The sequence below is a fragment of the Astatotilapia calliptera genome, chromosome 12, assembly GCF_900246225.1.
Source record: "Astatotilapia calliptera chromosome 12, fAstCal1.2, whole genome shotgun sequence".
NCBI lineage: Eukaryota > Metazoa > Chordata > Actinopteri > Cichliformes > Cichlidae > Astatotilapia > Astatotilapia calliptera.
This window is the reverse complement of record NC_039313.1, coordinates 26,099,400-26,242,929: the sequence shown is the minus strand read 5'-3', so window position 1 is coordinate 26,242,929 and position 143,530 is coordinate 26,099,400. Positions and strand designations below refer to the sequence as shown.

Below are 143,530 nucleotides of genomic sequence, written 5' to 3'. Positions count from 1 at the left end.
CTTTTTTTTTCTTTTCCTGCCTTTTATCAAGATCATGTGTAGACTAAATCTCACTGCTGAGACATAATATGAATCTTTCCAGCCTCGCTCACATGTAATACAAAGTCGGATAGTGCTCTGTGTCTTTGTTACATCATGCATCCATGTAATTTAGCAGCTTTAAAAAAACAAAATCACAGATATTGGTTTGGAGTACAAGTTTAAATCTGTGCAAGGCAGAAATGTGATTTCAACCCCTGACTGAAATAACCAGCTCTCTCTCTCTCTCTATATATATATATATAGAAAGAGAGAGAGAGAGAGAGAGAGAGAGACAGAGAGTGCTGGATAGATAGATAGATAGATAGATAGATAGATAGATAGATAGATAGATAGATAGATAGATAGATAGATAGATAGATAGATAGATAGATAGATAGATAGATAGATAGATAGATAGATAGATAGATAGATAGATAGATAGATAGATAGATAGATATGTATAAACACATTTATATGATGCACACTCTGCTTTCATGTGACAAATCATGCTTGAATTTCCTCTGGCTGGTGTGGGCGTGACAGGCATATTCACACTTGTCCAATGTCCAAGTCAACCGATGGAACTGGGCTCGAGTCAAAAATTGCAGGAGCTTAGCTCAGTCAACCATCTGTCAGGTTGCATGGATTCATGTGGAGTACACTAAAGTGGACCTTGTATGGACATGTTCCAGCAGGACTGTCATGAGATCAGTGTTCACCATGAAAGGAAGTTAAAAAAAAATAATTTTTCAATGGAAAACTGATGTGAGGAGGATGTGTGATGATTCACTGCATTTACCACTTTCAGTACATAGGTAGATAGACACATGGTTTAGCATATAATATACATTTGCATATGGATGGAGGTTTGGCATTTGTAAAGCTCGTCAGAAAAATCAGTCAGCATAGATAGCTGCCCTCTGATTGGATGCATTACAATCAACAGATAGGACGTACAACGATAACACTGATGCTTTGTACAGATGCAATCGGCTCCTGATGCTGTGGACTTTCCTAAGCGTGCTATCAAAGTTGTGATATAAATCTTGGCAGTTAAGAAGCAATAGTGATGAAAAAGCTACAAAGAATCAGTGTCATATTCTGCTGGCATGGGCGTAGAAGTGAGCTTGTTCAGCTCGAGCAGTGAATTGTGCCTGCTTTCCAATTTTGGACACATTTTCTGAAAGAAAAAAAAACATAATATTACATTTGATCTGTGATGATGATATGAGTTCAACTAGTCCTTTCCAGCAAGGTCCAAAAACGAATTTCTTTTCTTACTCAAGTGGCTGCTTTTTGTTGTTGTTGTTACATGGAGAGCTGTAAGCCCAAAGGTGAATTGCTGCTGATCAGCCAACTCAAATACAGCTCTGCAGGAAATGCTGAGCTCTATAGACTTGGATCTAATGTAAAAAGCCCAGGATGTCCTTCACTTTCCATTCCAGCCCTTTGTCCACTGTGAGATAACAGGCTGTAGGCTGACTTTTACATAAACTAGACTGAGGCTAGCACTAGTTCCAGGAAAAATGTGTGGGAGGTCGAATACTACCATTTCGATGGAAAAAAAAAAAAAGAAGAAGAGGAAGAATGGGGTGGGGGTGTATATAGGTTGCCATAGCACTAAAGGACGAAGAGAAATAGCAGCATTTTCAGTGGGAGGACAGAGAGGGGAGGGCTTCAGAAGAGTGCAAAACCCCCATAAATAAAGCTAATGAAATGGCAGTTCAGTGTGGAGATAGGTGGAATGGCTGGTTGGGTCTTACCCACTGTCTGATTTATCTTCAGTGGCCCTGTGAGCACAGCAGGGGGATCCATTACCTTACCTCATCAATAACATCCCATGGACAGGGAAAAAGGTCTGCTTTCCACACTGACACCCACCCCAGGGACCTGCTCAGAAAAGCTCACTTAGTGGGGGGATGGGACGTTGCTGTAATGTAGTCACATAAATGTCTCAGCTGGGGGATGGGTTACTTCAGTGAGCTGTGCGGGTGGTAGTGGTGGTGCTCAATATACAGCACAGAATACTATTCAGCACATTGCTCCAACTCATGATTGTATGCATGCTGGAAATGGAGTCTTTTGGCATTTCCCACATGGTCACACGGAGCAGCTTGGATCTTTTCTTGCATGTCGACAGTGAGGTGCAAACGTACACTCTTTGAGCGAGACGACGCTGGGACCTATGATCTAAGAAAATGACAGCACAGAGAGGTTCGTAAATGATTGATAAGGTTCACCTAATTCATAAGCAATGCCGGTGATAAACTGGAAGAGTACAGGTTCATTCATGCCCGAGATCGTGCTGTACCATAAACAGTGCTGGGATTTTGAAAGTGATCCCAAAAGGTTGGACTGAAAATGTGAAGCCACAGCAAACAGTTCTTTAGTCTAACAGAGGGTTTTTGGAATTAAAACACGCTGCGTGACAACGATAATAAGGCTTGGAAGTGTTTTACACTAGAAATGAGGTGAAATGTTAACAGTGCTTACGGTCTAGAGGGAGTTGATAACAGCGGAGAGATAAGAATAGAGTGCAATAGTAGATACTGTGACTGAAGTAATCTCTGACACACATCCCTCACTCTGTGCATGTGAGTGTGTGTGTCTGTGTGCGTGTCTGTATATCTTTCATGTGCTTTTTGTAGGGAGATCACAAGATAGTGGCAGTGTCTGTGCAGGCTGAGTAAGTCGTCCTGAGGGAGTAGCTTTTTAGCAGTGTGGCTGAAAAGGAGGAAGCTCGACACTCAAACCACAGAGACACAGAATGAAATCCTTGTGAAGTCCCCCTTTTTTCCCCTCTCTCTCTCTCTCTCTCTCTCTCTCTCTCTCTTTCGCTCTCTCTCAGCTGCTCCAGTGTCAGCTAAGTAAATGTTGGACTTTGATCACAAAATTGAGGACTTCACTCCTTGTGTCAAGTCAAGAATTCACAATTGCCCTAAGAGAACTTCTCCAGGGTCGCGTCCCGTCGGCATGAGGTATTTGCAGTGGGAAAGCAACTCTAACTTTTCAGAGAATGAAGCTGACTGAATTTCACCCCTGAACACTTTTATCTGTCGTATTACTCTACGACCTCTGTGTTGTAATACACAGTGAGCCTTAGGGGGCATTTCTTTTAACACACACACACACACCGTCTCCAGACATGCAGATGTAGCTCCTCTGGGAAATGCAGCAGGACTCAGGCCCTGACAGGCCAGTGGAAGACTGAGTTAGCTGCTCCACACAGCTACACAGATTTAACACTTCCACTCCCATCTGTAGGTGCCTATAACGTGCCTCCCTGCATCTTTGTTTCTTTTCTTCTTTTAATTTTTAATTTTTTACTTTTGGCTTGTCTGCAAACAAAGCAAAAGAGATAAAGACATATTCGCCTCTAATTCCTCAACCCTCAGATCTTACCGGACTGTCAGACATGCTGAAAACTGAATGTTTTTTTTTGCTTTCAAACTGATTGAAAATCAAGCATCTGTGAGGTGTTCTCAGAAGCTAGCTGTGCAAGCAAACAGTAAACACAGCTTTGATGCAGAGTATGTTAACCTCAGTCTGTAACTTAATATCGCTGTTAATGTCTCAGCAAACAGTCTACTATTTACACCAGTAATATTAGCAACAGTAGCATTCACAGAGCTAATGTAGAAAAAAGGTAATACTCAGTACTTACTCTTTTTGTTTCCCCTCAGGTTTTAGTACCTGCCAGCCTTTAGCCCTTCTGTTACATTAGCTTGTTTGTCATTCAGGGTAGGTAGTGTACAATGTTTTAGCGAAGTTTTATTTTGTAGCTTCACCAGCTCTAAGAGGAACTTTGAGTGGTGAAATTGGAAAGAAAACAACAACACTGCGTTAACTAATGCTCAACATATGAAAATATATAAAAACTGTTCTGTATTTAGCAGTGAGGAACTGCATGGTTAGGTGGCAGTTCACTTTTTTAATAGTACAGTGGAAACAAATGCATGCAGCACTATTATCAGTCTATAACCACACTAGTGTCACTGAGAGGTTATGCTAATGCACAATGCTGCTTTAAACTAAATGTTAATACTGGCAAACAAAACTCCTGTTAATGTTATGGAGTCATGTTTGCCATCTTGTGTGTTAGTATGCTAATATGTGCTAATTAGCAAAAACCCCAAAGCATACATATTACATATATATGGTCATAAACTAAAGTGGAAATGGAAAGCTTAACCTGATGGTGGCACTATGGATTTAAAGAACCATAAAAGTTTGTAATATTTCTCTTCAGTGAGATTTATGACATTTTGGTAAAAAAAAAAAAAATCGGTTTGGGTCAAAAAAGCTAAAGCAAAAAAGCTTAACTGCTGCATATTAATGTAATGCTCTATAACGCTTTTGAGCATTCACATGTCTCATTAACTCACAGAAGCGCTTTCTGTCTGACATTCACAACTTGAAGTTCAGTATCGATATGCATATCCAAACACATGCATCTGTATCCGTGTGTAAACAGATGTGTATATAAGCCGGCACATATGTATGTATGTAAATCTATTATATATATCGGTATGTTTGCAGCTTTGCATTTTTATATTTGTGGGTATATATGTGTAGATAAACATATATATCAGGATAATGATTATTGTTGTTCTTGATACTGCATTCTTATGTCATTTGATTTCACTTAAATCTTACTACCCCCCACCACCACCACCATTTATCCCCCTTCCAACGTGACATGTCCATGTCCTGTGCTGTTGTATGTATTTAAAAAAAGACAAACATGCTCACATATGATATAAGAATAAAACCAAACCAAACCAAACATCTGAGCAGTACTTTGCAAAGAACAATGTGCACAGAATAGATGAATACACACACACACAAAGGAGGATGTTGCTATATGCGTCCTTGAGGAAGAGGGTGATATCCTATTCAGCAGCTTCTGTTTGGTTGTGCTGACATCAAGGTCAAAATGTACACAGCCCTGCTTAGGAAGGAGGGAAAATAGTCCATCAAACGAGCATTGAACCAAGCCTTGCATCGTGGAAAGCGTTGATGCAGGAATACCGGGTCCTCTGAGAATAGCTGCTGCTCTGTAAGCATCTACGTCGCTCCCCGAGCATCCACTTCGAGTATTCCTTTTTCCCCATGATCTGAATTTTTGTCCTTTAGCAAAGACCCTCAAGTGTCTTTCTGCCGAAACGCCTTTTGTCATCTTCTGGTGAATGAAAAGGGATTTAATAGATTTAGGGATTTGATGATGTAGGTCTCGCTTTGGCTGTGTGTAAATTCCTGTAAAACTATGCGAAAGTCTGCTGTGGGTGACTACAAGAGGAAAAAAATAAAATAAAGGCAGTGGAAAGAGCTGAGTGGACATTATAGGAGAGAGTAACAGAAGAAGAATTTAGTCTTACACTGCCAGAGCTAGTGAGTCACATCCGATCTGAGAGATTCGTGTCAGATGTGGGAGAGTGGGAGGTGTGCGTGTGTGTGTGGGCTGCAGAAATATGATATAGAAGAGCCAATCCAGCCTGCTGGCGTTCTCTCTTGAACACCCAGAAATTAATCCATCCACCTTGGAAAGTCCTCAAGGCTTTTTCACACTGAGGATGCAACGTGTTAGTAGCAGACTTGAACAGGGTCTTTGTGTGTTTGTGTCCATAGAGACTGTAAAGGAGTGGGGGAAAAAACTGCGCCATATACACCAAAGATTATGTGTAAGATGCACACTGATTCTATTGTTTGGAGAAAAGAAAACCAAAACTCTGTGATAGTGATATCCTAAACTTGAACTCATGCCTCAGTGCAGCTGTGTAACTTCACAACACCAGTTCTACTTGCTGCCTGGGAGCAGCATTGCACTCTGTGACCTTTGCTCTACATAAAGGATTGACTCAACCACTGCAAGTGCAACATTTCAACCATAATCTCACACTTGCAGATTTGTATCTCTTCTGTCATTATTGGGCAAAGGGCCTAATAATGACAAAGCCTTTCTTTTGCACCTCTGCATCCCATCCATTCACTGTCTGTGTCTGCCCAGAGCAACGGCCCCCATTTTGATCCCGGTAATGATTGGTGCCCAGCCAGGTGGCAATAATGTGCCCATTCTACTGTGTTTCCTTCCAGGGGTCAGGGGTGCTGGCTGATTAACATACAGGATGTGACCTTTAATCCACTAGCAGCTCCTTTCAGCATTAATCTCCCCCAGCCAGCATTCAGCTCTGATAATGGCATGTTAATTAATGACGCTCTTTTGAGGTAGTGTCAGCCGCCGCTGGATGATCCAAGAACTGGTTAACACCTTGCACATGTTCAAGTCATCCCAAGAATATCACGCACAAGACTCCGTCGTGCAACGGGCAAATTAGATAATTTCCCGAGCGCAAACATTTTCTTCAGTGAGAATCAGCGGGCTCAGTGACTAAATGTTGACTGACGTTTTATACTCAGTCTCAAAGGCTGTAAAATGTAAATATGCTATCTCGCGCATATCGCCCCATCAGTGTTTGCTCTAGCAGGAGAAATGTCAATCCGTTCTCTCTCCTTTCTCCTCATATCGCTCCTGATCAAGCTGCTCGCTTGAATGCATTCACAGATGCACAGGATCTACCCAAAGGACTGTCATCGCCCCAGCTTATACATATTTAATCAAATATTTACATTCTCTTGCACACGTTCCCCACTGACATTAGGAGAAGACAGAGCTGCCAAAGTCCGGGCTCCCCAGTTTTGTGTACACTGGATGAGTCAGAGTGACAGAGAAGACAAGCAAAGGCCAGACTTGTCTGGGAACTGTGACAGGATTTATGGCTCTGTGCGCCTTGGAGGGGAGGCCGCAGAATTGTGTGTGCATCTCTGTGTGTGTGCATCTGTGTGTGTGTGTGCGTTTTTGTTCAGCCCTTCAATAGACTGGCAACCTGTCCAGGGTGTGGCCCTCCTTTCACTCTACAAAAACTGCTATAGGCTTTAGCACACAATAAGCCTGAATTGGATAAATGGTTAAGAAATTTAGTGGATGGATGGAAAGTCAAGAGGGTTACCAAACATATCATATTCAGGTAAAGGCAGAGCAGCGGGTTATTTTCTGCAGTTCCAAATTGCAAAGGTTGGATAATCATGCTTTCCCCAATTAAGAAATGTTGCAAAAGTTTAAATTTTCTTCAAGCAGATGTTTAAAAAAGCCATCCATGCCTTCATCTTGTCACATTTGGACTATTTCCTCAATAATTTGGTCTCAATCAAAAGTCAATCTCTCACCTTCAGCTCTTTCAAAACTCCACATCACTCCCATCCTCGCTATACTATACTATACTACCTGACAGAAAACAGATCTAGGTGTCACCAGCAAAACAATGAAAAGATCTAAATTTCTAAAAAATGGACAGCCTGGGCAATATATAAAAAAGAAAACCTAAAAGGGCCCAAAATAGAACCCTGAGGTACGCCACAGGAGAGAGAAGCCACAGAAGAAGAAAACACACCACTTTTAACAGAGAAACTTCTGTCAGTCAGAGAGGATTTAAACCAGTCAAGAGCTACTCTAATGCCCACACACTGTTCAAGACAAGATAAAAGAATAGAATGATTGACAGTATCAAAAGCTACCGTTAGGTCTAAAAGTACTACTAGGAGAGTTTTTTTAGACATTGAGATGAAGAATGTGCTTCAAACAGTCCGAATGGATCGCTATTTACACGCAAGATATTTTTTGTTTAGTTTTTTGATTTTTTACTGCTTTTCAGGAGACACCCAGATGGCAGGTAGAAGCTTTTAGAGACGGATCATGTTTTTCATGGTTTTTGCTCAGTTGCAGTGAAAAACATCCACTTTGGGTCATTTTTTCATCATCCGTCTACGTTTGCATTTCTATTCATTCTCATTTAACCACCAGCTGCAACCAAGAAAATGTGTTTAAACGTTCACTCAAACCAAAACATTCTGACACATGTAGATTGTGTTGATGTGTGCGTCAGATTTTAAGTTAATATACGCCAACTTTGAATAATTCTTCCATTTTGTGTGTTTGGGGTTTTCTTATCCATAGTTTTCTTATGCATGCGATGGTACGTGTTTCAAAGATCCAGACTAATTCTGAATTAATTCCACAATCTATGAAATTATTCCTCATATTGTGAAAGCCCCCCACACATCGCAGGCCTTCATATGTAGCTCCAACTGACCCCCTTCCTGTTTTTGTCAACACTAACGCATACATTTCTTCATAAAATGAAGGCAAATGGTTAAAGTGAAACTTTATTTATGTCCAATTGTCCAACTAAGGTGAATTATTCTTTCTTTTTTTTGTATTTTTCTTCTTGAACTTTCTTTTTCTTGTGCATTTGGTTGTTTTTTTTTTGTTCTACTTTGTCATGGACGGCCAGTAACTCTTGATGTCTGCAGTTCATGAAACGTACACTGGAGGTCTTTGTGTTTTTTCTTTTATTGTTGTTTCTCCTCTTCCATTTCAGTGTTTGTGTGCTGTACTTGGTTATACAGTCTTTGCAAAGTCTTTTGCTCACCATTGCTTGGATTTTGTTCTGCATTTTTGTTGATATATTCTTGTTTTTTGTCCTCAATTTCAGTGTTTTTGTCTTTTGCTTTGTTGTAAAATACTGGTAATTCTGTATTTTCTTCTCAAAGTCTTGGAGAACATGTTTCCAGTTGTTGCTTGTCTTTCAGTAGTGATGCATTTCTTTGGCGCACATCATCAAAAATCCCTCGCAGGCCTTCATTTTTCTTCTCCATGTGATGAGCTTGCACTGCATCCCTTGGTGTTTTTCCTTAAGCTTTCACTACAGTTCTGTGTTTGTTGTCTACTGTTGCTTCTTTTCTTTTTGCAGTTGTGTATTTCTTGGGAGCGCTTCATTAAACATAACTTGCAGCCCTTTGTTTTTCTTCTCCATGTTGAGGAGCTTGCACTGCGTCTCTTGATGTATTTCTTCCATGTTTTGGAGTTTGCACTGCATTTCTCTGGGCTTCTCTGTCACTTGAGTTTCCTCTGCTTGCTTTTGTTCAACCATATTCTCCAAATGTTGTCTTTCCTTGATAAAATGCTTAAATGCTCTTTTGAGAGCTTTAAAATAATTGCACTGAGGAGTGCTGGGGTGATCTTTTTGTCTCAGGCGGTGTTTTTTCTCTGACATTTTGGTATCATTTATACAATGCCTCTGTAAAGGAGCAAAATGTTTTAAAATTCTTCTTAGTCCATGCCTAAGGTTTACAGTTTTTTACAGACGCTAGGACACATTTCTCAATACTTAGGTCACGTTTGCAAAACTCCTCACACAGTGAGCACAACAGAAGTCTATGTGGGCTAAACTGAGGACCAGTTATCATTGTTTTGGCACAAAATGCATTCAATGACTACATCTCTCAAATTTCATGAATTATTTTCTCACTCAGACGCAACAACTGCCAAAAATCTTTGTACGTACAGGACATTTTGCATGTGCTTACATACTGTTTTCAAAACTGTTAAACTTATGGCCAAAACAATAACACAATGCAAAACTTGAAAAGACAGCAAAATTCAACAGCAATATTTTATTGAAACATATTTTAAATCTAAAAATGCAGTTTAACCAGCCACAGCTGATTCTCATTGTAGATGAACATCTGCACAGGTGTTACTCCTTCAATCTTTCAACTCCTTCAATTCTGGCAGCCAGAATATTATTTCCTAGGTGTGTTGCCCTAGATGACATAAGATGTGATGTGGATGAGAACCTGTGGCCAAATGGAGGAGACCGAGTAGATTAGCATTACTATTGTATGTGTATCAGTGGATGGTGTGTATACAAATTCTTGTATTTTGGGATTACTTAGTGCAAAAAAAAAAAAAATACATAAACAAATATTGACGAATTCTGCATGATGTCTGATTCATTCCACTAACATATATTGAAATTATAAACAGAGATGTGTCCTTGTTTTACACAAGAAAACACTGTGTAATGCTACATGTTGTTAGTGTTTTTTAGGTCATTGTTTTGTGGGTGACAAAGTGTGTTTGTCGGCTGTCAACCTTTGCTAGTGTTCTGGAAGAATGAGTTTATTTGAGACCTGAATGAAGTGTTTTGGTAGTTGTAGTGCATTTTGAATGTGAAATGAACTGCTTTGCCAAGCTGACGGTCAGTTAGGAGGATTGTGTGAAGAGTTTTGCAAAAGTGACCTAAGTATTGGGAAATGTGTCCTAGCGTCTGTAAAAAACTGTAAAGGCTGCAAACAAACTGAGGTGTGGAAAATGGTTGATTTGAAGTTTTTCTTGCCTCCTTGGGAGTTATGAAAACCGATATGAATCCCCATATGAATGGAGATTCATCTGCACGGACTAAGGTTAATTATGGAGTTCCACAGGGTTCCCTGCTAGGACCAGATGTGTTTACATTAGTTTCCTCTAGGTAGCATCATTAGAAGGAAATGCATACATTTTGGCATACTTCTAGGCTGGACTACTGTAAATCACTATTATCAGGATGTCCTAAAAACTCCCCCCAAAACCTTTAGTTAATCCAAAATTCTGCAGCAAGAGTACTGACAGGAACTAGAAAGAGAGAGCAGATTTCCCCTATATTTATTTCCCTCCATTGGCTCCCTGTTAAATCCAGAATTTTTTCAAAATCCTGCTCCTCACATACAAGGTCTAGAATAATCAGGCCACATCTCATCTTAATGACCTTCTAGTACCATATTACCCCATTAGAGCAGTTTTCTCTCACACTGCGGGCTTACTTGTTGTTCCTAGAATATTTAAAAGTAGAATGGGAGGCAGAGCCTTCAGTTTTGAGGCCCCTCTTCTATGGAGCCAGCTTCTAGTTTGGATTTAGGAGACAGATTAGGCTTAAAACTTTCCTTTTTGCTAAAGCAGCGGTCCCCAACCCCCGGGCCTCGAACCGGTCCGTGAGTCGTTTGGTACCGCGAGAGTTGAGGCTCAGGTGTGAAATGTGTGGTTTTCAGGGTTTTTATCTGTTTTCAGCTTCATTTTGTTATCGTTTTTAGCGTTAACTCGGTTTTCCTCGGTCTTTTCACGTTTGTTATGAATAACTCTTCTTTTTTTCATTACCGGTACTAGTTTTATTTTGTTGTATTTTTCCGCGACACCTTAAAGGCCGGTCCGTGAAAATATTGTCGGGCATAAACCGGTCCGTGGCGCAAAAAACCGCTGTGCTAAAGCATATAATTAAGGCTGGATCAGGTGACCCTGAATCCTCCCTTAGTTATGCTGCAATAGGTGTAGGCTGCAGGGGGATTCCCATGATGAGTGTTTCTTCTTTAGTCACCTTTCTCACTCACTATGTGTTAATAGACCTCTCTGCACTGAATCATATTGTTTTTAATCTCTGTCTCTCTTTCACAGCTTGTCTTTTATCCTGTCTTCCTTCTCTCACCCCAACCGGTTGCGGCAGATGGCCGCCCCTCCCTGAGCCTGGTTCTGTTGGAGGTTTCTTCCGGTTAAAAGGCAGTTTTTCCTTCCCACTGTCGCCCAAGTGCCTGCTCATAGGGATTATATGATTGTTGGGTTTTTTCTCTGTATGTATTATTTTAGGGCCTACCTTAGTTTAGCTCAGTGGTTGAGCATCTGCTTATATGCCTTATAACAGCAGCCTGGGTTCAAGTCTGACCTGTGGCTCCCTGTTGCATGTCTCCTTCCTCTTCATCCTTCACGCTGCTCTCCACTGTTCTAATAAAAGCAAGAATACTTTTAAAAACATAATAGTTTTAAAGTCTTACATGGGCTCCCACATTATGCATTTGGTCAGACCTTATGAACTGAGCCATTGCTTCCATTCCCCTGTTCGGACCCTTTTAGAAAATCTAGTATCTAGTATTTTTGTTTGTAAAACTTGAAGTTTGCTGTCAACTGATTATTGTTGTATTAATCCATCCAACAGTTGTTGAAAGAAAGAGAAAAAACATTCAAAAGAGTAAATTCACCGGCAGGATTCCTCCTCTGGACACCACTGATCCCTGTGCCACATATGGCAAAGCTCTACACAGTATCAGTTTAAGTTTAAATGCTGAAACGAGCTGAAGTATTTGCTCAGCACAGCGCTGAAAGGAGCTAACGATTCTGCTGAGGCTCCGGCACTGTGAGCAAACAACAATTAACAATTGTGTAAGTGTGATAAACCGGGCTGGAAGTGAGCAGATGAATGTTTTGGTTACGCAGTTACAAATGAGTCCACTGGTGTGCAAACACTGAACGGCAATTGATGAAATCATTTGGGTTGTGTTTACTTCACCCCGTGAAGTTATTTCATGTGATATTTAATCCAGTAAACCGAATAATGGAATAACTAATATCCTGTTTCGGCAACTGCAGAGTGATATTAGTAATAAATGTGAAGGGTGGACTGCTATGAAAATACTAGAGGCAGGAAGAAACCAGCCCAATCAGAATAAATCCCCTGTTCACCGAGAGTAAATCTGAATAAGTTATAAAAAAAAAAAGACTGAATAAACAGATCAAAGCTTAACATATAAACACCAGTGATTTATATCCGTCTAGAATCAGCTACTGCAGCTAAGACCAAATATGCTCTTTCTCCTCCTCACTTCACCTCCCCCACAATAGTCGCTTCACTTTTCCCCTCCAGTGTTTCTTCGCAGCGGTTTCAGAGGACTGCTCTGTTGGCTTGTGGCTGATGCTTCATTTATGGTACTGTGATTGTGTGTGTTTGCAGAGGTGTCTGCCTACGGACAGCTTACAGAAAGCGTTTTTCAGCCAACTGCCATCCTCCAAAGTCCCAACTGCACATTGCTCAATGTGGATGACGTCGTGCGTTGGTTGAATGCTGATTGGTTGACAAGTGGGCCAGTCTTGTGCCAAAAAGCTATCAACTGCCAAAGAGGGATTTCTGATGTTTCTATGTGTTTTTATTAGTGCAATATTTTTCCTTATAATAAGAACTAGGCTATAGTCAACAGAATTTATGAAGTGATTAGATATAAAATGAAAAATGACTTGTTTTGCAGCATCTTTATGACTCTGTGTCATTGTAACTACTTTAGAATCAAATCAGTCTTTTCTGGCCCATTAAAAAATATCTTTATAGAACACTGATGTTACTATTGTTGCAATTTCTGCTGCCATCTTGGCCGCATCGCTCTTGAAAATTCATTTTTAATGTCAGTGACACTTTTTACCCAGATAAATAAAGGAAATATAATAGTCACTTTTGCCAAAAATGACTCAAAAAGGGATTGACTCAATGCGATCAATTTTTGAAAAATACAGCATGAAAAGCACTTTTCCGCAGCTGTGATTGGATTACCAGCATCAAATAAATATTTACCACATGTGGTTTCTTTTTCTCATCTGAATAGGTGCGAGTCTCTTGAGGTGGCATCTTCCAGGATTGAAATGTAGTGTCTGTATTAAAAAAAAAAAGAAAGAAGAAATTAGTTTTCTCTGATATTAAACCAATCCATTACACCAGTGTGATGGTCAAGGTCTCTTTCCCACACGTGGTGGAAGCGCAAGAAAAGTTCAATATTAGGCCAAATCACTAACTCTGAGCAGCCACATCTATTATAACATGGAGCTCAAGGATGCATAAAGGATTCCCTTGGGCTACGCAGTGAGCATGCAAGGAAGATCAAACCTGTGGGCAAAGGGAAAGCGAAGAGGAGGATAATTCAAACTATATAGGCGAGTGACTGAATGTCTCCAAGACCCCCCTCGTCACAGATGTTAAGAGTCTGGTTACATTTTTTGCTCCACTAAAGAAAAGTGAAAGTAAAAGGAACTCCTCCAGCAATGAGCGCCCTATTATGAAAAGTAGGACTGTGGGTGTGCCGTGTTAACTGAGAACGAGCAGCTTTTTCCACAGTGTGCCAAACCGATAAAACATCATGAGGCCCAGTTAAGATTTAAATATGAATATCTGAGCAGATACTAGATTGTTTAAACAACGAGGAGAGGCCAAGTTGGCCCCTATTGCCTTCTAGACGTTTGGAAAAACGGCTTACCTCAAACTTGTTCTCGGTATCACACTGGAATTAGATATCACCCTCAAATATCCTTTAAAAAAAAAAATGGACCTGCACGCTTATGTGGCCTTGAGGTATTTAACTACTGTTGTGTACTTCAAGAGGCATATTATTTACTCCATCACCGTTTGTCCTTTTTAAGCTTTTTAAGATTTGGAGGCTTGGACACAGGTCCTCACTTCTAGTCCTTTCAATAAAAAATGTAGCTGTGCCTCTATAAAGGGAACAAAGTTCAATTTAGTGTTATTCCTAATGCAGTGCATGCAAGCCACACCAGATTACACAGCGGTCATCCACAGTAGCAGGATTTTTAAGATATAAACTTAGTTCACCCCTTAAATAGTTTAAGGAGCAGTAGCGCTTCTTTTTTTTAATGAAGCCTTCGAGCATTACACAGACAGAATAATTTATTATAGCCACAGTTCATGTCATGCTATGATTTGGCAGCTCAGAACCAGACTACAGGAGCATTTCTCTCCTGTTATAGCCACCACAGCATAATAAGCCTCCCTAACACTGCCAAACAAAGCTGGCGTCGAGACATATATTACTAAATAAGCACAATTATCACCCTTACTAACATAACGTCCTGAACAGACACATTACAAACACTAATGACAGGTGTCTGCGTGTGCATTTTTCCTGTCTGGCCCGCAGTCCTGTGCTAGCTCCCCGGCACTTAAATCATTGAAACTTTGGGATACGCTGCTTGTAATAATCAGTATTTCTCAGCAAAGTGATGCTGAAACGCCCGCACGGTGGTTGTGTAGGTGCACTTAGTAATGCAAGGCTGACAGTTATGACAGAGTGTCGAGACAAGAGGGGCGCTGCGCAGCGCAGAAATGGCTGTGGGAGGGAAATAGGTGGTGTGTGTAAATAGCTTCTGTGTCTGCTGGAGAAGAAGCTCAACTATCTCGCTGAAGGGTAAACACTCTAAAAGCATTTGTTAGATTAGAATCAGAGCTAATACAGTCAGTTCTATACCTGATTTAGGTTATGGATTTAGTGCTGCATGCATATAATTCTATAGGACCAAAACATGACCCTCTTATTCTCAGATAGGTGTAATGAAGACGCTTCATCACTCATTTACAGCAATTTGTATTTTTGTCTGACGAGGTCTTTGCACGTTTGGAAATACATTTGCACATTTAGAAACTCTTAAATATTTATTGCTTATTTGCTGTAAAGTTTAACAAATTGTGTGATTCTGTCTCTGCTTAGTGCATGGTGAGCAGATGCTGTAATACAACCAGACAGTATTAATCACAACTATAACTGATTATCACGTAGTTTGGAAAAATGAGGGCAATTTATTTGTGCAATGATTGCAAAAATGGGTGCTGATTTACTGCAAGTGGGTTTGTAGTGTCGCAACCGCTCACCTGTTTTCTCCTTTGTCTTCTCCAGGGTGTTCAGGCAAATGTGTCCCTGCGGGTCTGAACACTATTTAAAGGCTCTGGGAGAGACTGAGGAGGAGGCAGGGTGGGAAACATGATTGGGGTTTTTAGGTATCCTTTGAGATTTGTAGCGTTACATGTTTTTAATGTAAATACAGGGTATATAGACACTTTTGGGTAATAGTTTTAATTCTGAAGAATAATACCATGCTTACATGCTCTATTGTCTTTTTGTAAAGTGTGGGAACAACTCTGGCAGGTTATGAGCAAAGTGTGGCTCATCGGCAGCAGGGCATAAAAGGATGCCAATTACCCGATTAGTGTTGGTTTTGCTTTGCTGCTGGTATAGGTCACGGGTCCTCCACAGAGCTGCTGGCTTCAGCTTTGTAAATTGAAGCTTTGATAAATTAAAACAACAAAACTTGGACTGTACTAAATGAACATCTGAGATTCCTGACTAAAATCTACAGGCAGGGAATCAAAGCAGGGTGGATGTTGGGAAACAGCTAACTGTATAAAAGTCACGAGAAAACCAAGTTAAAGTTGAGCTTTAAAAAAACAGAAGAAGAAGAAAAGGAGCGACCAAAATATACCCCCGTCTCTGCATGATTGAGATAAATACATAAGCATAGTAATCACCGTGTCCTTGTAATTATACACACAGGAAAAACTGTAACCCAGTCCTGGAAACCACAACACCCAGTAACAGCACTCAGAAGATGACAAGATGTCTTGCTCTTCTCTCCATTCCCTCTTCTTCTTCTTCTTCTTCTTCTTCCTTTTTTTGCTTTCCGCCCCTTTCCAACATTTCAGGCAAGGAACGAGGCCCCTGACCAAGATACTGGACTCCATCTCCTCATGAAGCAGCATGACTCGTGCACGTACGTGTGTCTGTGCGTGTGTGATTTATGTCTTCTCCAGACTCAGCTCAGTAAGAGCTGGAAGTACACTGCCCCCCTCCCCCACCCACCAACACCACCTCCATTCTCCCTCCTCCAATTGCCCAACAAAGCTCTTTAAAAATGTGTGTCAGAGGTTTGGGGGGAGGTTCCCCTGAGAGGCAAATAGAATTAGGGAGCTGAAACTATGCTATAGCTCCTCAGCTGACAGTAGGAGTACACGCCCTGGACGGACAGCATTCCCCCTCCCTGTTTCTATTTCTTTCTCATACCTGCACACTTTTTTGTTTTACATAACAGCCATCCGTATATGTGGAGAGAGGAACTGCGCACAGCATTTGGCCCGCGTGGTGCACTGAATACCCCTGAAATATGATACACTTGCTAAATATTATCTTTGTACACTTACATGCTGACACAAGCAAAGAAAAAGGCAAACACACACACACAGCCATGCACAGCAACCGCATCAGTGCTTCCTCTGGCATTAATCTCACACATTTATTCTGGTCAGTCTACTTGCAGGGAGGAATTCACCAGGAGATCTCATGTTGCATATCAACACTTCCATTTGTGCAGCGAGAGGCTTTAAGTAGGTTAGAGGCAGGCATGCACACTCCACTTTCGTCTCCAACCCCTCTGGGCAGTAAACGATTCTGTCAGCGAGGCACGCCGCTCGTTATCGACGTGCTCGCAGGCTGGAAGTTGCGGGCGCCGCAGCAGTTCCTGCTGAAGCAGTGCAGCCTCTGCCTCACAACAACGGCAATGAGTGATGATCGAGTGCATTATGGATCAGCTATAATACTGGAACACAGCAGCACGTTTAAACTCAAAAAGGACCTCTGCAGTGAGGTGATGTGCAATGATTCAAGCAGAGTGCGTGCAGCTGGAGAAGTGAAGATGTGATGGCCATTATTGCTTTTTATGAATTCTCATCAGTGATTATTAGCTCCGAAATCACCAGGATGCACCATCTGATAACCATGAATGCGTTTAGAACACATCCATCTGGTACTTTGAGATATTTCATTGATCTTGAGCTGGATCTGCTAATGGTGTCCCAGAAAAAAAATATCCAGGGATCACCAGGGAATTTATCCTCAGCGGAAGAGAAATGATATAAATAGAAACAGGGAAGGAAAAAAATGTGGTACTCTATGCGAGACTCGCTGAGATATTTCAGTCTGGACCAAAGCTGACTGGAATTGCCATCACTAGAGTCCCTGCATCTGTGTGGCTTAAAAAAAATGCTGCTGGTTGTTAATCTGTTGCAGCTTAAAGCCAACCCGCCCCCCTCCCCCCCTAGCCTGAAGCACTTTGGCTGCATGTGCAAGGCTTACAGCTATTTTGAAACAGGAATGTTATAAGGTATAGTTTTTCTGAATTCCCAAATCCTCAGTATGGTAGCTGTCCAGGAGGTTGATGGTGGGGGCAGTGGAAGATTAGATTGTGGATCCTGCCAGACCAGAATAATAATCCTCGGATTAATGGCTCCTGTTCCTTTGCATTGCTCAAACTTGCTGTGTTACGTTTCACAAGTGTTTGCGGCTGGAATGTGTGTTTTTGGATCATGCATCCGTAATCCACTGTACTGTACGCTCCACGTGACTGTGAACCCCATTATCTCATTATCTCCCAACAACCAAAATCAGCCAACTGCTTCATCTAACACACATGTTTCCTATCATGCTGGGGGCATTCCAATCATTCCACGAAAAGAATTCCACTGAAAGAAAAGATCTGTCATGTACCGAGCACAGGAACTGGAAAGGAATGGCTAATTTTATTTGTTCAGTTTAATTAATGTAGAAATGTATACAGGTAGTGCAGGTTATATGAAAGAGCAGCCTATGAAGAAACCAGTAGTGATGCCCAGGCTGTTACCTGGCTGAAATAGCAACCCTAATAAATAAAACGGGTAATTTTGATCAAATATCTAGAATATTTGGAGGAAATGTGCCATAAATATGATGCTTTGTTTTAGGACACCCCAAAGTCCTACAGTGGGTTACTGGTCACATTCACACCAGCACACTGACGCTGTGTGCTGTGGTATTCAGTTTGTGGCGTGGCTTTTTTCAGTGGGTGTATTGATCGGTTGGTCTGTTGCTCTGTTGAGTGCAGATTGATTACCACATTTTTGCGCAGACACTCATTGTGATTTCCTGATTTTTATCCTGCACCATCAGTCGGTCTACAGGTTTTCCCTCATACGTCTGATGGTGCAAGAGTTTGTGCAGATGCAGAAAATGTGCTGCAGGATTGTAGCGGAAAACATCAGCAAAAGTAACGCAGTGACCACCTGCCCATCCCTAATACTACCTCCATCCAACACAGAGAGACAGACAAGCACAGACTCTTTATCCACACGTAAAGTCAATTTAGAATCACCGGTTGACCTGGAGAGCGTGTCTTTGGATTGTGGGAGGAAGCCAGAGCAGCTGGAGGAAACCCACACAGGCTGAAAGCAGAACACGCAGACTCCACACAGTAAGGAGAAAGCTGACCAGGAGGTTTGAACCTTCTGTGCTGTGAAGCGACTGCGCTAACAGTCACCTCCCGCGATGAAGAGCCACAGGAGGCAAACAAATTGTGTGGGATCGTTTCTGCCAAATTGCAGTTTCCTGTGCCAGCATCTTGGGCACGTCTGTGTGGGAGAAGATTATTTTTGTAGCTTCTGGGATCCCTCTAATATACATTCACTGCCTCCAACAGAGAGGCAGAAAGAAAAGCTAAAGCACAGTTAGGGTTATTTTTTCTAAAACAAAAGCTGCCATGTCTGATCTCTTGTTTGTGACTTGTGGTACTTTGCACTTTGGTTGTTCAGATAACAGGTCAAATATACAAATGGGTGTATATAGGGGCGTTTTATGCATTTAACAGAGAGGCTGGTTCATGATCAGAGCCCTAACCTCTGCAGAGCACCTCATATTTATAAGTTTTAGCTGATAACTTAATTTTACTGGGTTTTTAACATGGGAACAAAACACAGAAATAAGAAGTTCTTGATGATTATTTCCTTTCACGTGGTCTCGTATTTTCCTCAAAGTACAGATCAAATGGAGGGGTCATACAAGGTGCGTAAACACAGCTGGAGTTCATAGCACTTTGCCCAGTCACTCTGGAGAATTGGAGAGCAGGAAAAAGATTTTTAAACTTGAAAAAAAATCTTCAGGGAAAAATGGAACAAATAAATTATACAAACACAAACCGAGCCATCGGCGGTAGAATGAAACGCATAAGGTTTCCCAAAAAGTAAAGGAATAGATTAAATTACTGAATCTTGTTTTTTTGTCCTTTATATTCAAAAAGTCCCTGTGACTCACATTTGTAGATAGATCACACATTCACAGTTGTGAATCTATTGCTTCCTCCACAGAAAAAGAATATGTAAATAAATAAACGGTTTGTGCTACGACAGTGTTGCAATCTTTCCGGGAATGCAGGTCCCAGCAAACTGACCCCGAGGTCAGACCGTGCAATGCTCGCAGAAAATGCAAAAAAAACCCCAAAAAACCCCAAGAGCTACATCACAGACTCCACTGGCCTTGGTTAGCATGTTAAATGTTAAAGTTCATGACAGTGCAATTAGAAAGAGGCTGAATAAGTGTGGCTTCTTTGGAAGGGTTGCCGGGAGGAAGCTTCTTCTTTCTAAGAGGAACATTGCAGCTCAGCTACGAACAAACAACAAAGCAGCGCAAACACCTCATACCAGCTGTCAGCACGGCGGTGGACGGGTGAGGATTTGGGCTTGTTTTGCCGGAGCACCGTGCAGTCATTGAGTCGACTCCTCTGTACACCAAAATAATGTAGGGTCAAATGTGAGGACAGCTGTCTCACAGATAAAGCTTGGCCCAAATTGGGTCATGCAACAGGACAATGATCTCAAGCACAGCAGCAAGTCTATAGCGTCAAGATGTTTCACTGACGTCAGCCGGACTGAAATGCTATAGCGGGATCTTAAGAGAGCTGTGCATAAACAAATGCCTGCAAACGTCAATGAACTGAAGCAACAAGCCACTGAATCATGGGAGGTACTTAGTTCTCCACAGCAGTGCATATTACTCTGTCTTTGGAGTTATGACAAACCTTAAAGTGTTTTTTTCCTGGGAGTAATTTCCCCGTAGGTCTGAGCTTAAGGCGGATGCATTGTGTTCTACATTTCTCTGTGGTTTTGACGGTTTATTTCAAAATGCCATCTTTAATGGCATTTCTCCGGATGATAGGTTTCTGTCAGTTGCTGAAAAGTATCTAAACTTTCACCTGAGGATATTACACAGTAAGAGGTGATGCTCTTTATACATCCATCTTCATCGCTGGTGGCTGGTACTCGATCTCAGCTGCCGTGGAGGTGGAATTATGTTCACATAAGGTAGATAACTCTTGATTCCTTGGTATTTAGCAGAAGGCTTTTGAACAATATACTTCATGTGGGGAAGAGGTAGAGAACGTTGGGGGTGGGGGGGGGGGGGGGGGGGACAAGATCAGTGGGTGTGACAGAGACTGCAGGCGGCAGCAGGGGATTCAAAGTAAGCCAATAAATAACATCCTAGTGAGACAGCGACTGCCCCCACCTCAGCAGCAGTCACCCCGTTCCACCCATAACCCCCTTGGCCCCGCCGACTGGGCCCCCTTGATTACTGGCCTCTCAGACGGGAGGGGGGCTGCACAATACGCCTCTCATACGGCCCTCACTCACCTCTTGCCTCCATTTGTTGGACATTCATCTTTCAGCATGTGTGTGAGTTTGTTTAGGGGGTTCATGCAGAGAGGATGAGAGGGGGTGCAGACGCAGGGATGGTGTGTGTGTGTGTGTGTGGTAGATGTTCTTCACATCATCTCCCTTTCCAATGCACCCATCCCCCTCCCAAACACTGCTCTATCTCTCTCCCTATCCCAGACCACCACGAGGCTCTGCGCTGTGGTTCCACTAAGACAGTTGGGTGGTTTAAACACTAGCCGCTTTGGGCTGCGCTCCACAGAGGCCGGGAAGAAGAGAAGGAGCTCGTCGTCTCCCCTCAGACTGGATACGGTCCTCCCCGTTCCCCTCGAAGCCAGTTACATTTCTGGCTTCGCAGCCGTCGTACGAGCATTCGCCAGTTTCACTCATGTTAGCGGAAATAGTCTTTTAAACATTATTTTAAGCACGCCAAGGCTAAAACTAAAAATACTCAGCCTGTCTTTCTTCTAAATATAAATTCTTAATAGCTGGGGTATAATCTGTTACAATCTGTGATCAAAAATGTGCCAATATGACACGCTGTATTTCTCAGTATGAGAGGCTGTAGGCTAAATCCTCCACATTGCTCGTGAAATTCAGAAAATATATCACGATATGGAAGAACTGACAGCCTACGGTTCTGCACATGAATACTGACAGGGGACATTATGTTTTGTGCTCTGATCGAGGAGGTGGATATTGCCAGCGTGCCTGGAAATGAGAAACTCCAAAGTAAAAGTGCAAATGACACTAGAAGACTTTCCTCTTATTTTTAGAAGCTCAAATGCAGTTGTACAGTCAGAAATTAGGTGTTTTATTTCAAACTTGGTCAGGACATCAGCAGAGAATGGGTTTCCACTTTTCAGATCGTGGGCCTTTCTGCATTTAGTTTTGCCTTAATCAGCTGGACTGAGATCAGCTGATTGACTCGTAAGCTTTTACTAAGTGTGGATATCTATAAACTGCAGAATTGATCCAGCTGCTGCTGTCTTCTGTCACATCATCTATAAACACCAGTGACCAGGTGTCACTCCACATGCTAATGCATCATATCTCCTCCAATGTTTTTTTTTTTACACGTCTTTTACTTTTCCTACAATTTTTTTTTGTTTTCCATCATTCTGGTACATCTTAAATTTTAGTGTTATCTGTCCAAAGAGTCCTGCTCCTGAGCAAATTTCTAAAAGAAAAAGAGCCTCACTCCAGGAAAAAACTTTTCAGTAAATTGCTCAATTACATTCGAGCTCTTGAAAAAGACGGGGCCACATATTAAAGAGTTGTAATTCCAAAACCCTTCCTGCAATTTGGATGCGAATAACCTCAAATTAAAGCCGAGAGTCTGTACTTTAACTGTCACTTGCAAATGCTATGTGTCTTGGGTCTACTTGAAAAATAAAACAACAATAATCGTATCAGCAGCGTTCGTAGTGTACGGACCTAGGTGTGGCACGCAAGCCGCATGTACGCTCACGCACACGCGCGCAGGAACGGCAGGCAGACGACAGGCATTTCGCGCATTAAAGGCCGGAGCTGGAAAGGAAGGGCAGGGGCCACACTTCAGCCAAGGTTATCGCCGAGGCTCGGAGAGAAGACAGAGATCATCTTTGTGGTTCACAGCCACTCGCTTACATGACTGTCATGCCACAAGACATTTGCGTGCAAGATGAGAGCAGCCGAGCGTAGTGGGCTGACAGGAGCAGACAGAGAGAAAGAGGCGAGAGGCACGGAGGTAAGAAAGAGAAGCCCAGGGAGACAGAGAGGGAGAGATTCAGAGGAAATGAGTGGGAGGTGGGAGCAGAGAGTGGCAGACTTATATTGTGGATCTACGTGGTATGTTTTCAAAGTGCTGAATGACACTTCCTATCACTGTGGTGAGGGAAGTGGAGCGTGTCAGCTCCGGTGAGCTCTCTCTCGCTGCATCTTACATGCAGAGCAATTACCACCGGCACATACCCCCCCACCACCACCACCACCACCTCCAACACCACCACCGCCTCACTGCAATTCAGTGAAATCAGCCAGCAGACCTGTGACTCATCAGTTAGAGTAATAGGCCTGTCCTGCTTTGGCCTCAGGAGTCTCACGGGTTGCAGGAGGCTTAAGGAGCACGGGGAGATGACTAAACTGAGTGAAGCTGTCTCGTTACAGAGGGGAGGACTTCACAGAAATCACCTCTGATATCAGCTTTAATGTTTATTAGTATGGATCAATGCTATTCATGAGACGCTAAAAGGCTTTCTTTTTTTAAACCTGCGAAGTGTCGAAGTTCCACCGTTTGCCGAAAAGCTCCACAGCAGCAGCGACAAAAGGTCAAATACCATGCTCAAGGGCACATGAGCAGCATTTGGACAGCACGGTCTGACAGGTTCCTAATGTGATGCATCTATTTAAAGGAAAAGCATAAATAAAATAAAAGCCCGAAGCGAGACGTGTCTGAGGAGCTTAGAGGGCTGCGTTGCCAGTGTGTGCTACATAAACCATTGTTCCACCAGCCCTGTGATTTGCACTAAAGGGGGTCACAGTTGGTTGCCATGGCAACCTTTCAGTATAGATGGCCTGCTTCTTTTCCAGCGGCGGTGATCATCAGCATCATTGAAGGAGCATCATTAGCGCCGAGCCCCCGGGGCTGTGTGATCAGCGGCTGGCCAGAACATTAGAGAGAGAGAGAGAGAGAGAGAGGATTTGGACTTTTATCATCTGCAGGGTGAGGCAGAGCTCGCTCCTAAGGACTCCCTAATACCTGATCTCTTTCTTTTTTATCCCCACACTCATTCACAGATGACAGAAACTGCCATACTCTCTCTATTTATCCGTCTTCATTTTCTTGTATATTTATTTATTGGCTTTTGCGAAAATTCCCCCATTCGCTTACATTTCCGTTCCACTGTACTGATTGACGGCGTTATTTTCAGTTGGGCTGTTTAACCTCGCTTCTTTAGCAACTTCCCGCAATGAGGCAACCGCTTGTGTTGTGATCCTGTTTTGATCAACCAACAGGTGCAAAGCTGAACCCATGACCCAGTTTGACTGACAGTTCTCAGTTGCGTACCGGAAGAACTGTAAAAAGAATACGAGTGTGTGTCTGTGTATGTGTGTGCGGATGTGTGTGAGAGAGAGAGGGGAAGGGAAACTAGTATATAAATAAATACACCAACTCATCAAACCAATAACATCGGAAAGTAAATGTGAAAGTATCTCAATCGTAGGCAAAAGCAAACAAGAATATCATTTGAAGATGGTTTGTTTCACGCTCACGCAGCTTTGTAATGTCTCCTTTTATTTAAGCGTTTGGCCATTTATTTAGGCAGCCTTGGCCCTCCGTACAGGCCTGCTAAGCTTGCTTGTGCACGCGTTGCCTTCAGCTCTGCTTGTTTCTTAGGCAACAACAAAGCCGTTTGCCATGTTGATCTCTTCACTGGAGCTGTGTCAACACATGTAATCGTTGTATCATCCCGGTTTTCCAGAGGCTGTCACTCAAATGGGCTCCTGTGCTTTTCCACATGCTTCAGGGGCATTTGTTCACGGCTCTATGCAAATGCGGGGGGGGGGGAGAGCCACACACAATAGTGCAAGAGCAGCCCTCATTTCTCCCTCGCGTATTTGACACTCTTCAGAGGCTTTAAAGACCCGGCTGAGGTAAACACTCACTTGGTGGGCGGCTAGTGTCTGAGCAGGAAGATAAAAGCGACTGACACCACTCAGCAGCCTTTACGCCACACTGCTTATACCGCACCCTCCTCCTCCTAAATGCATGACTTTCTCATTGGGAATGAAAATATCAAAACAACAACCTGCTGCTGTGAGGGCTCTCTGGAAGCACAGCCTGCTACTGGAAATGCCACTCTCAGTGCCCGGATCACAAAGCGCCTGCTGTTTCTTTGGTTTAAAATCACAGTAGAAATGCTCTCCTTTTTTTTGAGTATGAAGTTTCACTTCATGCTGCCTCTATCTGCTGTAAACTGCCATTTAAATAACAGGTGAGCAGATCTTTTTCTACGAGAAAAAGGACGCATTTTACTAGTATCAATGACAGAGGTTGGGCTCAGGGATGGAATGACGTCCTGGCCAAAAGAAACCAGCTCTGCCCATCTGTTCATCTCTGAGTCCTTTCTTCCACCTCACCTCTCTTGTCTCACTCGTTTAGCGATGAATGCGGGCCGGCCACCGAGTGCCAGTGAAAGAGGCAGGGCGTGCACTGAGGAGCAGATGGGAAATATCACTGAGCTTGAAAATCTGGAGTAGTAGTGGGGCCTCCTTCGGAAAGCAGACAAGGCGATTCTGATACACCAGCGACCCCTTCTGGGCAATCACAAATCTGCATTTGCACCATTTTTGGAAGCAAATTTGCAGCAACCCTCCAATTTTCTTAATTCAGAAAGTCAGCGTGCAAACAGGCAGGAAGTCCAACACTGATTGCTCACAAATTCATGCCAAGAAGCAAAACTTTTATCCATCTCTTTGTACTCAGGGAGGTTTAGTATTACATATTTTTTTTGTTAATAGATGCGTGACAAAAGAGTTTGTTACAGTAACCAAAGTTCAGCCCAGTTCAGTCAGTGCGCGTACACAAGGTTAAGACCACCTGCTGAAGTTTAAACTGAGCATCAGGAAGGGGGAGAATGCTCTGAGTATTTCACACACTGCTCATCTGCTGGGAGCTCTCCACAGTGCGCAGCAGTTCTCTGGGTGAAAATGATTTGTTGATCTCAGAGTTCACGGCCAGACCGCTTCAAGCTAAGAGGAAGGCAACAGGAAGTCACACACGTTACAACTGAGGTGTGCAGAAGTGCACATCAAACCTTGAAGCAGCAGAGCTGGACCAGCAGAAGACCACACCCAGTGCCACACCTGTCAGCTAAGAACAAGAAACTGAAGCTACCATTCAAAATCGTACAAAAGAAGATTGGAAAAGTGTTGCCTGGTCTGATAAAATTTGGATGGCAGAGTCAGAATTTGGCATGAACAGCATGGATCAACAGTTCACGCTACTGGTGGTGTAATGGTGTGGAGTATATTTTGTTTTGCGCAGTAAAATGTAACAGCCTACCCGAGTATTGTTGCTGGCCATGTCCATCCCTTTAAGACCAGTGTCCTCATCGTCTGTTGACTGGTTCCAGCAGGATAATGCGCCTGGTCACAAAGCTCATCTCAAACTGGTTTCTTGAACATGACATTACTTCTTTGTACTTGAATGGCTTCCACAGTCACTTTATCTCAGTTCAATAGAGCACATTGGGATGTGGTGAAACAGGTGATTCACATTATGGATGTGCAGCTGGGAAATTTGCAGCAACTGTGTCATGCCATAATGTAATATGGACCAAAATGAGGCGGTGTAACGGTGGTTTAACTTGAAGCTGATGCACACATCAGAGGGGGTCAGCTGTGGTTTCAGTGACTTGATGTCTGACTCCTCTGCATCCTAAAGCGTTCTTGGGTTTGCTGCTCCAACGCCGTGTGTGTGTAAACGAATGAAACTGAACAACATTAAGGGCTCTGTAGGTTTAAAGGTGCTGAGTAAGTGCAGACCAGATTATGTGCCTCTGCAGCTAGAGCTCAATTTAGGCTTAGGGTGAAGGGTCTTTCAAGTTTTTTTTATTTCCTGGCCTTCAACTGAAGAAATCTTAACAAGTGTAATAATCTTACAGGTCTTGCAGACAAACTGATTTCTTTTCTAGTCTTAACTCTTCAAATCAAGTGTTTATTTCCACAGTGTACAAGGCTGTAAAAGCAAAAGAGGATGCGTGATGAAATAAGATGTAAGAAGTCACAAGATTTCAAAGTACTTACAACGATTTAATGAAAGGAAAAGATGAATTTGTGTATAAAAACAAAACACTTTATTACAATTGGGCTGAAAAATCCAATGAAAACACAACTACTTTACAAGTACAAATGTCCGCTGTTGATATTTACATGTTTTTTTTCCTTTCACATCAATAAAAAAAGGAGAATTTATGAGGAAACAAAATACTAAAGTACATGTTTACAGTGTATTTGCTGAAATAATAATAAAAAAAAAAATAAAAAAAAAAGACTAAAGGAACGTGCATTATTCTCCATTCAGTATCTATAGACAACAAGAGAATTGGACATAAAACAAGACTATTTATGAATACACTTATTCTAATAGAGAGCTCATTTCCCAATGCAAAAAAAAACCAACCAACCAAACAAACAAAAATCACCCATAATCCTCAGCCTCATACATCTGTTGAGTCATATAACCACTGTGCAGAAGGCGTGACTGCTGTCATACGGTGAGATTATGTGGTAGGTGTGGGGGAAATTTCGAGAAACGCTCTATAACAAACAAATGAAGAGCAGAATGTTATTGATCAAGTGAGAGATAGTTATGGATCCCAGCAGAATTATTGGCAGAAGCATCATGATTGATCTCCCAGAATGATTTAGATACAAGCACTGAAATCATGTTGAACACAAGATTAGAGAGGTTGGAGTAAAGTAAAGGTTTGTTGTTGTTGCAGGATCCACAAGAAAGCACGACCTCGTCATTGTACTGCGGGAAAACGCTCGGTACATACAGTCTCATTAGTGTGTATCTCCTAACTGCTTCCCCCACTGGGCTTGGCAGGGGTTTTGGCTCTGATGCCCCCCTGGCGAGCCTGACCCTTGGAGGCCTGCTGTGGCTGAGCAGACTGCTGCACCGGGGACTCGGCAGTAGTGGTTGCAGCGGGCTGCTGGGCTGGGCTGTGTGGAGGTGGTGTCTGGATCTGGGGTGAGGCGGCTGCGGTCACCACCTGTTGCTGGATGATCTTCTGCTGGACCACCTGGGCTGTCGCCGTACCAGCGGGAATCATCTGCACCTGAGCGGGAGCTGATGTGGCAGCCTGGGTCAGAGTCACAGTCTGAGGCTGAGCCTGGATCTAAAGAGAAACAACACAGACTAAACATTTCCATCCTGTCTCAAAGATCTGATACGAACCTTTCTCCTGCATATCAAAGCTAAGAAAATCGGTGATGAATCAAATAAAATCAGAAATGAAAATGAACTGTCAAAAGGTTCAGTGTGACAAAGACAACAAAACAAAGTGACCCCACAGAAATCTCATCTGATATTTTACCCTACACACTCTGGTCAGCTTCACCAAATTGTGCATAACTTCACATCAATGATGAATTAAAACAGCACAGTGCTGTAAGCGTGACGGATGATAGCATGACCCCTTTCACAAAGACAAGAGCACATCTATTTGTTGCTAAACGTGAATCCTCGTTCACACGATCCAAACAGTCACCCTTGGTTTCAGCTGAAAGCTGTAGTCTACAATTGGTTCTAAATACAAGCCTCAAAGGACAAAACATGCCCATCTTTCAAACTTTTAATGCTCCCTCCTCCTTTAATCTCTTAACTGTGTGCAACAAATGAACAGCCTATTTATTGCTGTAAATATAGGAAACTAGATTCCTGCTTGAGTGACCGTGTGAAAAAACAAAACAGAACAAAAAAACCCATTCAAACAATATTAACTATTTATTAACGTCAACCTGGCCTCGAGCTGGAATTCTGTGCTGGAGAATTTTAAGCCTTTTAATTAGTGTCCAAATCCTTGAGTTATGGCCAAAGAGTTTTGCAAGGTCCCACCTTGACCTCATACTTTATCAGTTCATTCACATGTAAGACAACAATTGTGCCAGATGTAATAAAATAGATTATTTATATTTGTGAGAGGGTGAATGGGATGGACAACTTGAAAACACAAAACATTCAGTTGCAGCTGTCACCAGTGAGGACATCAAATATAAGCATTTTGTCAATGGCAGCACACGTGAAAGCCTGCAGTGATGGTTATTCCAATGTCTGTAGAATCAATCTAGTAAAAAGCCTTAAACTCTTACCTGCTGAGGAGAAGACACAAGTTGTTGAATATTGGCCACAGTTGGTTGCTGCTGCACTATTTGCGGGATCTTAGGCAGCTGATATGAGCAGTAAACAACAAAATTTTAACATACACACAATCTCGATATTTCACTGAAAGTACTCTGTTGTATGGGTTGCCACTGATGATGCACCTGGATTTGCTGGGGTCCAGCTGGTTTCTGGCCCTGGGGGAGCGATGTAGCGAAGAACTGGGTCTTGATTCCCGATTGGAGTTGGGTGGTGGTATAGGTCACCTTTTGCTGTGGCTGCTGACCTTGCTGGGCGGTCTGGACTGTCACTTGCTGTGTGCCAATCTAAGGGAAATGAAAATACATTAAATACTGTGACTGGCTCTATTGAATACAGTAATATTACTAGTGAACTATTACTTCCTGATACTCTCAATAAACACAAATCTCTATATGTAAACAAAGACATTACCTTTTGCTGTACAGTGGCCTGTCCTGGCTGTGGCTGCCCTGCCTTCTGCTGGGGTGCAGCTGCCACCTGAACTGTCTGCTGCTGTTTCTTCATCTGAATCAGCTGCTGGACCTGCATCTGTTGGAAGGGGACACCTGACAGAACGGAGAAAGTGCGTCAGATTAAAAGACATATTAGAAGATCGTGATGATGAGAACATACATTTTGCTACTATAAAAGGGTTTCCAATCCAAATGATGCAGGTATAGTCAGCAGCAAATACTGTTGCATCTTGTGATGTATGCAATTCAAGAATTTCAACACACCTGTTTTCTGGGCCTGACCGATAGCCACACTAATGCCTGCTACAGTCACTGGCAATGTAGTGACTCCGGCTGATGAGACCACAGCTGGCACAGAAACTACAGGAGGCTTGGTCAGAGTCACCTGAGCTGTCTGTCCTGCCTGGGCCTGAATCTGGCTCTGATTGGGTACTCGAGCAGTCTGCAGGGTGAAAAGAACAAGAGTAAGAAAGGTGGCACAAGCTCAATCACTAACATAAGCGGAGGGCAGTGTTTCTGGGGATCCACCAGTGAATTGTAATAGTCTCTCTTAATGTTATATCTTTTAGATCTCTGTTGATAATATATGCTGAAAGTAGCATTTATGTTGTTGTATTGCACAACTGCATCAATATCTAATCACTATTTCTCTAATCTTACCAATCTGCCCATCTGCAGGTTGGTGGCCAGCACAGGTCGTTGTGTTGTCACAGCTGCTAGCTGAGGATTAGCTTGTACAGTCTGTGCAGCTGGCACCTGTGCGGCCTGCTGGGCCCCTGCAGCCTGTTGGCCCTGAGTTGCTGTTGCCTGTTGCTGCAACTTTTGCTTGTGCACCTTAAAAATAAGAAAAAAAAGAAGAAAAAAGTCACACAGATATTTCCATGCAAGTTAACTTAGAGGTCATACTTACACACATTGAGAAAATAGTGCACTGCATTGTTTAGTGGGTAAAACGGAAATATTGTCATCTGTCAATTATTATTATTAACATCTGTCTAATCATAACCACAGGTCCACCTTATGCAAGAGATGAAATGACTTTTTCTATAAGCGACTGTTACTGTTGCATTTGGTGTAGTTATTCTACAAAGGTGGTAGTGACGTACCTGGGCTTTGCTAACGGCTTTCATCTGAGGGGATGTAGCCTGTGGCAGATGCTGTCTGAGCACATGGAGCTGGGCTGCGCTGATTGGCTTTCCTTGAGACAGCACAGTCGATGCATGAAAAAGGACAGAGAAAAGGTCAGGGCTGTAAAACAAAATGTGCACCTGAGAAAAGCCAGTGATAAGCTCGTTACCTGGTGTGACCTGAGTGACCAGTGAGCGCACTGGGCTCATAGTGGTAGAAACTACTGCAGATGCTGTCACTGGGGTAACCGCTCTAACAGCCTGACCTGTAGCTATGGCAACCACCTCAGCCGGGGCAGCAGTAGCTGTCACAGTCCTCTGTTGTGCATGGACCACCTGTGCTCCAGCTGTACCTGCAGGCTACATTAATCAAAATAACAGCGATAGTATGAATAAAGGTTTCGATGACTGAGTTTGCTGCTTTATTCCAATCCAAATACTATTTATATCACTGTATGTTAATAGTGCCAGGTCACCAGACTCACAGACAGCGTTCCTGGCATGACCGAAGACGCCAGGCGTTTGTTGGGCTGGAAAGGGCTTTGAGGAACTCCAGCTATTGTGTTGACAATCACATTCCCCCCAACAGTGGCTAGAAGAAACAAAGTGAAAGGAATTAAGTACTGGGACACAAGCTGCACTGTAATCTAAACCATATATATATGTGTGTGTGTGTGTGTGTGTGTGTGTGTGTGTGTGTGTGTGTGTGTGTGTGTGTGTGTGTACATACCAGCCTGAATGGTAGTGCCCACAGTGGCATTTTTTATGCCCCCAGCCTGTGAAACATGATAAGCATGTTTAAAGTTTCCATTAGCTCGTTTTGGATCTGACTATGTAAAAACATATAGCTCAACTACTGAGTCTCACCAGTACGGCGTTAGGCACAGCAGGAGCTCCGGCGACTGCTGCAGCCTGAGGGACCTGGGCCTGGCCAGAAGCAGGAGCCTGGGCTTGGCCAGGTGCGGCCTGAGCCTGGGGGGCTCCAGTCTGCTGCTGGGCCAACTGCTGAGCCTTCTGTTGCTCTGCAAGAGCCTGCAAACACACACATCCACAAACAATGCATGGAGGCAACACAAAAGCAAATATATTTGTAAAGATGGATGAAAACCAGACTGAAGATGGTAGTCTGTTTTTAGTAGTTCACTCTTGTTTTTTTTCTCCAATTTTTATACTATTAAAACATTTGGAGTGATCACTGATTTATATCTAGATAATAGCATAATTGCTTTTAAATCCAACAGCTACAGTGTGTAGACTACTACCTTTGTGCACCGCATGCATGAAAACTGTCCTGACAGGTGGAAACTAATATTAACCAGATTTCTCTCAACACCTAAAGAATTATTCACAGACATTTGCTGTAATAAGTCTTACATTCTCCTAGCATGGCATAGCACCTGGATAAATAAAAACACAAGTGGAGGCACACTGCTGATAAGCACCTTTTTCTCTTTGGCAATCCTTTCAGCCCGCTGAGATGCCACCTGGATGGGAGGTAGCGGCTTATCGTAGCTGATCCCACTGAAAATGAGAAAAAAATAAAACCTTACACTTCTTTGTTTGCTTAATGATTTCAGGTTTTGATTCCCAGTGATTACAAACTTAAGTCGCACCTTTCTGCCAAGACAGACGCATGCTTGGGGTTCTTCTGAAATGGATTCATGCCGAGTCTGTAAGCAGTATAGATGAATGCATTTAAACGGCAATATCTTATCTCAACATAATTGCACTACATTTTTTTTATTTTGTTAATGTAGGTTTTTTTTTTTCAAATTCTCGGTACTTACAGTGGTTTGATTGGTGGGCTTCTCTTGCTGGCAATGATCTTCATGAGTTCAAAGCGGCTGTTGTAGAGCTGGATGTGAGTGGCATTGTCATCCTGTGTGTAGATCTGACAGGTCCTCAGAGGACGGCTGTTCTTAGACTAAACGTGGACACACAAAAAGAATAAAAATGATCCCCAGAATTCAAGAAGAAATAACGGCTGAACGCAAAGACCAAGCAAGACAGAGTACCTTGTATATACTCTTGGTTTTCTTCTTGGGGTTTGCCTCATACACCAACTTAAAAAAAGAAAAGAAAAGGAAAAAAACCCAAGAGTGATTGTTGAGACAAACAAGCAAAATGTGTGCAAGACAGTAAAGTACATGACCCTGTTTTCATTACCTTGCCCTCTTCCCTGGGAATGATGACGTTCTCGTAGCGATTGCGACACTGTTTGGGTGAGCGGTAGATGCGACTGCAGGAGTTCACCACATCACTCACCAGATCCCAGTTAGGAGTGTGCGCAGGAGACACGATTGTCAGGTTGAGCGGCAACTCCAACAGCTGCTTCACAGCCTAACGGACACACAGCAAAGATAACATGTTAACTGAAATGCAACACAGGATGGATTAACGATGCTTAGAGCATCATGGAGGCAGGAGTAAATAAAGCCAGTACCTGAAGCAGGGCCCAGTCTTCACTGATGAGCCACTCTGGATTGTCCTGCCCTGCCTCCGTGGCAGGTTTAGCCAGCGAGGGGAGGGGCTTGGCAAAGGGTGCCTGCTGCTTGAGGGAGAAATTCTTTTTCTGGTCTTTAACCTCACGGCGAACTTTGAGCATACTGGCTTTTTCAAAAAGGGAACGGGGAGGAATGACCGTCTCCCCGTGGCCCTTTTTCTTCTTTCTGGCTGCTGCTGAAGAAACACACTCAAGTTAGGGGAGAAAACCAAACAAACTTGCAATGATACTTTTGCATTTTGTCCATTCTTCTAATCTTTAACCCAAGATTTACAACAACTTCTCTAAAAGGAGAGATATTTTCTTACCTGAGGGATCCATCTTCAGTCTCTTATGCTCCTTGCGAATGTAGACAGGAGGCAACTTGGACTCTGGCATGGGTGTGGTGTCATACATCAGCATCATTACAGAATCAATGTAGATATCGTTGTCATCCTGTGGTGGTGTGGGTGGAGTCCAAAGCTATGGTGGAAAACCACATGTCAAAAACCGTCCAAAGGCAAAAATAGGATTTCACGTTGTGGCTCAATGTAAGTACATTGAATGAGGAAGAGATACAGGTGTCTGCATCATTCAAGAATCTGTGTAAACATTTACAGATAAGGTCACATGTGGCATCTTACCGGCATAATTTCTGTGTGGCCATCCTCCGCATCAAACACATACTCCTGTTGAAGTACAGAGAAAAGGTTCAGGTCAACTACAGCACAATAATCCACGCACCACTTCTTGCTTGATTAGCAGAGATCAAACCGTCCCACCCACCATGTTGTAGGCATCCTCTCTGGTGTAGGTGAAGAGATCTTCATCTCCCTCCATCATGTGCTGCTGTTGCTCCTCCTCCTTCAACCTTTGCAACTGCTGCAGCTCCCAGCTTCTCTTTGAACACTCCAACTTCTCCTGAGGAACAAAACAACAAAAATAAAAACCTGTTCATGAACAAATTTCCACATTTTCACTGCAATTAATCTGTAAAGATGTGCCTTAACTCTCACCCTTAGAGCTTTTTCATCATCGCTGACGTGGAGGTACTCCAAATAATGCAGGGCATATCTTTCGATAGGTGTAAGCTGTTTCAATGATGAGTGAATGAAAAAACAAAACAAACCAGCGTTTAATGTTATGGTAATTTAGTTTTGCTTAACCAGTTTTCAAGCTGCATATATTAATTAAAAAATAAGCAAACCCACCTGTTCCATGACTGCATTAAGCTCTTCTATCTGAGCAGGCTCTTCTTTGGCGTGGATTTCTGACTCCTGGTCCCGCTCTGTTGACTCCTGGTCTGGCAACTCATCCTCCTGCTTTTGCCGATGCGGCTCTTCATCTTCTGACAGGGCATCCAAGTTTATGCTTTGGAGAGCCTGGATGTATGGTCTAGCTACTCTGGGAGAGATGGCCTCAGAGGCTGAAGGCTCCTGGTGAAGGACGACAAACTCCTCCACCTTCTCTCCCGAGCCTGCCTCCACTTCAAACAAATCCTGGATTGTCCGCTACAAACACACAATATCAGGACAGTTATTTCATGTCTTGGGTAGAACTAAATAATGCAGGATCTAAACCTTTTTTCCATATATTTATAGTCTGAATATCGGTAGAAGCTTCAGTGAGTTTATCTTACTTGAGTGAGGAAAGCCAAGGTGTAGTCAGTACCCTGAGCAGCCACCTCTCTTATCAGGTCCTTGGTACCATTCTTCAGGAGCTTCTCCTCAATAGAATTCCCACTCTCCAACCTTGGGACATGCAAAAGTAAATAAAACCGCAAGTCGAGTCCTTCAGTAACACTGTTATAAGGTAAAACTGTTTTATCTGGTGGCGGAATAAGGAGCACAAAAATAGAAACAAAATCAGAATGCCTTGTTTTTATAATATCACCTGTATATGTGAATATCCTTGGAACGCCCTATTTTGTCGCACCACTCCTGGGTGCGTGCGTCCATGCTGGGATTGAGGTCTGTGTCGTAGAAGATGATGGTGTCTGCGTCAAACACAGTCCCAACTGCAGAACAGCAGCGGTTGGTGAGGATGCTGCAGAACACCTGCCTGTTCCTGTTGAACTTCTTCATATTTTCCTGCAGGCACGCAACGAATGAACAGAGTTGAAGAAGTAGTTGACAGCGCAGTTTATTTTTAAAACACGATGTACTCATGCATTTACTTTGCCATGTAAATATACAAACTATCCTTTCTAATATGAAACAGATGCTTTAGACATTTTTATCTTCATTGTTTATTTTTGAGACTGCTGTTGTCAGTAAGGCTATGTTCACACTGCAGGTGTTAATGCTCAATTCCGATTTTTTGATCAAATCAGATTTTTTTTGTCTGCTCGTTCACACTACAAATAAAATGCAACCAGCAAACGCTCTGTAGTGTGAACCCTCAAAGCGGCCCGCATGCGCAAAAGAAGATGTCACACACAACGCGCTCTGTTTAGACCCAGAGCAAACAATATTGTTTGACTGATGGCCCTTAATATAAAGACTTCGGACTTTACGTTTCCCAATTTTTGCTTCAAGTTATTTTGTTATTTACATAATAATGTAAATGTAACCTAATAATTATCCTTATTGCTGTTTTAGAGGAGCGGTGCTTCAAAGGATAGTTGTAGATTTCTGTCAGAATCTGCAGATTATACAGTACAAATAAAATGTTCACGTTTCTCCAACGTTGTCTTCCCAACATTTTCACTGACATCTACATGGGATGGCCAGGAAGTGTTCACGATGTCTTCTTGGGCGGTTCTCTGGCGCTGATAATTGGCGTCTGTCTTGTGTCAGTGACGTAAAAGACGGATTTAATGCGACATGACCGTTCAAACAGCAGTCGCTTTCTAAAACATCGGATATGTATCGGATTCAGTACCACATATGAAAGTGACCCAGATCGGATATGAAAATATCGGATTTGTGCCGTTCACACTGTCATACCATGATCGGATATGGGTCGCATAGGGTCCAAAAAAAAAAATAAAAAAAATAAAAAATCGTATTTGATGCGCTTTCGCCTGCAGTGTGAACGTAGCCTTAGTTGCCTGCATCTATAGCTTATTTGTAATTGAAAACAAATTAACTCAAAGATCCCCTCCACACAAACATGAACTAATAAAAAAAGACAGATAAGGGGGAAAATAGTTTAATTCACATTAAAATATTTAAAATGACAAGACCCTCTGTCAACATTCATTTCTTTAAACTTGATTTCAGCAAAAATGTTTATAAGGAACAAATCCAATGTGGTGTGATTTTACCTGTCTTTCATCACAACTGAAGCTCTCATCAATGCGCACGTAAGTGAGCTGTCTGTAATCTAGGAAGGCCTCCAGGATGTCCAGCATCTTCAACATCTGTGTAAAGATGAGGACACGGCGACTCTCTGACTTCAGCTTCTGCAGCAGGATGGCAAGAGCTTCCAGTTTACCTTTGGGAAAGAAAAATATCATGTTATTATCCAAGGCAGATCCAAGGCAAAACGTGAGAGGAGTCACTCAGCCTGTGTAAGCAGGAGATATTTGTCCTTACCTGGAACCTGTTTTCTGTGATGTTTTTAGTAAGAACACCGTATAGAGCTTTAAAAGAATAGGTGTGACAGTTCTAGCTTGCTGTGGCTTGTGTGTCACTGATGACTGACAGTCATCACAGGTCACTGACACCTAGTTATATGGCTCTGGTACCTCTTTTTACAATCAAATGTGTTAATGCCCTATGTTTAATAGGGCATTAACATGTTTAATATTCTATGTATCCATTCTTTTGTTCTCAAGTTTATGACTGAAGTGACTGGATTTCTTGTTTGTCTACTCTTGTATTTTACTTCTAGTCAACATCAATAACTCCGGTCACACAGTAATGCATGTGTAGGTGCAGAGATGTGATTGGAGGGTGAGGAACAGAAAGACAGAATACATTTCTCTTAATTGTCATGTTGGTTTCTCAGCTTTTGTGGTTATATGTCAAACTTTTGGCCCCAATTACATTTTCCCCTCAATGAAGCAATCCACAGACTGAAGAGAAACAACAGGGAAGTGAACATAGAGTCAATGAAAAAGGGAGAGAGAGCTGCAGGTTTCATCTTTTGCTGATTTTAAATGATAATGGTGAAAGTCAAAATTATTGAATATAAATAAATATTTAGCACTTTTGTTTTGTTGAATACTAATAACTTGTGAAGTCTTGTAAAAACTAGCACCAGTTCTTGAGTTACAGCCTAAAACAAGGTGCTTCTTCACCTTTGATGAACAAAATCAGAGGTCAGAGTTGTTTGTTTTAATGGTGTGTTACATGGACTAACCTGAGTCCATTTGCATTAACTGCAAGTCAGGACAACAGAAGAGATGTGTGGATGCTAAGTGGATGTCTGCGCTGTGAGGGAGAGAGGCCTCCTGAAGCCGACGGCGAAGGGACTTCTGCTCAAGTCTGAAGGGAACTGGGGGATCGGCTGCATACAGGTGAGGAGCTGAAGCCACAGCTGGAGGCACCATGCATACCAGTCTAAAAGGCAGCACATATAAGCATAGATGTTCATTAGATATTTGGATTAAAAGAGGAAAAATTAAAAACTGATTTGCAATACAACAATAAAATCTTAGCTGGTCATTTCTTTTACCTTTGTAGCTATAATACAATTTAAGAAAATATTAGGACACGCTGTAAAATATTCATGGAATGGATTTATAACAACACAGAACAAACAAATCTCAAGTACCTTTTGAAAAGGCTGCTGGCAGCCTCCAGACAGTCGTCCACAGAGTGCAGAGAGGACTTCAATGCAGAGGTGGTAGCCACGCAGGTTCTCTGGGCTCTGATACAGCTCTCTCTGCCCACCCAGCTCCAGCCTCCAGCAGTCAGGGCAGAGTGACCGGGCTCTGAACCTAAAGTGCATGCCTGTAGCAGGTCTGACCCATACAACACTCTGCGGCTGCAGCGCTGCTCATTTGCTTCGAAGAGACGGCTCAATCGCTCTTTCATTAGTTGAGTCTTTTCTTCTGACGACTCCTGAGTATCACAGTGACAGATGGTACAATCAGAACTGATCTTCCTGTAATGTGACTAGACTAAAATTATTTGATGAAACAGAAAACTGAAATTATAAATAGGATTTTTCTGCAAAGTGATGTGCTGACCTGAGAACCAGCGTGAGCTGCAGGAGGCGGCTTGATGGGGGCTGACGTGGCATTTGTATTTGTACTCACCGCTTAAAAACAAAAACAAAAAAAAACAAAACCCCACAGTGTCAACAGAAGGAAAGGAGGACAAGAGGTGCAATTATATGCCCAAGCTCGCATATAGAGCTGCCACGATTAGTTCACTAGTCACGATTACGGTCGTCAACGACTAATTTAATAGTCGACGCGTTGTTTGAAGCGTTGTAAGATCCCAAAGGACGCAGGAATAAGTAGTAGTATTTAAGAGTGTAATAACAGACTGAAACAGAAGATGGCAGCACTGCATGTACAAGGATGCCAGCTGCCGTTAAACCCCAAAGAAGAAGAAGCAGTGTCCGTTATCGTAGCCGTGTCCAAATTCAGGAACCACATCCTCCTGTGCCTGCATTAGTAGGCCGATTACGTTACAGTGACACAACGAAAATTGTCCAGATTCAAAGACTCCGACAAATGCAGCCGACAAATGCGCGCTTCATTTTCCCAGATTTGAAGGATGGGTTGGGTGTATACTTCGTGGCCCAACCTATCCCAGAATTCATAGCGCGACCCTGCTCAGTTTCCAACAATGGCGACAGCTAATTAGTTTTAATATTACTCTTATTATTCTTTCTGGGTCACAAAATAAACGTTTAACATATTTTCAGGCGAGAATGTAGCCGTGTAAACTTCAAATATCTACTCAGTTTATCAGGACACCACATATTTTCAAAAGCGCTCCGACGTTTTCGGAGACGCACGCTGGTGCAATAAGCTGTACGTTGTACGTCCAATGGATGCATGATCTGATTAGTCGACTAATCGCAAAAATAATCTGTGACTAGTCAACAATCAAAATAATCGTTTGTGGCAGCCCTACTGGCATATTATGTCACACAACTGTCAGAACTATAATGGCAGATGTAATTATAATGTCAGCTGTTTTCAAAATAACCGATTAAGAGGTAGAAACAATAATGCAGAGTCTTCACTGTTTCCAAGTCACCTTGCTGAGCTGTTGACACTGCAGGGGTAGCTGAGGCACTGGAGGCAGGAACAGCTTGAGGCATTGTCTGCATTACCATGGATCCCTGGGGCCTAATAATCTGCTGCCCTGGAGCTGACACAATCTGCAGGATGTTGCCTGAATGCATGAGACATTAAGCAACCAATTAAGTGGCGCATACTCAGAAAATAACACAGGCATGAAATGTGAAAATCTAAATTCTAGAATTAAAAGAACTGTCGTGGTTTTTGAATGAAGGATTTAATGATGACATAAACAGGAATTAAAGCAAAAGTCGAATAAACAAATTTCAATGCAGTTGTATTCAAGACATATTAAATTGCTAACTGACTTTTTTTCAGACTTAGTTGAGTCTGACAGGTGAAGGCATAGGTCAGGCACCAGAACCAGACCAAGGACGTTGTAAATATATGGTAAGAGTTTTACACATTGGAACATCCAGAATATTATAATAATGTCTTAAAATTTACAAAAACCTTTTGCTGACAACAAATAAAAGCAACAGAATTACATGGATGAGTCAGTTGGACACAAAACAAGGAACGAAGAAAAATATGTGGAGAGGAAAGAAAGTGTGACGATGGGATATACATTACCAAGTGTACCTTGGAGCTGCAAGGGCTGTCCAGTGGTGAGCTGACGGAGCTGACTTGGGGACAAAGTGAACTTGTTGCCCTGAAACTGCAGAGTAACAGGGGTCTCTGGCTGGGAGATTCGATTCTGACTGCCTGCTATGTTAGCCAGCTGGGCAATCTTCACCACATCTCCACCTTTAACAGAAAAAAAAAAACTTTAACACAGATAGCACTAAAAAGTCTTTTTATGGTTCCAAAGCAATATACTGAGTTAGTTAAAGGGTGAAGAAAAAAAAAAGACAAGACATGCAGAACCAGGGTGGATTAATCAGTGGAACGAGCACAGCTCCTCTCTGCAACAGAAGGGGAAGAAAATGCCTAAGGACAGTCCTCAGGTGAGACAGGGAGCCTGAAACTCAAAAGTGACTAATTAAGAGGAGGGGGGGAGGGACACACAAAGTGTCTAAGGGTTAGGGTTACACTGGGCCACCATGTGTCATCAGAACAGTTTTGCTGCACCTTGATAATAAATATCTGCTCAAGAATGGAACAGCATTTGCCAAAAAGAGATTTCTTTATTTGATGATGGTGATGGAGAGCGCTCTCAAAAGCCATAGCAGATCCGTTTGATGTGGTTAAACTGTAAGAGTGGATTACTAAAGCCTCTTTTCCTTTACTATCACTAGTACGTACTCCAAACAACTCAGCACGGTTCACCACGGTTTTCAGGGTTTTTCATTAGGTCCAAGTATCTGGGACCAGGTGCGTTTTTAGTACCTGCTTGTCCGGGGTTCCAAGCGATCCGAACAGGTAGTAAAATGTGACATCGTCAGACTGCATGTGATCGATTGGCTGGTCAGTCAGTACGTTGTGGGATGCTCTGACACACACCAGGCACATTAGGAGTTACTAAACTGTAATAGAAAACCAGTCAATCCAAGTAGAGTTGATCTGAGTCGATCCAAGGAGATACTAATGGAAAAGGGGCTTAAAAGCATGTCTTAGATACTTAGCTACATTTATATATTTTCTCTGCTGATTGTAACCAATTCCAAGAAGAGATCAATGGATTTACAGCCCCCAGCTTAGCCTCTTCTTTGTTGTTGTGTTTGGATGTTTGTCTACCCCAAACAAGTACTACAAACTCAAAGTAGATTCACTGAGAATGAAACCCTTTGTAATCTGACCAGTATAACCAGTACAGTCTGCTGTCTTGGCCATCAAGAAGCTCCAATGACACCCTTGTGATTAAGGGCCTTCTTTGCCATGGTGTTGATGGGATACATTTTCACTTTATGGACACACGGATTTTATCTTGAATGCCTGGTGTTCGAACTAGTGACTTTTCTACTTGTGGGGGGTGGAGCATGAATCCTTAAGTGAAGTTTATCTGACTTCTGCACACATTAGGATTTTTACACATCCTAGGATAAAATCATACCTAAAATTTACTTGAAAAATAACCAAATTCAAATGGTTTCTGAAAACTCTGAAAAGTTTTCTGAAACCATTTAAGACTTATATAAATAAATTAGTTTTATTAAATTTTTCTCATTTTTAAAAAATATATTTAAATACTGCAGTTTCTCAGGTCTTGACTGTGGGGCCATTTTCACATGCTTAGTATTCATGCTGAAGCTCAGACTAAAATAATAACAATAAAAGAGACAGCAAAAACAGAAACAAAGCTTTGGGAGTTCTTCCTGCAGCTGGGCTGATGCAAGAGACAAAAGAATATTAGTACGTGGAAGAAAAAAATATTATAAGGAAGTGCAAGGATTTAACATAAGTTAAATAGTGCAGTGGTGTACATTCATAGTGTACATGCAGGTTTTAAGAAAGAAACTGGGGAATGCTATGGCTGTGGAGATGCTGCTGATATGGCTGCAGATCTAATTTTAGAGGACTTTCCCCCCCCCCACCATAATCAATACAAGATATTTAACCAGAATTCCTGAGTGAACACATATCAGCAGTGCCTCGAGTAAAGGCTTCAGTGAAGAGCAGCCAGTACTGTAGTGCCAGAGGTGGAGGGGAAATGCTGAGACAGAGGGGGAGGGCAGGCCACTTACTAGGCAACCGTGCCTGGGCCTGGGATGTAAGAACCAGCCTCTGGGATACTAAGCTGGGCTGGATGGCATGGCTGGGGGCTAAAGTCGACCTGGGGACCTGTGTTAATCCAGGCTGGCTGTTGGGAGCAACAGATCCCACAACTGTGCCAGCTAAGCTCTGGCCTAAGGCCACAGGGGAAGCCCCCAACACATGCTGTCCAATGCCACTATTCCCAGAGGAGGCTACAGTGGAGGCTGCAGTGCTGTTGCTGCTGCTGACAGGAGTTGTAGCCTGGGCTCTCTGAGCTGCTGCTCCAACCACTGTAAAGTACAAGGCAATGGGGTATGGGACTCCATGTTAGGGGTAACCCAATATTTAGTCAAATCAGTATGATCAAACAGTTTTTCCATAAATTCCTTCAGCAGTGGTGGGCCAACTGAGCTACGACTATTAGGACTGTTACTGATGTCAATGATAATAACTGCAAACATTTTTACTTAAAATATGTGCATTGGTCCCAACTACTCAGTACGGGAAGAATGGATACACTTGGGCATGTCCAGTGATCCAGAAGACAGAAATGGGAACAGTCGGGCGTAACTTCCATCTGCAACTATCTGACACTTCACAAGCTCTTGTCAGTGTTTGCACTGAAAGATGGAAGATGGTGTGCAATGTCAATGAATGTTGTTAAACGTATGTATTTGCACTCTTTATGTATTTGCAATTATACATATGGTGTACTTCTCTTAATGGATATTTTTATTTATCTAATATTTTATTTTTGGCAGCGTTGTTGACAGTATGACAGTGTCTAAGGTAATTAATTATTAAACTAGAAATTATAGTTAAATAGAGAAACCTGAATGTGAACCTGAAACTTGTTTTTAAATATGAATGAAAAATATGTCAATGTATCATTGCATCTATTCATTGGTCTGAAATAACTGAAAAACTGAGATGACTATTGATCTGTGAATTTTGTGTACCACTATGGTAAAAGCTGGTGTGATGGGAAATGTGTGTGTTTAAACTGTCAGCTCAATCTGTGAAAGTGTAGTCAGTAACAGCCAAGTCTGCAATGTTTGACTTTTGCCTCCATCTCTTTATTGGACTTGTCTACCATTGCTGTCATTGCATCCTCTGTTAAAATATAATGACTTTTCCTTAATCCTCAGTCGTCACTGAGGACAGAAACCAGTAGTGAGTGTTATATTCAGCCTTGCCATAAAGGTTGTGCTGATATCAGGGGAAAACAATATTGCCAACCCACCACTGCTGCATGGAAGTACAAATTTAAATATATGAAACCTTAAAGTAAAACTTTTCAGTCAAAGTATACCAAGTTGAAGGACAAGCATCTGACTTTTTCAAATAGCAGCACTGTGCATAAAATATGTGCAGGCAGTACAGTTCTTAATGAGCTTCAAACACTAATGTATGCCTCTAAGGCTACCTATTAATAGTTGTTAAACAGTACATTAGGCTCACTCAAAATCATGCAAAATAACACTGCACACATCACAAGCTTAAAACTAGTTTAGGCACATTATTTACAGGTGAAGAAAAAAAAAAACAATATGAGAGGTAAAAGGTACTATTTAAGTCTGAAGTGGACACCACCAGGAATCCTTTAGATAATGTAAGAATCTAATTTCCTGTCCTATACTGGATAGGGCCCCTGAAATGATCTTACCAGGAGCAGTGGCTGCAGTTGATGAAGTAGTGACCAGGGACTTGCCCCTGGTCTGGCCTGCCTGACTGATGGATGGAGAGGTGCCAGTAGCAGGAGAGCTCATTGGAGGACGCTGACCTGCTGCATTTGCAAAGGCGGCAAAGCGGCCCTCTGGTTTTGTGCCATACTGCACTGGCTGGAACAATCTAATCAGAGAAAAACAAATGCACAGGATTTAAATATGCCATAATACTGAGGTTATATTTTATTTTAAAACTTGTTAAGATCTTTACATAGAACATTTCATTCTATCTGAGCATTTGAAGATTATATCGCAGACCTCATTGGTTTTATTGGACATGGTTTGGGCCTTGGCGGGGGATCTGGATTGTTGTAGATCTCTTCTATGAGCTGCTGAGTAACCTTTAGTTTGGGTACTGCCTCTTCAGTCTGATACCGGGTCAGTCTGTTCTCATTATTGATCAGATCAAATATGGACAGGTTGGCAATCTATGGAGATAATAAATTAGGAATAGATAAAATATCAGAAGTGGAACAGTGTAGAGTCACTTTAAGATTAGTCATTATGCAAATTTGTCATGGATTGACTTTATATTACAGGTACTTACTGACTGCTCTTGGTACCATTAACATTAACAATGTTTGGCAGCGCTACTAAAACACTTACCTTACTCGAATCAGTCTGAATTGCTCCCAGCACCAGTGATGGCACGTTATATTCGAGAGAGGAGAAGAAATAGGAGCTACTGGACACTCTGGGTGCCACCAGCTCAGGATGGTTACAAACTCGCTGTAACTGCATCAAAACCTGCAGCACGCTGACAAAATGACCCGTTTTCAGTGCTTCCTGAGCTCTAGGGGAACACAGCCACATAGAAGAAATGATTATAGAAAACTGACATGTGCAAAACCTGTCTCCCTTGACACATTACAGTTTTCTCCAAAGAACAGACACAATATAATTATAAATTATAAAGTATCTTTTCTAACCAGAAAGATCAGGTTAATATAAATCTGATGTCCCATGGATGCATAATACACACTAATAGAAATGAAAAGAACTATCTAATTGCAGTTCATGATGTGCTATTTTTCCAAAACTTTATTATACCATAAACTGGGCTGTGTGTCAAAAGAAACTGTGAGAGAGGGGTAAATATTTTACCCTGATTGAGTGAGGATATCCTCATAAAGGCTCTTCTGCCTGTTCGACAGTCGGCATTTTAGGATGTGCTCGTACTTCTTGGGAAGCTGTTTCTCCACATCCCTTTTCGAGCGCCTCAGGATGAAAGGTTGAATCATCTACAGTTACGAGTAACAGGGTTTTCATATTTAATTTAAAGGAAAACACCACAGTAACACAGATTTATAGAAGAGTGCTGGTGGTATACCCACCCTGTGTAGGCGGATGACTAGCTTGTGGCAGTAATCCTGGTTCTGGTCTGTGCCCGCCTTAACAGGAAAATCAGAGTAAGGCCTGGTGATTCCTGGCAAAAGGAAGTGGATCATGGTCCACAGCTCCTTAAGAGTGTTCTGTAGAGGAGTGTTGATGAGGAGAATCCGTTGCTCACTAGAAAATGCACAGAAATATCTGTCATTCATTCTGAGCTGAGCAATTTTTTAACGATCCAGTAAAAAATTAGGGCAATTTCATAGAGACAGCCTTAAAGTTTCTCACATTGAATTTATCTCATCAGGCAATTCACCCAAAACAACATGCACATTGACTAGAAATAATAACATTTTAGAAGCTTACCTTCTGAGAGCAAAAACTGTTTCCCAATGTTTCTCCGTCATGTTTTTGATGAGCTGCACCTCATCCAGGACTAGGTGCCTCCACCTTCTCTTTAGAAAATGACTCTGGTCTTTCATCAGCAGCTTGTAGGATGTAACACATACATGGAAGCTGTTGGCTTCCCCCCACCACTGCAGATCAAAAACCATATACACCAGGTAACTTAAAAAACACTTTTTCTTCAGTTCACTTTAATTTTATTTATATAGCACTGAATCACAACAGTCACCTCAAAGCACTTTTTAATATTATATCAATGATATTTTTGTATTTAAATACACAAGAAATTACCCTTCTTTTAGACCGCCGTTCCCTTCTGTTGCCAAGGTACAAGAGGATCTTAAGGCCAGGACACCAACGCTTGAACTCCACCTCCCAACTTAACAACTTGCATGTTCTTACCACAACGAGATGGGGCCCCCAGATGCCTGTGGTGAAAACACAGTTGTCTTTATCCCAGTCAAAATTTATAAATACAGGAAAAAGGTTCAATATTGTAAAACAAAAAGAATACCAAACACCAACATACCCTCTTGCCCAGCCAAGTGGGCCATGTAAGCAACTGTCTGTACAGTCTTGCCAAGGCCCGTCTCATCAGCTAAGATGCCATTGAGGTGCTTCTTGTAAAGGCTGACAAGCCAGTCCACACCAATCTGCTGATACTCACGCAGAAACCCATGCAATAGAAAAGGAGCTGGGCTGCGGGTCTAGTAAAAAAAAGAGAGAATAAAAAAATTTGTTTGAAAAAACTACAAACCAAAACAAACATGTTCTTTTGTTTAAATGCGTGAATGTGAGTATCTGAATGTGTCTCACAGATGAAGTGGTTCTGAAGCTGCCCTTGGGCAGGATGAGCTCTGTGGCTGCAGCTACTTCGGCTATGTCTTTGCAGGGTTTCCCATCAGAGTCAGAGGAAGCGGCTTTGTCAGCACCGCGGTACTGGTCCACACTCAGAAGGGAGTCAATCAGCACAGCCTCCGGTGGACTGATAGCACATTCTATTTCTAGAAAATAAAAATTAAGTGGAGGTATGTTGGAATCTCATCATTCACAAATGGCCGGGAAAACCCCCCCCCAAAAAATTATCTGCACAGTTGAACTTTATAATTACAAACTTGCCTTCAGTCTCTTCCATTTCATCCTCATCACTGTGAGAACCAGGCTGTGGCCAATCAAAGGTGTCAGTATAGGCACCGGCATATTGCTTCATCAAAGCATCAAGGGGCATCTCAGCTGCAAGACGAACACAAAAACGTTTTTAAAAAAAATGAAACAAAGATAATTAATCTTCATAATTGCTGGTTTTAATTAACTAAGTAGCAAAAAACTCAAAAATGTATAATTCTGCGCGTTAGTAATTTAATCATCTATATAACTGCCAATGTATTTCAGCACCATCCTGTGGCCAATCAAGATCCACCATATACTGTTTCATCTTCTGAAATCAATTCAACTCATGCAAGAGGTGGAAAAATGATGAAAATTCAATACTATTACTATGGAGCTTCAGCAAGAGGTGATGCTTATCTGTAGAACTGGATGCATAATTTGTGAAAAGTGGAATATTAAATTAATAGTCTAATCATATTTGCCATATAATCACCTGACATAACTATCTCTTAGCCTGTAGACTACCTAAGCTGTTTCAAAATTTCTGTAACAGTTTATTGCCATGGTGGGTTAAACTTTAAATTCACCGATCTCTGTGCCGTCAATAAAACAAAACAGTCAGTTGTATTTTAAGAGGTAGGTATGCAGTTGTGGGTTGTTTATTATGTTTACGAGTTCTTCTAACCAACATTCTTAATTGAGGCACAGCCTGCACATGACATGTGTGTGGTGTTGTGTCTCAAAGCTCACAGTGGAGTTTATGAAATCACCTAGTCTCCAACAAGGCTTGTCCCTTTAAGCACCATTAGATTACACCAAAAATTAATTTAACTGAATAAACACAGCAGTAGCAAGACAATAACACACTAATAAATTTCTCTTCCTTTATCCTGACTCTGCAAATAGAGAATAGTACAGAGAAAGATTAAAGTAAGTACCATCTTTGGCAAGGTCAACCAACTCTGCTTTGTGGTCCGTTTCCCCTTCCATGTCCTCCTGTTCCTCGATGGTGCTCTCTTCATCTGTAACTAAAAGGAAAATCAGTCTTTATAAATCCTTGTTTTTTATTTACTCTGTTTTTAATCATATATACCTTGATTATTTGACACTTACTGTCTTCATCAACCAAGGACAAACTAGATTTTCTTTTTCTAACTGAAGTGGTCACCTGCTACAAAAGAAAACGTATAATTGTAAAACTATCTTAGACACGATATGTGCTTCTATATTATTATTATTAATTGGTATGCCAGTGCAGTACCTACCTCTTTATCAGCCTTCTCAGCTGCTGACTGACCGGATACTGTAAAGCAAATAAAACAAGTTTAATAGAAAAAGAACTGTCCCAGGCCAGATAACCTACCATGTGTTAGCTTGGAACAAGGAGCAACAGCAAGTAAAAGCTGATGATACAGAGCAAATGTTCTGTCTCTCATGTTCAGTACCTGCTCAATGGGACGTACCTTTGGCTTTTTGTAAGCCAAGTGCTTTGAGCCTCTTCTCATAAATTTCAAACTGGAGTTTGATTTCCACGACCTGATGGGGAAAGGGTTTCACTCAAAACAGATATTTGGCATCTTTATAAGTCCTGAAACCTTTATACATAAGAATAAACAAACACACCTGTTCAATGTTTGACCAGAAGAATTCCACCTCTCGGGCGATTGTGCTGGCAATGTGACGAAGATGAATTTCCCTTTCTTTCTTTGATCGCTCTTCACTTTTCTTCTGCTCTTGATGATAACGGGCACATGTGCGAACGAGCTGTGGCAGAGACACACAAGACACGAGTTTGTCTTTCTGACGGTTTCCTCCTTTTTGTTTTTGTGTCAATTTGTGATATACCCTTCTTTTCTTCAGTTAATTATTATACGTTTGTCATACCTTCTTAGCAGCAGCTTCCTTCCACCTCCTTTCCTGCGCAAAGTCAGCTGCCATCCACTGCATCTCCTCCAGGAGATAGTCCCAGTGGGACTTTGGACGTGAGGCTTCCACAAGCTTAGGGAGCCTACTGGCAGACCACTGGCCCTCCTTCCTTAACTCAGATATGCGCTGATGCACTTGACTCTCCTGGCAATCATTTGGTCCATTAGACTTTATATGTTGATAAGATTAAAACTTACTAAATACATTTATAACAATGCACAACAACGGAACATCAAAAAAATTAAAATAATGGACATCAACAGGAATTGTTGATGTGGAATATGACAAACTTGAAAAGAACAAAAAACATGCAATGACAACATTAAAAGGCACCAAATCTTTTCCAGGCAACGCTTTTAACCAACTGCTGACATCTGTATCCAAACTATGGTACTCACCAATTTGGCCTGTTCCACTTGCTTATCTTGAGAACCCTCCTGTGAAGGCTGCACAGCTGTGCTTTGACCAAAGCCACCTATTTTGACCGCTGATATGCCATTGGTTCCAGTCATTTTTGACTGGGTGCTTGGGTTGACGTTAGAACCAACAGGACGAAGAGGACTTGCAGTATGTGGGGTTGGAACAGAGTTGAGAGTAGAGAGCGGAGCAGGAGACACAGATGTCATTGATACCGAGTTGGTCATAATCCTCTGAACTGCCTGGTTTGACTCTGTTCCGGGGCGAGCAAGTGCTACTGTCTGTAGAGCAAAGAAAAAACACTGGTAATATCAAGTTTACAGTATCGTCTTTTAGTCAATTTGTATGGAGGCTGACCACGTCACACAAACTGACCGCTTGTCCGGACTGCAGAATGGCCTGGGATTGTTGCTGCTGGGGCTGCAACTGGAGATGAAGACCTGACTGCATCTGATGCTGCAGCTGGGCCTGGAGCTGTGTGTGGGGGTTCACTGTGGTCAGGACTGCGGCCCCTGCCTGCACCTTCACCTGTGCCTGCAGCTGACCCCCTGGCTGAGTTGGATTCTCTACTAACTGAGCCTGCTGGGAGAGTGTCATGGGCAAGCCTGTCATAGGAGGGGCACCTTGTGGCAACCTGCCAGGCAGCTGAGGAGGCGGAGTGTGCAGGCTGGCTGCATTCTGCACTGGAGGGCCTTTGGATGGGTCGTACTGTTGCTGGTTCTGCTTCTGTCCTGCGATCTGGACTGCTTGAGGAGTAGGCGGCATCCCGCCTGTATACATGGTAACCAAAGTATAGGATAAAAGAGTAGTATAGAAAGTGACACAGAGACAAATGGTAAAAAAAATGAGTTGTTAATGTTATTGTCCAATGTGCAGTTTTTTTGGTTTGTTTTTTTAAATAAATGCCTTTGTGTTCCTACAATACAGATTAATAGATGCCGTTAAGTGTTCGGCAGCTTTCCCTTAATATTCATTTGAGAGACCCCCTTATAGAAGTTATATATTTTGAGTCTAAAAGGTAGAATATAAAATTGTACTTTTAACTATTAAACATTTGTTTGAGTTTCAGCTATAAGAGCTCCTCAGAACCTTCTCTTAATGAACTACATGTACTGTACTTAACAGGAGTCTACGACTACCTGATGATCAGAGCAGAAACTAATGAAACTCATACAGCAAAATGATTACAGAGGAAATGAAATCAATATGAAAATCTACATGTCTCTCAAATAAAATACTACTTTGATTAATGCAAAACTAAAACCTTGCATTTCAAATGTTGAGAGAATGTGGTTAAAAAACATTCAAAATTACTCATGCAAGAAGGTTTTAGAAAGAAAAAAAATGTAACAAAGAAACATGAAAAAAAGAACTTCAAAAAACAAAGAGACAGGGAGAAGTAAGGGGAAAGAACTAAAGCAGACACTCACAAAAACACTGTATGTTTGGCATGCATGAAGCAATGTCATTCTAGCCGTAACCAAGGCATCTGGATGCCTCACATAGCGACAAAGCACAGAGGTGAGCAAAAGGACAGACATGGGGTCTTGCAGATAGCAGGCCTGAGCGGAGCTGTGCACACTAAAGCATCACCTGCCTTACCTCCCTGCACGTCACACCACCTTGCCTAGACGCCATCAACACCTGGCCCTGACACACCCACACCACCACAATCGCAAACACCTGTGCCGTGAACACAACTCCTCCAAATGATTCCCCTCCTACTTAGACTGAGGGAAAGAAGCCAAGTCAGAACAAAATGTCATGAAAAAACATGGAAGGAAATAAACTAAAAGTGGACATGAGATAAATAAAAAGTCTTGAAGACTGATGATTCTGAGTTCCTGTTGATGGCTCACGCAAAGACGGACAATTGAAGAGGGGCGTGTGAGGGAATGACGATGGGAAACCAAAGGGAAGCATGACATGTGGATTCATAAAATGGGAGATCAAGCAAAACCCATTGGAAAGTGAATTCATTCCCACAGGCTTCCCACTTTCTGTGATCCACCGCCAGATAAGATGAAAATCCATCAGCACGGGAAGGTCTTTCCAAATAAAGACGACAAACAGGAACAAACTTCAGAAAAGAAGAGATGGATGACGACAGGTGATCAATAGTTAAAACAAAAAAAGAAAATCATAAGACATGGCATCTTCCCATTGAGTGGCTATTCATTCTTCAGACTTGGATTGTCTTCTTCCCCATTTATCCTGACAGAGAGAGCTTAAGCCTGAACTTCCTGAGGACTGCTGAGAAATCCAGCAGATGGAAGATCTGTTTGTTGATGCTGCTTGGAGTTTGTTTGTAGAAGATGAATGTTGTGATTCCCTTTTTAACATCTCCTTAGTATGAGCAAAGGCCATAGGTCCAGCAGCATCGAACAGAACACAGAACGGCCTGGTAGAAGCACTCCTACCTTGCGCAGTTGGCATAAGCTGCTGGAGTGGAACGCCACGTGATCCTAAAGGAGCTACACCAGGATGCTGGAAAATCAGCCCATGGCGACCAACGTCAATCCGGGGCCTCTTAGCCTGATCTGGGATTTAAAACACACAATACCCTCATAACGCAAAAAAAAGCACTCGGCACACAGCAATGACCTTCTGAAGACCGTACAGGTCACCTCTCCTTCCTCGGTTTAAGACTTCAACACAGAGCGCTAGTAGAGGATGCCAAATATCTAAAAGCAGAAGCAATTAGAGGGAGAAAAGAAAACAAACAGAAAACAAAGCAAACGGGGAGAAAACAAAGCAACATAAAACAGGAGTTTACGATCTTTGCCCTACCTGCCTGCACCATAGCCTGTTGCCTTTTAAATGCATCAATGTCTCCAGGGTTTGTAATGGTGCCAGAAGTAGCTCCTTGGTGTCCCTGCAAAAACAGCCTCTCATGAAATTAGTGAGATATTTTCAAGAGACTTTAAGGGCATTATAGATAATTTCATTAAAATAAATGTTTAAAATAAGTGCCTCCTCTATCACCTGAAACTGCTGTTGGGTAGAGAAAGCTGCAGAAACATTGGGAGGAAGCTGTGTTGCTATGGCAACTGGTGTCACTGCCTGGCCATCCTTTCCAGTAACAACCTTTACCTGAAAAAAGACACCAAATTGAAAGAGGAACAAAATTCAACAGAATGACAGGAAAGAAATACACATTTGATCTCAGACCAAGAGCCAGCTGATGTAATACCTCATCATTAATAACCTCAGACTGTTCTTCTTCCTCCTCTTCGTCTTCAAGGTCCAAGTCACTCTGTCTCAAGTAAGTATACAAGGGAACACAAGGCTTCTTCTTAAAAGCTAGATAGTCCATCATGTTCCCTTGGAGGTGCTGCAGGAAGAAAAGTTCAATCAGATATTCTTTGAACACTTCTTTCAGATTCTCCATCTTCTTGGTGTGGTGCTCCAAGCACTGTTTTCTCAGCTGAGCAATCTCTGGTGTGGAAGGAGCAATTTCCTCTAATTTCTTGGCAGCTTGCTTCTTTACAGTGCCCACAGTCATGCTGGTGGGTGCAAGAGAATTGCTGGGGATCCCTTGAGATGGACTGGTGAGGGATGGGCTAGAGGGTGGTATAGAGGAAGGTATACTGAATGATGTGGCTGTGGTTCCTACTCCAGAAACCACACCTTGTTGAGGCTTCTCAAATATCAAAGGGTTTCTAAGCTGTCCTTGAATGATACTGCTGATCTGGGGAGGTAGGTTTGAGGTGGTGATATGACCAGGGCTGCCCAGAGCTGAGTGAGTGGTGGCCACTGGACTTTGAGGTGCATGGTGGTGGATGGTGCCGCCAGTCTGTGAATGAGGCTGAGAAAGCCGTCGTTCCCTCACAGACCCTGGCGCTCCTGGAGAGGCCAGCTGTACCTGACCAGGTGTGGCTGGGGCAATCTGGGCCAGTCCTGTTCCCTCTTGGTAAACAAAGTGACCACTGCCTGATTGACTCCCTAAACTGATTTGCCTCACTAACATGCCAGCGTCAACAAAACGTGTCGGACTCTGTCCGTGCACACCCAATGCTGCTGCAGGAGCTGTTGGCCTCGTCACACCTTGCAGAGAGGCTGGACTATGCTGGGTAGGACTTTGAGGTTGAATGGGCTGGGGCACAGGTGAGGTGACCTGGATGTAGGAGGGTGGAGTATGCTCAAACCTCCACTGAGGTGTCGTATGCTGGAATCCTGGGGATGCGGGGTTCTGGATGGGAAGTGTGGTTAGGGTTATTTGTTGGTTAGCAGTAACCATCTGTCCCACATTTTGTAATGTTATGTTCATGTTCGGGCCAGCGGCTGGACTACGACTCATGATTATCTGATAATTGGGTGACTGAGGAGCTGAAGGACTGGCAGCAGAGGAAAAAGGGGTCACAGGTGATTGAGGATGGTTAACTGTAGCTTGCTGCTGTGTAGTTGCCATGGTCGGCTGCGACTGCTGCTCCTCTGTTTCTGACCCGCTGACAGACTTGGGTCTCTGAAGCGGTCGTTGCATATTCTGTGATCCACTTCCATGGTGCATTGCGTGATACGGTTACAATCTTTAAACACAATAATCTGTGAAAAGAACAAAGGAGAGTAAAAATGATTTTTATTTATTTTTACTTTTTAATGACTATATGTGATGCAGAAATAAAGTTTGCTCGTCATCTGGGAGGAAAATATCTGAAAATTAACCATAACATGTCAACATATCAACAACTTCACGTGAAATGACATAAATCAGGACCAAGGATTGTCTCTGTAATACCCATTTCCTGTGATAAACTGGAGACCCTGGTAGCAATAACCACGTAATGTCTTCCAGGGTTGCCGTTTTTCTTTTGTTTCACTGTGTCTAGTTATAAATAATCAGTCTTTTAGCTTCTCCATACACTATTTTTGAACATTTAACAAGCACACAAGTAATGACACAGACAAAAATCAGTCACTGCCATCAGTAAATCTTATCTCGAATGTCATTAAAGTTTGATATCGTGTGCAAGAAAGACATGGACTGTTACCTACATACACCCCTTAATTATTCAGGTGGAGGTCTTATCAGAGCATCTTTACCGACGTACAGCTTTTGTTTATTTTTTACATCTGTTTGCACCTACAGGTGAACGCCAGCTAGCATATACACATTGTCCTGTGGTAAAAACGATATGGCTTATTTGGTTTGATACTGATTCCGCCAAAGCTAACGACCATTTAAAACAAAGCTGATGTACCTTAACGGTACCGAGGTGTCGCCAACGTCGTTTGACAACGACGTCTTGATAACAGCGTTGAGAAATTTACGAGTTAGTGAAACCCAGTCGTTTCAACACCGTAAGAACAACATTACATTTACAACCAACATTTCCAGTCGACAGCCGTAGAGCAGTCGTTTCTTGATACGGTGTTATATTTACAGCGCTTGTTAACATGTTAGCTTCACCCGCCTACAATTTCTCCGGGGCGTAACGTTAGCTTAGGTTAGCTGCGATGAAAAATAATAAATGCAGGTATCGGAACAATCAGGTCTAGGTGAATGGATGATCCAAATATATATAAATAGAGTAATATGGAATGTAAAAATTAACCTGTAACATTTACAATAACACTGTGTATGGCTTTTGAGTAATTACAATAACCCGTGCTAGCCGATGCTATTGACTAGCTTGTTTTTGCTAACAGGCCAGCTACCAATGAATAAACACAGTTATTACTTCAACGGCGTTACTTACAGGGAATGGGGATTCTGTAGTAGTTTCGTAAATCCTAAGTCATATTTACAATAGGTCACATACTGCAACACGGGCTATTCTGCGAAAAATAAAATCTTGATATTGATAGCTGCTATTCACTGTTTTGAAGCTAAGTTAATTTCATTCAGCAACATGGCGACCGCGGCAGCCTGCTGTGTAACCCGGATCCCGTTCTGAATCCGAGGAAGCAAAAATATGACGTAATCTAAAATGGTGGGTTGCATGAGCGATTGTGACTCTAGATGAAAATGCGGTTGATAAAATCATTATAAGGTTGCTCGATTTTTACAAGCAAGCACTGACAGCTTGGTGTTTAAATATAACTCCTACAAAGGTACTGAATAAGATAAGATAAGATAACCTTTATTAGTCCCACACGTGGGAAATTTGTTTTGTCACAGCAGGAAGTGGACAGTGCAAAAGTTATGAGGCAAAAATTAGAATACAATAAGAATAAATACAGTACACAACTGTACAGAATAGAATAAAATAAAATACTATATACAGTAGAATAAAATAAATATACAATAAGATAAAAATAGAATACAAATACAAATACTATATACAACTGAGTAAAAATACAACGATGACAGAAAGGATTATTGCACTTAGTATTATTGCATATGTATGGATGTGTGTGCTTGATCAGTTAAAGTCTTTATTATGGAGTCTGACAGCAGTGGGGAGGAAAGACCTGCGAAATCTCTCCGTCCCACACCGTGGGTGCCGCAGTCTCCCACTGAAGGAGCTGCTCAGTGCTGTCACAGTCTGCTGCATGGGGTGGGAGATGTTGTCCATCAGGGATGACAGCTTAGCCGCCGTTCTCCTGTCACTCACCACCTCCACTGGGTCCAGAGGGCATCCTAGAACAGAGCTGGCCCTTCGGATCACCCTGTTCAGTCTCTTCCTGTCCCCAGCAGAGATGCTGCCGCCCCAGCAGACCACACCATAAAAGATAGCAGAAGCCACAACAGAGTCATAGAAGGTCCTCAGGAGTGGGAATATTAAAGATGATAATGGAATTCTGACTTTGAGCTGTTTAATCTTTCGTCTTTTTCTTTTTATCATACAGATAATTTCGTTATAAATTCAAAATATATATTAAACCAAAATAATATACTGCAGTTTTGATGCTATACCAGGGAAAAATTCCCTATAATGTTACAAAACTGATGTTCCTCATCTAAGCTTTAATTCTGAAGATTTTTATGACCGCTTTATATCGGTAGCCCTGAATATTTAAATAATAATATAAGAAGAAGAACAATGCTCTAATAAGAATATTAGCAATTTAATTTTGTTACTATCTGTCTCCAAAGAGAAAGCACTAAAAACTTGTGATAAATACTTTATCAAAAACAAGTTTAAGGAAACCACTGCATAGGATCTACCCAGTGAAACAAGAACTGAGAACATTCAAAATGTATTCGTAGTATAAATGTGACTACTGTGGACTGGAAAATAAAAGCATGTCTCATCTCATTTTCCATACATAGAAGCAATGTTGTTTGATGTAATATTTTACAAGTCAAGACAATAAGACCTAGGTTTGTTGAATGCATATAATATGCAACGTAAATGATATCCTGGTATTATAAAATGTAATTACGTTTGTTGAATAGTTTGGGGTTTTTTTCTCTTTACTCTAGTGTGTCCTCTGTGCATGTTTGCTCATTATAACACTGAATAAATCTTGGCGGGTAAATAAATAAATAAAGCCTGGACGATTCATACATTCACAGCTTATTAGTTAACAAGAATATTATGTAGTAAAATTGTATACTTTAAGCTAAATCCTGATTATAAAGAAACTATAATTACTTATGGATTTGAATTAAACAGAAGCTTTGATAAAAGTCCACATTTGAGTAAGAACAATGAAATTGATTTCTACTGCAAACTGTCAGTGACTTTATAATAAATATTTATTTTGATCAAACACCATATAACAACTTATCTTGGCAACATTTGACAGGCAGTCTTAAAACAATAGAAAAGGCATTTGGTAAACAGACTTCAAACAATTAGTTAAAATCACCTAGTGCCATGCACGGTTTGCAGATGGATTGAATGCAAACATACATCTCCAAATTCAAAATCAGCAAATCTCCAAATGTCTAACACACACAAGAAAAAACCCCAAATATGCATAGATACACACGGGAAAAAAGTCACTTGAAGTACCTCATAGCTGAGTATATCACCCACCCAAGGGAGGGATTTTTGGATCATGTGTAAAACAAATCTCATTCAAATGTCAAAGAATACTTATTGCACTCCACACTATATGGCCATAAGACTGGCAGTCGTAAGGCAGTTATTGTGTATCAGGTTAGAACATACTTTCAATACATTCATATTCACTCTTCTGTTATAATGCAAAGACAGAAAAAAACAGGCACAGGTTTACAAGTATTGCTACACATTGGCAATATTTGGTCATCTCATTCAAACTCTTCAGAGTCCCGCAGGCTGGTGATTATTCACCAGACACATAACTCAAATGTTTCGAACACAGAAAACCACAAAGTAATCTTTGCTTCAAGTATAAAACACTTGCAATCATTTCTTAATTTAGCTCATCATTCTATGTGCAAAACACCAAAACACACTAACACATACGGTTTGTAACAAAACAAATACTGAAAACGATGTACCTGATCATAGCTTTTAAACATTCATAACCCAACCTGTTTTTCAAGAACTTCCAGCCTTTTCGAACCTTTACTGTGCATTTACCTTTCAATTACAGATTGGGTGAAGAAATGAGAGGAGCAGATGCTCCAGTGGTCGTTTCCCTTAGGAGAGATCAAAGTGCAGACAGTGATGGCAGACGGATGAGGCAAGATAATGCAGTTGCTATTGATGCAGTCGTGGAGCTCATAAATACTGCTTTGTGTGCAGAGTTGAGAGCCGCCGCTCAATGCATTGCTTACCTAAAGAGATAAGGGAACAACTCAGTGACCACATGACAAATGCATGAATACAATGACTAATGTTAGCATTTAAAATTTCTCTGTAATGGGTTGTGTGTCACAGAGCTTCCACGTACATTTTTCTATGCCGTCAATGTCCCCTTGCTCTGTGAGGGTTCGGGACAGACCCTCCATGAGCACAAGGGCTTTATGGTAGCGCTGCACTGATGTGGTGCCATGGTGGAACATCTCATCTAAAGCCGCAGACTTTACCTGAATGGAGGGGGGAAAAAACAAGACACACATGCATATATTTAAAGAGCTAAGATAACGACTGATAGCATATACAGGACAGAGTCAATCTTGGAGTGAATATCAATATCCTCCTGTGAAATGAGCTGACCATGTGCACAGTGTGGTTGTAGATGAGCTTCTCTGCTGTGAGTGCATTGAAGTTGTCCATAAGTTTCTGCTTGTTAAGCAAGAAGGTCTGCAGCTGATCGCTGAGGGAGCGACAGTAGGTCACACAGTTCTTGTACAATTCATTCAGCTTTCTGATTACTGCAAAAAAAAACAACCCAAAAAACGAATTAATACAGGAACATTTTTACTTTCATTAACTGTTAATAAATACACACAGATACACACAATATTTCTGCCTAAGTGGTTGTGCTCCTACAACAGGAGTTTCAAGAATGACTTCAGTTTCTTATAATGTCTTCCTGACTGACAGATTTTGGTGCACTTTGCAGCCAACGTGCATTCTTTCATCTCAGTTTTAGACACCGTTTCTATTCTCCTTTTAGCTTGTATGTGTGTGTGGCAGCAGTAAATACAGAGACCCGTGAGAGCAGAGAAAATGACAGTGAGGCAGGAATATTCAGTCAGATTTACTTTTTCAGTGGTAGCCACAAATATAGGGCATCCTGAGTAAACACCACAGACGATATAAAAGATGGATGTAGCCTCCATGACGTCGCCCACTATTTTGTGAAATCAAATTTTAAAGGGTCAGAATGGGCGTTTTCAATGTCACATGGTGGTTTTTGTTACTGGATGTGACAAATGAGGGGTGGATCTGAATGCGAATCTGCAGAGTCATAGGCCAGCATCTTCTCTACATACCCTGCATAACAATCATTCCTGAAACTTAGAACGATAAAAATTCACAAAATGGACTTAACGTTTTACTCGGGACGACCCATGAGAAGTGACTCTGGGTATAAACCCACGATTAAAGTGTTTACAGATGTCAGGAAAGAAGGCAATTTGGTTGCCGATGTCTATAGGAGAGGAAGCCCTTTTGAAATCATAGGGATTGCCCCCTGGTGGCCTTAAAGAGCATGCCAGTGTAAGGCTTTACTTTTCAGACTTAAAGATAAGTCCATCTTACATACTCTTTATGGTAATCACCTAAGTTTGCGCAGTCTGCAAGCAGAGAACTGGTTTTAACTGTGTAACAAAGACAGTCACAGTCTGGAGCTTTGAACCAAATATGTAAAATAATGTTGAAACACTTTGACCTACATGGTCATGTGATTTAAATTATGGGAGGTTCTGGATCATAGTTCAAGTTCCTTTTAAATTAAGTCAAGCTATTCTATTGGTAGCACCATTTCTGAAGAAATTCACACTATGAACGTTTACCTTTACCTTACAAATCTACAGAAGGGAATGTTGGTCTCACCTTGTTTGACTGTAGCAGATGGAAACAGCTCGCCTTTCTTGACATTTTCTTTAGCGCTGCGCAGAGCTGATGACAGAAACTCTTCAGCCTTCATGTACAGCACCAATTGCTCTGCATAGCTGGAACATTACATAGAAGTTTTAAGATTTTCTTTTTTTATTAAACAAAGAGAGCTACTCCACGTGTGGAGAAACTGTAATGCCTCTTACCTCCATTCTCTACTTAGAAGGCTGATCTGATCAGCCACCAAGCTCTGATCCAGGAAGGAAACGTCGGGACTGCTGATGGGCTCGAGCCCTGGGTCCTTAGAGGAAGCCAGTTCCATGACACACTGGACGAAAGCCAAAGTGAAGCGCAAGTCAGTCAGAGCATCGGTGTGAGCCTCCTGTGAAAAGAGCACATAAAATATTCTCAATGTGGAAACCTTTCATGTGGAACCCGCAAATGTAAATTACTGACGATCCTGGAGTATTCACCACTATCGGCATTTGACTGTACCTCCATTAATGTGTCTTCAGGGAGCTCTGGAGGATGAAAAATCAGGCCGCTGGGTGGAATAACATTCATTGTTTCAGTGTCACTGTGCCTACGGTTTCTTCGTTGAAGATGCCAACCTGAGTTTAAGTAGCTGGGAGTGTCTGTATTTAAAAACAAAAGGCAAAGTTAGCTTAACCACATACAGCTGATACATAATTCATGAATATGTAAATGGATTTAACTGATAACACATTGTAGCTTTAAAAAAAAAGATGGAAAATATAAACACTTAACAAATGGAAAATGACCTGAAATATTAGTTTTCCTTGGTTAATCACAACAATTTTCTTTTAAAGTTAAGAGTCTCAGTGACATCCAAACTCAAAAAGCAGCACATTATAATCAGATTAAGCGGTTATATCGTAAGCATGCTGAAATTAAGAGACTTATTTAAACTTTCCTATAAGCAAAACTAAAATGACAGTTCAAAATAAAAGCCCTCAGTAGAAAGTTAGTAGTGAGGGAAGTCAGGACACCTACCTGAGAACCTCCTCATTAACATGGTATCAGGAGGAGAGTTTCCACTGGTTGGAGAGCCCATAGAGAAAATCACAGGAACTGGGCTGTCTGAGCACTGGAAAACTCCATGACAGCCAGCAGGGGGTGCTGTAGGAACAAGTAAGAAGAGTCAGATGGCTGCTACCCCATTGGTAAGGTAGCCTAGATGAACTGAAGTAAAGTAATGCAGTGGTCATGGTGACTAAATTAGATACTTCACAAAGGCCTCTTTGTGCCTACTGCATGTACCAAACATGTGTCACCTTCCCCTACATGTGCGGTGATTTTGTAAAACCGTCTTCTGCATCACTTTAAGTCAGTGGTTTTATGAATGGACTCGTTCGTACTGAAAACAGACGCTGTCCCTTTAGAAGTCATTTGACTGGTTTTACTTTTAGCATGTTGCACTGATACCTGTTATCTCCATGCTTTTCTCACTGCTGAGGCTCTCGTCTTTCCCTTCTTCAAAGAGCGGAGCTCCGAGGGCCGCCTTCAGTAGCATGTCAGATAACCTTCCCGTGCTCACTGATCTGCACATGTAATATATCCACAGACACCCTTGTGAGCATTTAATAATTAATCAACCAGCATATGTTTGACTGTGTGTTATCTCTTAGTAGCAGGCTCCCATAATCTTAATTAGACTTGCAATATTAGCTTGTAATTTTCCAGAATGCTAAAATATTGTCAAAAATTCATAATGATTTAACCATTTCTTTCTTTCTTTCTTTCAACCATTTATAACAACAGTGTGGAAGTATTACACTGCTCATACCTTTTAAAAGGGCCCTTTTTAATTGCTGCTTTACGGCTGAGGTTGGCCTGGGAAGTGGGGCCAAGGGATTGCAGGTTTGGGACTGTCCTGGTTCTGTTTGGCATTCTTGGCTGAACCTGCTGCTGAAAAGGAAATTGAACTGTTGAAACATCCTTCCCTCTGTGCCCATTTATATCTTCTATTATCCGCTGACACCATAGGAAGTGTAAAAATTTGCTGTTTTAAAGAGATGTGGAAGGAAATCACCCCGGTTTTTGCAGTGTGTGCATTGCAAAACAATTTCTAATGTCACAGACAGAATGGCAGAGTAGAGTGGATGACTTAATATTAACTATAAAATGTTTATTATTATTAAGTCAACACTGTGTCTGTATGGCATGTTGAAGCTGACCTTGGGCCTGTCCTGCATGTCAGGAGAAGCAACGAGGAGCCCAGTTCTTGTGCTGAGTGGGAGAGTCTGCTCTGACGTCTTTGGGCTTGTTCCCACTGGAGAACAGAAAATTATATATATAAAACAACTGTTTTAAAGAGCACATGATATTTGTAAACACATTCGTTGACTGTAGGAGTTTAGAATAAAAAACACAGATGAGTGAGAGCAAAAGGAGCTACAGAGAAAATAAAATACTGACAGTTTACCTCAAAACAAATTTAAAAATCCACAAAAAAAATGTTTGTGTGAGATGGTGAAATTGAGAGTGTGTGTATTGCTGTTGGAAGGTTACAGTGGAATAGGTCTGCTTAACAAAAGCCCCTTTCAGACATTAAAAAAAGGCCACATAAACATCGGTCTCTGATAATAATTAACTATTTTTTTAACCTTCTTCTGTGTGCATTTCCAATGTCCAGTCAACTGTGTATATGAAAGTTGACTGGGATCAATTTAAAATTATGTATTTGTGTATGACACATACAGATGAATGCCTTCATAGGTAATACAGAAGCCAACTGATCTAGTTACCTGGCGGGGAAGACTGTTTAGGTTGGCTCCCTCCAGAGTTGAAGGTAAAGACTGGACTGGGAGATCCACATTCTTCATACTGTGGTGGGCTTTCACTGCTGCTGGGGCTGCTGGGACAGTATAACGTGACCCTGAATGAGATGAGACATTGTTAGACAAAGGAAACAGAGAACGCATAAGAGTAAGACTCTGAGGTGGGGTTGGTGCACAGATAAGATGGATGGACATGCCTGGTGGAGCCATGAGAGCCGACACACTGCATACGCTGGTAGTTTTGGATCTGAGTTGGGACGGGAATGGGAACAGACGGGCTGAAGTTACTGCCAAGTGTTTCAGCTGGTTTGCTGCGTGGTTAAAAGGGGAAACACAGAAGAGTGGGCAGCTGATTTTATAAAGCAGTTATAAACAGCAGTGGAACTAGTCTGTCAAACGAAATAAAGTCTGTTCCTTCCAACATATGTTCCAAGTATTTAATTCCTTTGCAACTCCAATCTGGAAAGTTTATCATATTATTGTTTTGTAATATGTCCGGATTGTTCCAGATAGGTGTACGTTTGCATGGGATTAATGAAGACTCTGTCATTTTTAGAAACTCCCACCATGCTGTCAGAGAAGAGCTGATGTTGATGCTTTTAAAGCATTCATGTCGTTTGATGTTTGAGCTGATAAATGGTAGGTCTGAAATTTCTAGGTTATTACATAGTGCCTGTTCTACATCTATCCAAGGTTCATCTAAGAGGGTGTGTTTAAACCATCTAGAGATGAACTGAAGCCTGTGGGCTAAAAAATAGTGATTAAAGTTAGGCAGATCTAATCCTCCTTTATCCTTGGTCCTTTGTAGTGTTTTTAAGCTGATACGTGGGGGTTTATCTTTCCAAAGGAATTTAGAAATATACGAGTCTAGAGATCTGAACCAATCTTGTGATGGCTTATTTGGGATCATTGAAAATTAATAGTTTATTTTTGGCAAGACCATCATTTTTATAGCGGCGACCCTTCCCATGAGTGATATGGGTAAAGATTTCCATCTAGCCAGGATGCCTTCTACTGTCTTTAAAAGTGGGATGTGGTTTAATTTTAGCTCTATAACATGTTCTATATACTGTGAATATAAATACTGTTTGATCTAGCTGCACGTTCAATTTAATTATCCATATCGGACCTCTTTTATCCTCCACGAGCTGAACTCTAAAATTGGCTTTCTGACAGTCTGGCTTTCTCTTACCTAACAGGCTTGGGGGGAGAGCGCAGCATAGGAGAGCGTGGGGGTGTCTTTCCAGTGAGTCTAGCGCCCCTTTCGGCCAGTGGGGAGCTCCTATACAAACACATTTAAAAATTACATAAAATAATAAAACTTAACTGAACCCATACAGTGTTCAGGCCATGAAGGGAACACTCACCCACGGTCTTTAAGGGAACTTTCTGGGGGTGACCCAACCTTTACTTCACATATATGTTCACCTGTAAAGCAGCACAACAGGAGCAGTCAGTCTTTTTGTGCTAATGTCAAAAAAATAATGCACTAAAACATCCTGATAAATCCGATGTGCTCCTGATGCTCAGAGGTCTTACTGGGAAACTGGGCAGGCACCAAGACATAATCTTCTGTGAGAGATTGGATATATCTACCATCTTGATTAGCTGTTTCTTTCTGCAGGAAACCAGGCTTGTCCTGCACAGGGGTGTAAGGCAGCTTGGGCTGAGGTTGGTGCATCTCTCCATCGGAATGCTGACAGAGTGAAGATAAAACACAGATGTAACGAAAACTAATATTAATTATGGATTTCACAGTATGACCAATTGGTTTCAGGTCACTTCACTTCATGAGAAAACTTTGTGCATACTTGAGGCGAGGCCAGCTGAGATGTGGAGGAGCTGCTAGAGGAGCTGCCGGAGCCAGAACTGGGGTAGGAGTGCACGGGGACTGATGAGCCTGTGACAAAAAATAGAGTAAAGCACTTGTGTTACGACCTCAGCTATAACGGCGTCACTGATACTAAGCTGTCCTCACAACAACGCGACACTTACATTTCTTTGTTGATGAGCTTGTTTCCAAAAAGGGATGGTTAAAAAATTCCTCTGAAAAAGAAAAGATAAAGACATAAGAAAAACACTTTGAATTCAATTATTAAATCATGTTTTTTACTAATAAAAAGGGGCAGACTTACCAAAGCTGATCCGATCTTTATGATTCCTCTGTAGAAGCCCCAACAGCAGGTGTTTTAGGTTATCAGAGGTCTCCTTTGGGATGCTGGCAAAATACAACAGCTTTCTATTAAAACTTGCATGTGTAAGAACACAGCTAATAATACAAATCCCAGGAGAACAAATTGTTAAAGGTTATCACTATTTAATCATTCTAATCATTTTAATTACAAAATAAGATGTAGGGAGAGGAGAAAGTATGGGACCATTATTATGTAGCTTTTTACACTGTATTATAGCCTTTATTTAGATCATGCTAATATTTTGACTTCATGTTCAAGTTTGTTCACTGAGTTATTTTGTGGATATTTATGGCTTTAAGAAACAGACTGCTTCAGACGTTCCATACCGTGAACTCTAAAATATGAAATCTTAATCTAATTTATGGCTTCAGTACAAGACCTTGAGGTGTCATGACACTCCAGGCAGTCAGCCATAGTGTATGTGTAAGTGCTGACCTACAGTATGTGGGTAGTATGGAAAGCAATAGCCATACAGACCAGTAGCTGGCACTTTAGGGCAGGATATATATAGAGCCAAAGGAAAACTACAAACTATTCCCTCACACACACACACACACACACACACACACACACACACACACACACACACACACACACACACACACACACACACACACACACACACACAGGCAGAGCCTTTCTCATCTCCCGGCTTAATCACTGAAAAAGATAAGCATGGCTCCAAGCCACACACAGGCAGGCAAAGTACACCATGAAAGCAGTGGGCAAACAATCCATAAATCCCTCTGAACACTTTCCAAGTCCAAATTCTGAACATCAGAGAAGCTGTGTTCAAAACGACTGCAAATAGCCACGAGGCCTAGCTGCAAAGGCCTCTGTAATCACTGATAACAAAGCCGAGGCAGAATTGTTTATAGAGAATTAAATCCTTCACAGGAAGAAGGATTTCTCTATATTTCCACACTGTTGTTTGTAACTCTAAAATATGAATTGTGTGAGAGTTGCTGATGGAGAATGTTGTTGATGATCGTTCCCGTCAGGTGTCCGGATGGGTTCTTCCACAACAGCACTATTCTTAGAAGTGTTGTGCGACTTATTTACTCAGAGCTAATTATATATGTGTGTGCATGTGTCCAAATATACATCAAACATCATTCACACTATCAGCATCCAGGGTAGATTTCTTAGTAATGCCAGTTTATGTCGCTTTTTTCTACTGTCTTCCTCTGTTTGTTATGCATGTTGCTTTGTTCCAGGCTCATCTTTAAATGTTTTCAACTCAGTCTTTTTTTCCATTTGGGGAAACAATTAAGTTTTGTAATGTTTTGCATTGGTGCTAGAAATATATACCTGCAGGGTAATGTCTAAAAATGTTCGGGGCTGGAGTGCTTGGGTGAAAGCTGTTCGTACTCACTTGGGGAACAGGTTCCTGTTACTTTCATAGAAGAGACGAAGCTCATGTGGTGTGCTGGCCTGTATACAAAAGACACAGAGACGAGAGTAAGACTTGGAGATGACCACCCACAGACTATAACAATGCAAATGAATGAGTCTGGACTTTACAAACAAGCATTTGAATAACCGATCTTCTGGCCTAAAGCTTTACGAATGTAAATTTTGATCTCTCTCCACTGCTATTTTCTCTTCTCCATCCCCTCACCCCATAACCCAAGCCTAGGTCTGCTGGAGGGCTCTTGACATCATAATGGAGTTCTTTCTTCCCACTGTCACCAAGCAGTTGCTGATAAAGGATTGTCTGATTGTTGTGGTTTTTCTTTCTAATACTGTGAGGTCTTTGTCTTATAAAATAAAGCACCTTCAGGTGACTGTTGTCGTTATTTGTCACTATATAAAAGCATTTGAACTGAATGAACTGTTGTGTAATGGTCCATATAGCCCAAGCATAAACACAATCAGGTTTCCAGAAAGGCGAAAGTGTAATGAATGCTTGCCAGCTAAACCAAATAAACATCACTCTCAGAGACATCAGCAGCAGCGCCTCACCTTTCGCTAACCTTTGGACTTAACTCACTGACCTGCCAGGCAGAAATAAAAGGCAACCTTCCCTCTCATTGCTAGAGGAAATAAACTGCAATATAAATAACCTCAAGAGATGTAACGGACAAAAGGGCCAAACACAATGTTTTTCTGTCTACACAGGGACAGAAGGGGCAACTTTAGCACAAAATACTCAACCAACGAGGAGGTAAAACTATTGGCATGTGTCTATATATGTGTGAATCACAGCTGAGGCAGCTTGCAAATAGCAGTGCAACAGTGGCATCTGAGCAGACACGTGAAGAGGGGAAAGTAATAGCTGGGGTTGTGAAACAGCATTTACTCTGGGTTCACAGAAATGGCTCACAGTAATTTCCAGCTGCCTCTCTCATCATCCCATCTTAGGTAAACAAGGCTCATTTCTAACAAGGCGCTCCAACGTTTTCCAGCTAACAACACAGAAGATGTGGAAAAGTATCACCCAGCAGGCAGTGTCGCGAATCATGTTTTTCCATTTTTAATGTTATGAACAAGATGCATCATGTTACACTTTGACATCAGTTAATTTGTCCTTTGTGTGAACTGAGGCAAAACAATTGCATGACTGCTTGTGATTATGCAAGGGACCTTAGCAAGTCTTTGTTAGTATTGGTTCACATGGTTTTTTTTTCGTTTTTTTTTTTTTTTTAAGTGCTACTCACATAAAATGGTGCTTTTCCAGTCAGAGACTGGTACACGATGGTACCGATGCTCCACAGATCAGCTTTGGCATTATAGTTCCTGGACATGATGACCTCGGGAGCCTGTGGCCGAAAAAACACCCCAAAACAGCTTAGAGGCACGGTTCCATCACACCTGCTTGGCACAGGATACCAGAGTGAACTACTTTAATGCTTACCATATACATGGGAGAGCCACACAGCGTGGCTGCCATGGTGTTTGTCTGGAGATGACGCGCAAACCCAAAGTCAGCTGGAGGGTGAGAGAAACAGGTGGCAGTGTTTTCCTTTTAAATCTATATGAACACATTTTTATTTTACATTTAGACCATCTAATGCAATGCTGGTGTAAGTCATTACCTAACTTAAAGGTGGTATTGATGGAACTGGACCTGCGCCCCTCTGGATGGCAGAGCAAAATGTTCTGGGGTTTGAGGTCTCTGTGGACGATGCCTTTGCTATGTAGGACCTTCATGGCCCGTGATATCTGCTGCAGGAATACATGGATGGTGTCTTCACTCAGAGTGCCTTTAGCTGTCGATACAGAAAGGGAAAAAGAAATTCAGCCTGATGGAAGATTTATTATGCTGGATAAAAAGAAAAGGCATTAGCTTACTTATGTGAGACTTTTTTTTTTTTTTTTTTAAAAGAAAGCTCAAAATATGAAAATACACTAGGAAAGCAAAGCCAAGCATAGAAATGCTGCAGCTACCAGCAGATATCTGGAGGAATATCTGACATGTACATACTGTAAGGACTGCGATATAAATATATACTTTGTTTGCTATCACATGTTCACCGTAACTTATTTATGGTGTAACGTGTCAGCGTCAATGCTGCTATGCCTCACGGAGGAAGATTTTATTCATAATGCCTCAATTAGAAATTAAAGTCAAGGCTGTCTGACACACTAGCTCCCCCCACAAATTCCACCACCACCACCTACTGCTGCACCAAACACCCCCCTCCCTCGCAGTGCATCAGCACCCCATAGCCGTCTTGTTTTCCACCAGAGGACAGAGCATAAGGGAGTGACAGATGGGTGAGGTCATGTGGGAGCAGCGAGAACGTTGCCAAATGTGCCCGAGTGCTGCGCTGCAAATAGCTGTATGTGTCTCCTTGGTAGAGACACAGAATTGGCAGCTCTAGCCTTTAAGGACCGCTGGCACTGGGGCCGTATTAGACCGACACTCCACACCAGCGGGGCAAACCTAGCCCCAGGAAAAATTAACTCCATGTGTCATCATTATTTGAAACACGGCTTGAAACTTGAAGTAGGGGAATTTCCAAGTGAGAGAAGTTTTATTTAATGTTGTACTATAAAAAAAAAAAAAGAAAAAAGGTGGGGGTTTATTTTTAGGCTGCTCATTTTGCTCTGTTTTTTCACGCTGTAGGCAAACACTGGAGAGAAACTTTAGGTCAACAGGTTTTTATCTAGGTTAAGTACTTGGTAGTATTCATGATAATTCACAGAATGAACTTTAAACCTGACTTCTTAGGTCACACTGCCCTGTTAGAATCCTATTAGTCCCTCAAAACACTACAAAAAAGCTGAGCTAAGCCCCTTAAAAGCCAGACCAGTACGACATGTTAACAAGCACCCCAATGCAATGGAAAGATAAGGTGTGAATGTCCTGTTTTTCTTTTGTGCTTTTGCAAAAACTGTGCAGCACAGATTCTGAGCTTTAAGCCATTTGTTTTGCAGCAAACTTACAATGAAGATACTCTGCCAGGTCACCTCCATTGCAATACTGAAAAGACAAGAAAGACAAGCGTCAGCTCGGCTGACAATGCTGCCCAAGTAGAGGATGAGATTTGCATTTTCCCATGAAAACAAGACCAACCATTAGCATTTCAAACACAACTCACCTCCATAACAAGATACACGCATCCCCCAGTCTCCTGTTAATACAAGCAGATAATATGCAAATCATTCACAATGAAGCTACATGCAGTATTATTAAGCACTGGCTACATGATAGCTAAAAAAAAAAACAGAGCTGAAGTTTGAGTCAGTAAAGTCACAAATATTTAAACTGCTTAAATACAACACTGGCATTGTAAACATTGGATTAGAAGTTCAGGCCACAATGAGTTACATCAGCTGATTTGTAAGACTCTTTTGGCCCATCAGCAGCAGCTTCTAGAAACTCATCTTTGATGCAGGGAAACCCGATCCTGTCAATACCACTGAAAAAGCTAACGAGGTAATATGAAGTGGAGCGAGAGATGTTCAGCGAGCCAGGTCCATTTGACTGTAATGGAAAGTAACAAGTGGGAAATCAAGTTGCGTCTTGCTTTTATTACACCAGGTTAAAGCTGATGAGCTCTCTGTGTGCCGTACTGAAACCTTAGAACTGTTTACCACTCGCACTTGCACTATTGCATAAAATACCTCAAGGCTATTATGGTGCAATGTGGTTTTCAGTTTTAAAACCTCATTACACTACAGGAAAAATACAGGATTAAAATGATTTATATATATATATATATATATATATATATATATATATATATATATATATATATATATATATATATATATATATATATATATATATATAAAACCACCATTACCAACAACAACCACAGAGAAGAGCCATAATAAAGCTAGTGGTGGTGTAATGTGTCTGGTTATAACAGATACCAGGGGTTTAGATTGCACAGATGCCAGGTAAATTACACACATTAATGCCTGCGTAAGCTTCTGCCATCACCCCTGAAATCTCCCCGTGTAACCTGCAGTCATTTTTCTTGTGTGTGGGTGTTTCTCAGGTTGTGTGTTTTATAAGCCATTGTCTCACTGGCTGCAGTCTGCCATCTGTCAGAAATAGATCACCTCACCCATGTCTGCCTGCCTGGCTATCAGAGTGTCAGTAAGTTGAGAAGAGGAAAGCGCACACTCAGGTAAATTAATGTTCTCTGCTAGAGTCATCTGCTAAGCTAAAAGCCTTTTGGGTTCTAGCAGTTAGCCCCAGAAGCAAATCCAAAATTTAGCGCTATACATCACAAGTGAACATCAATCACGCGGTTACTTTTATGCATTTTATATAATAATTTATTTGTGATGGAGGAACCTTAAAACTTTCAGATCAAGCTCTGGGCTTGGCTGTGTAACTGGTTGCCAGTGTTACAGCAACATTTGCATCATGTGGCAGCAAAGTCAACAGTACAGCATGTCTGTGTGTTTTGTTGTGCATGTGCTGTGAAGAAGAGGATGGGGGGAGCAACCTTACCTGATAGTCAAGTAGTCGAACAATGTTCTCATGTTTCAGCTCCTAGCAGAGGTGTGGGGAAAAAACATATTTGTCAAAGGTATTCTTGGAGACATGCCACAGCACCATCTTAAATAAATACATACCTTTAATATTTTGATTTCTTTGGCAAGCAAACACTGAGACTTGCCAAGGTTTTTCTTGTTTATGCACTTCACGGCAACTTCCCAATCACGTTTCTTGGAAGGTAAACAAAGGGAGTACATAAACACAACAACACAACCTATTCATCTCCAGAGATCCGCATAAATCAAAATTAACATCAGATATGAAAGTTACCTCTTTATGTCTGCCTTTGAACACAACTGCAAATGCGCCATGACCAATCAGGTCTTTCCTGCTGAACTCAAACTTCCCAATAGACTCCATGGATATTACAAAAATGTGTTAAAATATCCGATAGTGTTTAAGTGGTTGATTTTCCAAATGAAACAAACGCGCGGTCCCACGGCAGTTTTCTCCTGCTAGCAAATCCCATACCACTGATGAAAAACACCGTCATGGCACGAAGCAAGCTTTGTGTTCATAGCAAATGTCGATAAAAAAACATAAAAAAGTTTCGACGAGCAAAAAAAGTTGAAATAACCTCGTCGTAAACAGTATGTAAACAAAATATTAGCAGCACACTGTGCTTATTTAACGAGGTTAACTAGTCCATGTCGCTTTGCTAGAACCGGTAAACGTTCAAATGACCGCTCGTCAACACAGTTAGTGTCCACACGACTATGTTTAAACTTTGTTGTATTCCTCCTCACCTTTCTACCCATCTACCCAGGGGTTATTCACGTCTTTTGGTGAGCATGCGCAAACAGGCAGGCAGCTGTTTCATGGTGTCGCCTTCAGGGACAACTCGTAAAGTCCGCCACTTCGCATTGGTAGCTTGTTTCAGGGTTTGGGGCTACTGTATTATCTTAAAATTTAAAAGTTTGGTATCACATACTTTTTTTTTTACTTACTGGCGAAAATGTCTGGGGAAATAACTTTTAAAAACTCACGCAGATACTTAATCATTAAAAACGTAGAAATTAGGTTGAATAATAACATGTCAACTTAACACTGAGAAACTTTTTTTTCAGTTGAAGAAACAAGCTTCAACACAGTTCTTCATTACTGTATTTTTAATTACAGAAAATAAAAACCAAATACTAATGTTATGCTGTGGAGGACTACTAGAGTAGAGACATGAATAGCATTCTGTTACAATAAAATCCACTGCATTTAACCTCACTTAGTGAGATAAACTCAATCTTTCCTCCCCCAACTAATATGCATTCATTATCACAAAGGCTCTTGGCCTCCCGCGATTAAACCCAACCCCACGGCCCAGTGCCCACAGGGGGTTAAGCTCTTTAAGCTCTGTAATTAGCAGTTCAGTTGTTAACAAATGGTAAATGGCCATCACGCATTCAAATGAAGAGTTTCTCTGCTAATATTTTCTCTATGGCCACACAAAGCAATAGCAAAAAAACAACAACCAATTTCTTGAATTTAAACAGGATTTGGTCATAGCAAGGTTCAGTGTTAGTTCAGTGAAATTTAAATCAACATGTATCTTTATCTGAACTTAAAATAAGGTTTCAGCAATGTGATGTAATCAAATCAAGTATGTATCTTCAGTCACTCTTTAATACATTTAAAAAAGCAATAGTGTTTAGCAGTTTTTCTTGTACTTTTGTGAAATGCAGTTTTTGTCTGACAGAAAATCATTCTTGCCAAAAATGAATTTTATAAGAGTGTAAATAACAGGTGCGCACACTTGTATCCACCAAAACTGTCCCATAAGTCATATAAATGTTTTTATAATGCTGAAAATCATTTATTTAAGTACACACTGATTTCTTATACTAAAAGGTTTTTAATAAAGATAACCGAAAGCTCAAACCATAGTACCGTAAGACAACAAACATCAAAGATCACAAACATGCTTGGGAGTACTGAAATATTTCATTTTAAATCTGTGACTTACAGTAAATCCTATTCTAGGAAACTTATTGATGTCTCAGTGTAAGATCGATGATGTTTTAAATAATGTGATCTCCCCTAATTCTCACAGTATAGTAAGAAAAAAAAGCAATAACCTTATCCAGTCCCTCTGTTATAGAAGAAATAGCAACAGACGAGGCTAAACACGAAATCAAAACTTCACAGAACGGTGTTCGATACACAACTAGTCTTCATTATTCCATGAAAAAAATAATATATGGCAGCTTACTAAGATGTGAGGTACTGCAACTGTGCCAGTCAATTCATTTTATTCATTTTAAACAGTAACAGACACACAAATTTAACATAAGAACATACTGATTGTTGAGCTGTGACACTTTGCAGAAGACAAGATAAAGATAAATTCAGATTCACAAAATAAATAAATACGTTATAAGATTCTAATCCACTTTTACATCATCCATGGTTATTATGCCGTTATTGTGTTGTGCCATCACCAGAACTGAATTAAAACTGTGTTTATCATGTGAATATAAAAAAGGTTTCACCTAGATAAAATTTACAATGTGTCCCTTATGATGATGAATTCTGTTGCCTGTTGGTCAAACCACTTTGTCATAGTTTTTAAAACATAAATATAACACTAAGTTAAAGGAAAACAGAAACTTTCCTTGGTCTTTTTCTATCCGATGGCATGGTTTTGTTTTTTACTCAGCTATATCTTGAAAATACTTAGCCTATTACTGCGTTTCATTGGATGTAATTGCACTATTTTATCATGTGAGACAGCTTAGGCTATGATAAGCACGTCCCTGTGATTCAAATAAACAGGTTGACATTTTGGAAGATAAGCTCGTTTGCTTTCTTGCCAAGAGTTACATAAAAAGATTAGACACCACTGCTCTTGAGTCTACAGCTAAACAGCAGCAAACTAGTCTGGCAGAGCACAGATTCGTCAGAAAGACGGATGCTGCTAAATCTGGCACATGACTGTAAAGCTACAGCTTGTTATTTTTACATCTGTTTTTGTACATATTTAACAAATGAGCCTCATTAGTGGTGTCTGGTAGGTGAATTTCGTCTCCTTTGTCCAAGCTAGCTAGCTTCCCGTTTTTTGTGCTAAGCTATGCTAGCTAGCTAGTAGGTGGAGATAACTTTGTGGAGTTGTAGAAAAAATAAGTACAACCAACAGAGATTCTGAAATTTTTGAAAACAACATTCGATGCCCAGAGATAAAGTTAATATTTTCAATTATTTCTTTCTTTCTTGTCATAAAAAATATTAATAAATGTTACTCTTTGAGTGCGAACAGTAAGTACACCCTTGGCATCAAAAATAACTTCCTTTTTTCGTTCTACATATGTACTAAACATACATAAAAGCTGTGCCATCTAACCCTAGCTCCCCTATCTACAGTACAGTATGCAGGTAGACAAGCTGACATGCTACACTACAGAGTTTCATCATCAGGCCTCGAGCTACGCTCATGGATCTTTCTAATAACTTCACAGATCCTTCTTTCTCCTTCTGGTTTTCTTTTTGGGAACGCGGCATGTTATTTTGAGTGGATAGTAAGGCACAGTCCTAAGAATCTGTTTGTCTTTAAAGATGAAGCTATCGCGTAGCTACAAAACACCTCTTTTGGGGACATTTTTAACTTAAGCAGACCACTGTCCAATTCATTACATAATAACGTGGGAGGACACTCTGGGGGCTTCAGACTGCTCTCCCACCACAGGCGGAAATAGTGATGTGGGGTTCTACACGGCAGAGAGGTCAATGCGGTTGGCTGAGTTGGTGCTCTTGTCCCATGTGTTCATCTTGGTGGGAGTTACACCCTCCTTGTGTCCATTCATCTATAAAACAACAAAAACAGAGAGAAAGTCAGACTCAAGCAGCCATTTTTGCTTTATCTGTTCTTTTCCCCCCATGATCAGGACTCACTATGTCAGAGTTGAAGGGCTTCACATTAATGTTTCGGATGGAGCTGCTGGTAAGAGACCAGACCTTGGTTTTGTGTTTGAAAGCAGCTCTGACCTACAGTAAGAAGTAAATCCATCACAAACACTGAGAAATATGAGGCAAAGTATGCTGTGCATTCATCACAAGTTAGAAGTTGTTACAGCAGAGAACTTTGTCCCCCTTCTTGCTATTTAGACTAAATATCTAATAATAGGGGTGCAACGATACACAAAATTCACGGTTCGGTTCGGTTCGATACTTTGGTGTCACGGTTCGATATTTTTTCGATACAAAAAAATGTTCATGCCTTTTTAATTTGTCATTTATTAAAATTATAAATATATATTTTAACTCAAAAGTACAGTTTTTAAATTTAACCCTAACCCTTGTGCGCGTTTTTTATTTTGACAGCGAATGCGCACCTGCGGACCACTTATGTGCACCCCTGGTTATTTAGCTCGTCATATTGCAGCCACAGAAATTCTTTTGTCCATGAAACCATAAAGCTGCACTTTCTTTTTGCCTTATAGTCTGATTTGTCATAACTTCTCCGTTTTGTGGTAAGCTTTTCTTTGGCTGTCACTTCTTCACCCTGACCTGTCTTATTTGGCTCAGCAGAACTAAAATATATATACTGCTACTTTTACACACGGACTCACATAAGCTCAGCGATTCTCTGCGCGATCAACCTCTCACATGTTTAAGCTTGCTGCGGGAGATTTCACTTGTCATGTTTGCATAGTAAGCTAACGATTAATAAGACGATGTCAGAGGAATTGGTGCACAAATTATCATCACTCACAGATCAGTGCTGTCGCTCTCTATACACAGTTCACAAGATTGCAAAGTGAAAGCAAAAAAACAAGCGCAAATTCAAACGCGATTTCAATATGTCACATATTGACAGTGGCTCACCGATGCCAATGACATAATTACCCAGCTACATTTCTGAAAGAATGCAAAAGCATTGACATATATTTTTCCTTCCTACAATAGCCCGACGGGCAGAGTAGCCCGTCTGAAAAAAATCGCTAGCCCCAGGACGTCGGGCTAGCGATATTGCAAGCCCTGTATCTGATTGAGGAATCACTCATCTTTGGAAAAGAGAGTTTATTACAGAGAAATGTCTCTTTCCAAAATAAAAGCTATACTATCCGCTTCTTCTGGGCTATATTCTCAGCAGCATAAGGAGAATCACGTGCTAACAGCTGTCTAAATGACTCGGCTAAAGTTAGTAGCATGCTTGTTGTTTTTGTCTTTGCACTAGGATGATGTCGGCGTAAATGTGCAGTCATATTCGTTGTGTTCCCACTAGTGCTTTCAGGTTAATCTCGTTGAAATGACCTTAACGCCACAACACGGCAAATCTCCGTTAACGAGCTACCGCCGATCGCCCCGTGCATGGGGCTAGACGGCCAACACGTTAACGAGCTAACTGCGCTAACACACTAGTTCACACCAATGTAATTAAGCATTGCATGGCACATCCAACATACTGTTTTACTTTAGTCCATGACTCGCTTACCTTCAGGGTCATATGTCACATGAAAACCAAAATAATTCCAAACGCCAGATCTGAATGAGGGTGGGGGAGGTCCATCTTGCAAGGAGAGCTTAACTTCTGTCTCGCTAGCTTGCCCTGCGCTCTTCCTCCTGACTATGCTGTCTGTGTTGAGCGCTCAGTGGATCTGCGCTCCACAGTGCAGCCTAGGCGGAGTAGTCGAACGCAGATTCACTGAGCGCTCAACACAGACAGCATCGTCAGAAGGAAAGTTGATAAAATAAATTACAAATGTTGTATTGTTCGATACATATGCGTACTGAACCGAAAGCACTGTATCGAACGGTTCAATATCGATACGAATATCGTTGCACCCCTATCTAATAACATATACATAATATGAAATTCTAGTTGTTTGTGTGTGGGGAAGTGAAAACATATTCAGCATTATACCTCAGAGTTGAGAAGACAGTGAAATAAGAAGACAAAGAACCCCTAAAGGAGAGAAAAGAATTTATACATAGTTTTAGAAATAGCGTTACAAAATCTAACATTGATCATATTGTAAAGAACCTACTTGTAATGAGTTGAAAACTGCAAATATATAAAGGAATGGCAAAGACTGTGTGTTGACCACGAGAACACCAAAGATCCAGGAAATGCCAAGTATAGGCAGAAGCACAGCTACTGCCTTTATGGTCAGCCTGGAGACAATCCAAGAGATAATATGGTTATGTTATGAATTTTTATTCAAATATCAGCATTTGATAATAATACAAGAATTAGCCTGATTATGTAAAAAAACAATAAACAAAAAACCCCTCACTTGACTGCATTGGCGTCTCCATGAACCTTGTAATTCTCTCCGCTGATTCGAGATATGATCCTGGTCACGGATATCAGAATGCCAATGTTTACCTGAAACAAAGCCGTGTTTGAACAGAAAACAGACTTTTTGTAAATTAGGTGACAAATTGTGACTCGTGTAAAACAACAAAAGGAAACCTTTGCAAATTTCTCACCACAATCACAAAAAGAGCCGGTGCCACAAATGCCCAGATGGCTCCGTTCTGCAGTGACAGCCAGCAGCTGAAATAAACAGATGAGACAGTGTTCAAAAAGATCGAAGATAAAAACAAGATTATCCAATGGAAGAAATGTTGAAAGGCTTTTACTGACGATTATTTGATAATCACATTCCAACCCCAAAAGATTTTTAGTCAGTGTTTATGTAGTCTATTCATGTATAACTGTATAACAATGTTTTCTAGTAGATCCAGGATGACGACAAATACCACAACAAGAAACCAACACTACTGTATATCATATAAAAAGAGAGCATTTATACACATAACATGTAGGCCAAAATGTATCTTTAATATGACTTTAGAGCCACTTTGCTCTAAATAAGTAAACAACTCATGGTCTCTCACAGTAATCCTTACTAAAGAGGAATCCACAGTTCACAAGTAAAAGGTTGGCTCTATTTTAACATGCCCACGATGCTTTTTGTCACCACTAAAAAGGACAAACTTTTTTTTTTTGCCATCCACAATGTCTCAAAATTTCACGTTTGGTATATCAGAATTTTGATGACCAACTCGCAATAATTTTGAATTGAAAATTTTGATCTTTTTTCTTTCTTTTATACCGTTCTCTGTGACTTGCTGTTCAATTATACAAAAAAACAACAACAAAAAAGTGTAAAACTTTATCTGACCTTAATATAAAGTTTCAACAATGTGATTCAATCAAATTAAGTAAGTATTTTAGTGTAGTAGGCATTTTAACATGCACTGGAATTTCTCTGTTTTTCGAATGTTTTTCACGGAAAAGCCAGCTGAAAACTTCAGTATTCTCTGCCCACAGTAAATTATGCATCCGAGCTGAGGATACCTCCTTCATTTCGACTTTGGATTGTTTTCCCTCAGAACAAAAAGGAAATAATGTTGCAATGCAAACATGGAGCAACACACTGGTAACCAAATGCTTTTAAATAACAATTTCTGTTTGCAATTTCTTGCACACAGGTGATGTCACTATTATGCAACTGCAAAGAGCCTTAATGGAGTAAAGTACATTTCCCCAAAGATTTCTTTTTTATACTTACTTATCAACTTTTCCATAACTGTCAAGTGCTGATGTCATGGACACGACACAGATCAAGAACGGAGAACCTGGTCCAAAAAAACAAACAAACACATATTCAGTAATAGCAGCACCATAGACACCTATTTCCTCCATACACTCCTCAAATGGGGGTTGCGTACAGTACCTACACATAGAATAGCATGGCAGCTTTATTATAGTATGCTGTATATTTTAGTTTGTGGTAATTATAGTATATAAAACACATATTTGTTACAGTTTACATGTTCTCACTGTACCTTACTGTACATTATGTTATATAAATGCCATAGAAATGCCTACAAATATAAATGTTTCATTTTAAATCCAATGGTGATTGCTCGCAGAGTTTTTTTCCCTTCCCATTTCCTTTCTTTGCCTTGTTGTCAAAGCTCCACAGGATAAACTTCATTGCAAACACTTTGGAACTGTGCACCGGGCCTGTATAAACTCCCTGTAGAGGTTTTTTAGCGTGCTGCTAATTGCTTGTTTCCTTGAAAACAAGTCCTTAGATTTCACTGCTTTGATCTCTTGGCCTCTGAGGTCCAAAGGTTTTGAGGACACTATGCTGGGAGGAATTTTTTACTTAGAGTGAGGAAATGAAGGATGAAGTAGCTGAAAGCCTTTATCACAGCGTAACAGAGAAATAATTCTTTATAAAAGCATGTATTTACTTTCTTTTGATAACAACTGTACTTGAAGCTGACAGGGAAGAAGTCTCAAGTGAGTAATGTGCAGTAAAAAAAAAACACAAAATGAAAAAAATACTCTAGCCAGAAGAAAGGAAGTAATTAAAAAAAGCTGATGTTTTTCCACAAATGGGTTCAACATGTAAGAGAGGCGTTCCCCAGCAGCCAGAGATGGGACATGTATGTTCCAGATTTGTTTTTTCTGTCCATCACACTCGAGCTCACAAAAATGATGAGACCTAAAAGATAGACTGGAATGTGGTGAACCTTAAAGTTGACTTATTCAACACTGCTATGGCTGTTTTTATTATATTTGACAAAGAAAGATCAATTTTAAGGAAATCATCTTTAGATGAGGTCGCCCAGGGTAGAGGCAGGGCTTTGGATCAGATTTGTGACAATAAAATAAGATGATGTAAGGACAGAAATGAGGAAAATATTACTGAATAGTTATCCTTTTTAAATACATATTTTCAAAAAAAAAAAAAAAAAAAAAGAAGCAAGACAGACCCACCCCAGCCAATGCCATAGTAGTAGAAGTGTTTGCTGTCTTCAGAGCCGAACACCTTGACCACCATACTGTACAGGTGAAGGCCCTCCACCAACATCCAGGCAAAAGCACTCAGAAAGAAGAAGTGTAGCAGGACAGCCATAACCTTACATGGCAGCTGGGAAAAGATCAAAACTGTCTCTTTTAATGTGTATTTTTTTCTTAAACCCTCATTTTTATACTGCTTTCTATGCTTCTCATCATTTTCAACATGATGTATTTCTATCCTTGTCATAGTAACAGCTGTAAAACCATTAAAACCACTGCCACTCCTGTCATCATTATGCTGCAATCATCAAGCAGTCACTGTGCCGTGTACGTACCGTGCCAGGGTCAAAGCGAGCGCTGATCAGCAGTAAGATCTCTGCCACCAGGATGGCGAAGGAGAGGTTGGCGTGGATGTGGTAGCGCTGGTTACGGATGGTACTCACTGACCTGAAAAGAAGCAAAAGGAAAAATACTTAACTACAGTATAACTTCATAGACTACTATGGTAATAAAAAAGGCTTTGTTGCATTTAAACATTCCAGATTCTGACATCCGACTCATCACACTACATGTCTTTGGCCACATATGAAGGAGAAAAAAAAGGTAATTCCACTGAGTTCTTGTAAATTTACTTACTGTTTAAAAAGTAATACTTACGATAAGACTGCAAAGGTGACCAGAGTGATGGCAAGGCAGAAGATGGAAATAGAGCAGCCAACGTAACCGATGGTTGATAGTGCCACCTTGTGGCCAGTAGAAATCTGTGGAGAGAGGCATTGTCAGCATCAGATCTGACAACACAGCACATGGAGTGTTGGTACATGTGCCATCCCACATACATCCAAATCTAGTGCATCCTTTTTCAACAAAGGGAGTCTCTAGAGTTTATTACTGTGAACACAAGACTAACAAACACCATTAGTACTTCCACAAGTGGGCACAATATCATAGCCTCAAAAAGTTATTTATAACCTCTCATGTCAAATAGGATAGCACAGATGTTGCAATTAAAATGATTCTTGATCACAAAACTATATATTCTGCTTTTGTTTACATGTTTTGTTCACAAGTTTTTGAGGTAATGTCCTCTTAAAGCCATTGCAAAAGATTAAACACCGATTTTTATATTTTGAGCAAAAAGCAAAAATGTTTATAATCGACGCAGTGTGCGTCCAGCCCAGTGTGTTGATGTTGTTTTGGATTTCAGGCTATTTTGAGTGTTTGGGTTTAATTTTCCATTAACTGTCTACTCATGTGCCTTGTCATTACAAGAGCAGAGGAGTCTCAGCCATCCAGAACTGGGATACGTGAGATGTTCCCTTGCAACTGAGGGATGAGGCAGCCCACTAATTAGAGACTTGCTAAGGGAAAGCATAGCATCAAATAGACTCGTGTGCCATAAATACAGCACTGGCGCACTTAAGCTGCAATAAGAAGTCTGCTTTTTCTATTTTAAGAAGCCATTGTGGATGTTAACCATACTCCCATGGGTTCGTATTCTTGGATGCAAAAGAGTTAGATAAGAGGAAAAAATCATGCGCAGGTTTTGTGCCAGGACTGCCATAATGAATTAATTAAATACACCATTAAATAATTAATTAAATGTGGCAATAATTAATTAAAATTGGAATTAATTAATTAAATAAATAGTTATGACACATGTAATTAATTAATTATTGACACATTTAATTAATTATTTATGTATTTCACATTTTAATTAATTATTGACACATTTAATTAATTAATTATTGACACATTTAATTAATTATTTATGTATTTCACATTTTAATTAATTATTGACACATTTCATTAATTATTGACACATTTCATTAATTATTTAATGATATATTTATTTATTTCATTTTGGCAGTCCTGACGCCTGGCTCTCATCATGAAATAATTTTATCTGTCAGCCTCACCCATCAAACTCAGGGGGCGGGGTTAACGCTGATCGAGTCAAAACCATTGCTTTGGCCTGGTGGCCATTGTTTCTAGCACACAACAACCGGCATGTGGAAGCTAACAGAACTGAGCTTTGAAAAACCCTGTTTGTGTGTTACCAAATACCGTTTTAATATTTTTTTAGCCGAGAATGTAGTGGTTTAATCTTCATGTGTCTGGTCGGTTTGTCAAGATACAGCCTCTTTAGAAAAGTGTTTCGATGATTTCGGAGATGTCTGCCCAGTCTCACGGCAAAGTGTGGGATAGACCCGCTCGCCTCGCAAGCAATCCCACCGACAAAGCGCAGGCCCCGGTACACAGCTGTAGTAACCCCCGCTGACTTCTTTTACTGAGGTTATATTTATCGATGTTTTATTTCCTGATGTTCTTATGTGTCCTACGTGTTTCAGTCGCCAATTCTGAATTATAACTAACATTAAAAACATGTTTAAGGAGGAGAGAGAGCAAATAAATCTGTTTAACATCTGATCTTTGGGTTTTTGTTCAGTAATCAGCGTGACCTGTGTATAAACGCATAAAAGAGATAACGTTGGTGTTTCCGTCATGTAGTAACTGCTGGCTTTAACTGTACAAAGGTTGTTCGACACTATGAAACACATACAGACTTCATGATGTTCGGCTAATATTTTTATTGTGAATATTAATCATGCTGACCTCGCTCTGTACACCACACAGCGAGGTCAGCATATCCACGATATCCTCAGCTCCATGAGTTAACACAAAGTTTCCCAGCTGACTATCTAACTGCCAACTATTCCAGAGACGTGAAAATATACAGCATAAAGAAAAGTGTAAGAGACTCAGCAGCAGATTAGAATAACAGTTATACATTTAATAAATCACCAAATGAATCCAAGAAATGAGCAAACCTGTTCCGACAATTTGAATTTGTATTCCCTCAGCTGCAGACTCGCTGCTGTTTAAATGTTTGAAAAGGAAGATTAGATATAAAAAACGTCAAACATAGACTCAGTCTGCCTTCACATTTGATATGAGGCCAGCACGTATAGTGGCCTCAGCAGGCTATTACTGAAATACACGTGCTATATCATAAACTATGATATAAACAGGGAGGTCCTATTAACATGTTTAGTTTTAAAGGACACCTTCCTGCCTTTAGTCTCATTCATGAGCAGTATTAGTTTTCTTCTAACATCCAGAAGTCTGCACAATGTGTTTCATAGTTTGTAACAAGCCTTTGACAGGTAAACATAACATGACCGAAAAAGCAAAAAAAAAGAAAAAAAAAAAGAGAGAGAGTGTTGACATAAGAAGAGAAAATTCTCTCAATTATGGAGACAGACAAATGGTTCATTTATGTTTGATGTGTGTTTATTCCTCCCTAAATATCGTCGGTGAAGTTCGCCATGCACGTCAGATTTTCCTGCGCATTTTTATACCTCTGCCAACAGAGAGAGAAAAAAAATCACATTCTAACAGACAGCTGGTGCTTAGAATACAGTTGAATAACTATTAAAAAACAGATGATATTTAGATGATAGTTCAGTCTAACACATGTGCCAGTGAACCATTAAACGTCTGTGAAACTATGCAGTTATGAAACGTAACTTTAACCTCAGCCAAACCGATTTGCTCAGTTGTAAATAAAACAGCGAAGTAAACGTGACCCGACAGACAGAACCTGAGTGAATGAAGTCCAGCGTTTAACCACTGAGAGCTAAAACTCAGCTGAGGTTTCAAAGCTGTGTGCCGGTGATTGGACATCAGCCGCTGATAAAGCTGTTCGCCTATAAAGTGCTCTGTAAGGAAACGAGCTCCAGCAGCTCTGCGCTCGGGGAAAACACTATATTTACTTATCTTGTGCAGAAAAATGCGCTGACATTGCTTTATATCGAGCACCGGCTGCCCAGTTAAACTGTGACTATCACCAGGTAACTAGGCGTGTTTCTTGAATTAGCAGCAGGTGTTAAACAGCTGACAGATGAGGAGGAGGATGCATGCAGGTAAACTGAGGGTCTGTTGAGCTGATCGCTGGTTTCGTGAGAAAAATGTCAGCTCGTTCTTTATGTTACAGAAGCACAGAGACACAAGACCAGGCGGAAAGAGACGATCGTTCGGTGAAAATGAGAATCTGCGAATGCAACATGTGGAACACGGAGAGTGGAATATGTAAACAAACCGGTTAACGTAACCCCCTGGGTGCACTCTGCATGCTAACTGTTAGCAGAGCTAGTGAAATCTCTGAAAACATCTGAGCACTTTTGCAAACATGTTCTATGTTGACAACCTGACCAGACATACGTCGCGACATTCGCGGCTAAAACACTGTTAAAAGTGTAGCTGGTGACAGAAAAACGGGGTATTTTAAAACTACACCACCACCATTGCTGCTTGTGATTTGATCTGCATTCTGGGATAACTGGCTGCCCCAAGTCTACACAAGCAATCGATTTTCTAGGATCGACCTGTTTTGACTTACTTTGCACGGCAACCAATCAAATGTTAGAGAAGCTGCATGGGCAGCGTTAACCCCGCCCCCTGAGTTTGATGGGTGAGGCTGACAGATAAAATTATTTCATGACGAGAGCCAGGCGTCAGGACTGCCAAAATGAAATAAATAAATATATCATTAAATAATTAATTAAATGTGTCAATAATTAATTAAAATGTGAAATACATAAATAATTAATTAAATGTGTCAATAATTAATTAATTACATGTGTCATAACTATTTATTTAATTAATTAATTCCAATTTTAATTAATTATTGCCACATTTAATTAATTATTTAATGGTGTATTTAATTAATTCATTATGGCAGTCCTGGCGTTCCATAGGTGAGAGGGCTACACTTTTAAATCCAACTGATTTGTTGGATGGCGTAATATAGTGGCTCCATCCTTTCACTCACTCATGCTGCGCATTCACTTGTAAAGTTGCTTGCAGAGTGCACCGACCAAGTTGCCTGGCTTCCACATCACCTGGCCCAGGTGTCTGCCACTGGCTCTGTCTGCACTTGAATATTATATTTTACAGAGATTCCATTTTCACTTCTCAGTCTTCAAGTAAACTGTAATAATTTTAAATGATTTTAAAATGTTTTATTCCATCCATCCATCTTCATCCGCTTTATCCGGGGCCGGGTCGCGGGGGCAGCAGCCTAAGCAAAGAGGCCCAGACCTCCCTCTCCCCAGCCACCTCCTCCAGCTTATCCGGGGGAATACCAAGGCGTTCCCAGGCCAGCCGAGAGATATAATCTCTCCAGCGTGTCCTGGGTCTGCCCCGGGGCCTCCTCCCGGTGGGACATGCCTGGAACAGCTCACCCAGGAGGCGCCCAGGGGGCATCCTTGTCAGATGCCCGAACCACCTCAACTGGCTCCTTTCGATGTGGAGCAGCAGCTGCTCTACTCTGAGCCCCTCCCGGATGGCCGAACTTCTCACCCTATCTCTAAGGGAGAGGCCAGCCACCCTTCGGAGGAAGCTCATTTCTGCCGCTTGTATCCGCGATCTCGTTCTTTCGGTCACTACCCACAGCTCGTGGCCATAGGTGAGGGTAGGGACGTAGATCGACCGGTAAATTGAGAGCTTCGCTTTTACACTCAGCTCCCTCTTCACCACGACGGACCGGTGCAGCGTCCGCATTACTGCAGCTGCAGCCCCAATCCGTCTGTCGATCTCCGGCTCCCTTCTCCCATCACTCGCGAACAAGACCCCGAGATACTTGAACTCCTCCACTTGGGGCAGGAACTCATCCCCGACCCGGAGTGGGCACTCCACCCTTTTCCGGCTGAGAACCATGGCCTCAGATTTGGAGGTGCTGATCCTCATTCCCGCTGCTTCACACTCGGCTGCGAACCGTTCCAGTGCGAGCTGGAGGCCCTCACCCGATGAAGCCAACAGAACCACATCATCTGCAAAAATCAGAGATGAGATTCTGAGGCCACCAAAGCGAAAGCCCTCCGCCACTTGGCTGCGCCTAGAAATTCTGTCCATAAAAATTATGAACAGAACCGGAGACAAAGGGCAGCCCTGGCGGAGCCCATCACCCACCGGGAACGAGTCCGACTTATTGCCGGCAATGCGAACCAAGCTCTTGCAACGGTTGTATAGGGATCGAATGGCCCGTAGCAATGGGCCAGACACCCCATATTCCCGCAACACCTCCCACAGGACACCCCGAGGGACACGGTCGAATGCCTTCTCCAAGTCCACAAAACACATGTAGACTGGTTGGGCAAACTCCCATCCACCCTCAAGTATCCTGGAGAGGATAAAGAGCTGGTCCAGTGTTCCGCGACCAGGACGAAAACCGCATTGTTCCTCCTGTATCCGAGGTTCGATATAAATAAAATGTTTTATTGTTTTCTTAAAATATACATCTTCCTTTGTTGTTGCAGGAGTCTGATAGTATGTAAAACACTACTACTTGCAGTTATTCCACCAAAAATTTGTTTGCAAACCACCACTGAACAAGAAAAATAGGAGAATGAGTTACTGGCTACCAGGCGCCGTGCTGATAAAAGTCTGGAGTCTGGTGAGATTAGAAGCTTCAGTACAAATAGGAGAAACATGCAAAGCTGAAGACTACAAACATCAAACTGTGTTGAACTCCTTCAAAACAACAAAATAAAAATGAGATCTGTTGCAAATGCTGCCTAATATTCAGACTTTTGAAGAGCAGCCAGAACATTCATACCTTTAAGGGCACAACTTGCATGAGGATGGCAAAGTTGGTAAGGTGGTTGCACAAACACACGGAGTATGTCATGTTTCCATGTGCGCGCACGCAGCCTTTGTTGGACCATACTCCCTCTTTAGAACTGAAATGAATGACAATTAGGTGCTGTTAGCAGAGGAAATGTATCTAATGCAAGATCAAACATAAAAAACTAGAACAAACAGGATACAGAGAAACAGATGGGGCAATTCTTTACTGGAACGCTACTGAGAGGGTGCACTCAGTATAATCCAATATCCCCCCCATGGGAGGCACACAGAGATTAAGTTGACTTTATTAGTGCAATCTGACAGGGCGACCCAATTATTCACATTTTTCTTAAGCTTCAGGGCAAAGTGGAGTAGGAGAAGGACGTGTTTGAATCCAATGTATTGGACTCCCTATTTTTAAAAATGAGTTAAGCTTAGCAAAAAGTGTTTTGGCTCTGCATATCAGAGCTTCAGCTTTTTTTCCTTTGTTTTACATTGAGGGCTGTGGCTCAAGAAGCCGAAACAGCGACACGTGTAAAACTGGATGTTTCTGATTTGAAAGAGTAAAAAAAAAAAAAAAAAAACCACCACCTTCTTCCAATCACCAGTGATTTCTTATGATTTAAAGACTCGAGAAAGAAATGCATGCAACGAGTGAACAATCAAGATAAAAATCCCTTTGGAGCTGGATCTGAATGGATAATTCAGAAGTTCTGTGTCGAAATCATGAACACAAACCCACCTGTAGTCCAAGAAGGCACAGTAGAGGAAGACTTTATTGCTCTGATTCTGTACTTGGTCCTGTTGCTCTTTAGTCTGAAAACAAAAAAGGCAGCGAGTAAGAGAAGTGTGTGAGATGAGGACGTGCTCGCTTGTGGACTGTTTGTGTGTATAAACTAGAATATTTTAGACAGCAGTCAGCATCATTATTTCTTACAGGCTGCTTGACTTTTCGATCTTTCTACCTCTGTGTTCAATGCACACATTAAGCAATATTAAAGTAACAATAAATTCTTCATTGCTGCTTAAATGACCAGCGTAAAACATGACAGCTAAGGAGATCTGAGATCATTCGCTGGGAAAGACAAAGTGCAGATCGTCACTCGGCTAAGGTGATTAGCACGCAGAGCGAAAATCCCTGCTGTCTTCGAGAATCTTATTCGATTATAAATCACTTTTTCTGAGTCATTCCCTTAAAATGAGATTTGGAGTCTCCAGAGACAGTGAGCTAATGGCTACAGTGCAAGACTGCAGTAATTGGGACTTGGCCCTGATTACGGGTCAAACCACTACCCTCCTCAATCTGTCAGCTGAGGAAAACAACACTAAGTGTTGCACACCTCTTCATAGGCACTGTTGCCTTTCCTCTCAGACTCAACAACTATATGATTACATGGAGTGTGTCTGTACTATTTCCTCCTGGAAAAAGTGAGAGTGAGAGTGAAACTGACAGTCAGGCTGTCTAAATGGCCCATAGGCCCCGAGATTCATATTACAAAAGCATAGCACGATACCTAGATGTCACGGCGTGCTCTCATTCTGCCTGTTTCGCAGATTCACCTCCTTACTCATCGTGTATTGCGACCCCCGAGATGGATTTAACAATTAGCTATTTATGTGGCCCATTACAGCAAGCAGGGCAAGAGCCATGAGAGCGCTTTGAAAGTACCCCGTCATCACCAGCAGCTGGCCAGCTGCTGGTGATCTGCAAGCAACCCCGTGGATGAATTTACTGGTCTCCTGTGGGCTCTAATATGCTCTTTTTTTCTTACTGGGTGTAAATGAAAGCAGATGGAAATAAGAAAAACTGCAACTCCACCACTAAAGGGCCATATCTGCTCTAACTGGGGCTTTGTAGAGCATAGGAAGACTAATTATTCTTATTAACAATACAATGTAAACTCAGCTTCAAACACTAATCATCAAACCCTGATGCGTACCAGACACAAGTGAAACATACATTAACTAACAGACCATCACACATACTGTATGAGCGCGCTTCTTGGCCATGTTCCTGCTCTAACAACTGTTTTGTGGTGTGTCCAGTTTGCATTTTCCAGCTGATATCTGAGGAGCGATGCAGGACCCCGAAAGTCACTGGTGAGCGCTTAAAATGTACTTGGAGATCTGGTCGAGCTTTGAGAGCACGCTGTTGTTTCCCCAGTGCCCTGGGGCCTCAGCATCTACCAGCCAAGACTGCAGCTGGCGCTCCAAGTCTTTATTAACAACAGAGGGCCAGGAAACACCGCCCTGGAAGTCACTTTGAGCCTTGTAAGGCGAGCAGAACAGGGAGGAATAAGGGAGAGGAAAAACTAGTGACAGGAGAGTGATGCAGAGTGACAGGCTGATAAAGGAGAAGAGCCTGGGAGAGAGAGGCTGATAAATCATAGATAGACAAGATGTTTCTGGTGCCTCTTTGTTACAATGTCCCACTACAGTGTCTGTTGTAGCTGCCTGTGGTTTCAAACATATCGGATATGCCAGTTAAAATTGCCAGAATTTTAAACTAACTATTTAAAATTCTTAGTTATTTAAGCATGCAATAGAGTTATCAGTTAAATGTAATTAATGTAGATACAAATGCTTGCATATATAACATCTAATATAATATTATCTAATAACAATTATTGATGCATCAATGTGGACAAATGACTTAAAGCACAACAAAAGGCAGGCAGGCATGATTCATACTTAGCAATTTATCCCAATTCACAAGTTTCTTAGTAAAACCTTTAAAAATCTTACAGCTGGAGAAGGCAACACAGTTTTGCTGTCACCGGACAAGAAATCAAAACAACCTTTCAGCATATTGCCATTCACGAATTTCAGGAGAGAACCCAACTCCACGCACACGGAGTCTGTGAAGGAGCCAATCAGAGGTCTTTTCAGACCCGATTGCGTGATTAGAATAGGATGTGACGGTGCAACGGGTTATGCGGAGGATTATCACATCGCGGAGGAGAGCAGGGGCTCGGTCCTGTTTGAAGCTATTGCGACACTGATATAACTTTTGGGATATGAAGCATATGCTGGCGCATGCTTGTTTCTGGCTTTTTCTTTGGGTGGGTGGGTGGGTGAGGGGGTATGGACAGTCATACCGCTTCTTTTGATAATAATAACAACAACAACAACAACAACAATAATAATAATATGTTAAAAGCAGTTGTAGCTGCTCCCATAAATCCAAGTCTTTGATTTGGCAGATTTTTTTTTTTTTTGCAGTCGATAGCTTTCCTAACTTCTTCTTCTCATAAGAAGATTATGTAATAAACTGTTACCTGATTAGATATTTTAAATATTTTTCCCCAAAAGACTCTGATAACATTTTTGTCAGGAGATTAGCTACTGTCACTGAATTTGTAAGAAAAAAAACAGTGAGGTATTATTTGGCTTAATCACACATCCTGTTACTTTGTTCAGGGTTCAGGTGGGATTTTCTCCACTGCCACAGTGAATAGTTGTATAAACTGAGTCATGACCAAGAGAAGCTGTTATTAAATTACTCAAAACAGACTCATTTCACATTTATTTTTATACAGCATAATGCACTGTTAAAATACTTAAAAGCAAAAATAAACAAATAAACATTTATTAACTTAATGCCAACAGTAAAGTGGGTAAACTCTGAATTAAGCATGAAATCAGCAGAGTGGAAATTTTGTCTCCACCTTCTGGCTGTGGGAGCATTTCCACAAACATTAGGGAACTCAGTTCTAACAAGAAAATGTCTTTGCGGTCAATAGCTCACTTTGTCAGACTTTAATCTTTCCTCTAAAAAGTTTATCTGGACTCTTTTCAGCTACGTTAAATGTTAAGGTGATGCATCACATTGGTCCACCAGTGCTTCGCTTCACGCTTAAACTCAGGAGGAGTAAAGAGACATTTACTAAGTGCTGAAAGCCTTAATCAACACTGCATGAAGCCATTCACAGAGGGCTTGAATGGAAAGACTCCAGCTTTAGAGCTGTTGGTGTTGGATCAATTCTTGCACCTGTAACTTCCATCTTTTCAGTCATGTACTAGATGCACTGGAGCCTGTATAAGCTGATATTAGAGGCTGTTGTACATCCTGGACTGACTAACACTCACAGTCGCCTCAAGGCACTTTATATTGTAAGGTAAAGACCCTACAGTAATACAGAGAAAACTCCAACAAACAAACGACCACCTATCAGTAAGCACTTGGCGACAGTGGGAAGGAAAAACTCCCTTTTTACAGGAAGAAACTTGCAGCAGGCTCAGGGAGGGAATGCCATCTGCCGTGACCGGAGGGGAGGAAGTTAGGACAACCTATTCCTGTCTTGCTCATGGCAGCACATCTCTACCAGGCATACACACCACCTTCAGAATAAAAGTGATAATCAGCGGCTGCTGTCTGACGCACATATCCCTCTAAACCAAATCAGATCTTCATCTTTATGGTTTTGATCACCATCCATCCATCCATCCGTGGTTTTTGGGTGAGACAATGAAGGATAAAAATAACACACAGCACAAAATCTTAACTTCATACGCAACCCAGCAATTTATACAGAAGTGCCAGCCTGTCTGTCCTCTGTGGAGTCTTATAGGCCTTCCACGTGTAGCAGAGCTAGAAGCCGAAGAAGTAAAACTAGAAAGTGAACCAGAGAAAAATCCTTCACACAGAAAAAAACAGGAACAGAAACTCAACGAAGGTAATATTAACTAAGGATTAAAAACTCAGAAACAGCACAAAATCGTGGAACCCTGACAACAATGAAACAAATTGAGTCTGAGCTAACGTAACAGCAATCTTGACCTCAGTCTTAAAACATTTTTTTGTTTTTTTTATATCTACTACTATCCTCTAGAGCTTGATGTCAGTCCTGCTTCACCCACTCATTCCATCCATCCAGCACTGATACAACAAAATGCGGCCGCAAGAGTAATCGGACAGTTTCAGTTGTGCTAAATTTAAAAACCAGAGAGAAATTACAGAGCGGTGTGAGCGTGAGAAGAGAAAAGGAGCGTTCGTCTCCCGTTCCCTGAAATGTTCCAAATCGTTTTGAAACGCAGAGAGCTGAGGTGTAATTTGGGCTGCAATTTCTGGATTTGGTACACGTATTTATTTTGCAGCGAGCGCCATAAAAACAATGATCAATCTTGCTTTTGCAAAACTGAAAGGCATAATTTAAAATCACCTTCACCTTTTAGAGTAGGCCTGTGAGGTGCACAGGGTTTGACAGTGGCTCAACTGCTCTGTATAAAAACAATGAGGCCGTACACGTATAAGCTTAGAAAGCTGAACTGACTGCTGTTAAATTTAGTAAGGGAAGGAAATATTTTATTGCACTATGTCTGGGCAATGCACAACGAGGTATGGTGGAACATTCCTCAGTCACACAAACACACACGGAGCCTGAGAAAAAAAATCTTCTACTCAGTATAAACTAAAGCATTACACATCCTGTGACTGCGATGAGGCGCAGGCTGCGCCGCTGCTGTAACACAGCTTTTCAATCAGAGTCCGGACTTAGGTTGATCCACACACACAGCACGAGGAGCAACAACAAAAATCCATGCAGCATAACACAACTGGCCATGAGTGAGATCATGCTGTCAGGGGAAATGTAAAAAGACATGCAGCTGTGGTCCCAGCTCAGCCTCGGAGGTAGACATCGAAAACAACGAGACGAGCTGGATGTGAGGAAAACCAGGAACAATTAAACAGCTCTAAAAGTCAGCGAGATGGTTTTGATTTGCAGATGTACTGTATCGCTGATATGAAGTCGACTCAAAAGAAAAGAAGAAAAGAGAAAGTGATCCCCTCCCCCCTTTTTATCACCAGCTTCACATGCATGAATTCATAAGTTTAAATCCAAAGGGGTTTCACATGGAACCACTGCAATGTTTCTCTGTTTTCTGGTCTGCTTCAGAGCAATGACACATTCACATTAAAAAAAAAAAGTCAAAGGGCTGCATATTTAGAGTCTTTGTGGTGAAGTTTAACAATACATAAGATTTTTAGGTGATGATGTTCCCCGATAAAGCTTGCACCTCTATCGGTATGTAAACATATCGACGCTGAGGATACGCCAAGAAAGAAAGAGCTTTTATTTGGAACGACTCACGCTAACTGTAACTCATGAAAATTTTAAGCAATCATACATCTTTATCAATACATAAAGAAAAGCATTTTTAATTTTGTGCTTATCATGAGAAAATTCCTAGATTCAGATGATGACGACGACACCTGTTAATCAGCTGATTGGATACATTTGTTTGCCCTTTCCATTGGATTAGAGTACGGCAATAACTCCTTATTATACAAGTACCAGATCGATGCATCCTGAGTGTGGATAAACAACAGAAATAGATGCACTTAACTAAATGAATTCTTTAAATGAAAAATAAGCACTGTCACTATGAGATGATGAGCGTCTTTGCCAGCTAGTGTGACACTGATAGTAGAGCAGGGCGATATGGTAGGGCTGGGCGATATGACCCAAAATTCATATCTCGATATTTTTTAGCTGGATGGCGATATAAGATATATATCTCAATATATTTTTTTAAAGCCATAAAGTAAGAACAAGAAGAGAGTTCTTAGTCAAAGCTGTGTCCCAGATGTCACACAGGCACTTTTATTAACATAGAGCAGATGTACATAAAATTTACTAAAAAATAAATTATGAGCATTTATTAAATAATAATGCTCCATAAATAAAAGAAAACAATGTTGTTTTTGTGCATAACAAAAAGCTCACAATTGTGCAGTCAAAATGTAAACTAAAAGACGCTGAGCACAATAACAAAGACAGATTTTACAGCTGCTCTGTTCCCAACTTGTACTGCGTGACTGACAGCCTGGAGTTTGAAATCCGCTTCGCAACCACGTCTCTTAACAGGTGCCATTTATGGTCCTTATACACAGTAGGGTAATATTACGTTGAAGCACAGTACGTATCACTCCGCGAGGCTCAGCCGTAATGCTCCGACAATCCATCAAGCGGTGCAGCTCCGTAGCTTATCAAAGTCGTACTAAAACATTTTTTGACAGATTGCTGAGCGCCGTGTTCCACATAAAATCGGTTCGCGGCCATCAAGCACAACCAGAATTCATACATAAGGCGCACTGTCAACTTTTGAGAAAATGAAAGGATTTTAGTCCGTGCAGCACCTCTGGGCTGCATGGCGTTAGCGTGGTTAGCTAGCTAACACATTGACGCCGTCCAGCCCCACGCACGGGGCGATGCGCAGTAACTCGTTAACGGAGATTTGCCGTGTCCATCTTGTCGCTTCCTGCAGGTGAAGCGATGGGGGAGGAGGGGGAGTTGTGTTCAGTGAAGGAGAGGCGAGGCCGAGTAACGTTGCGTAAAGACGAAAGTGGACGAAAGAGAGGCAAACTTGCGGCTCCACAAGTATAATTATACGTAACATAGACTATATCGATATAAAGGATATTGTCACATCTTATATCTCGTATAAAAATATATCGATATTTTTTAAAAATTCGATATATCGCCCAGCTCTACGATATGGCCAAAAATATTTATCATGATATATATTTGAAAATTTGCGATAACGATTTAATTGATGCGAGACAAAATACAACTCCACAACATTACTAGCACAAAAAGACAACCTTCCATTTATTTTCACTTAAACAAGAAGCTGGTTTTTATGTACATTAAAGCTTTATAAAAATGTAACAGTGCAAATGCAAATTCCTTGCTGAAAGTTTAACCAAAAGGCATTTCCAGTAGAAATGGGCTGACACATCCTGAGCATAACCATGTATAATATCCACTGATGTTAAAAAGAGGTGCTTTGCAACATTAAACTGCAGTGTGCAGTGCGTATTTTTCGGACCATAAGGTGTATTTTAGTATTTATTTATTTATTGTCATTGTCAAGAACAATGAAATTGCGTTTGGGGCTTCCATACAACCCCAAAAAAAGAAGAAAATAATAAATACCCCTTAAAACCCAAGTGTACATATTTAACCCAGTGTGACTCCAATGCAATAAGACAATCCTTAGCAATAATGTTCGTAGAAATTCAGACAAAGACCTGAGAAACATGACAAAATACAACAATGCAACCCATTCAATATTATTGTACTGTGAGATATGATATCAGATATGATAGTTATCTATTTAAGAAAGAGGGGGGGGGGGGGGGGCAGGGGGGGGAAGAGAATAAAGATATGATGCACCAATGCAGACCAGTTCATTGCTATTAAGAAGTTGGATATGGTTATTGTCCGTGAGAGGGGGGCAGAGAGTTCAGGAGCCTCACAGCCTGTGGATACAGGCTGTTGGCCAGTCTGGATGTTCTGGCCTGTATAGACCTGTACCTTCTCCCTGAGGGCAGCAGATGGAAAAGGTGGCGCGCAGGGTGATGTTGGTCCCGCAGGATACTGTGCACCCTCCTCAGACAGCGAGTGGGGAAGATGTTACTGATCTCTGGCAGACTTGTTCCAATAATTCTGCCAGCTTCTTTCACCACCCGCTGGAGTGCTTGCTGATCGGCCTTGGTGCAGCTGGGGAACCACACTAGAAATCCATACGTCAGAACGCTGCTGATGGCACAGTTGTAGAAGTTCAACATCAGAGATCTGGGAATGTGTGCGCTCCGCAGTCTCCTCAGGTAGTAGAGGCGCTGTTGGGCCTTCCGTACAACTGAGGTGATATGGTTGCCCCAGGACAGGTCCTCGGTCACAGTTACCCCCAAGAATTTAAAACTGCTCACCCTCTCCACCGCCTCACTGCCAATGAAGAGAGGCAGATGGTTGTTATGACCCCTCTTCCGGAAATCTACAATGATCTCCTTGGTCTTTTTGGTGTTTAAGACCAAGTTATTGTCGTGGCACCATGACTCTAGTTGTTGCACCTCTGTCCTATAGTTTGTCTCATCATTGTTGGATATAAGTCCGAGCACTGTAGTGTCATCTGCAAACTTAACAATGAGATTGGACGCGCAGGAGGAAATACAGTCATGGGTGAAGAGAGTGTATAGCAGAGGGCTCAGAACACACCCCTGAGGGGCACCGGTGTTGACCACAAGGGTGGAAGAGGTGTTCTTACCCACTCTGACACTCTGTCTACGGTTAGTGAGGAAGTCCACAATCCAGTTGCACAGAGAGGAGTTAAGTCCCAGTTGGTGGAGTTTGGGACGGAGTTTGTATGGCCGGATGGTATTAAAAGCCGAGCTGTAGTCTACAAAGAGGAGCCGTGCATAGGTGTTCCTGTGTTCCAAGTGCTTCAGTAATGTGTGCAGCACTGTGGCGATCGCATCCTCGGTTGACCGGTTCTCCCTGTATGCAAACTGGTGCGAGTCCAGGGATGGTGGAAAAGCAGCTCTGATGTGTTTAATGACCAGTCTCTCCAGGCATTTGGCGGGAATGGGGGTGAGTGCCACAGGTCTGAAATCGTTCAGACATGTGACATTTGACTGTTTTGGGATGGGAACAATGGTTGCTGCTTTGAAACAGGATGGTACCAGTGAACAGGACAACGAGGTGTTATATATAGAGGTGAAGACGTCCAGGTCCGCAGCACAGTCTTTTAGCACCCGGCCCAGCACTCCATCCGGCCCGGCCGCCTTCCTGGTGTTAATGCTCCGGAACACACGCCTCAGCTCATGAGTGCTCAGGACCGGAGCAGGGTCGGTTGAGGGGAGAGGGGACAGGACAGGGTCGGTGTTCTCCCTGTCAAAACGGGCATAAAAGAGATTTAGATCCTCAGCCAGAGTAGAACTGTCGGCTGAGGGTGATGGTGTTCTTCTTTTGTAGTCCGTGATAGCCCTGATGCCCTCCCAGACCTGCCTTGGGTTTGTGTTGTTCTCAAACCTGGCCTCGATACGCCTCCTGTGCTGCTGCTTGGCAGTCTTGATGCCTCTTCTCAGGTTGGCCCTGGCAGCACTGTATGCCTCCTGGTCCCCGGATTTGAAAGCGTTGTTCCTTGTTCGAATAAGTTGTTGAACTCCGTGTGTCATCCAGGGTGGATTATTAGGGAACACACGGAATCGTTTCCAAGTTGTTACATTGTCCACACAGAAACAGATGTAGTCCAAGACAGTGGAGGTGTAACTGTCCAATGCGACACGATTGTCAGTGTCCTGCACCTTGAATACATCCCAGTCTGTGCAGTGGAAACAGTCCTGAAGCATCGGAATAGCATCCTGCGGCCATGTTCTCACGGTTTTGGTTGTAATCCCAGTGCTCTTGATCTTTTGTGTGTATATTGGGTGTAGCAGAAGGGAGAGATGGTCTGACAGACCCAGGTGGGGATAAGCCTGGGCTCTGTACGCATTCGCCATGTTGGTGTACACCTGGTCCAACGTTCTATCTCCTCTGGTAGCACACTTCACATTACGGTGGAAATTGTGAAGTACAGATTTCAGGTCCGCGTGGTTAAAATCCCCAGCCGCAATAAAGACACTGTCCGGGTGTGCTACCAGGCTGTTATTGATGCTGCTGCTCAATTGTGCTAACGCTAGCTTAGCATTAGCATCTGGTGGAATGTAAACAGCGCAGATGTAAACGGCAGAAAATTCCCGAGGGAGATAGAATGGACGGCACTTTAACACCAACAGTTCTACCTCTGTACTGCACAGTTTTTCCGTTACCGTGACGTTCGTGCACCAAAGGTTGCTAATATAGATGCACAGCCCCCCGCCAGTCTTCTTACCCGAGTCCGCAGACCTGTCGGCTCGATAGGCGGTGCGGCCTGCTAGATCGATAGCCGCATCGGGAATGGCGCTGTCCAGCCAGGTTTCAGTGAAAATCATGCACGAACAGTTATTAAAAGTCCGTCGAGTGGCGATCTGCAGTCGTATTTCATCCAGTTTGTAACGGATTGAACGGGCGTTGGAGAGGAATATGATCGGGAGTGGTGGTTTAAACGGACTAGTCTTTAGCCGTGCCCACAGGCCTCCCCGCTTGCCCCTCTTCTGCCTCCGCTCGCAACGTCTCCTCCTGCGGCTTGCTGTTCACGGGATTATAAGGCACATTAACCGAAACAAAGCAGTCAGATAAATTAAACTTTATTAAACTCATTCTTCTTGCTTCCTCCACTTCTGTACCATTGATTTATTAATGAATGAATTCTGATCTATTCCCATGTTGCTGCAGTATATTAATGACTAACCTTGTATTGTGGATGGATTATCTCAGTTGTTCTCCTGACTGAAGTTTGGTCTGTTTACAGCCAACCCATGCGATTGCGTTTGTCTCTAACTATCAGGAACTTTAACGTTAACTTTTATAAGTGGAAAAGTGTTAGTGTTCGTCCTCCAGCTTCACTGTTTATGTTATGCTAACATAGCTGTGTCGCTAGCGATCAGGTAGCACATCATTATATACCAGCTAGCCCAACTTCAGTAAGCCTACAAACGTCACTGCTGTTTAGTTTCCTGTCTTCATTTATGTTGGAAGTGATAGCAGAGCTGTACGTTTGAATTTTTCCAGAAATCTCTGTCAGAACATCATGCTTAGGTAACTAGCGAAACTAGCGAGCTAACTTCCGCTAGCTTCCTGCTAACTTCTGACTCCGTTAAATGTAATAAATTTTGTTTTCGTGAATGCCTGGAAGTTAAACTTCATAGTTTCACCTGGTTAAGCAGCAATGCTGATCGTTTTATTAAACATGAAAGAATTGAGACAGTTTTTAACTCTCAGTGATGCTGCAGTGTTCGTTTGACCTGAAGGTTACGGAGTTTAAGAACCAGATTACTCCCAGATTTAAGAGCATCTTAGTCCGACATATACGACAATAACGACGGCCGCTTGCATGTTCTGCAAAAAAATGTGCTTTGTCGTGGATCTGACGGACAAACACCAAACCAGTTCCACATCACTGAAGTTGCACCATTTTTACAAACCAATTCTGGTTCATCTGTTTCACTCAACAATCAGCGATGTGCATATGAAAACAAAGGCACTGTGCATGCGCATTTTACTCATATTCTATCGCGATATTTCATTTTCCTATCGTTGCCTAAGATTATACCGGTATTACCGTGAACGGTATAATATGGCCCAGCCCTAACTGATAGTGCTCTCCAAAATTATTGAGCTTCCTGTGTGCACGATCAACTGTAGAGGTGGGTAGATTGCTCCAAATCAACAGTATCAATGCTGATATTGGTATTGCATCGATGCTAGCATGAGAGGATCAATACTTTGTTTAGCCCACTGACTGTATGTACATGGTATGGTATCGATACCAAAAAATCTGCTATATTGTGCAGGAATATCCCTCATTACAAAGATCCCAGTCTTAGTTTAGGTCTTAGTTTTCCTGACACTGCATGACTAACATTACTGCCTGCAGCAGGGGAGGGAGAATATTTCAGCCATTTATTAAACTGAAGAGCTTGTTTGAGGGAAATAAATTCACTTTGACTTTCCAAAGACTAACTTATTCCATAAAAGCAGCTTTTTTTGTTTTGTCTTTATCTTGGCGAGATTTTTAAAAAAATCTACAGCTATAAATCTGTTCTGCACATTCACAATCTTGAATTGCTATTTCATCGTTTTGCCATGAGTTTAAAAGAGCGGACATAAAACTGCTTCTACTAGGCAATGAAATTCTTTTTGAACATTACTTCACAAGTACCAAATCCTTTTTTTTTTCATCATTCTTTTAAGAAAACTCCCTGTGTCTGTGGGCACAGATGGGGGGCTTGCTTAAAAAAAGAGATCTGCTTTTTATCACGTAGCGAGAGGTGGTGGTCGCGAAGTTGGAGTGGTGACAGAAAGGGGGCGCTAAATGGGAGGAGCTGTCTATTGCAGTGGGAATTGCAATAGCCAGACCTCCATCTGTGATTGATCAGTGAGTTGGATCACAGGTCTTGTGTTTGTGTGCGCAAGTGTACGGGTGGGTGTGGGTGGCTGGGAAATCTGGAGAGAGAGGGAGAGAGAGAGAGAGAAAAACAGAGTGATAGGTTTTGCCCATAAGGTTCAAACTGGGCGTGTGCTGGAGTTATAAAAAGACTGGCAAAAAAGAGCAGATATGCTATTGTGGCAGAAAGGTCTGATCAGGATCAGCATGGCTTGGCGTGATTAAACGAATAAGAGCGTGGGTATCAGTGTGTGTTGAATAACCTTTGCGTGTTTATTTTCAATGGTACTGAACAATTAGCCCATTATTTTCCACACTAACAAGTCTTGACATGTTTTCATGCACAAGTAAGCATTTTTCCTTCTTCTCTCCTGACCTTATTACAAGAATTACTTCCTGCTGAACTCTCACTTTCTTTGTTATAAAAATAAATCAAAAAGTTAGCCTCTCAGAGGTTGTATGGCTACCTGGTAAATATTTGAGGTCCTTAAGAGTAGAAGCATAACACACTCACTGGACACTTTAATAGGTACACCTCTCAGGTACTAGGTTGGACCCCCTTTTGCTTTCAAAAATGCTGTAATGCTTTCTGGATCAGTTCCGTCAAGAAGCTTGAAACATTCCTCAGAGATTTCGGGCCACAATGACGCGACAACATCACATAAATTCAGATTTGTCACCTGCATGTCCAAGATGAGAATCACCACATCCCTAAGATGTTATATTGGACTGATATGCAGTGATCCCCGGCAGCATGGTGGCACGGTGGTTAGCACTGTTGCCGCACAGCAAGAAGGTCCTGAGTTCAATTCCAACATCAGGCCGGGGTCTTTCTGTGTGGAGTTTGCGTGTTCTCATGTGATCTGAGTTTTGTGACATGGCGGACTATCCTGCTGGAAGCAGCCATCAGAAGAGGCGTACAGTGTGCTCAGCAACAGTGTTTAAACAATAGGTGGTACTGTGGGGTTGAAAGTGTGCCAAGAAAACCATTAGACCACCAGCAGCAGCCTGACCCACTGATAAAAGACAGGATGGATTCATACTTTCATTTATGCAGCATTCTGAGTCTGAATGTTGGAGCAAAAATCTAGATTTATTGGACCAGGCAATGTGTTGCCAACAAGAGATGCTCTTCTGCACATACTGGTTGTAACAAGAGGTTGTTGGAATTATTACTGCCTTCCAATCAGATCTGCATAGCTTTGCTTTTCAGACTATTATCTATAAACCCTAGAAATGGTTGTGCAGGAAAATCCCAACAAATCAGCAGTTTCTGAAATATTCAGACTAGCTTGTCTGGCACCAACAACCACACCACAGTCAAAGCCACATAAAATACCCCTCTTTGCAATTTTGATACTCAGTTTTCAAGTTTTCAGCATGCTGTCTTCACCATGTCTACATGCCCAAATGAACTGAGTTGCTGCCATCTGACTGGCTGATTAGGTATTTGTATAATTAAGCAGTTGAACAGATGTGCAAAGTTACTAAAGTTGTGAGTTTATAACCTACTTTTGCATAAGGCTACCGACAGAAGTCACTGTCACACATATACATTTAAACTTGTGCACCCAAATCTTTCCTTAAGTCATTAAAGATGTATGCTGTGTACAGTCATTCCAATTGGGAAAAACAACAGTTCAAAGAAGTCATTAAAAGCTAAACATCAGCATAAAAATCATTCAAGTGAATTGAGAGACTAGCAGCAAAATACTGCCGTGCCATTCCACTCATGACTCTGGATCTTCTTATAAACCTTCTCAGCTAACACACTTCTTTATATGCCTCTAAAGTCAGGCACCCTTGTCAAAATCATTTATTTAATCCTCATAGTTTTAATTCTATAAATAGACCTCACACATGAAGTCAATCTTTCCATTTGTTCACTTCATACCATCAGTGTGATGCTTTCATGCCAGTAGAGGATAAAAAGAAGGTCCCAGCCTCTTTTTTTAAATGTATATATTAATGTTTAACTACAGACCTCAGTGCTTCACACCGTTTTTTTCCTCTTCGCCGCCTTCACCCCTCTCAAAGTAAACCAGAGTCAGACAGCCGTAATAAATCACCAAAAGAGCCAGGGTCCAATCACCACCGCAGCTCAAAGGCGTGAGAAAGCCTGTGGGCCTTTGATGATAACACCTAGTCAGGTTATCAAACCAGCTCCATGCCACAAAGCGTGGTTGCAGAAGTGATTGAGTCTCTGAGCTCAGAGCATCAGTCAAGGATGCAAGGTCACTCAGATGGCAACCACATGATTTAGACCTTGACTTGAGTGAGTAGTACCTGCTATAACAAAGGTTTATTTACAGGCTGGTGACTCCATCACTCCATGATATCATATGTTTTAGCATTCCAAGTGTCAGACAGAGAAAATGGATGAGACTTTGTGTCTGAGCCAGGATAGTAGTTGACTGTACAGTACCAGAGACGAAACACAGAGCTTGTCGTAGCCACGACAGCACGAAAAGACGGATGAGGGAGCTGACATATTTCTGTGCTAGACACATTCAGCACTCCCACTGGGCTTTAATGAAGTCACTGTGCACTTACCTATTCTCAGGGGGTAAACAGAGAGGTCAGCCGCAAATCACTTACTCCAGCCCAGTGAACCGGTGCCATGAGCAGACATGTTTGAGGTTTAGTACAGACAGTAAAGACCAACATAAACTATGACGGGTAATGTCTGCCACATACTGTGTCAGCAGCCCACCCTGCCTTCAAGCTAGGGAGGTGATAAGTATCGACACCTTGCCAAAACTAGTAAAACAACCAAAATAGTTTCTTTTTGACTAAATCCAACAACAGGTCTGTGCAGTTTTAGCAAAAACAACCTGTTCTGGATGCGACCAGAGCCAAAAGTTCTGCATGCCAAATTACGATGTGGCTCCTCGTAATAAATCACAGCCTGAGCTATGTGCAACAGAAATGCGCTGGCTCGGTGCGTTCCAATCAGCATGCATTACTAATAAGTATAACAGCCTATTTGTAATGGGATAGAGAGGAAAGAATGCATGTAACCTGATTTATCCTTACATCAGTGGTAAGGGCAATCCAACTAAAATAGAAACACCTTAAAACAGAAACAGAGCGGAGAACTGCTGAGCATCTCCAGCACTACCATAACAAAGGAAATTTTAACTCCTCTCCCATGGTGTCCGCTAAAACAAACAGAGCAATCATTGTCACAGAAACCAGGCCAGATAATTACAGCATAAACATTTATTTCACCAGGGAAGATGAAGGCAAACAAAGCAATATTACCATGGTTTCATAAAGCTGCATGAGTTTCTTTTTTGCTTTTATGAGTGGGGAGGGGGGGTTGATTCACTTCTACAGAAAGTCGATCATTCATGCAGGACTTGTAAAAGAAACAGAAATACATTGCAGTGTGCTTAAGTCAACCGCCTCATTAATGCCATTGCATGATAATCTAACAGCTTATCAACACAACTAATTAAGATAAAACAAATACAAGATTGTGAAGTTTGCCACCACATTTATGAGTTTACAGGAACACAAGCTAATGCAATAGACACTGGTCAATTAATTTCCAGTTTTGACTGAATTTCCCATGGAAAGCTGGCACTGTCCCTGCCATAAAGTACCAAAGAAAAATATGTTGTTCATAAAATAAAGTTATTGTTCCTTTTAAAGTGCCCTAAGCTTGCAGCTCAAATGCCCATAATCAGCTCGCTTTCTAGAAGCCAAATGCTCCGCAAGGGAAATGCTAGGCAGCCTAATGAAAACCAAACCAGGCTTCGCTCTTTGTGCTGGTAAATGCCCAGCTGCGCAAACCTCAGTCAGTCAGTGATGGACAGCCATCGTCTTACATAAGCATATACCAAAAATAGAGCCGACAGTTTTCATGTGAAGAGATCCGACCGCTATCGAAACCATAGGCAGAGCTCTCCCCTCTGATAACATCCCACACCCAACAATTGAGACAAGCAGAAACTCTCTTAGTTTTCCCAGTATTACTCACCAAGATGGAAAAAAAAGATAAATGAGTCAGAGAGGAAGAAATGGGACATGCAAATTACAGTCTTACCAAAACATGGGTGAGCACAATCTTTATGAGTGGCGCTCCAGAAAGGTTGACCGACAGGGCTGGCAGAGGCTCCACTTTCAAAGAAATCAGACAGCTTGCTACATGGATTTTGTGATCCTTGTAATCAGCTGCTTCATTAATCCTAAGAGATAAAAAGGGGAGAATTGGCTTAGATAATCTAAAAAAGAAACTGAAGCAGAAAGCCAGACAAACATACAAAAGAAAGAGACGGAAAGAAATGGCAGACATACAGTGGGGGGGAGATTTATTTGATCCCCTGCAGATCCCAACTCTTTGTAAGTTTGCTCACTTACGAAGAAATGAAACATCTCCAATTTTATAGTAACTTCAATTTAATGGAGAAAGCAAGAATATATACCAAAATATAGAAAAAAAAGACATTGAATCATTGAGTGAAATAAGTATTTGATCCACAGGCGAAACATGACTTAGCACTTGTTGGAGAAACTCTTGTTGGCAAGCACAGCAGTAAGATGCTTCTTGCACACATCTCGGGAGGGATTTTGTTCCACTCCTCTCTACAGAAACTTTCTAAATCCTTTAGGTTTCTTGGCTATCGTTTGCTAACTTGAAGCTTCAGCTCCTCTACAAATTTTCTATAGGACTTAAGCCTGAAGGCCGTCTACGCAGTTGACTTTTATATGCTTCTTCTTTAGCTACTCCTTTGAGTAGCTAGTTAGCAGTATGTTTGGAGTCATTGTTATGCTGGAAGACCCATCCATGACCCATTCTCAGTGTTCTGGCTGATTTTACATTACATGGCCTCATCCATTACCTAATGTTTCCTCCTCCGTGCATGACTGTGGGCACACAACAAGTCTAAGCAAGAATTGTGGCTGGGTTGTAGGGGATCGAATAGTTATTTCAGGAAATGACAAGCAAATCAATTTATAACCTTTATATAATGCGTTTCTGTTTTCTGGATATTTGGTTAAGCTTATCTGTCTCTTCATTAAAAGAGGATTGCATAAAAATGTTCATTTCTTGGTAAGTGAGCAAACTTACAAATTCATCAGTGGATCAAAGTTGATAGTTGGTTAAAAGGAGAAGTACTCCAGATCTCTTGCTTCACAATAGCATCTATCACCACTGTTATCTGCAACTGGCATTCCCACATACGTGTTAAACACAGGACCAGAGCATTGACATTTAGATGAGACTTTAACCATCTGTCTGTTTAATGAATCACACTTAGTGCCAGAATTATTCCATGACAAGTTTTTCAAGATGATCATGTGACCCCAATTTGACATTGCGGTCACACAAACATCGTCTCCCTCTTACGATACAAAGGGAGGCCTAGCAGCCTCCAAATGTACTGCCATAAACATTTCTGACTTAATTTAGATGGATGCAAAAGTGGGGAACAACAAGATGCTTAATCACCGTTATGTCAAACTGAGTTAAAAGCTGGAACAAGCTGATCCAGTGTTGGAACAGTAAGTGAAAGAGCTAATAGCAGGGTGTATCAGAGCTCAGTGGTGTGATGAGAGATAGGAGAGAAAAAAACAGATAAGGCCTTGGCCTGGGGCATCAGCTGTTCTGCAATTCAGGAAGCAGGGGCGCCTTTGGTGCCAGCTTACCCATTTCCCACACAGGAAGTACAAAGACAGTGTCCCTGACTTTGCGCTTTTGTTCTTGTTGCTGTTTATTATTAGTTAGACCTTTCAAGATTTTACTTTTCACGTTTGGTAGCATGCTGTGTCATCTTACCTGGTCTTCACAGGGCTGATCTCTTTGTAGTAGCTGTGCATGTTGTGATAAAAAAGGCCAACAATGGTGGTTTGAGCTGAGGAGAAGAAGACAACACGCGCAGACTGAATGTGAAAGAAATGAGCTGAGGGCCGGGAATGTAAAGCAGTGCTGCTAAAACACTCACAAAGAAGGCAAGTTAATTAACATTGGCTTGCTACAGTGTGGTGGCACCGGCGGGCTAATGGGACAGTCCTATACTCGCACCGGGGTGAAAAGCAAGACTGCCGCAAACCCATGTGGATGTTGGAAAGCTTGTGAAATGTCTAAATGACTTCACCAGGAGAGCTGGGGGTCTGCTCCCCCACCCCTGACTTGACCTATCGTTCAGCTCGGTCCCACCTTAATACTTTAAGATAAACAATGAAATTGGAGGAAATGCTTAATGGCCCTGTTCCTCCTTTCAAAGGCCTTTCACTTGGGAACTGCTCTAGAACAACAAAAGCAGATGTCAAACAATATGGATACGCAACAGAAAACTGTTAATAAATATATAATCCATCCAGTGTTGGGGAATACATGTACCGGCGTTACGTATTTAAAATACAAAATATGAGTAACGGTATTCCGTTACAGTTACTGCTTAAATAGGTGATAATTGGAAATACAGTTACTTTGTTAAAATCAATGGATTACATGGTGGTCTTTTTCTGTTTCATATGTTAGGCTATCTCCTCTCTATCTCCTCTCTAATTTTGGTAATTTCACGCCAGTGGAAACCCAAACAAAAAACGCAATAAGAGGCTCTGACCGGAAATCTGACTGCGCAATGCAAACTCTGTTTGTCAGCAACCAAGCTGCTCTCATCTTCAAAAGACTCCAACCTAAAGAAACATCTGGGAGTAAGTTCTTTTTTAAAAACTAAGGTTAGCCTACTGCAGCTATCTTGTTTTAGTTGTAGTAGCTACCTGGGTTATGTGCCACTTCAGTATCTGCGATGTACCATTGCTGTGTGATGTATTACTATTACTGAAAGCTGCATTACAACCTGCTAGCTGCAAATAATCGTGTGCAGTTTTGAAAGCAGACAAAAAGAAAACATATTACTGATACAGAAAGTTTTCTATGCGAGATCACTGCAAAAAGTGCAGCCTTACCTAAAGTCCACCCTAATGTTACTCATTTTATATTAAGATTTAAAAATCTAGCTGGTATTGTTTTCAGAACTGCATGTGATCGTTTGCAGCTAGCAGGTTGTTAATGCTATCCATCAAGTCTACAGTCTGCGCTCTATGAACTCAGGTAACGCTAGCTAACAATGTTAGCTCGGCGGCAAGTAGCCTTCAGTAATAGTAATAATTCACACAGCATCAGAATACGTTACTCACATCAAGTTAAGAATATGCTTCAAACTACATTTTGGGCCATGTATTCTGTAATCTGTAGTGGAATACATATATATATTACAACAGAATGCATCCCAGTGAGCCTCAGCAGAGACTGGGCCAGTACACTTGTACAACTCTCCTACAGAAGAGCGAGAGAACAAGAAAAAACAAAACGCAAAATATGCAGCATTTTCTGTTCTTAATTAGAATATAAAATCTGTCCTTGGAGCACTATGGGCAGCCAGGTATTCAGAGTTAATTTGTTCCTGGCTCTAATGTGTTAAGCAATAACATGTATTCCACTTCTGATAATAGCCCTTTAACTAATTATTAAGAGTTCGTTCTGTATGGCAACTCAGTGCATGCGAGAGCCAGGTGGAGCCAAGGGAATCTGACCTAAACACAAAGTCAAACAAACAGAGTTTTAATGCCCACTGTAATTACTGCTCTCCCTTGCACCACTACGTGGATCCATTCCTTTTAACGGTGGAGGAAAGTGGAGAAAAAGTGCGCTCTCTCTCATTCTTTCTGTTCTGAATAAAAGGGTAACTGCCAACATTAAAGTCATAGCTGGGTTTCTACAGTACACCATAAAGCCACACAAAAGCTCTCATGGCACTCCTGTCCTTAACTGTATGCCATGTTAGTAGTCCTAAATCTTACGATAATAAATTACCGTCCGGTAACAAGAGTCTCCCAGCTGGACAATTTTCTCTTGGCAGAATCAGTGCACGGCTAATGTGAGGTATTCACACTCAAACCCAGCTACTGGTCTGTCTATGCAAAGAATCCTCCGAAAGTTTCTCCTTGCACGTCGATGAGCACCTGTCAGTGAACATGCAGAGGCTGTAGTGCTAGTACTTACACTCCATTGCGAACGCCTCTCCAGGCACAGAGATGTAGCTCTTGCCTTCTGTGGGGAAGCGGTAATGTGACAGCTCAAAATTCTGTGGGAGTTTCATCAGAGAGTAATCTGTGGAGGTCAGAGGTTAAGAAAAGGGAGAACTGTTGAGAAAAACAAAGTGACAAGCAAGTAACAAGACCGATTTGCTTTGTCGGGGGGGAATCACAAACATCAAACAACCCCTTGGGAGAGAGACAGTAATAAAAAATGAGGAAAAAACTCAGGAGAGGAAAAGTGGAGAAGCTTAACTTGTGCTTCTCTGAACAAATGTTGTCCTGACGTGATTACAAAACTAATGATGTCAACTTGAGGCTTGGAGTCCGCAAAAGCTACAAACAATGACTTACTTTATGGAGAACCTGACACTTTACTGACCTGCAACAAAAGATGTTCCATCCAGGGAGATGAGAGAGTTCGGGCTGTCCTCCAGGTTAGTCACTACATGTTCCATCACTCTGTCCACTGTCTTGACCAGTCCGCTGACCACAGGGGTGGACTGCTGCTAGAGAACAATGACCCAACGAGAAAAAGTTGACAACTGATTCACTGTTTCTGATTTTGTTGTTTGTCACGGAGAGTACTGCTCACAGTATAAAAACAGGTGATAGTGTCACCGTCTAGAGTTACACTGTAAACCTGACAAAAAACCTGACAAAAACTTGATAATTCGGTTGGCTCAAACTCACTCACTACACTGTATCTACTGTCCAAGTTTGATGTGAACATCTGTTTCAGCTTGCTCTTACAAAAACAAGCAAGGTTGTTCTGAACACCCAGTGTACTGAAACCGCTCTCTTGTGTTTGTGATTTGGCCATAACAATTGCACAGTGGAGGAAGCAAAAATCTTTATAGTCAGTTACGCAGTTTTAAACATCCAGATATCCTCGGTGTGTTACATTAACGTATTCGCCACATTGCATACGTTACATTTCGTCATGTTTGGATACTGCACAACTACAGAGTGAACCCATTTACCTCTGTCAGTCCAGGAAAAGACAGCACTTCTTCCACACTTTTGAGCAAACCCTGGGTGGAAGAAAATGAACATCATAGAATTGTTGCATCATATGCGCATGGGTGGGTATTGTATCTGTGTGTATGAATTGGTTTTGCAACAGCAACATGTGTTTTGGACTGTGTTTCAAGACCTGTGTGAGGTTGTTCGCAGTATCACGAGAAATGGTTCCATTGGGCAGCGTCTTCAGGAAACTCTGCACTGGCAAGAAGTCTGTGGGTCGGAGCTCCTCCTGGAGACTGCTGATGACAGGGGGACTCATATCAGCGGCTCTCTGGGGAGACAGCACATCGGGCATCAAATGAAGTTTACTGCCAGGAGCAGCGAGTTCCAGTATACACAGGATGTTTAGTGACTGATAGCTTGAATTTAGAGAAAACTCTTTGGACCAGAGTTTCGGCATTGGTCTTTTTCAGATTAGTGCCCAACAAGGAGTGCGCTGTAGTGTGCACTGTTGACTGACTCTGCCTACCATCTTCTATTTCTTTAGTTGTTTCCTACAAACAAAGCCTTTCGATAAAAAGGTTGCTTCTATTCACATGTGTTATCTATTTGCTTTTTTCCATTTGTCTTTAAAAGAAAAAAAATGCCTCAACAGGAAATAAACTCTTTGTGTGCATTCAACTAAAAGTCCTTCATTGTTACTTCTTTATTGACTTTCATATGTGTTTTGGCTCAAAGACGCTCTGGTAATAGTTTCCAATGATGTTGAGGTACAGAGATGGGGTTTCATCACCCACACATTGTAAGAGTACTATATTTTTAACATCCAATAAATTAATCCTAATCTATACCAAAACTGAGAAATTACCGTTGTACAGTATTTGTCAATCTTTTCTTTTCAGCCATTCTGTTGTACATTTGCTGCTGTGCTTGTAATCCTGTTGCACGATCCATTTCGGGTAAAGCTTCTGTCGAACAGTTAGCCTCAAATTTGACTCTAGAACACTTTGGTATACAGAGAAGTTCATGGTCAACTAAAAAAATTGCAAGGCACTCCGGTCCTTTGGCTGCAAAACAAGCACAAATCATCACCCCTCCAACACTGTGTTTGCCAATTGGTATGAGGTGTTTGTGCTGATATGCTTTGGTTTTTGCCAAACGTCTCGCTGGGCATTTTGCCCAAACAACTCCACTTTTATCTTATCTATCTAAAGGATACTGTTCCAGAAGTCTTATGATTAGTTTGCAGCTTTGCAAACCAAAGACAAGCCGCCATGATTTTTTTTTCTTTTTTTTTTTTAAGAGAAGAGGCTTTCTCCTGGCAGTCCTTCCAAAAAGACATACAGCATTTTTCTAATTGTGTTATCATGAACTTTAACATTTAGCATGCTAACTGAAGCCCATGGATTTGTAGCTCTTGGGGTTTCAAACTGTGAGTAGCTAACAAATGTAGTTTGCTAACAAGGAGCTAAAATTACCTTCTGTACAGCTAACAAGATACTGAGTGCTCAGTCATTCTCTGTTACAAAAATAATCTAATTTGTTTAATGATATAAAACCAATTTTTTAGGGCTTTAGTTTTCACTGGTGTTCTGTGGCGAGACCCTCCTCTACTGTCCCCTCTACTATGCTTTTATTGTTCAAAGAAACCCTGAGACACTTACGGCCATTGGCGTAGTTGAGATCACTTCCTTGGAGATTCTAGGTGTTGTTTTAGAAACCATGTCCCAAGCTAGAAAAGACAATACAAAGGGTTGAAACAGGACACGGTATAGCTTAGCATCACTCCTCTCTTTAATCATGGTTTAGTCTAGCCTTGCCTTTTTGTGACTTTTTTTTAGGTCCTTTGTTGAATGCAGCTGGGTCAGGCTGCAGTAGTGTGGCTGGATTTTATCACCTTCAAGCTTACAGTGTGAGTGTAATGCCCGGTCATGAGAGGAGGTATTTTACAGCCTCCGCAAAAGTGGGATACTCCACCACATAATAGTCTGCCACTAATTTCTGTACCGGGCTCAAACACATTTTATATATTTGCTGTCATTTAATAAAAACAGCTCTAAGCCACTACCAGAAAAACACCATATATGGATGTACATTAGACATATTAGTCAGCTCTTCTTTAGTTCAATACAGCATTTTATATGCATGTTCTGCAGAGGTAAAAATATTTCTCTGTAACCACAACAGTCAGGCTCTTCTTGTCGGGTAATAAAGAAATCAAGACTCTCTGGCTTTATCGTGACCACAAAATAATTCTCTGTAGCAGTCTTTATATATCAACACCATACACAAGAGGAGTTCAACTTTACTGATCGGTAAGACTTATCTGCAACCAAAAATGCTTTAACCGCTCAGCTAAAAAGGTACATTTCATTAAGTGTCGAATATTTTTCAGATTAAAATGAAATTTTCTAATATCTTATATTAGAAAATATAATCATAACTATATACTGTAATATAGTTATTATTAATCTCTTGCTCTCTTCCACAGAAAGTCTATCCTGTCTTCCTCCCCTCATCCCCAGCTGATTCTGCTAGAGGTTTCTTCCCGTTAAAAGGGAGGTTTTCCTTCCCAATGTTGCCAAAGCTCATTGTTGTGGTTTTCTCTGTTTTCATATTGTAAGTTTTTACCTTACAATATAAAGCGCCACAAAGCAGAATGTTCATTTTTTTCTACATTCTCATAAATGCCATTTTGTGTCCTTTTATGGCTCTCTACTGAACAAAAACAGAAAAGCTTCTGGGTGTTTTGTCCTAGCGTGTTGTAACTTGTCACATTATATTAAAATGATTGGCCCCTGCATCTCAACTCAGGTCTTTGCACTCTTATAAATACTTATAAGGCAAAACTATGGAAGCCATGGCACTTGAAGGTCATGAAAATGGTTTCTGCAAGAAGAGCCATTTGACAGTGAGGCAGGCTATATTTGCATGGTTTGATGTGCTTCTGTTAAGCATGAATTCTGTGGATGGAATGTAGCATGGATAAAGACGGAAATTGCTTTTTAACCCATGATTTCCTCAGAGAAAAGCCAAAAGGGAGGAAGCATTTTAATAAATCAGCATCTTCAAAAATGTCAGGAGGTTTTTTTTAATAGTAGACAGGTCCTACCTATAGTTGCATTGTAGTAGAGTGAGATGTTCTCAGGTGAAAGGGCCCTTTCCCAGATGACGAATTCATCAAAGGCTCCTGTTACATAGTGACTATATCCCTTATTGTTGGCAGTTCCAATGACGAGGTCAGGGTAGGGGTCTCCATAGGTTTCCTCTGAGATGCTTCCGTTTTTGTTCTCAGCAGTTAGGGTCGCATTGATGTAGACCTTCAGGCCATCTTTCTTAGTCCATGTAAAGAGGATGTGGGTCCAGTATGGCCCTAATAACGTAAACATAAAATGAAAGAAACGCTCAATTGTTGAAGAATTGAATCCACCCCTCCCTGAGTCTGATTCTGCCAGAACTTTCTTCCTGTTTAAAGGAAGTTTTTTCTTTCCCATTGTTGCCAAGTGCTTGCTCACAGGGGATTACCTGATTGTTGGGATTTCTTTATAATGTTTTAGGTATTGTAGCTTTTCATGTGTGAATACGTTTAGCGGGAAAATACACTGAGTGTGTGGTGTTGCAAATGTTTTCAGTCATTGGTCGCCTTTTTAAAGCGACTGATATTGCAGACACCATGTTTCATGCTTGGTTTAACCCAGAAAGTAAACGATGACGTGTTCTCAATGCACAGTAGCTTTCATCAAATGAAACTCACACTGATATTTGCTGGTTCTAGCTTTTTAAATTTAATATTTGTTTTTTAAATTGTGTCTTTTTGCCCGTCTCCCTCCCCTCATCCCAAACCAGTCACAGCAGATAGCTGTCCCTCATTGCACCTGGTTCTGCTCAAGCTTTCTTCCTGTTAAAAGGGAGTTTTTCATTCCCGCTGTCACCAGGTGCTTTGCAAATTTGAACTCATGGATGCATCGGAGAGCAGCCAGGGATCGACCCGCAAGCCTTCCAGATTGTAGGTGACCTGTTCTACTACCCGAGAATATAAAAACAATATTGGCTTGAACTGAATAGAATTTGTGTGTGTCTTAAACACAAGTTCCTAGCCGTGCTAACAGCTATGTGAGGCTGAACATAGATACATGGCTTTTGTGAGATAGCCTATTAAGTTCAGAAAGATGCTGGGTTAGTTTAGCAAGAATAGTTAGAATAGCAAGAACACTACACAATTTTACATTTTGACCAGCTGATGGCGCTGTCTTAAGCGAAGAACCAAAACTCAACTAACATTAAGCGCCTTGAGGGGACTGTTGTTGTGATTTGGCACTTTATAAATAAAGCAGAACTGAATTGAATTAACTCTGTCAACTAAAATGTTTGATTTTTCCATTAATTAATCGAGCTTAATCTTTTGACTGATTTAGTAATTTATTACTCCTTCAGTTCCAGATGCTAGATTTTATGGTTTGCACAAACCAAAAACTCCAGCCAATATTTACAATGAATTGTGCATCACAAGAACAGAGAAATTAATAAACAATAGAGAAGTCCCAAAAGACAATGCCTTCCCCGTCACACATGCCAGACAGCCAAAACCACCAAAACACATGTCATTTGTGGTTGCAATATAAGCAGTACTGGATGTACCAAAGACCAAGCTCAGCTTGCAAGTCTCTCATTCACTTCTAAATGTACATTTTTATATTATTAACTTTCACCTTACAATCACACACTGGGTCACACAGGCCCTCGAGTCTTACTCATTCACCCACAAAAACCTTTTCTCCCAAATCAGAAGAAAGAGAAGTGACATATTTTGACATTATGTCCCCAAGGCTCAACATGTCATTGTATGAGAACCAGATGACGTTTGGATCTTTATAACCGAACACTAGCATCAAAATTGAGTTACGACCAAGACCTTGAGTAACTGCAGGAAAAACAAGGATGACACAAGTCATTTGAGAAGAGAATAGCGATTGGTAAAAGTTTCACGTAATGTTGAATCTCACATGGTTTATTTCATTTTGTCAACTGTTTACAGTATCAGCCCATCTCATGAAAAAAAAGAAAAGAAAGTAATTTCATTTTCAGAAATTAATTCAAAATATTGGTCACACTCTGACTTTTATTGTGTTTCATATCTCATCTAACTTGACACCAAAACTAAACACCGAACATTATTTTGCACATGTTGTCTGCCATCTCCAAAAAATTGTATGTTTAGTGCTACAGCAAAAGATTTGAGAAATCTACCCCCATCTTTGTCAAATCAACTGTCCGTAGTTACATCTGGTCTCAGTTAACAAAGTCATGAATGCAATTATATAACCATTAGTTTATGGTGTGTTCAAGACCAAAATAGATTCCTTGTGGGAAATGTAACTATGTGAAAGGAAATGTATTAAGCGTACCTGGAACGTCGATGTTGGCCCGCCATCTGTGCTTGTTGCTACGAGTGTAAAACTCCACATATCCTCCTAAAGGGTTTGTGTAGACTGAGAAGCCATTGGAGATAACTTTTCCTCCAGAAGCGACAGCAAAGCGGGAGGCTGACTCGTGGTTTTTCCAAAAAAAGGAGAAGGTAATGCCTAGAGGATGATGAAAACCCAGCAGCCGTCAGTACAGGAACTGAACAGTTTTACAAGCTAAACGATAACTTGTTCAATTATAGATTAAGTGCAGTGCACTCACCCTCAGGACCACATAAATTAGGGTCACTAATGCACGTGTTCTGGTAGTTTCCAAAGTGAAGAAAGGTGCCACCGTTATCTCCATTCAGAAAGATGCCCTTGTTGACCATTCCTTCAACAATGTCTGGGAAAAGCACAATTTAGAGGAAAAATTTCATTTAAAAACAGGAAGGTGTTGTAACCGTTTAAGTGACTTTATAGTCATCTAACCACACGCTGTTTTGCATGATGAACATAAAGATTTTGCAGCTTTACTTGCATCTCATGTCAGAAGCCAGTCAATAAGTCTCCTACTTGACTTCAGGTTTATTTAATGTTAAAGAACAATCCCTTATCATCAACATACCAAGAAGTCCTCATTTCAGTCTGCAAGAACCGAAGACTGAATGGGGAGAAAAGTGTGGAGGGCTCAGCTCAACCGTGTGGCAATACAGAGGGAACAACAGAAGGCAGTGGGTGATGCACAAATGATTTTCAGTGAGAGGAAAAGTGATGGATCCTCACCTAGTATTGCAGAAATGTTAGTGTAGGCAGAGTCATTGTACACATAGGAAGAATTATGGGAAGAAGGGAGCACAGTGTGGTTGTGGATTCTGATAGCTGGACAAAAACAACAGAGACAAAAAAAAAGTGATTCACACCAATACGGACAAAAAAACAGAAGACAGAACAGTGAAAGGAAAGCAATGGGAGGGACGTGATGCACAGGTATGAGACAGAGTGATGGTGACCAGCGTGCGAGGTGGCAGTGGTCAAAGAAAACTCAGTGTGACTTCACACATCATGCCCAAGTCTATACCCGATCCCTCTTTAACTTTAATCTTTCACTGAATGAGGAATCTACAACACTGCTGCAAATGATATTTAATTAAAAATTAGGCAAATGTCATCTCCAAACTATAGATTTTTGTAAACGATGTACTGCAGCATTTTTAAATCCTATTTTTTTTTAATTGACTGTAATTTCACTCATAAATCTGGCATTAAAATCAAAATCATATAGCTTTGGCTGGAAGATGGGTGGTAAAAATACATTTAAATCGAACAGGTGTTTTCATATTCACATACTTATGTTGCTTCCGTTAATATAACCTGATCTGTTTCCATTATGATCCCACAGTTCATGGATTCCTTCCACTGCATCCAGCGGCCAGTAATGCGAGGCCGTGTCCAATACCTCCAGGCCTGGATGGACAAGTCAAGCATAAACAGGCATCCAGAAAGGGCTTTTCATCCAATCAAGCACTGCCTCATTAATCAGAATTTATTTTCCCAGAACTACATTTTGGGTTTGGGGTGGATTAAAAAGACAGTGATGATAATAATGATGCAAACAACTGGAAAAAAGTTGTTTATGAAGCAGACTATTTTGATTAAGCAGAAGAAGTAAACAAAGCAATAACATCCTCTGGCATGGAAATTAGCAGATGGTAAAACAGGATCTTACAAATTATTTCTTTCTTTCTTTTTTCATTTTTAATCTAGCAACTGGAAACACAGGAAAATTGTCAGTCCAGAAATGTCTTACTACCTGGATGCTTCTGAGCTTGCGCCACTTGAGCATAAACCTGTTAAGAAATTAAAAATAACTTATAAAGTCTGCAGTGCACAGTTCGTTCTGCTACATGAGAGGAATTGCTAGGCATTTTCATCATGATGTGCCTTTTTTAAGTTTACCTTAATAAAGGAGACAAAAGCTGTAAAAATGCGAATCCGCAAACAAAATGCCATAGTCTCTGCAAAATATAACATTAAATCTCTGAAACAACTTAATTCCACGGGTGAAGATGAATCCAATAAGCACCGCTCATTGTACCAATAGAATAAAAATAAAACTTCGGATCAGTCCATTTGTCCAAGGTTAGAAATACCCAAAGAAAATAAATAGAAGCACTGACTCAATAAAGCATTCAATTTAGAGTTGTGGCATGAGGCCGAAAAACTTCAGAAGTTGTCCTTTCATGATAAAAACTGAAGCCCAACTCCAGAAAATTGTAATCCTTAATATTTATCCGAAAATTTAAAAAGCCGTTTTCTTAGAATTTCTCTGCCTGCATCTGGGAGCCTCAAGGAGTACAGGAGCTCCGCTGAGCTGTGCTGGGCTGCTGCTGGACTGAACGTGGGAATTGCAAAACGTGAAGTCATTTTCTTTGGATCTTCTAAGAAGGGGCGGTAAAGTTTGTGCGTAAAAGGCGTTACTTGTGCGTAATTGGAGATTGCACGGGGAGTGAGATCAGGGTGTGCACCGTGTGATCCACAGATGCACATCTGAGTTTGTATTCAAAATATTTGTAAATAGCATACGATTTTAAAGACGTTTCGAGCAAGCTTCTTCCGACAACTGGTGGAGAGTCGCGTTGTCTAGCTTTTTTCTTTCTTTTCAAGCTCTGAAGACTACAATAACCTGGATGACTGAGTAGCTACACAAACAGCATGCAAAACCTTTCTAGGAATAATAGGAATACGCTGAGTGCTATCTGCGAAGTTGCACAGATATGCCTAGATATGTGGGAAAGGAGCAGAAACCCCTTTTAAAAACAAATTGAGTTACAGTTAAACAACACACACACACACACACACACACACACACACACACACACACACACACACACACACACACACACACACACACACACACTAAAGTATGAAAGTTCTGTAAATAAGATCAGTATTAAAGAAGAACTCAAAGCACTCCAAGTGGAAACATAAAACAAGACCTATGTTGTTGTCAGATGAGAAGTGGGCCCTTGTTTGACTTTTGGCTCGGTAATTTCGGTTTGTGAAATGCGTAATGAGAGTTGGGCATTTAGAGTTTGGATGACATCCACATATGGGGAAGTCATCAGGAGTCCCGTCGAAGGCTCCAAAAGTCGATTTACGCGGGTAAACAGCGCCACTGTGTGGCCAGGTGAATAATAGCTTAGCGGCCATCCAGCAGCGCTTATATATTATTTATAAAAAACCTTTTCATGTAACCGCAAACTGTTGTTGCTGTCTAAAACAAATTAAATAAAGAAAACAAATTGATATTAAAAAAATCGATTTACAATAAACTCAGAAATGCCACAAAAGATTAAAGTCTGACAATGGTACCTCAAATAGTTTCAGATTTGTGTAATAGTTCTACCAAGTTCAGCCCTTTTGAAATATGATTGCAGCCATTTAGTTTATTTATCATAAAGTTCAAATGCGATTAAGGGAGGACCAGATTCTCCATCAACGTCATCTGAGAGAGAGAGAGAGAGACCTCACAGAGAGGGACAGAGAGAGAGAGAGAGAGAGAGAGAGGCGTATCCCGGGGAGAGGGATATTACTGTGGATCTATTACGGATCCGATGCACTTGTTGAGCGGGGAATATCGGCAGAGTTGAAACAGGAACAGCCCCTTCTGGGTTTATTTCTGAGTTGTGTCTTGGACCCAGTTTTGATCAAACAAAGCTCGACCTGTGGCACTGACTTCCTATTTCTGCGACTGTCATCTCACAACCTCGTGGGCCTGGATCTCAGAGATTAAACTAAATCTATTTTTATTAGCCACCTGGACCCGACTGCGCGGCAATGTTCCTCTCCACATGGAGATGTACAGGATAGAGCCAGCATATGCTTTACAACTAGCTGAGCGGGAGACGAGCTGACCGGTGTGATGAAGGATCGACTGGCTGAACTGACCGCTGTAAGTGTTTTTGTTTTAGCTTCAACTTCGTGGATCGTGACATGAAATAGCCTGGCGGCATTAAAAAAAAAGGTCACTCAAACACATTTTCATCCTCGTAGGCCGCTTCACAAACAGAAGAGGATGTTGCAGTTACAGTTAACCAAGATGGATTCATGGATAGCTTTTTCAGAAGGGTGTGTACTACTGTGACTTCCAGAATGTGTATTAAGACTAAAAGCAATAATAATTGAGGACACTGATGGATTCTTTGCTTATTTATCGGCTGGTGTAGGTGGAAGAAGTCAGAGGAGTCATCGATAAGATCTCCATACAAGTGGAAGAAGTGAGGAAGATCCACAGCATGATCCTGTCGGCACCCAACACAGATGACAGTAAGTGTGGGTCGTTTAGGATGTTAACATCCTTTAGGTTTTTTTTATTGCTTTATTTTTAGAAATGCATGGATGGAAGTAGTCTTTTTGGGCACAGAGTCAACGTGCTTCAGATGTCTTCCTTCCTTAGTTGCGATGAATGGCCGGCAGACCGGAAACCTGTGAAGGAAGTAGCACTCAAATTTGCATCAAACCTGACAAACTACTGTGAGATTCAGGACTTAATCAGGGATTTAAACATGCTGTTTTACTAAAAAAGAATTTCTACAAATTCCAAATGGTTTTAAATTATGACTGATCCTTTAATTAGATCCGAATCAGTGTCTAGCCTTCTTTACTGTGTGAGTGGAAAATCTGGTCACAGGATAACTCAGTTTACTTTGCCATGGAATCAGTTAATGTAGTTCATAACAGTGTCCATGACATGGAAATTGTCCTTTATTTTGTAACCTCTCCATTATTGCCTCGGGGTCGTTGCCAAGTGACCAGCTGAAATCAGAGCAGATCAAATATTTGGATTACCTGGATGACGACTTTTCTTCTAAACAAACTCAAATCTAACACATCTCCTGTTTGTGTGCGAAGGGACAAAGGATCAGCTGGCTGCACTCACCAATGATATCAAAGGGAATGCCAATGTGGTGCGAACCAAACTAAAATGTGAGTTCAGCTGTCGTCCACATTTCTTTCATGTGTTTCAAATTGTGTAACAATGTCATTTTTACTTTTTTTTTCACAGCCATTGAGCTGAGCATGCCCAAAGACGATGCTGCTAACAGGGCCTCCGTAGACTTCAGGATCCAGAAAACACAGGTCACGATCTCCTCACACACGCACACTTATCACATACCTGATCACACGACGACCCAAGCACTACTCTGTCAGCTGTATGCAGAACTTCATACAGATAAAAGCTGTTTTGTTTTTATTATAAATAAATCCAGACAAAATAACTTCTGACTATCCAGCTCTCAGCTTTACTTCTGTATTTTGTTGATGGTATATTTCTCTAGTTTAAGAGCAAAAACTGTATCATAACCTTCCAACACTTCCAACGTGTACTTTGTATCTTGTACTTCTGAATTATAAGGTATTAAGTCTTAAAACTTTGCAGGGTGACATGATGGTCCAGCTGTTAACCGTGTTGCCTCACAGCAAGAGAGAGCTGGATTTAAATCCGGTCTGGGTACTCTGGCCTCCCACAGTCCAAAGAAATGCACTGGGTTAGATGGACTGTTTCTAAATGGGCTGCAGGTGTGAACATAAGGGTGAATGGTTTTCACTATATGTGTTACCTCTGTGGCAGATTACTCTGCCGCTCCCCTTAAAACAGCTGGGATAGGCAACCCTGAGCTGGATAAGCAGAAGTCTGGAAAGCCTGCAGCACATTATCACTTTGTGTCCCTGTGTTTTGACTTGTCCTCAGCACACTGTGCTCTCCAGGAAGTTTGTGGAGGTCATGACCCAGTACAACGAGACTCAAGTGTCCTTTAGGGAAAGAAGCAAAGGAAGAATCCAGAGACAGCTGGAGATAAGTGAGTGACAAATAATTGTACTCCTGTATCTGAATAAGCCCAGGAATAATGGGCTACATTAACTACCAATGGAAGACCATACAGGACTTGAAATTAATTACACTTTCAATTCTTTTGACAAATTTAAAAAAGTAGTGCTAAAAGGGCGACAAAAGAAGTAAAACCCTCAAGCTGTGTTAGGGCAGGATCCAGGAAACAGACCGCACCAGCTTCCTCTCTGCTTCTCTGGACACCAGCCTTAGTGCTGATAAACAGAGAAGAGCAATAGTATAGGGTTTCTGCAACGCCCAGACAATAAATTTCCAGTGTTTTGGAAAGAAATGTACTAAAAATGGTTCCCGTATTAGCAACATATAACGTAGTCTCATTAACAAATATTCTATATCAGATAGAAATGATTGTTTAGGTACAATAAGATTCATATTTGTTATAACTCCAGATTTGTAATTTGCTTTCTGCTTATTGTGTTAAGTCCTCGCTGTTCAGTATCCCTGTAACAAACAGGCAGATCCATTGTATTAAGTATATGTGAGTAACAATAGTGAAAAGCAAAAAATAAAAAAGGGTTGACTCCCAGAGCCAGTCCCTGCGGCCGGCATTAATGAGAGGCTCTAGTTCTGCAGACGGGCGAGCCTGATACTGGAGACGCCTCTCTGTGTTTGCGTTGCCCGGGATACGAGCAGAGCACTCAGCGGCCTGTGCAACAGTAGTTCACCTGTCTTTGACCAGACTCAGTTTGTGCTGTCGCCAAACACCAATAACTGACACCGTTCACAAGTAAAAGCCTTGATGTGTAGCGATGAGCTGAGCGCGTGGTGTGTTTTGCTTTGAGTGTCTCTCTGAGGAACAGCCACCGATAAAGGTGTGCGATATACAGTAAGCACCTGCACAGCGGTCTCTCTCTCTCCAGGGAGAGTACTTTACAACAGGAGGCATGGTTGCTGTAAAAGAAAGCCCTCTGTTTGTAGAGATTGTTTCAGGAGCTTTGGGGGGGGGGTTTGTAGATTTCGGTACCTCTTATGCAACCCTTTGGCATGAATCCACTGACAGCTGCAGCAGGCAGAGATGGGGCAAAAGAAATAAAATATATTCAGAGGGATTCTTCCTCAGTTCCATAATGACATCAAATGAAGGCATATTACTTTCATGGGTGGGAGCAAATACACATGGTCCAAAACAGTCACTTTTGTTAGGAGTGCCAAAACTTATGAATCAAATAAAACTGCCAGACAATTTTGAATTCTTTGTTTATTTGTTTAATTCTAGCTGGAAGAGTGACCACCAATGAAGAACTAGAAGACATGTTAGAAAGTGGAAATCCATCCATCTTCACCTCTGATGTACGGTTTCTCCAGCATTAATGTGCTTGCTTGGTAAAATGCCACGACTGCCATCTAGTGGCTGATGAGTAAATCTTTTTTGCAGTTGGGGTTGTGTGCCGATGGGGTGGTTTTGGATGGATTTTTGAAGGTATTAAATCTTTCTCCCTCAGATCATTTCTGATTCCCAAATCACACGGCAAGCCGTGAACGAGATAGAGTCACGACACCAGGACATCATGCGCTTGGAGACGAGCATCAGGGAGCTCCATGCGATGTTCATGGACATGGCAATGCTGGTAGAAACTCAGGTAAGAGCCTCATCTGAGTGGAAACTTTCACAAGCAGATCTGTTGATTTTTCTTTTAAAACTTGTTTCTAATATTGTCTACTAGGTATATTAGAATGGAGCTCATAGCACAAATACCAGTATCAAATCAGAGGTGTAAAACATAAGGCTTGTGGCCACTAAGACTTGTCCAGCAAGGAGGTGTACCCCCCCAAACTGTCATTCACTATTTACAAAATTAAAGGACATAAAGTTCCTGTTTTTCCACTACTATAGAAATTACTGCTTAAGATCAAAGTGGCCTGTATGTGATCCAGGATGTGAAATAGGTTTGACATCCCGGCCATAAATAAAAGCATCTGCATTCATTTACAGGGGGATATGGTTAACAACATTGAGAAGAACGTCTCTAATGCAGCTGAATACATTTGTCGTGCAAAGGAAGAGACCAAAAAAGCAGTCAGGTACCAGAAGAAATCCCGGAGGGTATGTGCTCCTTTCTGGTTCTTTCTTGATGCAATTTAAAAAATATAAATCTTTGTAAAGGTAAATTTGATATAAGATCGTGGTCTAAGCAGCATTTCTTTTCATTCATGAACTTTAAATAACACCGTCTTCCTCTTCACTTGCCAGAAATACATTATTCTTGCCTTTGCTCTGTTGATCCTGCTTGCTGTTATTGCACTAATTGTCGGCCTGTCTGTCGGACTAACCAAACCCCCTGCATGAGACCTGCTGTGAGGTAACAACACTTCCACACCCACAACTTCCTTTTCTTGAGCCAAACATCCATCTCTTAATTTATGAATCTATTTTATATATTATGTTCATCTGCCGAATGCTTCACTGGATCTGCGGTTTCTCATATGCAGCCAGTTCCTCTGACTACTCCTTTCTCCTGTTTTGACAGAAGCTTCTCTACCTTGCCATGTGTGGAGGTTTCATACTTTTACTCATCATAATAGTCGGAGTCTTTGAGTAATGAATTCCATCGTGTGCAGTTCCACAGCAGTCAGAAGTGATGAAACTTTTACAAACTTCATAATAGGACTGTCAGCCTCTACCCAGCAGGACGGATGTCTTGAGCAGAACTTTTCCCCTATTATTGTTATTATTTTTAAAAAAAACAATGACTCCTGATAACAACCAATTGACAGCTGATATTTGGAATTGATACATTTTTACGGTAAAAGAAAGTTTTAATGTTTACATCACTTCACTACATATGAAAAAAGCAGATCTGGCATATTTACATGATGGACACAAGTGTTGGTGTTAATTAATACCTTTTCTTAATTAAAAGAAAAAATAATCAAAGCCTAAAGCTTAGCAGCAGATGTGTATATAGATATAGATCTGTTTGTCTCATCTTCCCAGTACCCCTGCTATTCTTCAATGTTTTTTTATTTTATTTTAATTTTTCGCTTTTTTAGCAATTTAATCACTCACTAAAGACAACATCTTAAAGTATTAATTGTTACTGTTTTATGGCAGTTAGGGCGTGTCTGTCCAATTAGAAGCATGAATTCCTTCTCGTGGTCAGCAGAGTCCAGTGCAACAGATCTTGGTGGGGAAAATATTCCTCGGCTCCTTAACACTTTCCTTTGGAGTTAATGGCCTCAGTTGCCAGTTTCATGCCTTAGTGAAAACATGGTGCTTATATTTGATGATAAAGAGACAAAATATATTTTTAAAATTTAAGTTGGGATAAAATGTAAAAATAAAAGCAGAATGTAATTATTCAAAAGCAAATCCTCATATTTCATTACTATAGAACACAGAAAACATATCAAATGTTTAAGCTGAAAAAAATTTATGAAACAATAAAGCATTCTTTATTCTGAAATTGTTCCATAATTGGTCTTGCAAATTGGTGAGCCTGAAATTACTCTGAAATTTGTTCCTATTTTTGATGAGTTTTAAGGATGAAGACTGAATTCAATAAAACTGGAATAGAGGTGGGCATACTTGTCATAACAGAAGTAGGTTGTAAGATTGTGGGATGTACCACTTCAAGGATATCTGCTATTCTACCTTCAAAACACAGCTCATCTAGCTACTGGTCAGCTCCAGTCTGTGTGTACTTTACTGTGCCAGAATAGCCTTTAGTTTTGATTGTTTGTTATATGCATGTAACTAATCGGATGTGATTGGGACATTGCTCTAGGTCACAGAGTAGTGGTCCAGCAGTAGTCTGTTTTGTGTGGTTCTAAAGTTTCAAGGTTTATATTTTCACTGCAAAAATATATCAATTCTTCTTAACTGTAAAACATCATAATTGCTATCAGCCCTGAACAAAGACGCAACAGTCAACACACAGAACCAGTTACAATAGACACAACAACATCGGCCTTTGTGTTATGCTGAAGTAGAGCACGTCTGTTCAATACAGCAGATTACTGTTGTTCTATGTTGCTGTTAAATAGATTTTTTTGTGCTGAAGAAACAGTTTGACATTTTGGGAAATGATTTGGGTGCTTGTTGAGGGTTCGATTAAAGGATTAAGTATAACTTGCATGTTTAAAGTAATAAACATGCCATAGACACTTTTTTTTTAACCCAGGCTAGGATAGCTGCTGGCTGCTGCTTCACATTAAACACAGACACGAGAGCATATCATTCTTTTATCATAATTTAATAAAGCTACAACAACTGCCCAGACAGTGGTGCACTGGTTAGCACTGTTGCCTTGCAGAAAGAAGGTCCTGGGTTCAGGTCTACCAGCTAGCTGGGGCCTTTCTGTGTGGAGTTCACATGTTATCTCTAGGTACTCCCACAGACACACGTGGGGTTTGTTTAACTGACTGTAGATGAATGGCTGTCTCTCTCCAAGTGCTAGTTTGGCACCATGTCCCAGCTGTGTACCCTGAATTGGGTAAGCTGATGCATGTCACAATTTTATCAAACTGCTGCTTTAGTGTCAAAACATGTGACCAGCTCACTTCTCTGTACACTGACGGCATACTTTGTGTTTACATGTTCAAGTATGTGCTTTATCCTTTTCACCTGTTGTGTATATATAATGTTATTTGTGTGATGTGAATGTTAAACTACTACAGCTCAGGAGACCTTTAGGAATTTCATGTAGTAACATAGAATCCACTGTTATACTGTAAATGTGCCTTCTTGACATTTTAATATGAAACCTTAACCTTAAGTGCATTTGTCACAGCTACTGAGTGTGATGACTGAAATACTGCTGTGAAAAGAGTCATGCAGTAATGTAAGACTCTTGGAAGAATATTTCAGGAACACACATTTTTATTTTGATACCTTTTTGTTTTTTGCTTGATTTTTGTATTTTATACTGAAAAAACAGATATTAACTAATGCAATAAATAAAAAATCCAGAATGAAAAGTCCTGTCCTTGTTTATTTTCTTAAAAACTTCTTAGTTAAATATACAGGGGCTATCCAGATATTTAAAATAATAAATAAATAAAATCTCTGACTATTCAAGACAAAATTAGGGGTATTTTGCCTGCTCTAATAACACTTCAAACATTTGGAGGTTCAGTTTGTTTAAAAGAAGCGGAAAGAAACAGAGGCTGCTGTTTACTTCTGGCCTAATGAGTGCTTTGCACAAAGCACTTGTCTTCTGTGTAATCAACCAAACAAGATTAGTTAGGAAAGTGGAAGTGAGTCCCTGGAGGGCAAGGTCTTTTTTCCCTTTCCTCTCTTTTTCTCTCCTTTGACTTAGATCAAAGGCTCTTTCAGAGGTGTACTTTGAATGAAATATCACAGAATGTCCTTAAATATGAGCTCTGGGACTCCCCCCCCCCCCCAAGTATTCATCCTACATGTCAAATCAGGGGACATTAAGAGCTGTGATTTAACTTGGTCACAGCAGTTGGTTCAGATGAGTAATTTCTGTGGCAATATGTCGATGTTAAAGCATGGTGAGTGATAACAAAGTGTATTTTGTGCATTGACTAATTATTTGGGTTAGTGCCTTTTCAAATTTTGAATAATAGTTTACTGTTAGTCATTAGTGGGAAATCTCCCACGTTCCACAGAATAGATTGAGAATTGTAAGCAGCCATCTGTCAGTTTGAAAGGGAAATTATACAAATATGAACATTTTGTGAACTATAAATAAGAGATATTTAAACTTCTCAGTGACTCACCACAGGTGGTGATCATCTTCCATCACTGGTCAGGAGTGCTAAAGAAATATATTAAACTGCCCTGTTACTGCAATTTTCTGTCAATAAAGGTAATACTCTGTTCTTACTCTGCTGTGGTCAGTGTTATTCACCAGCAGAGTTTGATCAAATATCGATAGCATTGATACCAGTCTTGGTATTGGTATCAGACTGATACTAGCGCGATAGGCTCGAAGTTCAAAAGTCTTGGTATCAGCAATACTGGCCCTGTATTTACTTGGTATCTGTACTAAATTTGCAGTATGGCACAGCAATACTTACAAGTCTCCTCAACTGTGCTAAATGTATTACTTTACACATAAAATAATTTATTTTAAGTGCTTGCATTACTTACATCATAGTCCCTACTGATCTGTAACGATGAGTAGCGATTGGCTGGAATAAGTATCCTCAACTACCAGACCAACTTTTCTTGACTTTGATGAAGGTGAAGCTTGAGGGGCGTGTTGAGATCAACATTTTGTAAGAGTGGATTATAAACAAGCCAGAATAATTCAGAGTTGTGTGATAGGTTGTATCAACTACCTATGTGAAGTGATGGTATGTGAGATAAAGTGGAGTTGTTAAATGGACAGTCAGTTTTGCTGAGAATACAGTTGAAACTCATTTAATTTCAGTGTTATTTATAGTGTTAGCTCACTAGCCACTGGATGTGATGAAAGTGCAGGGGGATTAAAGAAAACAACAGCAGTGAGGTTTGACCTCTGCCATGAGTGAAAGCTGGAAATATCAGTCAAAATAGAAATCAATATGCCAAATGGAGAACAACTTAGCTTAATGCTACTAGTCAAATGCAACAGGGCTGGAGCACTATTTCATTTTCTTTCACCAGCCTCCCTTGCTAGTAGTGCATGTAGCTTTGTGTTTGCTAATCTGCGTGGAGAGAAAGTACAGTGTTTGAAGTTCAAATGTCCCAGTTTTACACTGGGACCTGAAAGCAGCTCACATTTGTGGATCTGTGCGAGGTTGGCCCCGTTAAATTAGTCTCAAACTTGATCTGTTCGTATCGAGCGATTCGTTCGCACGTATAAGGTTTTGTGAGCAAGCGAGCGAGAGTTACGTGTAGTTTTAGACATTTGTACGCACAGAAATGTTTTCTAAAGGTAAAATTATCTGATTCGCGAGCTGACCTTAAAAAATGCGCGCAAACGACCAGTATTTCAGGTTTGGATGTACGTACACTTGTAAAATGGTTTCACGTGTGGTTTGATTGCTTTGCATTTGTCAGTCCTCAAAAGTTACAAATCATTGCACACATTTGTAAATATTAGGTTAGGGTCGTGGATCATATCGTACGCTTTTGCAACCTTTTTGAGTTTGGCTTAAGCAAGAGTGGCTAGAAGACTCCAGCTCTGTGGGTTGGTATGACGTCAAATTTAAGAAAGAGTGCGACATGATTCCCAAAGAGCAATCAGCTTGGCATGTCTCAGCACTGGATGCAGTGTGTTCTTAAAATATTTGAGGAAGCTGGACATGTCCAAGACAGAAACCTAAAGTAGCAAGGCTAAAAAGTTATCCACTGCAGCTGAGCAGTTTCTCTAATTCATGTCTTTAAGAAAGCGTTAAAAATGCAGGAAGAATTTGACACAGGACCTGAGCAATGCTTCTGACCCTTCAGTTGATTCATCTGCTGCTCAGTGAAGCCTCATCAGAAATGATCTCAGTGGAAGGGTTGCTGTCAAGAAGCCATTATTAAGGAAAAGAAACAGGGAGAAAAGTCAGAGGTAAGTACACAAGAACCAAAGTCAGTGGCAAGAGGTCTTAAGGAGTAATTCATCCAAATTTTAGTTCAAATCATTAAACTGTACAGAGGAGATCAGGTGAGTGACAGTGAGTGTCTACAGCCACAGTGGAGGTGCTGTCATCAATTAGGGCTGTGTTTCAGCCAGTGGTGTTGGGGATGTGGTCAAAATTAATGGAATTATGGAGGTATAATAGTACCGTTAGATTTTAATCCACCATACAATATGCCCCAAATACTCTGCCAATGTGGTAAAAGCATACCTGGATAGACAAACACACAATTTAACACTATCAGCCATGGATTGGCCTCCCCAGAGCCTGCACTTCAATATTATTAAAGCAGTGTGGGATCATCTTGACAGAGGACAGAAAAAAAAGGCAGAAACACCCAAAGAAGAGCTTTGAATGTACTGCAAAACCTGCAAACTCTTCCTGAGGACTGTTTAATGTATTTAGAGAGTTTAGGCTGTGCTGAAGAATAAAGGTGTTCATGCCAAATACAGATTTTTAAACTCATTAGAATTATGTAAATTTTGTTTGTGTCTTATATATTGTATTTCCATGTATGTTTGCACATGTTTGAATAAATCACTGCATCTATTTCCCATTTTCCTGGAAAAAAATAAAGAAATCAAAGGTGGCTCAAGTCTTTTGCACAGCACTGTCGTTTAGTATATTAGAGTCTAACTGGAATTGGAGCTGTCAGGGAAGGAGAAGTCCACAGCTAATAAGTCTACTCTGGGTCTGGAACACGCTGGTCTAGATGACACAGTGGAAACTGTGCAGTAACTCATGACCGTTAGACTTCAGGGTGTACTTAGTCTGGAGTCGCATTAAGGTTCACAGCTGCTGTAAATCACAATTTTAGTTTGAGAAAAGCATGAATTTTAAACTGTAGCCTAATGCAGCATACACTCTAAAATAAAATTGAGCTTAATATTTTTTTTATGATTTCCACAGTTAATATTTAAAGCCTTTAACACTTTCTATGTGCATATAATAAGAGGAAATGCATATAAATATATTGACTCGACTTTTCAATTACAGAGGTGTAGTTTTATGCATTTTGCATTTCCTGTGGCAGCTGTGTCATCTTTTCTGTCTGTGTGTACTAACAATAATCCAAATCCATTATTATGTAACTCTGTTGAATACAGATATTTATAATCTGAACATGCTGGAGATCATCATCCGTCACTGCTGACCATGACAAGCACTTGGGGAAGCATGCAAACTGTTCTGTCATGGTAGGTTATTGCTTGTACCAAGCAAGAGATGAAATGTGACTGATGCAAGGCTTTGCTTGACATCTATTTTTCCATTTGGCAGGGGACGATGGGTTGCCATAAGACTTGCAAGGTGGAGAAACTCCTGAGACAGTCTCAACGGGAAGTAGTGTGGAGCCAGAGACGAACGCTGGCCAGAGCAAAGAAGAACAGCTGGGTGAGAGGCACGGATAAAGTGAGTGTGGCGTGCTGTTTGAGTGTGTGCTGGTTGCTAAGCTTTCAGTGAATAAGATTTAACAGTGTCTGGACACTGTGGATCAGAATTTGTTGATGCCTGCAGCCATAATCTGACCTCATCCCGCGCTCCTCAAACAAGATTCTTGACTGCCACTGAGGTTATTATTAACAAACTCAGCCATATGCACCTCTTAATAATCGTCTTGCCTCATATATTTAGCTATTAAATTAACAACATAACAGCGTAAGTAGTCCTTGCTGCTCATTAAATAGACTTAAAATGGATAGCTACAGTTAGGTCCATTAATATTTGTTTTGTACACCACCATATAGCTTTTAACTTTAAAAATCAATGTGAATGGAATTGAATTACAGTTTTTCTAAACAGCATGACGTACTTTAATTTTCTTTGGTGCTCTTTCAGGCCTTATGGTGTTGATGGGTTGGCCAGTGAGTTCATTCTCTTTAAGAATTTACGGATTGTTGATTTGGCCACTCCTAGAGTTTTTAGTGTCTCTGCAACATAGGTTGAGTTGGGAAAAGTAAAATGTTTTCTGATTTTTCTGTCTGTTTCAGGCTCCCTTTTAATTTTCTTTTCAAAATGCTTTTGAAATTGTGAAAAGTCTGGACTGCTGGCAAATCAGTTTAGCACCTGGACTGTCTGAATCTATTCCCATCTTTACTCTTGAGGAAAAATCCCAATACAAGATATTCACAGTCTTTTCAGCTGTTTGTGCTATAATTGCTGAAATTCAATTCAAAATAAACATATGTATTTTTCTTAAAAACTAAATATTGTCACTTTCAACATTTTGAATGTTGGGTACTCAGTTGCTTTCGCTGCGATAAACTGACAATCCAGGGTGTACCCTTGATCTTGCCCAGATAGATTGAGATAGGTTGCAGCACTCCTGCTGCCCTCAACTAGATAATCAGTTAAGCATCTAGATTCATAGACTCTTTAAATTAGACGATACAAAATGAAGGCTAAAGTAATTTTCCAACATTTAGGCTTCTGTCACACAGGCTTAGAGCTAGTTTGCAGAAGAATATGTATTTTTTGCGTGGTTGGTGAGTGACTGCTGGAGGTTATTGGTCGTCACTAATTGCCTGTATTTGCATGGTTCACCTTTAAAGAAAAGAAAAAACAGGTTGACAACCAACCTGGTTCAGTTTCACTGCTCCTTAGCAAGTAGTTGGTGAGTATTTGCAGACAAGTTGGTATCTTCTATTCAAACTACAGGTGACTGCAGCAATCTGCTCGTGACCAAAGCAATCACAAGATCTTTGGTGCAGCAGAAACTGTTGCTAGGTCAAACTGGTCAGCTAGCAAAAGTAAGCTACCTCTAGCAAACACTTGCCATTCGATTAGTAATACAATTCTTCCTTATGGACCCGTGGTCACCAGGGGCCATCTACACTGGAGCTTTATGTTACAGTCATGCTAGGGAGGTTTGCAGCATATCAAAAACTATTATTGGTTGCCTCGAACCAGGTGACCTGTGCAGTCACCTTGCGATTGGTTGCCCAGTACTTGAGGACGTTTCATGCTCAAATACTTGCAATAGGCTGCTGAATGAAAATATTGAATACAATTGCCACCACTTTTCCAAATCACAAAAGAGGTTGCTGTCCTGTTTTTACTCTAGTGTCGATATAAGCCATCACCCAGGCTTGCAGAGGGACAGGAGTGTGATGATGAGATTAGGCTGAAGCGCAGTAGACGTGGGACATATTATTAGTCTAGCACAAGTTAAACGCAGAGACAGAAAAGTTATTTTTTGTGTTTTGTACTTTGACCCTAATCACACTAAACTCTGTATTATCACATGGCAAATCTAAAAAAAAAAGGGCGACCGTGGCTCAGGGGGTTGGGCAGCGTATCTGTAACCGGAAGGTCGCCGGTTCGATCCCCGGGCTCTCTGTCCTGGTCGTTGTGTCCTTGGGCAAGACACTTTACCCTACTGCCTACTGGCGTTGGCCAGAGGGGCCGATGGCGCGTTATGGCAGCCTCGCTTCTGTCAGTCTGCCCCAGGGCAGCTGTGGCTACAACCGTAGCTTGCTTCCACCAGTGAGTGAATGAATAGTGGCATTGTAAAGCGCTTTGGGTGCCTTGAAAAGTGCTATATAAATCCAATCCATTATTATTAAATTTTTCCTGTATAGGGGAATTTTATGAGCCCTCAAAGCTTTTACCAGGAGCCAAAGGAAAATCATTCTAGTAAAATATTTTTTAAATAGTTATTGTATTTGGTATGCCAATTTCAATAGTTTTTGATCATTAAATGGTCAGAAATACAGTATATGAAATACTGAGGCTTGTGTTAAAATAGGTTTATGCTTACTGTTACCCAGAAAGGCCCACTCTAAACCAGGAAAACCCCTGAAACTCCTGCCTGTATTTGTGCTTCTGTATCAGTCTTGCTGGAATGAGTTAAAAACGACACAGTTGGAAAGAAACTATTATGATAGTAACTGTTAGTGATAGCGATATACTCAAACCATCTTCCAGTTCCAGCTGCTGGAGCCTGTGGCAGGTGTATGATGTAAATTAACATACGATCTCTTCAGCGTGTTGCATGACTGGTATTTGTATTTGTATTTGTATTTATTTATTTATTGTCATTGTCAAGAACAATGAAATTGCGTTTGGGGCTTCCATACAACCCAAAAAAAAGAAGAAAATAATAAATACCCCTTAAAACCCAAGTGTACATATTTAACCCAGTGTGCATATTCACAAAGTTAGGCTATTTGCTTGATTAAAGCAAATAGCCTAACTGCACCCTGCAGGTGCAGTAATTTACTTATAGAGGTAATAAGAGATGAGAATGGCAAGCTCATTCAGGCACCTGCAGAGAACCTTGTAGGGGTTTGTATTCACAGCCATTGTCTACAAGCCTCAAAAGGAAACCCACAATCCATACATGGACAGTTCTTTTGAAAATGTCTAAAATGTTTACATAAGGGTCCGACATAATAACAAGAGCAATGCAAGTGTTCAGAGGAGGGTGACGTAGATAGCATCAGGGTAGTTCGTGCTACAGGCAAACAGCAGGAGGCAGGGCAGGACCTGGAGCACTTTAATATGACTGAAGTCAGTGTAGTGGCCTGTAGCAACTGAAACCTGTATTTTTCCTCCCCCTTTTGAAATGTCGAAAAAATAACTGCAATCTGACCTCTACCTCTTTGTCATATGCACGTTATGAGTTATTTTCTGGTGAATATTGTCTGACCCCATCGGCGTATCCAAATCATCTCCGTGCAAAAGCTGAGCTCTCCGTGTTCTATTTGTTGCACAGTTTTTGAATAATATTCCGAACTCTTCACAAAAGGGAATGCCAAAACAGTTGTTCACACCTCCGAATGTGTCTCAGTAAGCTGGGCGCAGGCAGGCCTGGAGCTGCTGTTCTGCCTTCTGACAGCTTTTGACAGCTGTCTGCCCAGGTTTGGTTCTCTTTAACATTCTAAGGTAGGCAGGCATCCACTGAATCATTATTTCAAGAATAAAATAAGCGAACAATTTGACGTACCCTGTACAGCTTTGCCCTCCCCGGGGATGAGAAAATACTGTGCTTCCAAATAGTTTAATAGACACAGTTTACCTCTAGTCCGTAACAGTTAATGGTTTTATTTAAATGCTGTGTCTACCTGTAGAGCTTCGGTGTGATGGAGACAGACATTTTAAATGTATTTGTAGCATTTACATCTGTGGAAAAACAGGGTAAAATCACACTTAGAAGTCCTACTTTGGTGAGATCTACAGTTACCTATAAAGGTGTGCTATACTGAACAGTACTTCCTGCTTATTATCAGAACTAAGCACCTCCCCATTTAGTGTTTACACACAGTCAGAGGACACGTGTGGGAACGGTTGACAATTGCTTGTGTCGTGGTTGCCTTGAGTCTTAAACAGATGCTGTGATAAATAGTCTGTCGATTGGGATTGCAGCGAGGGTCCCGCCGTAGGGGGAGGGAGGCCCCAAGACAGGAGGTAAGAGCCTGCTGTAGTTGCTAAGCATCAATGTTGAGGGAAGTCGTTTTGGGCCCTGCTCTTCCCGCTTCTCCTTTTCCCATAACAGAGTGCAGCACCACTGTCAGCCACAGAGGGCAGCCACACCACACATGCTGTGCTGCTATCCTCCACATCTCCCTGTAGTAAAAAAACCCAGGATGACCCAAATAATCCCCTTTAATACCCCTGTGCACTTGATTTCCCGATCTGCGATTGGACGGCCGCGGTATTGCTGCTGTTTATGACAGCTGATTGGTCTTGCCCAACTTGACAGCGAGTGAGGCTTTGTCGAGCCGCTGGGCAGCCTCTGTGGCATGATGACCCATGATGAGGAAAGGCGGTGCTCCTGTATTAGCTTGCAAAAGAAATACAGTAGCTGGGAGGTAGTGCCACAAAGCTGGGAGCACTGGAGCTGGGGATGTCAGAGAACCTTGCATGACCTTGCCAGCTTCAATCATGGCTACTCATCAGTGGCTGGTTAGGTGAGCGGGCAGTAGGATACAGCACGCCGCTGGCAGCGTTTATTGACAGAATTGTCTGTGACTGCAGAGAACAGGACAGAGACGGTCCTGATTAAAGAGGACCAAAAGACATCGTGGAGAAGGTGCACTGCTCGGCACCACTGCACACTGCACTGCCTCTGCACCCCAGCGTGCGTGTGTCTGTGTGACTAAGCGTGCGTGCATGTGTGTGTGAGAGAGAAAGTGAGAGAGAGCGAGAGAAGGAGAGAGAGGAAGGGGGCGTGTTGATGTGTGTGCTCTGCTGCACAGCCACGATAGTGTGAACTGAATGATGCTCGCTGGCTGTCCCTCTCTCTCTCTCTCTCTCTCTCTCTCTCTCTGCCTGCGCTGCCTGGCTGTGCCTCTTTCTGCCGAGCATTGATGAACCATTTTATGCTACATCGTCCTGGTCCTGCTGCCGGCTGCTTCTCTTTCCTTTCGACACAGTAGGAGACACCTGCCATTTCCTCGTCGGCCCTTTCTGCTAAGGTAGTGTACCAATCTACTGTTGGCTGTCAAGCTGTGTATGTTTTTCCGAGCCGCGGATTGTTGCACTGACTCTGCTGCAGGCTTCCGATGCTGATGCTGATGCTGCTGCTGCTGCTGCTGATGCTGCTGCTGCTGGTGGATGATCATAATATCTCTTAGTGGCAAACATAATTGAAATGCAACCCACTGCCTCTTACACACTCATAACCGTCTACCCTCTTATGCATGTCTTGGAGATGGATCAGCATGTTTTGAGCTGCTCTGCCCAGGAGTGTAGGTTTGACAGCACGGTGAAGAGCCAGAGGACATTAAGCATCATTTGCATGCAGTGAGGATTCATGCTTATTTTTTTTCTGTGTTGTTGGTGACCTGATGGGGAAACATGTTTAAAGCGTACACTTACCTTAGCATAGCTGGAGCAGTGTGTTTATGGTCAGTGTGTGTGATATAACATGGTCTTTGGGCTTGACGTTGGTCCCAGCTGTCACTGCCATGCCTGTCAGGAGATGTTTTCTGTAGATTGTATATGCAGAGGAGGTGTGTTTAGCTTTAGGTTAAGGAAACTAGTAGGATTGCTGAACTTATGTCAGTGAAGTGGAGATAGGAATACTAATTGGAAAAAGCATTCAACTGAAATGGATGCATTTGCTTGAATGGGTTTTACCAAATATTTGCTCAGATTATCCATTGTTTTCGTTAAGATAACAGTGTATACTGTCTGTGTGGCTGCGTGTGTGTGTTTCATAGCTGAAAGATGATACGGTGTGTATGTTTGTCCATTATAAATGGGTACAGTGTAAATATGCAAGGGGTAAAACTATTTCTGCATATTGCATTGGCTGTAGCAGATTGCAGCATTGGCAGCGGACATACAGGGATGTATTATGATTTTTACTGCGAGAAAATATTTTATGTGTATCTGTGCATGAATGCACGAGTGCCTCCCAAGGTCACTCATTTGCAGTGTTTCCAGAATTAGAACTGTCAGTCTCGATTCACACCTTGGGTATGAGAGAGTACTCTGACGCCAAACTCCCATCCGTGCCGTAGCTCCTCCTGTCCACCTCGACAAGCAGACATGGCCATTCATCATTTCGCTGGCGATCCCTTTGCTGGCAGCAGAGGGACTTTTATCCTCACTATGCACCGGAGGCAAGTTTTCATATTTCAAACCAAAAATTTGCGTGCTGTCCACGGAGCAGATTCCTAGAGGAGTGGCAGTAGGGTGCTGCTGGTGGTGGGAGGAAGTGTACTTTTTTTTTTTTCCCTTTAAACCTAGCCCCAGGGTCAGATAATATTTGCATACGCAGCAAATGGGTGTGGTGAAACATGCTAGGGGTTCAAACATTTTTATTTATTTTGACTCGGAGAGAATACTGAATGTGAATTAGAAAAATTAATTTGGTGCTTGCCTTAATGGCACATGAATAAAACCGAAGAGCAGTTTAATGAGTTTAGTAGTGATGTAATGACTGTTTTTTAAATGAAAACAATTCAAGTACTAAATATAATTTTAATGAATTACTAAACATTAATTAAGTAAAATTATATTTTAATTATACCGGGGACAATATGTACTTGCTTTGCTGCTTTACTAATGTGTCAAGATTCTCATAAGCTAATCTGTATTCAATCTGCTACATACATATAAAGACTCTTTTGCTGAGAGCACAGAGAATGAATGAAAACAGTAAAGTTCTGAGTTGTGGGTTTTGCATACAAATGCACTTTTGATCCATTAAAGTACACAGATTAAGCTCGGTGGGATTTTCTCTTTCCTTTAGGGTGTTTTATAACATTTTATTGCAACTGCAAAGTTAAAAAGCTCATGGCAAAGAGATTTATTCTCTTCTTAAGAAAATATTGTTGCCTGATTGAATTATCCTTTTTTTCCCTCTATCTTACCAGGTAACACATTTGTACACTTTGTAAGGCTAACAATCAAACTAGCATTAATTATATAATCAAAAACTAAAAAAACAACAACAATAAAATTCAACTGTAGCAAGTCAAATGTAAAATTAATAACTGCTTAGGGGGGGAAAAACAACATTATCAGCTGTCTGTTTGTGAAGAATTAAAAAATGCAAAACTTTATCTTCACCAGAAAAGTTGTTGTTCCCTGTGGTGCCAGAGGGTAAGACTGCACTTTCCACCCACAGTGCTGCATACTGTGCCAAAGTAAGGACAGCTGTTTGACATAGACTCATAGTCAGTATAAAAAGCGGACATAGCTATTGTAATGTCAACCACTTGAAATGAAAGTTTTCAGCATCTGCATCTTGGTTTCAAAAAACTGGAGGACTGACTGTCAGCTGTTAGCTCATTGGCTAATGACGGGTTTGACACCTGGTAGCCAGTGAGCACAGATAAACTTTTTGAAACGTGTGAAAGACATACATTTTTTTTATTGAATATCACTCAAAATGAGTGACTGAGCCCATGAACTCATTAAGCAGATGTTTACAGACATCAAGTCTGGAACACGTTTTCCATATAAACTGGACCAGAACGCTTTTGCAACCACAATTATCGCCATCTGATGGTCTTCAAATAGAATTTCTGCAAAGGTTTAATTTTTCTGGATGGTTTATCCATGTTTAAAACCATCTACGTTCAACTCTCACTACTTTGGACAAAGCACGTCTTCACTGCTGGTTGTGTGGAAAGATAGCATTGAATGATTTAGTTTACTGTAATTATGGAACACAAGTGGTGGGATATTGTCTGAGTGATGGAATAAAACAATGTTAAGTCATGACATGTCTGGTTTTAAATTTCCTTCTGTTTTGCTAACTCTCTGGCTGTTCATGTCAACAAATGTAGGCTAATAAGATAAAAAAGCTAGCTTGTGGTTTGTAGCTAGTGTTTAAAAGCATCGTAAAACATTACTAATCAATGCTTTGGAATGATAGGGTGAGGTGTGTGTGGCTCAAATGGTTTGGTCTGTGTTTATTCTTTCTTTAACAAAAGGTATGCTATTACCTAACTTCTAGTTCAGTGAGTGTTTCACACAATGTGTGAGCAGACTTGCTGCACTATTGTACAAAATAATTTTGAAACCATGTGAACTGTGAATTTTGTGTATCATTATACAATCGGTGTATAGTTTTGTGGATAAGCCCAATAGCATTACTAAAATGGTAAATGGCCTGTATTTGTATAGCGCTTTACTAATACTAACTAATATGAAGAATTGCCTCCAGTGGTGGTATTGGAGAAAAACAGATAGAAATGGTCTAAGGTGCTTAACGTGCTTAGCACTTGGGATGTAGGATTGTGAGAGGAGCATGGTTCAGCATGGTCCTGAGTGACTAAAGCTATAGGCTATAGTAACAGCTGGAACACGGCTGCCATTGGCGTCTGGATGTGGCCTGGATAAGGCACGTGACCCCGCCACAGTGTGAGGCATTAGTAATATGAACAGCAGGGTCCACCGCCGCTGTTACATAACACTATCTTCACTGGGAAATCTCTGTAAAGATGGCTCTGGGAGACTCTGTGACAGCAGAGTGAAAGTAAGTGCATCATCATTGTCTACAACTACATCGCTTGCTCTGATTGTCCCGTGCATGACAAAGCAAACATGTGTCCTCGGGGTATTTCATTTCAAATCTATGCTGCTTTTTTTTTTCTTTTTTCTTTTTAGCTTTATAAGCCTCAGGACAGATCCACCGTGTGCACATGTTCAGTGTATTTGTGTTCACGAGCTTGTCTCCAAATGTATGTATCGTCTTACGTATGCCTTTACACGTGAGGTTTTACATATATCTATGTTTATGCTTACATAGTGAACATGATTGTGTCACGCCATGGCTCCTGCAGCTCAAATGTAATGTAAGTAGATTGTGCCAGCTGTCATCACGGAGGCAGTTTGCTGTGGTGGGGACTCGCTGCTGACAACACTGGAGGTCAAAAGGGAGCCACATGCAATTATCTGAGGAATCTGCCTGCATTCATAATTGATTGTTCCTGCATCTGATCAGGGCAGTCCACTCACTCAGTTGGACAACACTGCTGTAGTGTAAACACCATGAGAGTAGATTCCACAGAAGTTAGCTCTAATGATTGGCTGTTAGAGCGATGCTATTTTTTTGCCTCTAATTTACATGTTTGACAGAGTACTGACAAACCTGTAGGGCCTAAACAAAGCTTAGGCTGATGACATAGCTTATGAATCTATGTAGAACTTTCTTAACCATATATAGAAATTACATCAATTATATAAATCGCTGACCTATAACAAAGCCACTCTAGGGGTAAAATCTAGTTTGCTTAACTGATGCAACTTAAAAAGCAATTCAAGTATTTTGCAAATACAGAATAAAGTATTGAATTAGAAAAAAGCTCTATTTAAAAAAACACCAATATAAAATGCCACTTTTGCAATGTACATGAAATGTAGATACTTCATTACAGGTTATATAAAATACTCCACTGCGTACCAGAATGTTTGCTTTATTTTGGTATGTAGTTTCTATCAGTTGGACATCTGCCTTCCAGAAAGACCAGCTGGGGGTAGCACACCAAGCAGGATTGCTTAGGTTTCAGTAACAGAGGCTTAGAGTTTCGTCGTGAAACACAGCCAACTTCCAGCCATCACGGAAAAATATCTATTCCCCTGCTGGTTGGTTGTAGTTGTCTACGCAAGCTTATAGTTGCCAATAAAAGAGCCTTACTTGTACTCTGCAAACATTTGCTAACTAACCACTGAGTGCTAGTGAAACCTGGGAAAAGCGTAACACAAACCAGAAACTGAGAGGAAAAGTTGTGCCTTCCCACTGCAATCAACATGTTTCAGACTTTGAAACTTTGCAACTTTGAAGGCGAACGTTTCCAGTTCGTGTCACACAGTTCAGCTACCACTTAGTGAATATTTGGCCAGTGTCTGTAGACAAGTTGGCGCCTTCCATACAAATTATAGGGAATCTGTGACCAAAGCAATCACAAGGAGGTTTTTGGTGCATTACTGTATACTGCTTTCAACCAGTTTTATCATTTTCGCCAAGTGACAGTAAGCAACCTCTCGCAGCCACTCTCTAACCAGTCGAGGTTAGAGAGTTTTCCCAAGTGTGGGCGATTAACTGATCTCTAGATCCAAGTTCCTGGGATGTAACCAGTATCCAGATCTTTTCTCATATCGTGCACATATAGCATTGTATATTCAATTTCAACCAATGATAATGACAAACATGTCTTCAGATTTCTTTAACGTTTAAGTGCTTGCTCATAGGGCGTCATCCGATTGTTGGGGTTTTCTCTGTATTTATAATGTAAAGTCTTTACATGACAATATACAGCACTTTGAGGCAACTGTCATGTTGCACTCTATTAACAAAATTCTATTTTGTGAACTCAGATCTTCAGTTGTATTCACAGATGTTCTATAGGGTTTGCTGAACCATTGCCTTAATCTTGTGTTGCTCCATTCTTGGACAAATCTGCCCAAGAGTTAAATACAGGGAAATATCCTTCTGTCTCCTTGTCCCTTCATCTGAGACTCAGTCCCATACACAGTGCTGCCACCACTATGTTTCAGAGTCTTTTACAAACACCAAACAGATTGCTATGTGGCTTTTACTTTGAGTGGTTCCAATCTATGCACTCAAAGACACAGCCCTGATTGACATAGTGCTTCTTGGATAGTCTTTGCTTTGGCTCACATCTCTACAGAGGACTTTAGAAGCAGCTTTGGAGTGACAGGTGGGTTCCTAGTCTCACCCCTGATCAATGATCTTATTGCTCAGTTTGGCCTTATGGCAAATTCTAGTGAGTATCCTACAGTTTGAGACTTCTGCATGAAAGTTACAAAGTGCAGTGTGGTCTTAAAGCACTTGTTAATACCATCATAACAATACTATTAGAAGTTTTAAAGATGATTGAAATCATTAATTATGGGTGGGCTTTGGTGCTGGTGACGTGGGAAATTGCTCACGTATTGCAGAAAGACTCCATACAGAAAGAGTTTAAAGAGATGTTTGTGTCCCTCTCTGACCTTTCAGCATGTCTGTGCTGGTGGTCAGCTCGGTGAGAGTAAGGGCTATTTGGAGCTGTTCTAAAACGTAGATGATCGTGCCTGAGGTTGGGGGTTGGGAATGATTATTCGGATCTTGCCAAAATCCACAGGCAGTGATGATTATTTGTTGGGATTTGCTTTGTAATAAAAAAGCTTATCTCCACAGGTTCATCTCAGTCTTTATCTCTGTCTCTACCTTTGTGCTTACTGCGTCTGCTTCGCCCACACTGCACTCAGATGTTACAGGTTAATTTATCCAAACTTACACAATCAGATTTTTTTCCGCTGGGAGCTATTCACGGTCTGCTTTATGTGATGTATTTGCTTTATAGTTAAAACAGCAGGCGACAAAAAGCAGGATTTTGTAATGTCTGAAGTGGCTTTTGAAGAGATCGAGTCCAGTGTTTGTGTCCTTTATGTGGACACATTCTACTCTGTGTATTGTCCACCATGCTGGAGGTTAATTGCGCGCTCTTTGATAACATATTATTGGCAGGCAGCACCATGGATACGCCGTGCCAGTCACTTCAAGGTACACTAGCTGTTTCTCGACCACTTTTAAAGTTGAGAGTGATTAATGGGATGCTAATGTGCTCCAGAGTTAATGCTCTTGTTTATATGAGGATGTAATTGATTCTGATGTCCTGATCAAGTGAAATTTCACAGCGGATTACTTGAGGGGGGGAAAAAAAGGCTTGTCTCTGGAGTATGTTTTGCCACACAGTCATTTCCTTTTTGTCATTCCAGTTTGCTAACGTTATGAGAAGTTACTCTGCATTGTTTTATGTTATAGGTCTCTACGGGTTAGTAAGCTTGCTGTCCAATCCACTGCTTCTATGCTGGCCCATCAGTGAACGGGGGCATGGGATAATTGCATAAAGAAGCTGTAATAAGGTGGATTGAATTAGCTTTGCCCTGACTAAAATGAATTAAAGAGGTCATCATGACATGCAGACTCTTTAACAGACTCATTACACCTGCTCAACCAAATATATCATAATATGCTGTGTTAACTTAGAGACATTGGGAATCTAGGATTACAACCCAAATGCCTGTACGCTGGAATAATTGTCAGGATTCAATTAGTTTAATTGGCAATGTTTGAAGGCAACATTCATAAGAGAAAGATGAAAACAAAGTTCAGTGGCAATCGTGAGGGTAAAGGAATGTTGATTTTTCTTTCTGCTTTGCCAGACTTGATATTTACACACTGATGATAATGTTTCGTTTTTTAATGTTACTAAATGTAGTCAGGCGTCTATTTATGGCTACACAAATTATATGATCAGGTCGTCAGAACATTATCTGTCAGCTTTTTTAGGAAATCACTTAAACAAGTAGTCCCAGTTTCTTATTGTGTGAGGATTTTATGCCATCTATCAATTTTCCAAAACACTTATCCAACTCATACATCTGGCATACAGCAAAAGGCAGTTTACCAGTCTGGCTCAGTGCAAACACAGAGAGACACAGTCTTTTACGTTTACACCAAAGGCCAATTTAGAATCACCAATTAAACTAACAAGCATTGCATTGTGGGAGAAAGTCAGACTACCTAGCAGGCACAGGGAGATCATGGAAACTCCACAGAGAAAAGGCCTGGCCCAGGAATCTTCTAACCTGCTAACCAGATCTCTGTCATGTTGAGTCAAATGTTTCTCAACTTTCACAAAGTCAGTATTGAGTGGAGGAGATGCCGTGAGGCCACCGATGTCTGAAATCACAATACTTTATGTGTGTGGTGAGGATAATTACATTTTGAGCAATTCAGTAGCTGCATGATCTTATAATTATATTCCTATTTTCAAAATAAGAATAAAGACTATAAGATAAACATCCCCCTGTCTTTATCTCAGAAGCATTCCTGCATCTGTGTGTTCATATAGTAAGGGAAAGATATCCCCTACATGTCCTACTTTGGTGGTACATTGCTAAAAAATATAGTATGTGAGTAGGCTACAATCCAAATGGGTGAACATTATGGTGTCCAATTGTGATCCATTTCATGATTCTACAAGTTAATGTGAAAGTTTGATCAAGAAGGCAGGAAAATGCATTATTCAGTTTCCTGAGCTAGAAACTGCAGTTTGTGCTAAACTCTAAAAGATGTAAAGGGCAACTGATACTCTTTCCACCTTTAAACACCTGATTCTCCATTTGACTCCAAGTTTAGTCGAACAGATCACACCAATATTAAGACAAAGCAAACAGTCTATTCTTTGCGGTTCCATTTTCTTTTTCAAGGTTTTCTAATTAATAAAATGAGTCTACTTTACCAATAGAAAACTCCTCATGCCAGGATTCCAGAATGTCAGAGAACTGTAAGGTTTCCTAACCATTTAGTTTTGGTGCCTAAACCTAACCACATAAGAAAAAGTAAAAAGCAGTTGTTAAGGAAACATTTCATCACATAAAACCAAAACATAAGACTGGAACTATGGTTGCGGGCTAACTAGCTCTATCACCAGCTCTTCACCCTCCAGTTGAGGACTTTGCTCTGCAAAAGTGAACTGTAATCTCGTGTGTCTGATGATGTTATGGTTGGTGCCTACTGCACCAAAGCACACCCTGAGCACATCCCTGAATTGCCAGTGACATCTGACAAGTTGATGTGAAACCATTTTGTGCGACTATTTTTGTGTGGCGGTTGGCTTCTATATATACCGTATTTTTCGGACCATAAGGTGCACCGGATTATAAGGTGCATTAACCGAAACAAAACTGTCAGATAAGTTAACTTAACTAACTCTTCTTGCTTCCTCCACTTCTGTACCATTGAGACATTAATGTTGAATTCTCTGGCAGCTGCTCTATTCCCATGTTGTTGCAGTATATTAATGACTAACCTCGTATTGTGGATGGATTATCTCAGTTGTTCTCCTGACTGAAGTTTGGTCCGTTTACAGCATCCTGCCATGCGATTGCATTTGCCCCTAACCATCGGGAACCCTCACGTTAACTTTTATTGAGTGGAAAAAAGTTAGCATTCATCCTCCAGCTTTACAGTAGCTGTATCCCAAAACGAAGGCCGCATCCTTCAGAGGACTGTGGTCTGTGTGGGCCAGGTCCTTCGAACACTGAGAAGGCCGGAAGTGCGAGGCTATGAAATGGGACAGTCTAGCCTTCAGATTTGCGTCACCGCTGTTTCAGTGGAGTTTAATAAACTCAGCCGTCTGCTCCTTGCTGTCTAAAATATATCAGGACACTGGCGTAAATTCTCGACCGTCTCACACACTGTTTGATGTTTTATTCAGCTCTGTGAAAATCCCGGAGGAACCCACCCAATGGATTCATAAAGTTTTTTTTTATTTTAATATTATTTATTATTTATTTGTTTATTTTTTTAAATTTAATCTAATCTAATAACTTTGATCTCAGCCAAACCGATTTACTCCAAAACAAATAACACACCGAAAAAAGCCAGTTATCTGAGTGACTTATACATCATGTTTAACCTGATTAGCGAAAGACAGCAGGGGTCTGAAAATGATGAAGCCAGGAGTTCGCTGCTCCCGCCGGCTCGAGTGACCATTGACCCCCCCGGCTAGCTATTGAGCGGGTGAGTAACAGACGTCTCCGAAAACATTGGAGCACTTTTCCAAATATGCGATGTCTTGATAAACCAAACAGATATTTAAAGTTTACACGGCTACTTTGTTAAAAGTTACGTTTGTGACCCAGAAAGATTAATAAAAGTAATATTAAAACTTAGTAGCGGCCGCCATTGTTGGAAACTGGAATTGGCAGGGCTGCGCTATGAATTCTGGGATATGATGGGCCTAAAAGGCCACACCCGACCCATCCTTCAAATTCGGGGAAAATGAAGGACGGATTTGTCAGCCGCATTTGAAGGACTCGATGAATTGGGACAGCCTTTGTCGCCTGGCTGTGACATAATCGGCCTTCAAATGCGGCCTCCGAAGGATGTAGCCTACGTTTTGGGACCCAGCTAGTGTTTATGTTATGCTAACATAGCTGTGTCGCTAGCAATCACGTAGCACATCATTATATACCAGCTAGTCCAATATCAGTAACCCTACAAACATCACTGCTGTTTAGTTTTCTGTCTTCATTTATGTTGGAAGTGATAGCAGAGCTGTACATTTTAATTTTCTAAGAAATCTGTCACACAGAACATGATATGTTTAGGTGGAAACTTCCTGCTAACTTCTAATGCTGTTAAATTTAATAAATTCTGTTTTCATGGATGCCTGGAAATTAAACTTTACACCTGGTAAAGCAGGTAAAGATGAAAGAATTTAGACAGTTCTTACCTCTCAGTGATGCCGCAGTGTTCGTTTGACTTTGGGACCTGAAGCGGAGTTTGGACCTGGATTGCTCCGTGCGGCTCCTGACTACGGCAGCCGTAATGCTCCAACAAGCCATCAAGCAGTGCAGCCTACCAAAGTTTTAATAAAGCGTTTTTTGACAGATTTTTGAGCACCATGTACCACATAAAATCAGTTCGAGGTCAGTAAGCACAACCAGAATTCATACATAAGGTGCACTGGATTATAAAGTGCACTTAATTTTTAAATTTTTGAGAAACTTAAAGGATTTTAAGTGCGCCTTATACTCCAAAAAATATGTATATTTTCTCTCTATGACTACTGTAGTATATGGATGGCCTCTTTAAGGAACAAGCATTTGCGTGGACTTAACAAAGTGCCGGATGTAAACACAAATTGTAATTTTTTCACAAATGTCTATGAAGTGAAGACACACAAATGTGTGTGAATTAGATTAGAGAGAGGAGCTTCCGAGTGACTGAGCACTTATGGGCGGTGAGATGGATGGAGGGAGGGAGTGCATGGCTTTAAGAGTTGTACCCTGTGGCATGGGTGCGGGGCAGGACAGAGACAGCCTGTGTCCAGATGTCTGTTTGTGTTATGGAGTTTCTAGCACTGCCTCCTTCCATGAGAGACAAACACTAATTGCCCATTGGCCCCGGGTTGGAGATGTGCAGCTGGGGACATGTGGCTAAAAATAGCACTGCTTGTTCCCATGAGTGGCGGGCACACAGCACCATAGCATTAGTATTCAGCA

General features: G+C 41.2%; 5 protein-coding genes across 37 annotated transcripts in view; 2 read left to right on the top strand and 3 right to left on the bottom strand.

Moving 5' to 3' along the window:
- Positions 1–26,774: 26,774 nt before the first annotated feature.
- Positions 26,775–54,635, bottom strand: ep400 (E1A binding protein p400). 5 transcript variants are annotated; one of them, XM_026186391.1, is made up of 54 exons: positions 54,428–54,635; positions 51,922–53,273; positions 51,714–51,821; positions 51,519–51,603; positions 51,149–51,268; positions 49,104–49,498; positions 48,710–49,009; positions 48,270–48,455; positions 48,009–48,149; positions 47,849–47,921; positions 47,651–47,688; positions 47,499–47,556; positions 47,324–47,413; positions 46,395–46,508; positions 46,092–46,279; positions 45,805–45,982; positions 45,567–45,703; positions 45,237–45,406; positions 44,876–45,050; positions 44,646–44,782; positions 44,148–44,334; positions 43,800–43,969; positions 43,481–43,665; positions 41,805–42,104; positions 39,754–39,927; positions 39,137–39,274; positions 38,113–38,183; positions 37,695–37,984; positions 37,281–37,480; positions 36,241–36,410; positions 34,866–35,062; positions 34,612–34,723; positions 34,184–34,483; positions 33,989–34,063; positions 33,759–33,893; positions 33,617–33,661; positions 33,302–33,455; positions 32,934–33,169; positions 32,657–32,830; positions 32,506–32,553; positions 32,278–32,414; positions 32,104–32,160; positions 31,933–32,011; positions 31,358–31,522; positions 31,221–31,266; positions 30,976–31,082; positions 30,661–30,850; positions 30,470–30,561; positions 30,024–30,197; positions 29,628–29,805; positions 29,323–29,456; positions 29,034–29,195; positions 28,860–28,937; positions 26,775–27,886 (listed from the first exon to the last, which is right to left on the bottom strand). In XM_026186391.1, the coding sequence occupies exons 2-54, from the start codon at positions 53,236–53,238 to the stop codon at positions 27,566–27,568; spliced, it is 9,291 nt and encodes a 3,096-aa protein (XP_026042176.1). In that variant the 5' UTR covers positions 53,239–53,273; positions 54,428–54,635; the 3' UTR covers positions 26,775–27,565. The 5 variants fall into 5 exon arrangements, with proteins under 5 accessions (XP_026042176.1, XP_026042177.1, XP_026042178.1 ...); XM_026186392.1 differs by having other exon boundaries at positions 32,934–33,166; XM_026186393.1 differs by having other exon boundaries at positions 39,763–39,927.
- Positions 54,636–56,349: 1,714 nt separating this feature from the next.
- ulk1a (unc-51 like autophagy activating kinase 1a) lies at positions 56,350–70,888 on the bottom strand. 4 transcript variants are annotated; one of them, XM_026187351.1, is made up of 28 exons: positions 70,282–70,888; positions 70,089–70,181; positions 69,964–70,005; positions 68,597–68,629; positions 68,442–68,478; positions 67,088–67,261; positions 66,907–66,980; positions 66,710–66,811; positions 65,425–65,483; positions 63,990–64,072; positions 63,850–63,900; positions 63,666–63,754; positions 63,394–63,550; positions 63,222–63,282; positions 63,047–63,136; positions 62,052–62,165; positions 61,822–61,952; positions 61,252–61,346; positions 60,861–60,982; positions 60,500–60,615; positions 60,068–60,193; positions 59,665–59,688; positions 59,549–59,574; positions 59,260–59,435; positions 59,051–59,169; positions 57,767–57,924; positions 57,501–57,636; positions 56,350–57,384 (listed from the first exon to the last, which is right to left on the bottom strand). In XM_026187351.1, exons 1-28 carry the CDS (start codon positions 70,369–70,371, stop codon positions 57,329–57,331), a joined length of 2,634 nt encoding a protein of 877 aa, XP_026043136.1. In that variant the 5' UTR covers positions 70,372–70,888; the 3' UTR covers positions 56,350–57,328. The 4 variants fall into 4 exon arrangements, with proteins under 4 accessions (XP_026043136.1, XP_026043133.1, XP_026043134.1 ...); XM_026187348.1 differs by having other exon boundaries at positions 59,549–59,688; positions 70,282–70,886; XM_026187349.1 differs by having other exon boundaries at positions 59,549–59,688; positions 60,861–60,979; positions 70,282–70,886.
- A 1,721-nt stretch (positions 70,889–72,609) lies between these two features.
- Positions 72,610–115,016, bottom strand: adgrd1 (adhesion G protein-coupled receptor D1). 4 transcript variants are annotated; one of them, XM_026188244.1, is made up of 26 exons: positions 114,580–115,016; positions 114,434–114,470; positions 113,971–114,087; positions 113,407–113,502; positions 112,904–113,026; positions 112,624–112,800; positions 110,331–110,591; positions 108,883–108,950; positions 107,409–107,549; positions 107,236–107,286; positions 106,635–106,761; positions 106,221–106,328; positions 103,989–104,064; positions 102,255–102,396; positions 86,136–86,209; positions 85,383–85,506; positions 79,421–79,524; positions 79,099–79,210; positions 78,740–78,893; positions 77,520–77,586; positions 76,432–76,498; positions 76,236–76,327; positions 75,987–76,113; positions 75,863–75,904; positions 73,891–73,983; positions 72,610–73,802 (listed from the first exon to the last, which is right to left on the bottom strand). In XM_026188244.1, exons 1-26 carry the CDS (start codon positions 114,652–114,654, stop codon positions 73,707–73,709), a joined length of 2,751 nt encoding a protein of 916 aa, XP_026044029.1. In that variant the 5' UTR covers positions 114,655–115,016; the 3' UTR covers positions 72,610–73,706. The 4 variants fall into 4 exon arrangements, with proteins under 4 accessions (XP_026044029.1, XP_026044030.1, XP_026044031.1 ...); XM_026188245.1 differs by having other exon boundaries at positions 106,635–106,758; XM_026188246.1 differs by lacking the exon at positions 113,407–113,502.
- Positions 115,017–116,231: 1,215 nt separating this feature from the next.
- stx2b (syntaxin 2b) lies at positions 116,232–123,363 on the top strand. Of its 4 annotated transcripts, none has more exons than XM_026188430.1 (11): positions 116,232–116,575; positions 116,677–116,751; positions 116,850–116,949; positions 117,535–117,609; positions 117,689–117,762; positions 118,376–118,484; positions 119,751–119,824; positions 119,977–120,114; positions 120,468–120,578; positions 120,726–120,834; positions 121,003–121,064. In XM_026188430.1, exons 1-10 carry the CDS (start codon positions 116,546–116,548, stop codon positions 120,819–120,821), a joined length of 882 nt encoding a protein of 293 aa, XP_026044215.1. In that variant the 5' UTR covers positions 116,232–116,545; the 3' UTR covers positions 120,822–120,834; positions 121,003–121,064. The 4 variants fall into 4 exon arrangements, with proteins under 4 accessions (XP_026044215.1, XP_026044216.1, XP_026044218.1 ...); XM_026188431.1 differs by having other exon boundaries at positions 121,006–121,041; XM_026188433.1 differs by lacking the exon at positions 120,726–120,834 and having other exon boundaries at positions 121,006–123,363.
- A 2,587-nt stretch (positions 123,364–125,950) lies between these two features.
- The window catches only part of rimbp2b (RIMS binding protein 2b), a 124,804-nt gene continuing 107,224 nt past the window's right edge, over positions 125,951–143,530 (top strand). For 17 of the 20 annotated variants that reach the window (XR_003274167.1, XM_026188858.1, XM_026188876.1 and 14 more), the window contains exons 1-3: positions 125,951–125,982; positions 127,159–127,248; positions 127,331–127,462. Coding sequence is in view for 19 of the 20 variants with exons in the window: in XM_026188858.1 (XP_026044643.1) it covers positions 127,246–127,248; positions 127,331–127,462 (135 nt within the window). In the remaining variant the exon portion in view is untranslated. Of the gene's footprint in view, positions 125,983–127,158; positions 127,249–127,330; positions 127,463–143,530 lie in introns of those variants that run through there. The other 3 variants (XM_026188870.1, XM_026188860.1, XM_026188874.1) reach the window with 2 other exon arrangements.

What these genes read in the sequence shown, in the direction of transcription:
- ep400 (XM_026186391.1), bottom strand. Translation starts at nt 53,238, where the DNA reads ATGCACCATGGAAGTGGATCACAGAATATGCAACGACCGCTTCAGAGA. An exon ending in AACTGCAGCCACTGCTCCTG is followed by an intron (nt 42,105 to 43,480) that starts GTAAGATCATTT and finishes TGTACTTTACAG; the next exon opens with TGGTTGGAGCAGCAGCTCAG. An exon ending in GCCAGCAGCCTTTTCAAAAG is followed by an intron (nt 37,481 to 37,694) that starts GTACTTGAGATT and finishes GCTGCCTTTTAG; the next exon opens with ACTGGTATGCATGGTGCCTC.
- ulk1a (XM_026187348.1), bottom strand. Translation starts at nt 70,371, where the DNA reads ATGGAGTCTATTGGGAAGTTTGAGTTCAGCAGGAAAGACCTGATTGGT. An exon ending in TCTCCCCCCAAGCCTGTTAG is followed by an intron (nt 62,166 to 63,046) that starts GTAAGAGAAAGC and finishes TTAACCACGCAG; the next exon opens with CAAACCAGCTGAAACACTTG. An exon ending in TAAACAGTCTTCCCCGCCAG is followed by an intron (nt 61,347 to 61,821) that starts GTAACTAGATCA and finishes TCTGTTCTCCAG; the next exon opens with TGGGAACAAGCCCAAAGACG.
- adgrd1 (XM_026188244.1), bottom strand. Translation starts at nt 114,654, where the DNA reads ATGTTATATTTTGCAGAGACTATGGCATTTTGTTTGCGGATTCGCATT. An exon ending in TATTAACGGAAGCAACATAA is followed by an intron (nt 113,503 to 113,970) that starts GTATGTGAATAT and finishes GTTTTTGTCCAG; the next exon opens with CTATCAGAATCCACAACCAC. An exon ending in TCTCAACTACGCCAATGGCC is followed by an intron (nt 107,550 to 108,882) that starts GTAAGTGTCTCA and finishes CTGTCTCCCCAG; the next exon opens with AGAGCCGCTGATATGAGTCC.
- stx2b (XM_026188430.1), top strand. Translation starts at nt 116,546, where the DNA reads ATGAAGGATCGACTGGCTGAACTGACCGCT. An exon ending in CATCCATCTTCACCTCTGAT is followed by an intron (nt 119,825 to 119,976) that starts GTACGGTTTCTC and finishes TTTCTCCCTCAG; the next exon opens with ATCATTTCTGATTCCCAAAT. An exon ending in ACCAGAAGAAATCCCGGAGG is followed by an intron (nt 120,579 to 120,725) that starts GTATGTGCTCCT and finishes TTCACTTGCCAG; the next exon opens with AAATACATTATTCTTGCCTT.